Source organism: Pimephales promelas, chromosome 16 (assembly GCF_988280905.1).
Source record: "Pimephales promelas chromosome 16, fPimPro1.hap1.1, whole genome shotgun sequence".
Classification (NCBI taxonomy): domain Eukaryota; kingdom Metazoa; phylum Chordata; class Actinopteri; order Cypriniformes; family Leuciscidae; genus Pimephales; species Pimephales promelas.
In genome coordinates this window covers 6,029,380-6,173,558 of record NC_142784.1, presented here as the reverse complement: position 1 = coordinate 6,173,558, position 144,179 = coordinate 6,029,380, and the positions used below count along the sequence as shown (strand labels likewise).

Genomic DNA, 144,179 nt, shown 5'->3' with positions numbered 1-144,179 from the left:
ATGAAAGGAAACATGTTGCTGCTGCTAGCAGAGAGGGAAACCCCCCAGAGCAGATCTAGGCAGGTGGTGCTGGGGAGGTGGAGGAACAGGAAAAGAAGGAGCATAGCATGCAGCGATAGTGCATTCCTTTGATGTAGAGACATGTTAATAATGGATCAGTGAAATCGATTGGCTGGGAACATTGCATTTGGTGAACCAATCCGAACGCAAATAGAGTTTCATGGCTAAACCATTTATTTATTTACTGTGCAAAAGTTTAAAAGGGGCCTGTTCAAGGGTTGTTCTTGCTCAAATCTTGTTCTTACCGTAAATCTGAGCAACTTTGGTGATATTTCATTTATCTTCTGAGCGTCTGATAATGTTGACATGTACACACTTTCTGTGCTAGCATTCAACGTTCTCAAAGGTTCCAAAGGATTTTTTCCACAGTGATGCCATAAAAGAACCCGATCTCACGACCAAGTCGTACGAATTCGACGAATGATTAAAAAGTGGCTAATTCGTAACAATTCATACGACCTCACACGTACGAATTAATACGATTTTGCTAAATCGTACATATTTTACGAATTGGCCAATTCGTATGAATTCGTACGAATGACCTACCCCTGACCCCGCCCCTAAACCTAACCATCACGTGGGTTTAGACGAATCGTAGGAATTAGTACGAGTGAGGTCGTACGAATTAGACACTTTTTAATCATGCGTCAAATTCGTACGAATTGGTCGTGAGATAGTGTTGACCATTCTGAGTTCCCCAAAGAACCTCAACAGTTCTTAATTCGTTTTATTTTTCTTAGCATGCAGAACATCGTAACCCTTTTTCACTATTAAGAACCTTTTGTGCAAAGGAAGAGTTCCACGGATGTTACATGCTCTTCATAAAACAAAAGATGCCAAAAAAGTCGCGAAATAAAAGTCGCGATTATGCAAAGAGAGCAAGAGAACAACAGAGGCAGGGTTTTAACATCAAACCATTATGTCCGTAGAATGACATTTCTGTCTCTAATAAAAGCTCAGTGTCCAGATGGGCCTCCAACCGGCTCAGGCAGACCAGTGTTTGTCTGCATAAGTGTTCCAGCTCTTGTGTCAAAATACACGACATAATGTCGGAACTCTGTATTACGCTCAGAAAACTTTTCAATATTTAATTTGCCAGAGTATTTTCTTTTTTTCATTCTGTCTGTCCCCTCCCCCACATCTCTCTCTCTCTCTGTTTCTCCAGCAGCAGGTGAGTGGGAGACGCCTTGGGGATATGGATGAGCCCAGTTCACACAAGCGTCTCATTAGCGAGCACTGAATTACACTCCAGACACGTCTTTATGTAGACTAATCATATTACAGCAACCAGGGGAGAGAGAGAGAGAGAGAGAGAGAGAGAGAGAGGAATGACGGTGACGGGGCAGAGGTAGAGTGGGAGGGGGGGGGGCTGCTTAACCTTTCTTGCAATCTGATTTGCCCGGGAGAACTCAATGTAATCGAGAAGCAACGTCGTGACATCGCTCTGTCTATCTCTCCATCTCTTTACACACGACTCCCTCCACTTCTCCTTCCTCTCCCACTGCACAATTCCTGCATCCCTCAGGGACCCTTCCTGTCTCTCTCTCTGCATTGTGAATTCAGCCAGGCTGAATATAATCGCCGGTGTGGCGCTCGCCTCTGACCACTGTGCACAGTCATTAACCTTGACTGCCATAATTGAATTCAAGGTTGATTGCATGTGACCCCTCCTTGGCTCGGGTCCTTAATGTACATATTCATTACAGGACATCGGCTCTAAACGAAAGGCACAGGGAAAGCTGTAACAATCTCATCGCACGTGCCGGCTTGGGGTCGGGAGGGAGGGAGGGAGGGGGGAGCGAGGGGGCGTTTGTGGCAGCAAGGGGGCACTAATTGCATGTTGGAGAGGAGGATTGGATTATGAAAAGCGTGCACGAATGAATACAGATCTTCATGACACTGTCAAATTAAGGTCGTCTGTGTAGCGCAGCTGAACGCAGCAACAATACAAGAGGAGAGAGATAGAAAGGTGCGTATGAACAGTTTAAACACTGAGCGCCTCAAAGCGATAAGGAATCTATACATGACCGAGTTAAGGCTGCTTAAAGCAGCTTTGCGCTGGCTTCAAAGTATGCCTAAAGTTGCAGTGATGTGTAAAGGACTGTTCGATTCATTGACTTCCGGGAGACCCGAATCGCAAGCCAGTGTGAAGACGGTTTGCGTTCCACTTGACATTGACAGACATTTGACCATAAGACGATTGTTTATGTGGAAGGGTATGATGAGTAGCATGTCCATGGAATTGTATAAAGAAACAAAAAAAAAGTTACTGCCTTAAATTTGTAAGTACAATCAACTTGGATGTTTGAGTCATTTCAACTGAAATTAAATTAAAGCTAACGTGAGGTAAAGCTATCTAAAAATATATGTTGTCATAAGATATTGATCATATAATTTACAGTGCCAATAAGGAACTGATAATGAACAATAATTCTACAACATTAATTAGTTTTAGTTAGTTAATTTTAACATTTATGAATATGTTTCTTTTTTTAATTATTACAACGTTGTATTTGTCAATGTTGGTAAATGCAGTGTGAACTACCATGAACAAACAATTAACAATTGTATATTTATAAACTCACACTGACAATTTATATATATATATATATGAAGAGTTCAGATGCAAAAGCCTCTAAATGCCATTTGAAATTTTCTTCTTTAATGATGATTTTTATCAAACTTGTAAACTTAAGTTCAGTGATTTCACTTAAATGGCAATGATAATTACCTATTAATTGTTATTTAAGTGAAATTACTGAACTTAAATATACAAGTTTGATAAAAATCATCATTAAAGAAGAAAATTTCAAATCGCATTTAGAGGCTTTTGCATCTGAACTCTTCATATATAGCTCACTATGTTGTTCATGTTAATACAGTATACTGTACACCATTTTAATAAATGGGATATTATTGTAAAGTGAAAACTATAATATATTTTAGGATCTGAGATTGGTCATTATTTTTCAAATGTTAGACCTTTTGAATTGCCTTTTTGCATTCATTATCAATTTAAAGTATGTAATAGTGGTGTGACCATTTTTAAATGAACAAAATAGGTATCATTCCATCAGGACTCAATGTCAAAATTCCAATTTTATAAAGCATCATTTTATAGTTTAATTCAGAATTTCTTTGCTGTGTAGAGATGACAATAGCAAAAGTAAGGAATAGAATGAAACATGGAGAATGGACTGGAATTATTGGCAGACGGGGAAGAAAGCAGGGCACATTCCACTGCGCACACACACTCACATCTTGTCTCTCACACCTCCACTAAGTGTTCCACAATTGTGCCCTCACTCCAGCGTCTCTCTGACTCCACTAATGAAAAGAGGGGGGAAGGGATAACCGCTTAAAGAGAAGAACCTTTAACACAACACACACACGTGCCTGTTCACCCGCTGCTGCCCTTGTATCACTCCTCTAATGGCTGTCAAATTACCATCACCCAAACAAGACAATTAATTTGTCTCGAGCCTCTACGCTACATTCTGTAGGCAGTCACTTTCCTCTCTACCTCTCTCACAGGACAGAGATTACATGTAAATAAAGTTGATGTTCTGGGGGAGAGAATCCATTCAGAAGGAAACTGAAAATATGACAAAAATACACCAGAATGAATACATTTAAAGACTAGATGTTAGCAATCAGCTAGTTTGTTGTGTCTTATTAATACTGTGTAATTCTAGGGTGATAAACTGTTACATTGATCAAAGTTTATCATTTAACTTTGACTTTTTAAAATCTTGTAATGTGGCAAGTCACCATACAATCAAAAAGGACTTCCTTTTCATTGAAGATTGCAGTGTACACTAGAGGTCTGCACGGGTCCAAAAATACGTAAGTGAAACCCGAAGGGACCCGTAATGTGCTACACGGAACTGATCCGGACCCGTCTTTTATTTCAAAAGCTGGACCCGAACCCGTGCTGATCCGAGAAATGCCATTAATGTACTATCCGGAACCGACCTGGACCCGTCTATTATTTGAAAGCTGGACCGAACCCAGTGGGAAAGCACAGGCAGCAGTGCTTACTGACTCTGATCATGGCTAGGTTTTCTGATCCCACTCACACACAATGTTAAAGAGACCCAGGACACGAAATAATAGATGGGACCCAACCCAGACCCGGCTGAGCATTTAAAATATAGACCTGAACCCGTACGGGTTCTCGGTCGGATAATTTATGCTAATGCTTACAGTATGTTCCTCTACTGTAAGTTACTTTTGGATTTCATAAAGTATTTTTAATTGTTTTCATTAACAAGTCCATTAACAAATAATAATAAACAATTGTTTTTCATTTTCCTACTTCTTACTAATTTGAATTACCACTTAAAGGTGGGGTAAGCGATATTTGAAAAATGCTGATCAGATCGACACAACCAAACACAACAACAAACGCCATTGGCATTAGGGGGTGTATGACGGTGGAGGAGGGAAAACAAGCAAGAGGAAGATTTGAAAGACTGTAGAAAGAGAGCTGGTTGAGAGACATTACAAAAGAAAAAAGTTCAAATGAATATTACTGGAAAATGAGTGGTATGATCAGGGATCGGGGTTCGAGATTGAGAAGGGCAGTTAGGAGGGTGAGTTTTGGAGGCATAGCAATGTCATGATTTGTCATTCATTCACCCCATTTTCATGAGTATTTATGTCAATCGGTTTAAGTTGTCAGTTGTCTGGTCTACAATATATTAGCTTTTGTGTTTATTCGATTACATGTCTTTGGGTGCATCATGAGGCTTTTTTAAGTTTTTTATCTCACAATTCTGACTTTATAACTCACAATTGCGGCTTTATATCACGTGATGTGACATTATAATACACAGATGTAAACATTCAACGATTTACTCATAAAGTCAATCACTTGTCAGTTGTACTGACTTAACAATGTAACCCACAAAAAGGGTCACAGAAACCCCCCCACCACTAACACGCAATCTAGGCTCTCAGTCTCGGTGCATTAGTACAAAATGTGAAACTTCCTAATATGTTAGACTGTACATGAGCACTATTGATCGATCAAACTTGAGAACCATAACAGTTGTATAAAGTAAAACCCAGAGTGATTCAGCATGGGCTCTATGCACGGCGTTATTTCCGGTGAAGGATTAAGGATGCTCGATAACTTCCGTCGATCATAGAGTCCAATGCAATACCGAGAATTTATATTGAATTTTATACTCCATGGTTATAATAATGAAACGTTAGTCACAAAAACAGATAAAACAGACACCCCTCGTTGTGTTTATGCTTCTTTTTTAAAATAAACATAACTATATATAAAATTACATCTAAACGTATGTACGTTTCGTTTCAAAGACGGGAGGACAGTAAATATTGAAGACTCTGCCATAATCCCGTTTTCTCCGGTTTTCCTCCGCTTTAATCTACACAACCGGAAATGGACGAGCATCCTTACGTCAAATGCGGAACTTATGCGTGCATATAGCCCATTTCACACCTTCTGTCAGAAAGTCTGTCTCGGAACGGAAAACAAGCAGTGGTCTGACGGGCTCTTATCATAGTTGCAACTTCCTGCAGGCTGATGCAAAAGCCAGTTCCAGCCTGATATCGCTGTTTTCCCTGATATTGTTCAATGTTGTGCGTTCATGCAACAAATGTGAGTAAATATGTTAATATTATTTAGTCAACACTTTATATCTGTTCATGTGAATGTTGGATGTTTAGCAAATGACGATCGCGGAGAGGCGCTAATTCTATGGTCACGTTATTATTACATACTGCGTCATGCTGTTTATTTGTAGTTTATCTCATTATATGTTTAATTTGTTATCTGACAGTTGAGCATTCATTTGTGATGACTATTTAGTCAGTTATTGATAACTTGTGAGGTAATTTGTGTACAGATATATTGTATTCATACTGTATTCCATATTCTACAGACCACAACATAACATGATTGCATCATATAACTCTCCTTACCATCCTGAGAGTGTATATGGATGTCACTTACTGCCTGACGAATATCATTAAAGGGAAGTTTGATGAAGATATACTTCTCCTGTGCCTGATTCTCTTACCGGAATCACTGTCCATATTCGTCCGCCTACAGAACTGTAAATTCTCAAACGTTGCTAGAGGTGCTACTCTGCAATACCTTCAGTGGTTTTGGTTCAGGTTGCCGATTTTACATTGTGTCACAACAATCATGCCTCCACATCTTTTGAAACATTATTTTAGTTTAGATTAACTTTTACTATATAGATGTATTTTATACGTTTGTGCCAGTGCATCTTTTCTTTGTCATTTTTGCAGGATGGATGGATTTAGTGATCCTATCTAATACCCTCATTTGATGTTTTAGGTCATTATTTTTATTGTGTCAGGCCATGAAGTTTTATACCCTTCTTATTGTCCTCAGACCCAGACTAGGTTAATAGTAGTGCTCCCAGTCCAACCATTCTACTCATGATTTAATTTTATTCTGCCACAACATTTGGCTGTACTCCAGGTTACAACTGGGTGTACATTCAATGGTTCTCCCAATGCTGCGGAAACAAGTGTGTGAAAGGTCTGTGATCGGATGTGGAATTAGAAAATGGAGGGTTTTTTCCAACAGTTAATGTGTCTTAAATGTGTCCCCTGACTCAAACTTTAACAAGAGATCATGGGTTCCGTTACCTCTACCCACCACATAGGAAGTGTTGGAGGCTGGACCTCCAGAAAACCCCAGCTGCCTGAACAGCTAAATATCGGAGTCAGAACTGAGTGTGTTTGTTGGTGTGGTTCTTTTATTTGTGCTGTGCAAGATTGAATGGTGTACTATGCAGAATAAATGTAAGTAGTACCAAAAGTTCACAGGAAAATAATAAATATCTCCTTTCTGGACCCAGGCAGAAGTACATCCTTCTTATAGAGAAATTAGACCATGTGCTAATTGTTTTCTTAATCACCAACACACTAAAAGTAATTCTGTGAGTCCAAACTCCATTACTTAAATTCTCAATTGTAAAACCTGATGAGTTAGTTCAACTCAAACCATTTGAGGAAACCGATTGCTTTAAATCATATAAATGTATTAACTCAAACAATTTAAGCATAAAAAAAATATTTGATGTGTTTCCAAGTAACTCAATAACTAATTGTTAAGATAACTTGGGTAATTAGAGTTAATAGTACTAATTAGTTACTATAATTTAAATCTATGAAGTGTGAACCCAAATAAGTTGGCAGAACTCAAATCACTTTTAATATAGTATAAACTTAGTTAGCTTTAAAAGCTAATCTGTTGTCGTAGTAAATGCTAACATATTAGAAACAATATGTCATAAGCACTTACAAACACAGAAGCACTTGCTGTATGAGCATAATTAAATAAAGGAATAACTTGCTCTCAAATCAAGCTGAATGCACCACTTGTTGTCACCATGATGGTAACTCCTAAAGCCAACATTAACAGAAATTCTTCTAAATTAGCATAACAAAACATTAATCACTACTAAATCTCACACTTAACATTAATCTTACACAAAAAAACATTATATTGCACTTAATTTTAGCATTTACACTCTCTTTCGAGTGCCATCAGCAAAGCATGCTGGGAAATAGATATCCCAGCCGTTTCAGTTAAACTTAAGTTGGTCTAAATTAAAATAAATAATTTCATAAAACTCAAAACAATGAAACAGTTCAGTTTACTTAAAATATATCAGTTCTGTGAACTTGAAAGAAAAAGAAAGTGCTAAATACTCATAAAAATTAATTTGACTGAACTAATTCGTTGAAATAAGTTTGTCCTACTCAAACCAATTAATTATTTTGACCGTTAGGGTTTACAGTGAACAAAGACGCATATCTCGAAACTCTTCACCTGTTTTAACATGTTGTCACGGCATCACGAATCACGGCAATCCTATTGACCTGCTACATCCCATGATGTCATCTTCGTGCGATCCGGAAGTATAAAAGGGGTGCCTTGCAAACATGACATTCACCTTTTTCGTCTTCAGGGACTGTTGTGTTTGTAAAGGATTATGGTAAGAGAATTTTTTTTTTTAAAAAGGGTGCAGGCTTGATGGTCGGTTTCTCCCCGGCCATAGACCACCAGCTCAAGCGAGCGTTCCATTCCTTCCTAATCTCAACACAGAGATAGAGAGGGTATACAGAAGACCCCATACTCTGCCCGGATCCACCGACATCAGTGGGCTACAAGGCTTCAAAATAACTTTTTTTTACTAGGAGTGCTGTAGCCCCTGACTGAAAATTTTAGGAGCGCAAGCAGAAAATTTAGGGGCACACCTTAAAGGGTTAGTTCACCCAAAAATGAAAATTCTGTCAGTATTTACTCACCCTCATGTTGTTCCAAACCTCTATGTGTTTATTTGTTCTGCTAAACACAAAGGAAGATATTTGGAAGAATGTTTAAATCAAACAGATTTCATTCCCCATTGACTACCATAGTGTGGTTTGCACATAGAGGTTTGGAACAACATGAGGGTAATGAGAGTAAATACTGACAGAATTTTCATTTTTGGGTGAACTAACCCTTTAAATCAGCTTACAATGCAATTATTCAAATTCCCCCCAAATAACTGTAATACTGACAAATTATTTAATAATAAATACTTAATGTACAGATATTACAATGTGCAGTTTTATTTGAAGGTCACAGGGCTCCAGACTAACATTTGAGGGCAGCAGCACCGGAGCCATAGCCTGGATGCCAGCCGAATTTAGCCCTGCCCACAACATTTGAGGAGGGGAAGCTTGGTCTGGGCTTGATCCGTTGTGAAGCAAGTATGACCGAACCAAAGCTATTCGGACCAATCAAATTGTCAGGGTGGGCTTTATACAATGATGGACAGATGATCAACAGTAATGTAATCATCCACATCACTAAAGAGTGCTTGGGTTCAATTACTTTACAACAAAGAATGGCTGGCGCTGGAGAATTTATATGTGTAGATTCACCCATCACGTCTGATGTAGATGATGTAGACAGCGCATTAATTTTAAAAGAGGAACAGAGAACCGCAATCAAGGCATTTGTCGATCCAATTGAGTGCAGAGGCATTTTCTTTCCTTGTTCAGTTGAAACACGCCCCATAATCACAGCGCAATGGAGCAGTATCAGACTCACATTCTGAATCTCAGTATGACAAAGTCAGGCTACTGAGTTCTACAAAAAAATATATGGTAGTACTGGAGCTGACAATAAAACACTAAGCTTAATTTAGGGTGTAGATGAAATTAACTTTAATTATTATCATTAATAATGTATTAATATTAATTAAAAAAGCCAATGGAGTGAACAAAATCATATTAGGGAGTGAAAATAGCCAATAAATACTACTGTACTGTTAACAATGGAGGTGAGGTTTTAATTTTATTCATGTCACAATACCATAGTTATGGTTAGAGTTACTACATTAGCCTCAATCCATGGTGAATGTTGCTGATTTGTGGACTGAAAGACAAGAATTGTAGACAGGGATGGAAAGCCAATGTCGCCTCTCATAAGCCCCTTCAATGGAGGAGCAGGTCGCGGAACAGACATGACTCCTGCAAGAAGAGGGACCTGAGGGAGGTGAGCAGGCATGGGGCTGGGCCCATGATGAGAACGATGTTCTGATGGCCCGCCTTGGCTTGATTAGTGAGGGCACGTAAGTAAGATTAGTTTTAGGCATGTAAAGTGATAGACCCCATGTTGCTTTGTCTGGTGAGTCTTCACTCCACATGCCGCAGGTAAGCTGAATGCAACTATTTTTGTGTGCAACTAACACTAAAAGGTATTTTTCTACAGACCTTGTGTTATGAGGTCATATTATTGTACAGTAAGGTAAGGTAAATTAAACTTGAATATTAGGGCACTTAAGTTCCCCTGTTAGGTGGTTAGAATGATATAAAGAAGCACCAATTATATGGGCATATTTTGTATTTATGTGATGGCTTCCTTTTTGTGTATTCACAGGGTCTGCCACCGCTCATTCTAGTTGCAAGGAACCAAGTTAATAGCTTAGGTTTGCTCTCATGATGAGAGCTTTTTTCCCATATAAATGGAATGTTAGCGGAACACTAAGTGGCAGAATGTCATTCTAGAAAGTTTTATGCTACCGCTTGTTTTATTTCTGAGATACATCTGTGTAAGCCCTTGGGCTATTAGCCACCTCGGGGTATAGTTCGTCTCCTCCCCAAAAATAAAAACTGGGTTTTGGAGTGTAGACTGATGTTGGAGCATCAGATAGATCTTCTGTCCAGCCTTAAAATCTTAGGTTTTCAGACAGGCTGAACATTTTTTTTTTACATCCCTCATATGAGACATCTCTGTTTTAAGGCTGTGGCTCTATGCAGATCTACTGTATGCTTACAGGCTGGCCCTCACCAGGGCCACCATAGTAGCCTAAGCTATACTAGGGCTACTGGAGGCATTCTGCTAAAGCATTTCTGCCTCTGGTCCTTCACTTTATAAATGTAGGCTTTTTAAGCATCCCTACATGACAGCCTCCTCTCATGGTGGGATTCGTTCGGCCAAGGCCCGTCCCCTTCTCTGCATTCGACGGTGAGAAAAGTAATAAAGTACTAAAGACCTAGGGTTAGGCCTTCAATAAGGCCTCCTTGGTACAATAGGTCTTTTTTTGAACAGGGTTTAGGACGTATTTTGCCTCACAAAGAGATTGGATTGTTGTTTGCCCGACCCCGCCATGCAGAACTAGTATATGGACCCAGGCTGCTAGATTAGGCTCCACTCAGCTCACTGAGCTACCTTTTCGAATGATGGGTTGCAGGTGGGTGCCTTGCACCTACAGCCACTGGTAGGCTCGAATTCTGTTAACTCTCAGGGTTAGGTGACGGTACTCCCCTGTTGATACAGTAGTAGTAGTAGTACCCCACTCTCAGTTCTGTATTATTCTATCTTGCACCACTATGACTCGGGTCGAGCAGGAAGTTTTAACCTTCACTTCCTTTTTTGGTTGCAAAGTATGCTCATGTGAAGCCAGAGCATTGACATGAGCTGATGGCCATGCATATAGATGGTAGGCCCCTGACTCTGGGGTCTCCATTGAGGTAGAGTGGCGTATGTTGTACTCCCCATGCTTAAAGGGTGTTGCTTTGTTGCTGAGTACACTGCCTTTGGCAATGTGATTAGGTACCAGGATGCTGTAGAAGCTGAATACAGCTTATCTGCCAACGAAGGCTGCATGGTGAGGTGGCAGGCCTCAACAGGCCTCCTTACAGGCCTCCTTGACGAGGTAGCCCCCAAGAGGGCTCTGGTGGTTGGCCATAGTAGTTGGGGTAGTAGACTTACTGATGGGTAGTAGGCCCTAACAGGCCTAGGTTAGGGTCCCACTAACAGTGTGGGACATACTGTACATTATAGCCGCGACCAGGTAGTTAACCGTATTAGGCCTCCTGTGGGTGGGCCCAATAGTTTCAACATAGGGTGGTTTTCAGGTAGTAGGCCTCCCCAGTCCTCCCTGTAGGTGAGTTCCCACATATGGGTGTTATCAGGTAGTAGGCCTCACTAGGCCTCCCTAAAGGTGAATTCCCACGTATGGTGGTTATCAGGTAGTAGGCCTCACCAGGCCTTCCTCAGGGCTAAGTCCCAAGGACAGGCAACTGGACAGCTAGCCTGACTACCTATCAGGTAGTAGGCCTCACCAGGCCTGCCTGAAGATGAATTTTCCACTCGTGGTGGTTGTCAGGTAGTGGGCCACAAAACACCTTCCTGTAAGGGGTTTCCCAGCAATGCTGGGTTCAGGCAGCGAGTGGCTGCTTGCTATCAGTTCAGCTTGCGCCTTGGCTCGACTAAAGTATTCATTCTCTGCTACTGGTTCCCTCTCCGAACCTCTTTTTCTCTTGTCTACAGCCAGGTTTGCCTACCAGCCAGACCATGTGCTCCCCTCACTGAGGGTTAGTATGAGTATGCAGACTCCTGAGTCTGGTCAGATGGTCGTGAGCCTCTCGTGAGGCCTCCCAAGTTAGACCAGTCCTTAGGCTTTTTCAGGCCTCCTCCGTGCTTTGAAACACAAGCACTGGGTAGATCTGTGGATCGAGAAGAGAAACTCCCCTTGCTGGCAAAGGTTGTAAGCGCTATGTTATGTCATTCTCTCCTGGATACCCCGTCACTGAGATCCAGGCAGAGTGGTTCAATGTCAGCTTCATAGTCCCTCTGGTTAGATGCCTTATCTAAAGGCAAGTGTCCAGAAGCTCTGTCTTCGGTCAGACAAGAATTTGGCCAGACTGAAATGTCCAATGTAGGTGATGCCAGGTTAGGCCTTCCTAGTGGCATTTCGGGTGAATATATTCCCCTGAATAGTATTGGCTGGGGCTCCTTCGGGTTCCCTAGCCACATTCCCTAGAAGAGACCCTTCCAAATTTAAAGCTGTGGTCCTAGGCCCTTGAGCAGGCCCAGGTAGGCCTTTCATTAAACAATGTTAATGGACTTTTTCCATTTTTTCGTCACTGCCAATAGGCATGCACTCCCCTTAGCATGGCGCCATGGGTACATCGTTCCCCAAAGCGTCATTCGACGCAGAGCAAGTTCCCTTTCGAAAGGGATCGTCTCAGGTTACGACTGTAACCTCTGTTCCCTGAGAGCAGAGAACGAGACACTGCATCTTTTTGCTATGCTTTGGGCCTGCCTGCCTAACAGTCCCTTCGATAAGGTGAATGTCATGTTTGCAAGGCGCCCCTTTAAAGGGGTGATGAACTGAGAAATCAAGTTTTCCTCTAGCTTTTGACATCTAAGAGGTCATCATATCATAAGAATATCCTGTAAGTTTCAGAAAACGTCCTTGTTAGTCCAATAAAAGCTTTTATTGACACCAGGCTCACCAAACGACTCGTTTTTCAAAGTGGGGAGCTATGATGTCAAAGAGGATAAAACACCACCCCCGCAGAAGAAAATCAACGCCTACTTCAACATGGCCAGTTTAGCCCCGCCCACCGATTCGGGCATTACACGCATAGCTAAATAATGATGCCTACCTCGTGATGACAAACCGGATCGAGCTACCGAGCAATACAGAATATTGTGCAGTGCCTGGTTGTGGAAGAAGACAGTCGCTGCATAAGCTTCCTCTGGATTCCAATAGGACTGCATGGATAAACTTTATTTTTAATGACGTTCCAGCTGATGAGGGTAAAACATTGTCCATCTGTTCACTTCATTTCACTGAGGATTGTTTGTAAACAAGACTGGATTTGCAGATCGATTAAGATTAAAGAACGGTGCTGTGCCGTCTATATTGGATCCGACAGGAATGGTGCAACACGTGTATGGGCGATTCATTCCGGTTGCCATTTTACAACATTGGACGTTTTCAGAACACCGACTGGTGAGTTGAAACTCATTATAATAAGCAAAACTATTATCCACTCACAGCGGTGGGCGTTTATTTCAAGTCTTCAGTGCGAGATGCCCATAAAAACCGTTTTTCAGATAGGCTCAAAACTAGGGTAGAAAATAGCCCATTATTTATTCATTTTGATATTTTTGAATGCAAAAACCAAGCGAACGTCATAAGTTGACCTCAGACAACAATATAATACATTTTATAAAGCCAGTTCATGACCCCCTTTAATACTTTCGGGTCACATGATGATGACATAACGTGCTGTCACAGATCAGTAGGATTGCCTTGCTTCAATAGCAGTTTCAGACACCTGTCACACCTGAGGCGTTCCCTAAACTGTCATTCGATGCATTGACTCGTTTCCTTTTCTCAGGGAATAGTGGTTACAGTCGTAACCTGAAACGTTTGCTATAAACAACAAACTTGGATTGAGAAAAGCACTACACAAATGACTTGATTTGAGTATGGTGGATATCAACATCACATGCAACTGCATAATATGTGAGTAGTACAGTGCCCTCCACTAATATTGGCAGCTTTGGTAAATATGAGCAAAGATGGCTGTGAAAATAAATCTGCATTGTTTACCGTAAAAAATCCCAAAATTATCACCTTTCATTGAAGTAAAACAATTGAAATTGAGGGGGAAATCTCATTATGAAATAAATGTATTTCTCTAGTTCACTTAGGAAGACTTGCAATACAGAGGACAATGTCTATTTGGAGCTTGACAGCAGTAGTGTTATAGAAATGCTGTTGAGGCAGATGCGCTGGGGTTCATGGATTAATTGTAACAGTTTTGAATGTCTAAATACTACTAATAATCAGGTTTTTCCCCATGGGAATAGCTTGTGTGTATGTGTGTGTGTGTGTGTGTGGGGGGGGGGGGGGGGGGGGGGGCTTTGGGGCAAATGCAAAAATATGCAAAATGCAAAAAATTATATTTTAATATATTTTAAACTGGTATTTTGTAAATAAATCAATCAAATCAACCTTCATAATTCCTCCCCCAATCTCATTTGCGTAAAAAGCTGTCGCATGACGAATCTTCATTATGGCGGATTGCAACAACTCCAGAGAAACCTGGACCGAACCAAAATAAAGTAATATAAAGCTGCCGAAGCTAATGCCCTATGCTTGATGATCTGCAGGATGTTCTGTTGTAGCGGCTCGAACATTTATGTCAGGAAGAGGACCATTTACATCCAAATGGTGGATCTATTTAGCCCAAGCTATATCAAGCCGCACCGGTTTGTTCCCCTAAAAGCACATTACAGTAAATTTCTTGTTTATTTTTTCGTTAGAAGCAAATTATTATTCCAGTCATTTGCAAATAAGCCAGTGCAAATCTGTTCAAAACTATGTTCTTGCCTTACTTAAGCTATTTAGTGAGCCTAAAATAAAGATTCAGAGCTGTTCGGTTCAATTTGGCAGGAAATATCAGGCTTCCATCATTTGTCCCATCGTGTTTATGTCATGTCCGCAACAAAGAATAGAAGATCTGGGTACTAAGGTGGCAAATAAGCTACTTGCGTGCACAGTCAACAAGAGCAACCAAAAGCGAATCACTGTTTGAGTGACGTTATATGTTGGACAATCTGTGTTTGTTTTTAGGGAGCAGAGGATGGTTAACTGTCCAAATAAGATGAGGAATAAGCTGTGTGATGAGGAAAGGTATAAAATAAACAGACTTCACAAAATCAGTAAAAGGTAATGCAGTCTTTTCCCCTTTGTTGAAAGTAGGATATCCATTGTTATGATTAAGCTTTATTGTTGATGAGCTGCTATCTGTTGCACAATGTGTCTTCTGCTGAGACACCAGCAGTTTGTGAAAGACAGATTGTGTATCAACATGTCAAAATGGGTATTAATTCAAACAGCTATAAAAACATTGAGACAGGTCTCACAGACGTATTGTTTTGGAAAAGCAGAGACAATGAATCTAGAAGTGACACTGTCATTGTGTACAGTGACTCTGTACCTTAGCAATAATAGATTGTATATGTTTATACTACACACACACACACACACACACACACACACACACACACACACACACACACACACACACACACACACAAGTTACTAATTAAAAATAAAGCATATAAACGTAGACAGATTGCGATAACCCCAGGTCACATACAGGAGCACCTTCCGATCTATGAGTAAGTGCAAACACAATTCAATTCAGTTCACATTTTTTAAAAAAGCGCTTTTCACAATACATTTAGTTTCAAAGCAGGTTTACAGAAAATACGGTAACACTTTATAATAACTACACGCTAATAATCATTAGTTAAGCATGAGTAAACCATTAATTCATCATTCATAAAGCATTAATAGACATTAATAAGCAGTTCATAAATACAGCTATAAATGCTTTCTTCTTGATTTAAAAGCATATCTATAATTTGTTTAATAATTGTATTTTCATCCTTTATTAATGATCAATTTATCATTTCTAAATGAAGAATTGCATTTTTTATAAACCAGTTATTTAAGAGTTGTCCGTGGTTCATACGATTACTTAGAGCGAGTAAGTAAATGATTAATAAACTATTTAAATGTACATTCATACATCTTATTATTCAGACATATAGTGATGGTTACTTAATGTGTAAATAAATAATTTATTATTAGTATTAATGCTGTAATTAAGGGTTAATTTGGGTAGTTATAAAGCATTTAGTAGTGGTCAGTTAACTATTTTTGTGACCTAATCTAAAGTGAGGACTACTCATGCCTTGTAAAGCATTTTTAAAGGCTGTTAAATATTTCTGTGTTCTGTATCACTGTGTTGTGTTTGTTACATTTTACTGTTTAGAAGATTGACGAGTCTTTAAATCGCCTTTATAAATGCTTTACAAAGCATGAATAGTCCTCACTTTAGATTAGCTCACAAAAATAGTTAACTGACCACTAATAAATGCTTTATAACTACCTGTATTTACTACATTTACTTACACTTTCTAAGTTGTCTTATAAATGACTGACAACTCTTAAACAACTGGTTTGCAAATAATGTTATACTTCATTTAGAAATCATTAATTGATCATTAATATGCTTATAAATCAAGAAAAAAGCATGTATAGCTATATTTATAAACTGCATATTAATATCTATTAATGTTTTATAAATGATGTATTAACTGTTTACTCATGCTTAACTAATGATTAATAGCGTGTAGTTATTATAAAGTGTTACCGAAAATACATATGTCTACATTACAATTTAGAGTAATCTGTTATCAGAGAGGTGTCTGTGTCCAAGTAATGAATTTCAAAAATCTATATATAAAAATCATGTAGTTAGCTAACATCATTAGGCAGAAACAATGAGTTCATAGAAGTATTTAACATGGTTTGAACATAATGATTGCAATGTAGAGAAAATGTAGCATTGGTGCATGTTGATTCAGAGTTTGATTCCTCTGAGGTCCTTGCAAGAGTCTTCACAGGTGTTGGGGCATCTGAAGTCTTCATAAGAGGTTGGGAGACTTCAAGTCACTATGAAATCAGATTGTCCTCATTTATGTTATTATCCATGTACTACAACCCCTCCCAGACCTATAAATATCCCTCTGTCTATTCTTGATGGATAAAATCAAATCCAGCCGTATACCCAGCTTTTTTTTCTCTTTGAATATCCTGTTGTCACTCAGATATTGTTGTGACCACAGTCTTCTCTCATTTATGAAATTGTGTTTAGCCACTCATTGTGAAAGTATCTCAAACGCCTCAATGCAAAATTGTGTATCATTATGGTGCCTTCTAAATTTAGTATTGTGTTCTCTCATATTCAAAGGTATTATTTACAAGAAAATAGCCCAAGAGTCCTGGGCCCTCATTTATCAATGGTGCGTAGAAAAGGTTCTATATTTTGTCCAACGAATTAAATTTAATTTAATAAATTTAATGCACGCAGTACTTACGCACATGAGTAAGCAATCATTGTTGATAAATACCACATGTGCGTAAGTACCATGCTCGTTCACATTCATGGTCATTAGCAGTCGGAAATGCCTCCAATTAACCATATATGGTGACAACGCTCTCTCTCTCTCAGCTCGTTTGCGCCCTCTCAAACGCATCAGTCATTCTACTCTACAACACTCACCGCGATCAAAAAAGGCTTTGGCGGGACAAAAAGCGGACGATCCGACAGGTTTTAGAAGATTAAATACAACCCGAAAGAAACTAAAAAAAAAAGACCCGTCAAAATAGTCAGTGATACATTTGCGACCCATTAAAAATTAGGGTCGCAATGGGATTTCAAAAGGTCGCATATGCGACCATTTTGGTCGCAGTGTAGTTCCCTGGGCAGGATGATTTTCAGATCATTTTGAAGCAAAAACTCTAGGCGACAACATCCATTAGTCAAAAGCCTTGTGGACGCAGATTTACTATGTGTTTTGTGGCCTTATTTCAGAAACTTTCATTTTTAGTTTCTTCAATAACCATGCATAAACAATATTCTCCCAAAAATACAAACATGCTCACATATTATGGTAGCCCTGTTTGTGCTAAATAGAGTGTAATTTCACCTGTGCCATTAATATGTTTATAAGCAACTGAAAAAAGCACAAATGTCATGGCATGTTAGAACATCTCAAGGACCCCAAAAACACCTTAGACCCCAGAGGGTTAACTGCAGTTCCCCATTGTCTGGTCTTGTGTTTTCCCTCAAAGAACACTAACCTGACTTCTTACCTGCACGATACCTATTTGTACTCAGTCATATTCCTTCATCCGTCTTCAGTCATTTGCCTCAATCTCCATTTCAAGACCATAACTCATCCAGATATCCTTCCTGAACATTATATTCATCAGTATCTCACCTGCTTCCATAATTTTGATCTCATACTTCTGCAAATAACCCTATTGATAACTTTACCTGTGTGAAACCTTCTGTTTCACGGCAGTATACTTATATATTTTGGTTGTAGCCATCCAAAGTGTATTGGTGTAGAAAGATTTATGCACTCTCTGAATTTATTTCCATCTAGTTAGGTCTTCAATCATCAGAATTAATCATAACTCATCTTTGCATTATGCCTTTAGCAGATTTCATTACACCCTGACACAATAAAATACAATTACACTGTAAAATGTATACAATACTGACGGTATAGTCATTTAAATAGTATGACTAGAGGGGCAAAATCACACAAAAACAGGCATGATAGCATCTTTTGAGCTACTTTTTTTCTCCTTTAAGGCAATTATAGAGGACGCTTTCATCTAGGCATATATTTAAATGACACATGCAGTCATGGCATAAATTAATATGTATATCAAAGTGGGGGACAATCTAATAACTCGCCTGTCAGGCTTTCCCAGATGAGTGAGAGAAAACACTTGAAGATGAAAAATAACTATCAAATGTTTTCCATCATGGGTGTGCTTTCTAAAAAACAAAATCGCAGACAAAATATCCCATTGGTGAAATGAGCAACAAGAGTATTGGGTTAGATTTCTGTTTAGATTTAGTAAACCATAAAAGCTATTATATACCATCATAACTCTTATGCATTTAATGGACAATCTAATGTTACCCTCTCTCTCTTGTTCCCAGCAATGCTATGATCTGAAGTTCTTGGCTAAATGTGAGCACTTCTCTGGTGAATTGATAAGGGCTTCTTTCAAGAATTAAAGATACAGTTCACCCCTAAATTAGAATTATTTAAGTATTTACTCACCCTCTTGTCATTTTCACAGAAGAAAGAAAATCATACAGGTCTGGAGAAACATGAAGTTGAGGTAAATATGATGAATGTATTTTCAATTTTGGGTGAACTATCCCTTTAAGAGCTGCAATTTAAAATGTTTCTTGGTTCATCAGTCTAGTCATTAGGGTGACCACCATCAAAAAAAAAAAAAAAAAAAATGTGGGACGAATATAGGTAGGTTTGAGTGGGACAATGTGAGACATGTTACCAACACTGAAACATACCCTGAAACTGTTATATAATGTATATCTAACTGCATTTCAGCTGATAAAACTATTTGTTCTTTAGTCCCTTCCAGAAAACACCATTACATCATAATGTAACATAACATGTCATTATTGCCTTTATTGCCTTGCCCTTTTTTTTAGGGAAGGACTACATGCCTGTACACATATGAAGAGTTCAGATGCAAAAGCCTCTAAATGCCATTTGAAATTTTCTTCTTTAATGATGATTTTTATCAAACTTGTATTTTTAAGTTCAGTAATTTCACTTAAATGGCAATGAAGCTTACCTATTAATTGTTATTTAAGTGAAATTACTGAACTTAAATATACAAGATTGATAAAAATCATCATTAAAGAAGAAAATTTTAAATGGCATTTAGAGGCTTTTGCATCTGAACTCTTCATATATTCAAACGCACATTCCTATAGATCTTAATACGCATGTGCGCGCCATCAGCGTTCTCACAGGTTCGAGTTTTTTAAAGTTTGCATAGAGAGAACTTAAGAGTTTTCTGTTAAAGGCACACTATGCAGGAATTCCATTTTTGTCAAACAGTGACCCCTAGAGTCTCTGGGGAGTACTTGTATATATTGTTACTGTCGTAAATACCACTCACGCAGAGCGTCTCTGCCATAGACTGGTCTCTGCACTCACAGCCTGATACCCTTTTGAAGCTGTTATATTAAAGGTGCTCTAAGCAATGTCACAAGTTTTTTAGGCCCAAACATTTTTTGTCACACACAGCAAACATCTCCTCACTATCCGCTAGCTGCCTGTCCCCTAAACACACTGTAAAAAAACATGGTCTATGCAGACAATCCAGGCTCAACAAATGGCCAAAAAAAAAACTGCGCCAACCCGCTTCACGAAACATAACAAACTGTTCCAGCCAATAACCAACCAGAAGGCCCTGGGGGTGGAGTTTGGGGGGTCAGTGCGCAGATGAGAAGGAGGGAGGGTCTATCTAGCCTCCGTTTTGTTTGAAAATACTTTAAACGTCAACAAGAAGTCACGTCACCCGACATCGCTTAGAGCACCTTTAAAGGGGAAATGAAACAGTGAATCAAGTTTACATGATTTACAAGATGGATTTCCAATATAATCAACAATTATATAAGGAACATTACAAATGTAAACATTTAGAAGAAAAAAAGAAAAAACTTTATCTCTTTCGCCACCAGGGCGCCGCCATTGTGCAGGTGACGTCACGGGGTTGGTTGGCTCAAGTTTAACAGGCTCTGGACACTGAAAATCGCGACATCAAACTGTGTTTACGCCAGTGTTTTGACCACGAACGACTAATGTTAGGTACAGATATTAGACAAAAAGACGACGTCTCATGTTATATGTTGACGAACTCCACATAGAATCATTGTTCGCGATGTCTGCCGTCAGATATTCCCGTCTCGTCAACACCATGTAAGTTAGCATGTATTTGTTAAAGGGGACATGAAACGTCCATATTTTCGCACTGGTAGTGCTAGTAACGTTAGCTACAGCCTACATATACTAGGAAAAAGTGTCTCCGCTCTGACATCCTTCAGGGAAAGCATCGCCGCTTCCACACGTCTAACTCCCGACACAGCATGGTAAACGTGCGCGCCGGTGATGCAGAATTGACCACGCAATACATGCTCAAGATCAACCTCTTGACAACAGATGGACTCTGACACGGAGGGCATCCCAGATAGCAAACTGACATTGAATCAACGTGGAAATATGACATCGAAACAACGTTGATATGACATTGTTTTGCTCATCGAATTAACGTTGAACCAATGTCAGATGCGTCATTCTTTCAAAACTAACGGAAAATCAACTTGAAATCAACGCGTTGTTTCAACGTTATGAAAGCAAACCAATTTTCGATTTCATTTAGCTTTGAAGAATGCCGCGTCTGACGTTGGTTCAACGTTAATTCGATGAGCAAATCAACGTTGTTTCAATGTCATGAGAGACGTCGTTTCCACGTTGATTCAATGTCAGTTTGCTGTCTGGGATCGCAGGACAACAGCCACACTGACACCTGGTAGTGTTGCAAACCCGCTCTTCGCCCCAAACCACCACCGGCTGTTCTACATAGCAACGTAACTTACATGGTGTTGACGAGACGGGAATATGATGGCAGACATCGCGAACAATGTTTCTATGTGCAGTTTGTCAACATTAGACGTCGTCTTTTTGTCTAATAACTGTACCTAACAATAGTCGTTCGTGGTCAAACACAGTTTGATGTTGCGATTTTCAATGCCCAGAGCCTGTTAAACTTGAGCCAACCAACCCCATTACGTCACTTGCACAATGGCGGCGCCCTGGCGGCGAAAGATACAAAGTTTTTCTTCTAAATGTTCACATTTGTAATGTTTCTTATGTAATTGTTGATTATATTGGAAATCCATCTTGTAAATCATGTAAACTTGATTCACTGCTTCATTTCCGCTTTAAGGTACAAATCCTGCATAGTGTGCATTTATTGCATTAAATAAGAGATCTAGCCCTAACATGTGTTAACATCTAGCCCAACATGTGTTTTGAAGTTAAGCTGAGTGCTCGTGTCCGCTGCTATCATATATAGTGTATACATAGTGTCTCTTGTGGCAGCGTGCGTGCAGTCTTCACTCGGACACGCTCCTCAATCTATTGCAGTTGCGGAGACTCTCTATTGATTCCAGTGAAATAGCAAAATAAAATGCACAAAAACATGTCCCTGCTTGATATAAACTGTAACCACTGATGAACATATTCAGTTTTGATGAGAGAGAAAAAACGAACCAGTTACTTCTGACACGCTTGGCAAAAGATCTAATACTAGACCATTAAAGAACTCAAACAAAACTTGTGGATCGATGAATTTATTTACGGGTTGATCTGGGATGCATTTATTTACGTTATTTACGCGGTGGATGGTGGTGAGTTGCTCCAGAGGCGTGCGACCTGTGACATATATAGCAATTGTAAGTCGCTTTGGATAAAAGCGTCAGCTAAATGAATAAATGTAAATCAGAAAGGCTCAATCTCTTTTCCTTTTCCTTGTCTCTTCTGACCGCGTTTTCTTTGCTTTTTCTATCGTCGAGTATCACATCTGAAATGTGCGCAGGTGTCTTCGTTCTTCATGTTGTGATTGATGTGTGTGATGTCATTGCTGTAAAGCATTTGTGATTCTCGCAAGATTTGTCAGGGGCGCTCCTCTCAAACTTGCATTGCTGGTTTTTCCAGCGGCGCCCTACTGTTTCGCCCTATTATGAGTTTATTTACCACCAAAATGACTTTGAAGCTGTTACATTAAGGGACAATTCATGCATTGTGTGCCTTTAAAAGAGTGTTGTGTTTGCGGCCTAACTAATGATCGTTGGGACGGAGTGAATCAATCAAAACTATCAATCAAAACTATCAATCAACTTTAGCAGGAAATAACTTTATTCTAGAGCTGTCATAATGCCAAAACAATCTCTGTTACTTTAAATTCCTATTATCACTGTAGAGCAGCTTCGGAAAAATCTACATTGTTAAAAGCGCTATATAAATGGAGATGACTTGACTTTATTTTACATGTCATTTAAAGGTTGTATCAGCGATTGTGTTTTCACTTCTGTTTGTGTTTAAAGCGAGATCCCAAACAAATCAAATTACCTCGCCCCTCCCTCCCGTTTCGTGCATCATGAAAAGCTCACACACTAAATCCCTACAATGTGATATTCGCTAGAGCTATCCAAGTTTATTCGAGCTTCACTTATATTTTTAAAGAATTATATTTTCACACATGGTTCACATCAGGGGCGTTGCACCAAATTTTGGGCTCTGGGTACAAACCATCTTGCTGGGCCCCCGTACCAAATACCAAAGTGATACCAATGGTGGGGTACTGCATTTTTATAAAAAAACAAAACAAAACTTAAAATTTAAACAAAATAAGCCACACTCTGATTACTATAGTTTTTTTTTTTTATTGTCAAAAGTACTACTTACTGAGATGACAAATTATTTTCAAAGGAAATTAGCCTAACCCTGAACCTAAAAGTCGTTAAATGACATCATACGTCACTTAGCGTATTAATGACGTCATCGCATCGTACTTGCGTTCTGTCAGCCTAGTGTGTTTTCTCTCTAAATTAATGCTCTATTTAATATAATATTGCCGAATGTCAAATAAAGCTGTTCTCATTTCCTATTTTTTTGTTGTCAGACAATAGAGTAGCTATAATATAGTGAATGATTAAATTTTTTTATAGGCGTATGTGGAACAAATGATGAAATGATGTATAAACTGAAACAAACTTCCTTGTCAAATGTCAGAGGCTGGAAGTAGCTACTACGCATTAGGTATCGCATAAGGATCTCACCTTAATGATTTTTTGAAAGTAGTGTTTCTTTTCATGGTAATCTAGGTGTGAAATGTAGCCATTTACTGTATCCATATGAAGCTCTAAATCGTACCAAGATAGATAGCTAACTCTTGTCAGGTATTCAAGATGGCGGCCGTCAACTGGAAAAAGAGTGGATGATGTAACAAGTCACGTGACTGACATTTATGAATAGCACTTCCAAAGCATGGTTCTTTATGGAACCTTATAAAAAGGGTTCCATTTAGAACTGTGTAGAGCCATTTTTCTTGAGAGTCTATAGACGAATCCAACGAAACTACTGGAAGTAAGCCATTACTGAGCTGTTGCTGGGTAGCGTTGCGCCATTGCCTCCTATTGTTTTAGTTGCAACTTGCGTCCACTGGAATAAACAGCCCGCGATTTACGACTGTCACTAACGTTGCAACGTTACCCCTTGTATAATGTCGAGTGGGTAAACAGTTTCCGTTATAAATTGTTTCAATGCTGGCAGTAAAATTTCAATTTTGAAGAGAAAACATTGTGAATACCCCGGGTCGACTGCCCCTGTCTGGTGCCGTACAGTTTACACAGATTTCCTGGGCGAGTACAAGACGCGGACATTCGCGTATAATAACAATTATTTAATGACATAAGTAAAAAAATTTAATAAATATGTGATATAGTGATCAGTAAAATCTCCTCTCTTGCTATTTTTTCTATTCAATTAACATGCTGTGGTCATTAAATGGCTTTCCTGAGCTAAATGTAACGTTATGTGACATAATTGTTCTCCTGTTGTTATATTGACCTCTTTCCATGGTTTAAAAACACTAATTGGTCGATATTATGTATACTTTCTAGCTGTAACGTTACCTTACCCTTGCCCGTTGCAATGTGAAAATGAGATAAATAATGGACACAAAGGAAAAACATGAATTTGTTTATTTGATTTCATTCATTTATTTATTTATTGTTGCCAAATGGACAGATCTTTTTTATAGTTTCCTCGTTAGCAAACGTTAGCCTAGCTAGCCTGCCAACTTGCCAAGCTATTTTCATAAATAATCTGTAAGATCGTTTGTACCTTCATCTGTGACTGGAGGCCGCTGTCTAACATCATCAACCCAACAAGTCATTCTGCCTGGCTGTAGCTGTCATCGAGGGTGCTTTCGCGTTATCGTCGAGGTTTGTTTACATGCCGGTGCACATGTCTATGCTGGTGTAACAGCTCAGTAATGGCGTCGCCACAAGATGGCAGCCTACACAGAACGCTCGTCGGATTCGTCTATAGAAGAGTGTACATGGGAAAAGAAGACTCCATGAGGGACTGACTCAGAGCTGATGGTATGAGATTTGTTCCTTAGTCATTGTGAATTTAAACCATGTGAAGAACAATATCATTCTTGTCATGTATTTAGGCGGCGAGATTCTCAATTTCAAATGGGTGATTCGCTCCCTCCAGCCATTGACGCCACTCCTCCAGGGCCCGGTTTCTAATGTCATGGTTCAGCTCTGCCGGCGACAGTCTCCTAGTGAAGAAGGCACATATATTAGATAGAGTGTAGATGGATCATCCTGCCACTTTGAGATCACTACTTCAACCCTAGTGGTGGATGCGTCTACTTCCACGACAAATGGCAGATCAGCATAATGATGAACAAGGGTGGGAGAGGTGGCAATGGCCTCCTGGAGCTGGTGGGAGTCCAGACAGAGACTCCTGCATGACCCGGTACTCATAGTGCCCTAATGGTGTGGAGGGGTACCCCTATGAGGTTATACGCGCTATGCAGGTCCAGTTTGATGAAGAATTTGGCACCATGGGGTATTTCTAGGGCTGCTGTGAAGAGTATAGGGGTATGTGATAGTTTGCTGGCTGAGAGTACATTAATTGATGCAGGGCCACAAGCCTACATCTTCCTTTGCCACACAGAAGAAGCTCGAAGCGCCAGGGGATGTGGAAGGGACTTTGTAGCCCTGACAAAGAGCCCCTTCCACATACTTTATATTCCGAGATAGGCAACGGATAAATCTTTCTGTTAGCAATGGTGCACCCAATAGTTTCATGGCTGATGTGGAGGTCAATTTGGAGGCCAGTTTCTTACTGAATACGTCCTGGAATGCCCGATACCCCCTTGGTATTTTAACCTGTTTGTCCTGGACAGGACTTTCGATTGTTGTGGCTTGGAGTGCGGCAGATGGTTCGCTTGAAGTATAGAGAGATTTCTGTGGTAGTTGGCAAAGCATTAGCCCCAAGCACCAGCAACGATATCACTCCGAAGTGAGTACAACCAATGCGGAGTGTGAGGGTTGGTGTGCAGTGCGTGATTACCCCTTGTCCAAGCGGTTTACCCAGGATAGTGTCGATGTTTAGGATCTTTTGCAAGGGCTTTTTGGATGTTGAGATGACAGTAAGTTTCTTGAAATGAAGTTGCCTGCGTAACCAGAGTCAATAAGGGCATTTGCTGCAACAGAATGGTGAGAAATCACTGATATTGTTGTATGATGGAAGGAGGTCATGCTGGGCATCTTGGTTTCACATACCCGTCAGCTCCGCAGTATAGACATAGAACGATTATGGCGTTTTTGTTTTGAGGGTGAGTAGAGAGCCTGTGATTATGAATCTGTGATGATTATATTTACATTCCTTTTCTTAAAAAAATGACGTGCATTATTTTATGTACAATATACAACTACAACTTGTTATTTGCTGATTTGCACATTTACAATCTTTACTACCATAGAAGTTTGCCAAAACATGACGACTTTCGCTTCTGAGAATCTGAAAAGGATCAATTCAATGTTGATGCTGTTACCCTAATTGAGATTTTTAAAGTAGCTTCTATTATTTTATTTTTCTCTTTATAGTAGCTTGTATTATAGCTCGGGAATCTACCGTCTTAAACATGAAGCACACATTGAGAAGTTCAAAATGAATGTCCCTGTATATGTAAAGTTCGTATCTATAGCACAAATGTCATTTCTCGTGCCATTTATACGGCAAAAATAGTTTTTGCGTACATGGTACGCGTTTTTCACATGCATGTGATACGCACTTTTTTGCATATAATAAGTACGAACTCCCCACCCCCCCTTCCCCCTAAACCTACCCAGGGGGTTTTCAGTGCGTAGCATATGCACGCAAAAACCATTTTTGGCGTATAAATGCCACGAGAATTGACAATCGTGGTATACAGTAGATACGCACTTTCATGAGACTGTGTTGGATAATGACTGCCTTTGGCTGAGGGTTATGTGTTGTATAGTATCAGGAGAATATTGCACAGAATGTTTACAATCTTGCATAAAGTGGTGGTTCTAGCTTGTATGGCACCAGAAAAAAAACTAATGTTTGTATTAAAACATTTGAAACAACACACATAAATAACCATAAAATGTAAAATGATATGAATACATGCAAAATATCAACAAGTAACAAAGACAAATATAAAGGAATTCTAAAAATGAATAAAACAATCAATTTATTACACAGATGGCGCAGCGCAGTGTCATGATATTACTGTTGATAGTAATAAAACAAGATACAGGGCCGTGATGCTGCCGATAGGGCCATGCCTAAATCTGCCACTGCTTGCATACAGCCCATCATATCGTTGAGATCAGATTTAATAGTTGCTGATTCGCTTTTTTACTGAATGTTCATAAATTAGAACGAAAACGAAGAAAGACGTGTGTGCATGCTCACATTATTCCTGTTGGATCCATAAAGTTCTGTCTCTTCTACACCTGGCAGCTTTCTGCAGTAAAACTCTTATAGGCCCTGCTGGTCTGATTTAATGTTTATTCATACGTTTGTGCCCATACTAAAATAAATCACCCTTGCCTGAGTCTCCCATGCAGCCCCAATATATTCATGGTGAGAGAAATTAATTAGGCACCAATTACAACATGCTAATGGGTATGCTTTGCCTTTCTGCTGTGTCTGACTCTGTTCTGTAATCTGTAAAGTTGATTCATATACAGCAGTGTGGAACAGATTTACTGTTATTCCAATGTTATATAGGAAAGAGAAAACAGAATGAAAGTGAATCTACAATCTGTCATGAGTGAGTTGTTATTTATTTATTTTATCAATTTGAATATGAAACAAATCGCACTACATTGATAGAACATGGAGACATGGATAAAAGGATGATGAAGGAGAGAATGATGAAGAGTTTTCTGCTGTGTGTAGACTGATTGACACACAGGAGATGAGAAACCCTAACAGGTCAGAGCAGGTTTTCTCTCCATCTGTCTCTCTCTCCCCCTCTCTACATTATGGGGACAAAATGTCCCAACAAAGATGGCAATATCGGAAATTCTCGTCCTTGTGGGGATATTTTTTGGAAAACAGCTTATAAATCATATCAAGTGATGTTTTTTTTTGAAAATGTAAAACTGCAGAAAGTTTTCTGTAATGGGCAGGTGTAGGGATAGGGTAAGTGTAAGAAGTTTGTACAGTATAAAAATCATGGATCAATGGCATTAATAGAAAGTCCCCATAAAACATTAAAACACAACGTGTGTGCGTACACAATGTTTAACATGTCATTGAAAGCATGAGTGACAGTGATTCCCTATCGTAGTCACTTCGAGTTACGTCAGAAGTGACGGAGATTGGGGGTTTCGCATAGAAAGCCAATCCTCTTCGAGTATTAAAACACGAGCCAATGGCATGCAATGCCTTGGGGCTGCGGAAATTTGCATAGCGTACTCCGCCCTACTCCGTGAGTATAAAGGAGGAAGTGAACGCAACCGCAGTATGTTTTCGCTTCGGAGCCAAGAGAACCTCTTCACTCCTCAAAGCTGAATCAAGACTCTTCGAGACGAGCGTCCTCTTCAGTGTTGGTGTGACGGCGGTACCCAGCGAGATTCTGCATTGCCTGCGATCTGTGCAGTGGTTTGCCAGACTTTGCGCTTCTCCCTGGTAGCCTCAGCGCTGAAAGAGTGAATTTCTCTCCTCTCTGTAAAAGAGCTGCACGCGGCACGTCTTTTTAAAGATGGCTCGCCCGTGCCCTTCTGGATGTGGTAGATTTCTGTCGTCATCTGATGGTCACGAACGCTGCTTTGTTTGCTTGGGCATTCAGCATGCAGCAGCAGCGTTCGTGGATGACTCATGTTCCTTCTGTGGGACCATGACCATCTCCACACTGAGGTCGCGGCTCAATGATCTCACTAGAGTGAGAGCCCCGGTCCCCCCTACTCGATCGGCTTCCTTCACGAGAGGGGGCCCGTCGACCCGGGGACCGGGCGATTTAACGGTGACGGTGTGGGATAAAGCCCCGACAATTCCTCGGGCCACACCTCCCGCCTCAGTGCGTGAGCCAGCGGGCGCTAGTTCGACTCGGTCGGTTGTCTCTTCGGCGGCACCGGCTGCTTCGAGCAGCGCCCCAGATGATGATGCGATGTCTATCACAGCATCACTAGGCGGGCTTGATTCCTCGGGAGAGGAAGATCCGGCTGCGTTGCCTCCTTCGGGAGTCCCAGCGTTGTCCGCGTCAGATCCCGAGATGACGGCCATGCTGTCTCGAGCCGCTGGGAGTATCGGGCTAGAATGGAAACCTCCATCCTGCCCCGACCTCTCACGGATGGATAATTGGTTTTTGGACAAGGCTGCCGCTGCGAAGCCACGGCCGACTCCAATACCTTTTTTCCCCGAGCTGCATGCGGAGTTATCGCGCTCTTGGGGGGCTCCTTTGTCCACTCGAGAGCGCGATCTCTCCCCCGCCTTTCCCCCCCTCGACGGCGGGGCCGCCCGTGGGTACACTGGGATGCCCCCGGTGGAGCGCTCTGTTGCGATGCAGCTGTGTCCACAGAGCGCCTCCACCCGTGGTCCTCCTAAGCACCCATCCAAAGCCTGTGGGTTCTCGTCTGCTATGGCGGCGCGATCCTACAGAGCGGCGGGACAGGCGGCCTCCGCTCTGCATGCTATGACCACTTTGCAGGTCTTCCAAGCGAAGTTGGTCAGAGACATGCACGAGGGCGGGACTGACACGACGGCATTCAAAGAACTGCGGTCCGCCACTGACCTGCTCTCCGGGCAACGAAAGTGGCTGCTCGCGCCGTTGGTCAGGTGATGGCCACTAGCGTGGTTCAGGAGCGTCATCTGTGGCTCAACCTGTCGGATACGCGGAGCGCTGAGCGGACTCGTCTGCTCGACGCTCCACTGTCCCAGGTTGGCCTTTTCGGCGGTGCGGTCGAGGACTTCGCCCATCAGTTCTCCACCGCCCAGAAGCAGACGGAGGCCATCAAACACATCCTGCCCCGACGACCAGCTGCTGCCTCCACCCAGTCGTCGGCACAGGCGCCTCCCCCTGCTCGCCGCCGAGGACGCCCCCCTGCGGCTCCCCTCCCTCCCGCCCGGCCCCAGCAGCAGCCTTCACCCGGGCCCCGGCGTCGAGGAGGCCGCAGGCCGGCGTCACAGCCCCCTCAGGCCGCTCGCCCCGCTAAACGCCAGGCCAAGCGAAGATCCTGACACGGGCCGCTCAGTGACGATCTCGAGTCTTTCACAGGAGGCGGTAGCAGGCCCCCTCCTTCCCCCGGTGGAGGGCCGGGGGAGAATCTTTTGTTCTCAGCTCCCCGCTGCTCACCCACGGGTGGGCAGCACCCTGAACTGGTTAAAGAAAGACTTGACATCCTCACTGAGCTCACAGACTGGAGTGAGTGCCCCCGATGCCCCAGGGTGTCGGCCCACTCACTCCTCTCTGTCTCGGAGGGCGCGGAAGGGTGCGTGTGTCGTCCCCGGGCTACACCAATCCCTTCCCCCTCTCTCGCCAGACCCCCGGCAGAACGGACCCCCGTGGCACGCTCCGCTTTCCCTGGTCCCTTCTGTCGGGGAGCGGGCTTCGACGCATCCGAGCGGGGTAACCCCTGCACGCGTGCCAGTCGACCCGCCACGCTGCCCCTCCGGGGGGACGTCTGTGGTTCACATGACCCCGTTGGCTCACTTCCTGGAAGCCTGGCTAGCGCTTCCCGGGGTATCCCGCTGGGTCATCAGAACGATCAGATTCGGCTACGCGATTCAGTTCGCACGGTCTCCTCCCCGCTTCAGGGGAGTTCGCTCCACGATAGTCGGTGGCAATGCCCCAGTCCTGAGAGCGGAGATTGCGACCCTGCTGGCGAAGGGTGCAATCGAGACGGTCCCTCCAGCCGAGGTGAGGTCCGGGTTTTACAGCCCCTACTTCATTGTCCCCAAGAAGACCGGTGGGTTACGACCGATCCTGGACCTGCGCATTTTGAACCGCTCTCTCCATCGACTACCGTTCAAAATGCTCACGGCCAAACGCATTTTCGAATGTGTTCGGTATCAGGATTGGTTTGCAGCGATCGACCTGAAGGACGCGTACTTCCATGTGTCCATCTTACCTCGACACAGACCGTTTCTTCGGTTTGCCTTCGAGGGCCAGGCATATCAGTACGCCGTTCTCCCATTCGGGTTAGCTCTGTCCCCTCGCGTCTTCACGAAGATCGTCGAGGCAGCCCTTGTTCCCCTTCGCGAACACGGGGTTCGCATCCTGAATTATCTCGACGACTGGCTGATACTAGCACACTCTCGAGCTCAGCTTTGCGAACACAGAGACTTGGTGCTCCGGCACCTAGCCCGTCTGGGCCTTCGGGTCAACCGAGAAAAGAGCAAACTTTGCCCCGTGCAGAGGATCTCTTTTCTCGGCGTGGAGATAGACTCGGTCGCCATGTCCGCGCAGCTCACGATCGAGCGCGCGCACTCACTGCTGACTTGTCTTCGTCAGTTCGAGGGCAAGAGTGCGGTTCCACTGAAACTTTTTCAGAGGCTCCTGGGGCATATGGCATCCGCGGCCGCGGCAACGCCGCTCGGTTTGCTTCATATGAGACCGCTTCAGCTGTGGCTTCGCGATCGAGTCCCGAGGTGGGCATGGCATCGCGGCTCGCTCCGAGTCCCAGTGACTCCGACATGCCGGCGAACCTTCTTCCCGTGGTCGAACCTCAGCTTTTTACGGACGGGCGTCCCTATTCAGCGAGTTTCCAGGCATCTCATCGTCTCCACGGATGCATCTACCACGGGTTGGGGTGCCATGTGCAATGGGCATGCAGCCGCCGGCTCCTGGACGGGGGCCCAGCGCCTCATGCACATCAATTGCCTCGAGCTGCTGGCAGTACGGCTCGCCCTGCACCGCTTCAGAGCGTTGCTCAAGGGCCAGCATGTGCTTGTCCGCTCAGACAACACTACGGCTGTAGCGTACATCAACCACCAGGGGGGTCTACGCTCGCGCCGGTTGTCGCAGCTCGCCCGCCACCTCTTGATATGGAGTCAGAAGCACCTGAGGTCCCTTCGTGCAGTTCACATTCCTGGAGACCGGAACTGGGCAGCCGACGAGCTGTCTCGGGTCCGCCCTATCTCCGGCGAGTGGCGACTCCATCCCCAGTCGGTCCAGCTGATCTGGAAAGAGTTCGGGGAGGCACAGATAGATCTGTTCGCCTCCCGGGACTCTGCCCACTGCGCCCAGTTTTATTCTCTGACCTGGGGCACTCTCGGTTCGGATGCGCTGGCGCACAGCTGGCCACGGGGCCCACGCAAGTATGCGTTTCCCCCAGTGAGCCTCCTTGCACGGGTGTTGTGCAAGATCAAGGAGGACGAGGAGCAGGTCTTGCTGGTAGCCCCCTACTGGCCCACCAAGACGTGGTTCTCCGATCTCATGCTCCTCGCGACAGCACCTCCTTGGCCTATTCCTCTGAGACAAGACCTACTCTCTCAGAGACGGGGCACTCTGTGGCACCCTCGTCCCGATCTCTGGAGGCTGCACGTGTGGCTCCTGGACGGGACGAGGCAGGTTTGAGTTCGCTGCCACCTGCGGTGGCGGCAACCATCACTTCCGCAAGAGCGTTGTCCACGAGACACCTTTATGCGTTGAAGTGGAACCTCTTCGTCAATTGGTGCTCTTCTCGCGGAGAAGACCCCCGGAGATGTTCGATCAGTGTCGTGCTTTCCTTCCTGCAAGAGGGGTTGGAGCGCAGGCTGTCGCCCTCCACCCTTAAGGTTTACGTCGCGGCCATTGCCGCTTCTCATGAAGCAGTGGAAGGTAAGTCCTTAGGGAAGCACGACCTGGTCATCAGGTTCCTGAGGGGAGCGAGGAGGCTGCATCCGCCTCGTCCTCCCCTCGTACCCTCTTGGGACCTCTCGGTAGTTTTAAGTGCTCTGCAGAGGCATCCCTTTGAGCCTTTGCAATCAGTAGAGTTAAAGTTTCTGTCCATGAAGACAGCACTCCTGGTTGCATTGGCCTCCATCAAGAGGGTGGGGGACCTGCACGCATTCTCCGTTGACGAAGCGTGCCTGGAGTTCGGGCCGGCTTACTCTCACGTGATCCTGAGACCCCGGCCTGGATATGTGCCCAAGGTTCCCACCACTCCCTTCCGGGACCAGGTGGTGAACCTGCAAGCGCTGCCCCCGGAGGAGGCAGACCCAGCCTTGGCACTGCTCTGTCCGGTACGTGCTCTTCGCACCTATGTCGACAGAACGCAGTGTTTCAGGACCTCAGACCAGCTCTTTGTCTGTCATGGAGGGAGCCAGAAGGGAAGGGCTCTCTCAAAGCAACGGCTGTCCCACTGGATAGTGGATGCCATTGCTTTGTCTTACCAGCAGCAAGGCCTTCCGTGCCCCCTTGGTGTGACGGCCCATTCCACTCGGAGTGTAGCCTCCTCTTGGGCTTTAGCGCACGGCGCCTCGCTAACAGACATCTGCAGAGCTGCAGGCTGGGCGACACCCAACACCTTCGCCAGATTCTATAATCTGCGAATTGAGCCGGTATCCTCTCACGTACTCGTTTCGGCCAGTTCTGGATCCGCTCAGGTGTCTTCGCTTGCTCGCCACTCCACTCCCCGGACTGGATAAGTGCGATATTTCCTCAGTTCTTCCATTGAAGTCTTGAGTCCTCCAGCACCGACGATGCGGGCACCACTGCGTTGCTCTGGATGCTAGCTAGGTGCCTCCATGCGCACGGTTCCCCATGGTAACCGTCTCATGTGTATTATCCACTGTAAGCCTCTCTGAGCATGTGTCTTCCCTTGGCAAGCCATCTGCCACCCCTGGAGTTTAAATCAGTAGCCACCTGCGGTTGGTACTCCAGTGTTCCATATGCGTTCCTATGTGGCCATATGTGTATTCTTAAGTCCTCCCTTCGGTAGGCAGCTGGTAGCATGTCCCCTTCGGGATATGTTTCCCAGTGTACCTTGGTAATCCTGTGTCAAAGTCGGATCCCGAAAAAAAAAAAAAAAAAAAAAAGAGGTAAGGCTCGGGGGTTCAGTCTTTCGCAGGGCACTGGAAGACAGCTTGAAGATGGCGTGATGGCACAGACCCCCAATCTCCGTCACTTCTGACGTAACTCGAAGTGACTACGATAGGGAACGTCTCGGTTACGTATGTAACCCTCGTTCCCTGAGTAAGGGAACGGAGACGTTACGTCTCCCTGCCACTTCTGCTGTATCGCTGGGTAGAGGCCGAGTTCAGTCTTGGCTCCTCAGCGAAGACATACTGCGGTTGCGTTCACTTCCTCCTTTATACTCACGGAGTAGGGCGGAGTACGCTATGCAAATTTCCGCAGCCCCAAGGCATTGCATGCCATTGGCTCGTGTTTTAATACTCGAAGAGGATTGGCTTTCTATGCGAAACCCCCAATCTCCGTCACTTCTGACGTAACGTCTCCGTTCCCTTACTCAGGGAACGAGGGTTACATACGTAACCGAGACGTTTCTTTGTCAAAGCTATGATCAAATGTATGCAAAACTCAATGTGCAAGAAAGAAAGAATCAATCCTGCAGTTGTCTTTCTCTCTCCCTGCTGTAAGTCACTCCTGCCTCACGCATTTGGCCCTGTTGTAATTACTGAGCGGACAGGTTACATGCATTGATTTCCTTACATGCGTCTCATCACCAAGGGTCTGGCGGGTGTGCGTGATTCACGACAAAATCCATGTCTGATGCGTTAAAGATGCTGGGACGGATAAACAGCAGCATTACCATCCTAACAGGTCATTTGACAAAGACCTGCTGATCTCTGAGAGCAGCTTTAAATTGGAAATTATTACACATTAAACCCTCCACAAAGGCCCTGGATAGAAGAGGATCGATATTTCGCCCGAACTATAAATCAGCAGTTTTCCCTCTCCGCTCCACTGCCATGGTCTGCTGCACATATTTAAATTTCCTTGTAACAAATTAATTCCAACATTTTCTCTTGATTGAATTAGGGCGAGTGCTGGTGCTGTCACAAATGTTATGCTGCTTCAGGGAGACAAATTGCTGGCCTAGACACAGGTAACATGCACCAGTGTTGAGTCCCTGATAATCTTCCCACTAATTCTCTATTACAGCAAAATGAAGCCATAAATCTTCCTGACAGCTGATCGATGTAAACATTGTTTCCCCCATGATTGCCAGCACTCCCAGTGGAGGTACTGTCCACTCACCACACACTGAAATTACTCCCCGCACAAGCACCAGCGCGAGCCTGGAACAAGAGAGAGATGACACGTGCGCGCTCAAGAAAGATGGGAAGAAAAGCCTTAAAGGGATAGTTCACGCGGCACAAATGAAAATTCTGTCATCATTTACTCTCACCCTCATGTTGGTCAGAATCTGGATGACCTTTTTTCATTCCGTGGAATAAAAAAAGAGATGTTAGGAAGAATGAAACGCTCAATAAGGAGGAGACAGGTCCTGTGAAGTTCTATGGTCTCGTCCCTAAAGTAAATATCCCGGGCCTTATGCATTTTGGTGATGGCCCTGGCCTCAGTCATCAACTATTAATGCAATCAAATAAAATGATGATTCAGTCATTTTGATGTCGAGTATCTGATTGAACGGATATAGACGGGAAAATAGCGGTCATTTTTAGGGGCCAAGCCCTGAAGGGGCTGAGGCACCTATTGTATCTGTTGGTTTTCTTCTTATTATTATTCCACAAATGGGAGTCTATGGCAGCCCTATAAACCGTAAGTAGGAAAATGATGAAATTTGGCACACTTGTAGTGATGCTAATGAATTATAATTGGACCAATTTTTGAGTCTCCAGGACCAACTCTATAGCGCCACCAGCAGTTCAAAAATTCAACATTGAAATGGTTATAACTTTTGAACCCTTTGCTCTAGAGACATGAAACTTAGTACACCTGATTCCACTCATCATGCTGATCAATACATATACTGTACATTAAGACCCCGCCCATTACAGTAGTGGCCATTTTGAAATGTACAGTTCTCCGTTTTTTCGCTACTCCTCCTTCAAATTTTGTCCAATTTTCTACAAACATGCACTCAAATGATTTTCAGACTGAGCCGCATAAAAGCACTGTCCCCGATTTTTTTTCAATACGGGGAAAAAAAGTTATGATGTCGCAAATTTAACAAGGTTAACCCAGAGTTGGTTCAGAGGCTGTAACTTGTGAACAGTTTGTCTCAAAATCATAAAATTGGTATCTATCGAATCCTTGCGTCATTTCGAATCCGAGGATATCTATTTTGCCATGATTTACATTAGCATTGAGCTAGCTTAGCATGCTAATCGCGTTAACATGATTTTGTGTGCTTATTCTTATACTGAAGACTCTCCTCTGCAGCTCTATTAATTGCGTCCTCTGTGTGGCGCAAGCTGTTTAACCGCGTGTCACGAATCCTGAACCATTGCGGTCGTGGGTTTGAATCCTATGTGGCACATGCCCAGACTGCAAAGAAGTACTGTGGCCTTAAGTGGTGGAAAAGTTGTATCAGTTCTAGACATGGTGTCTATCTGAGAAAGGAATTCCATAAATATAACATGAAGCAAATTTATTTCTTCTTCTTCTTCCACCAATGGAAGTCTATGGCAGCCCTATGAACCATACACAGGAAAATGATGAAATTTGGCACACTTGTAGTGATGCTAATGAATTGTAATTGGACCAATTTTTGAGTCTCCAGGACCAACTCTATAGCGCCACCAGCAGTTCAAAAATTCAACATTGAAATGGTTACTGTATAACTTTTGAACCCTTTGCTCTAGAGACATGAAACGTCTCGGTTACGTATGTAACCCTCGTTCCCTGAGTGGGAACGGAGACGTTACGTCAGAAGTGACGGAGATTGGGGGATTTCGCATAGAAAGCCAATCCTCTTCGAGTATTTAAACACGAGCCAATGGCATGCAATGCCTTGGGGCTGCGGAAATTTGCATAGCGTACTCCGCCCTACTCCGTGAGTATAAAAGGAGGAAGTGAACGCAACCGCAGTATGTCTTCGCTGAGGAGCCAAGACTGAACTCGGCATCTACCCAGCGATACAGCAGAAGTGGCAGGGAGACGTAACGTCTCCGTTCCCACTCAGGGAACGAGGGTTACATACGTAACCGAGACGTTCCCTTTCGTAGTCACTTCGAGTTACGTCAGAAGTGACGGAGATTGGGGGTCTGTGCCATCACGCCATCTTCAAGCTGTCTTCCAGTGCCCTGCGAAGGCTGAACCCCCGAGCTTTATCTCTTTTTTTTTTTTTTTTTGGGGGGATCCGACTTTGACACAGGATTACCAAGGTACACTGGGAAACATATCCCGAAGGGGACATGCTACCAGTTGCCTACCGAAGGGAGGACTTAAGAATACATATGGCCACAAGGAACGCATATGGAACACTGGAGTACCAACCGCAGGTGGCTAAAAATTTAAACTCCAGGGGTGGCAGATGGCTTGCCAAGGGAAGACACATGCTCAGGGAGGCTTACAGTGGATAATACACATGAGACGGTTACCAAGGGGAACCGTGCGCATGGAGGCACCTAGCTAGCATCCAGAGCCACAGCAGTGGTGCCCGCATCGTCGGCGCTGGAGGACTCGAGACTTCAAAGGAAGAACTGAGGAGATATCGCACTTATCCAGTCCGGGGAGTGGAATGGCGAGCAAGCGAAGACACCTGAGCGGGTCCAGTACCGGCCGGAACGAGTACGAGAGAGGACACTGGCTCAATTCGCAGATTATAGAATCTGGCGAAGGTGTTGGGTGTCGCCCAGCCTGCAGCTCTGCAGATGTCTGTTAGCGAGGCGCCGTGCGCTAAAGCCCAAGAGGAGGCTACACTCCGAGTGGAATGGGCCGTCACACCAAGGGGGCACGGAAGGCCTTGCTGCTGGTAAGACAAAGCAATGGCATCCACTATCCAGTGGGACAGCCGTTGCTTTGAGAGAGCCCTTCCCTTCTGGCTCCCTCCATAACAGACAAAGAGCTGGTCTGAGGTCCTGAAACACTGCGTCCTGTCGACATAGGTGCGGAGAGCACGTACCGGACAGAGCAGTGCCAAGGCTGGGTCTGCCTCCTCCGGGGGCAGCGCTTGCAGGTTCACCACCTGGTCCCGGAAGGGAGTGGTGGGAACCTTGGGCACATATCCAGGCCGGGGTCTCAGGATCACGTGAGAGTAAGCCGGCCCGAACTCCAGGCACGCTTCGTCAACGGAGAATGCGTGCAGGTCCCCTACCCTCTTGATGGAGGCCAATGCAACCAGGAGTGCTGTCTTCATGGACAGAAACTTAAGCTCTACTGAATGCAAAGGCTCAAAGGGATGCCTCTGCAGAGCACTTAAAACTACTGAGAGGTCCCAAGAGGGTACGAGGGGAGGACGAGGCGGATGCAGCCTCCTCGCTCCCCTCAGGAACCTGATGACCAGGTCGTGCTTCCCTAAGGACTTACCTTCCACTGCTTCATGAGAAGCGGCAATGGCCGCGACATAGACCTTAAGAGTGGAGGGCGACAGCCTGCGCTCCAACCCCTCTTGCAGGAAGGAAAGCACGACACTGATCGGACATCTCCGGGGGTCTTCTCTGCGAGAAGAGCACCAATTGACGAAGAGGTTCCACTTCAACGCATAAAGGTGTCTCGTGGACGACGCTCTTGCGGAAGTGATGGTTGCCGCCACCGCAGGTGGCAGCGAACTCAAACCTGCCTCGTCCCGTCCAGGAGCCACACGTGCAGCCTCCAAAGATCGGGACGAGGGTGCCACAGAGTGCCCCGTCTCTGAGAGAGTAGGTCTTGTCTCAGAGGAATAGGCCAAGGAGGTGCTGTCGCGAGGAGCATGAGATCGGAGAACCACGTCTTGGTGGGCCAATAGGGGGCTACCAGCAAGACCTGCTCCTCGTCCTCCTTGATCTTGCACAACACCCGTGCAAGGAGGCTCACTGGGGGAAACGCATACTTGCGTGGGCCCCGTGGCCAGCTGTGCGCCAGCGCATCCGAACCGAGAGTGCCCCAGGTCAGAGAATAAAACTGGGCGCAGTGGGCTGAGTCCCGGGAGGCGAACAGATCTATCTGTGCCTCCCCGAACTCTTTCCAGATCAGCTGGACCGACTGGGGATGGAGTCGCCACTCGCCGGAGATAGGACGGACCCGAGACAGCTCGTCGGCTGCCCAGTTCCGGTCTCCAGGAATGTGAACTGCACGAAGGGACCTCAGGTGCTTCTGACTCCATATCAAGAGGTGGCGGGCGAGCTGCGACAACTGGCGCGAGCGTAGACCCCCCTGGTGGTTGATGTACGCTACAGCCGTAGTGTTGTCTGAACGGACAAGCACATGCTGGCCCTTGAGCAACGCTCTGAAGCGGTGCAGGGCGAGCCGTACTGCCAGCAGCTCGAGGCAATTGATGTGCATGAGGCGCTGGGCCCCCGTCCAGGAGCCGGCGGCTGCATGCCCATTGCACATGGCACCCCAACCCGTGGTAGATGCATCCGTGGAGACGATGAGATGCCTGGAAACTCGCTGAATAGGGACGCCCGTCCGTAAAAAGCTGAGGTTCGACCACGGGAAGAAGGTTCGCCGGCATGCCGGAGTCACTGGGACTCGGAGCGAGCCGCGATGCCATGCCCACCTCGGGACTCGATCGCGAAGCCACAGCTGAAGCGGTCTCATATGAAGCAAACCGAGCGGCGTTGCCGCGGCCGCGGATGCCATATGCCCCAGGAGCCTCTGAAAAAGTTTCAGTGGAACCGCACTCTTGCCCTCGAACTGACGAAGACAAGTCAGCAGTGAGTGTGCGCGCTCGTTCGTGAGCTGCGCGGACATGGCGACCGAGTCTATCTCCACGCCGAGAAAAGAGATCCTCTGCACGGGGCAGAGTTTGCTCTTCTCTCGGTTGACCCGAAGGCCCAGACGGGCTAGGTGCCGGAGCACCAAGTCTCTGTGTTCGCAAAGCTGAGCTCGAGAGTGTGCTAGTATCAGCCAGTCGTCGAGATAATTCAGGATGCGAACCCCGTGTTCGCGAAGGGGAACAAGGGCTGCCTCGACGATCTTCGTGAAGACGCGAGGGGACAGAGCTAACCCGAATGGGAGAACGGCGTACTGATATGCCTGGCCCTCGAAGGCAAACCGAAGAAACGGTCTGTGTCGAGGTAAGATGGACACATGGAAGTACGCGTCCTTCAGGTCGATCGCTGCAAACCAATCCTGACACCGAACACATTCGAAAATGCGTTTGGCCGTGAGCATTTTGAACGGTAGTCGATGGAGAGAACGGTTCAAAATGCGCAGGTCCAGGATCGGTCGTAACCCACTGGTCTTCTTGGGGACAATGAAGTAGGGGCTGTAAAACCCGGACCTCACCTCGGCTGGAGGGACCGTCTCGATTGCACCCTTCGCCAGCAGGGTCGCAATCTCCGCTCTCAGGACTGGGGCATTGCCACCGACTATCGTGGAGCGAACTCCCCTGAAGCGGGGAGGAGACCGTGCGAACTGAATCGCGTAGCCGAATCTGATCGTTCTGATGACCCAGCGGGATACCCCGGGAAGCGCTAGCCAGGCTTCCAGGAAGTGAGCCAACGGGGTCATGTGAACTACAGACGTCCCCCCGGAGGGGCAGCGTGGCGGGTCGACTGGCACGCGTGCAGGGATGACCCCGCTCGGATGCGTCGAAGCCCGCTCCCCGACAGAAGGGACCAGGGAAAGCGGAGCGTTCCACGGGGGTCCGTTCTGCCGGGGGTCTGGCGAGAGAGGGGGAAGGGATTGGTGTAGCCCGGGGACGACACACGCCCCCTTCCGCGCCCTCCGAGACAGAGAGGAGTGAGTGGGCCGACACACTGGGGCATCGGAGGCACTCACTCCAGTCTGTGAGCTCAGTGAGGATGTCAAGTCTTTCTTTAACCAGTTCAGGGTGCTGCCCACCCGTGGGTGAGCAGCGGGGAGCTGAGAACAAAAGATTCTCCCCCGGCCCTCCACCGGGGGAAGGAGGGGGCCTGCTACCGCCTCCTGGGAAAGACTCGAGATCGACACTGAGCCGCCCGTGTCAGGATCTTCGCTTGGCCTGGCGTTTAGCGGGGCGAGCGGCCTGAGGGGGCTGTGACGCCGGCCTGCGGCCTCCTCGACGCCGGGGCCCGGGTGAAGGCTGCTGCTGGGGCCGGGCGGGAGGGAGGGGAGCCGCAGGGGGGCGTCCTCGGCGGCGAGCAGGGGGAGGCACCTGTGCCGACGACTGGGTGGAGGCAGCAGCTGGTCGTCGGGGCAGGATGTGTTTGATGGCCTCCGTCTGCTTCTGGGCAGTGGAGAACTGTTGGGCGAAGTCCTCGACCGCACCGCCGAAAAGGCCAACCTGGGACAGCGGAGCGTCGAGCAGACGAGTCCGCTCAGCGCTCCGTGTATCCGCCAGGTTGAGCCACAGATGACGCTCCTGAACCACGCTAGTGGCCATCACCTGACCAACGGCGCGAGCAGCCACTTTCGTTGCCCGGAGAGCAAGGTCAGTGGCGGACCGCAGTTCTTTGAATGCCGTCGGATCAGTCCCGCCCTCGTGCATGTCTCTGAGCAACTTCGCTTGGAAGACCTGCAAAGTGGTCATAGCATGCAGAGCGGAGGCCGCCTGTCCCGCCGCTCTGTAGGATCGCGCCGCCATAGCAGACGAGAACCCACAGGCTTTGGATGGGTGCTTAGGAGGACCACGGGTGGAAGCGCTCTGTGGACACAGCTGCATCGCAACAGAGCGCTCCACCGGGGGCATCCCAGTGTACCCACGGGCGGCCCCGCCGTCGAGGGGGGGAAAGGCGGGGGAGAGATCGCGCTCTCGAGTGGACAAAGGAGCCCCCCAAGAGCGCGATAACTCCGCATGCAGCTCGGGGAAAAAAGGTATTGGAGTCGGCCGTGGCTTTGCAGCGGCAGCCTTGTCCAAAAACCAATTATCCATCCGTGAGAGGTCGGGGCAGGATGGAGGTTTCCATTCTAGCCCGATACTCCCAGCGGCTCGAGACAGCATGGCCGTCATCTCGGGATCTGACACGGACAACGCTGGAACTCCCGAAGGAGGCAACGCAGCCGGATCTTCCTCTCCCGAGGAATCAAGCCCGCCTAGTGATGCTGTGATAGACATCGCATCATCATCTGGGGCGCTGCTCGAAGCAGCCGGTCCCGCCGAAGAGACAACCGACCGAGTCGAACTAGCGCCCGCTGGCTCACGCACTGAGGCGGGAGGTGTGGCCCGAGGAATCGTCGGGGCTTTATCCCACACCGTCACCGTTAGATCGCCCGGTCCCCGGGTCGACGGGCCCCCTTTCGTGAAGGAAGCCGATCGAGTAGGGGGGACCGGGGCTCTCACTCTAGTGAGATCATTGAGCCGCGACCTCAGTGTGGAGATGGTCATGGTCCCACAGAAGGAACATGAGTCATCCACGAACGCTGCTGCTGCATGCTGAATGCCCAAGCAAACAAAGCAGCGTTCGTGACCATCAGATGACGATAGAAATCTACCACATCCAGAAGGGCACGGGCGAACCATCTTTAAAAAGACGTGCCGCGTGCAGCTCTTTTACAGAGAGGAGAGAAATTCACTCTTTCAGCGCTGAGGCTACCAGGGAGAAGCGCAAAGTCTGGCAAACCACTGCACAGATCGCAGGCGATGCAGAATCTCGCTGGGTACCGCCGTCACACCAACACTGAAGAGGACGCTCGTCTCGAAGAGTCTTGAATCAGCTTTGAGGAGTGAAGAGGTTCTCTTGGCTCCGAAGCGAAAACATACTGCGGTTGCGTTCACTTCCTCCTTTTATACTCACGGAGTAGGGCGGAGTACGCTATGCAAATTTCCGCAGCCCCAAGGCATTGCATGCCATTGGCTCGTGTTTAAATACTCGAAGAGGATTGGCTTTCTATGCGAAATCCCCCAATCTCCGTCACTTCTGACGTAACTCGAAGTGACTACGAAAGGGAACTTAGTACACCTGATTCCACTCATCATGCTGATCAATACAAATACTGTACATTAAGACCCCGCCCATTACAGTAGTGGCCATTTTGAAATGTACAGTTCTCAGTTTTTTCGCTACTCCTCCTTCAAATTTTGTCCAATTTTCTCCAAACATGCACTCAAATGATCTTCAGACTGAGCCGCATAAAAGTACTGTCCCCGTTTTTTTTTTTCATCTTTGTTCAAAAGTTATGGTGTCGCGAACTTAACGAGGTCCACCCAAAATTGGCTAAGAGGCTGTATCTCGGCCAAAGTTTCATCAATCGAAACGAAAATTGGTACACTTCATCGGAACCATGTTCTGAGGTTCCATGCCAAAGTTGGGAACAGCGCCACCTACGGGTCGTGAGATATGCAAAATTGCTATTTTGGCCAATAACTTTTGAACACTTTGTCAGAAAATCATAATTGTGGTATCTATGGATTCCTTGGATCATGCCGAATCCGTGGATATCGTTTTTGCCAAGATGGGATGTACCCTGTGTCTGCCATTTTGAATTTTGTCATAATTTGCAATATCTTTTAAACTATTTGAATTTTTTTCACCAAATTTGACATGAATAACCATTAGCATGGCCTGGAAGTACCTAAGAAGTTTGGTCACAGCGCCACCTATTGTTCCAGAGATATCATTGTTTTTTGAAAAAATGCTTATAACTTTTGCTAACATTGCTTGACATTTAATTTCTATATGTCAAAATATTCCTTGGGTTATGCCGATTTCAACGATATCTCATATGTTACTTTTAAACAATGTGACTGGCAGCCATATTGGAGCGAATGTGAAACAGTTTTTTCACTACTCCTCCTTCAAATTTTGTCCAATTTTCTCCAAACATGCACTCAAATGATCTTCGGACTGAGCCGCATAAAAGTACTGTCCCCAGTTTTTTTTATTCATCTTTCTTCAAAAATTATGGTGTCGCAAAATGAACAAGGTTGACCCAGAGTTGGATCAGAAGCTGTAACTTGTGAACAGTTTGTCACAAAATCATAAAATTGGTATCTATCGATTCCCTGCATCCTGTCGAATCCGAGGATATGTATTTTGCCAGGATTGGATGTACGAAGTCATAAGATACATTAGCTAGCTTAGCATGCTAATCTGGATAACATGTCATGGAACTTTTTTGTGAATCATTCTCACACTGAACCCTCTCCCCTGCTGCTTTGAAATTCACAACCTCTGAGTGACGCTATATGCTAAACCACGTATTTAAAATCCTGAACCATTCTGGTTGTGGGTTCGAGTCCCACTTAAATGCTTGCTGCGCTGATGTGCTTGTTGTGCTTGAAGTACATTTACATGTACATTTAATTTCTGATGTTTTGTTCTTCAGGCTCCGCACTGCTCTTGGTGCTTAAATGCTTCCTGCGCTGCTGTAGTTGATGTGCTGGCTGTGCGCCATGCTTGGTCTGCTTGCTGTGCCTTGCAGGGCTTGGCCCCGTATTGCTGCTTGCAGCTATATTCTTTTGTTATTTTAGTAGCAAATATTTTTTATTTTAGATTTTTGAAGGAATTAGAAGGAAGTAAAGGAGTAGTTCACTATTAAAAAAAACTTTTGCTGATAATTTACTCACCCCCATGTCATCCAAGATATCCATGTCATTCTTTCTTCAGTCGAAAAGAAATTAAGGTTTTGGATGAAAACATTCCAGGATTTTTCTCCATATAATGGGAATCAAATGGTTCAAGGTCCAAAAGACACTTTCAGTGCAAACTGCAAACTGTTCAAAAGGCTTTAAACGACACCAGACGATGAATAAGGGTTTTATCAAGCGAAACGATCGCTTATTTTTTTTTTTAAAAATTACAAAGTTTAAGTTTTATGAGCTCAAATGGTCGCCTTGCTCTGTTCTGTGATGTGCGTTCATGAATTTTTTCATGTAATTTGGTTCATTCAACGAACAAAATGAACGAGTTCGAATAGGAGAGTCACGCACCACAGAACAGAGCAAGGCGAGCATTTGAGCTTATAAAACTTAAACTTTGTTATTTATTTATTAAATGAGCGATCATATCGCTTGATAAGACCCTTATTCATCATCTGGAATCGTTTAAAGCCCTTTGAAGCAGGACTGAAACTGTCTTTTGGACCTTGAAACGTTTGGTTCCCACTGAAATCTATTATATGGAGAAAAATCCTGGAATGTTTTCATCCAAAACCTTAATTTCTTTTCGACTGAAGAAAGAATGACATCTTGGATGACATGGGGGTGAGTAAATTATCAGCAAAAGTTTCTTTTTAAAAGTGAACTACTCCTTTAACGAGAGAGAGAGACTGTGCGTCTGACTGTAATAGTAAAACTTGTTTGTTCATTTACTAAAACAGCTAAGTTATCATTTCATTCCTGAGAAATGGCCTATAATATGAAAACCAGGCTCTATGCTCCTGAATGTTTATGTGAGTGTGCAATTTCTCTATAAAGTTTTCACCTCAGTAAAATAAAAGCTGTGAGTTTTAGTGCGAGCACTACAGGCATGTCTGCTTTATAATACGACATTAAAAAGCTATCTTTGTGGGCAAATGCGTCGGTCTCACCTTGAGGTGGCTCGGAATTCAAAGGGGAATCGGATATGCGTGTTTAGACGTGGGTCAGATGTCCAGATATTGGATATGTACCTGATTTATAACCACACAGAGCTGATGCTCAAAGTCGGATATCATGCAGATTTTTGTGTTTACAAGTATGCAACAAATTCCGAACAAAAAATCACTAAGATTTTTTTTTGTGCCAGTGTAAACGCAGCCATAATAGATGGAGTATACCTCCAAATCCAGTCATAAACCTCTTCCTGGGTCATCATTTCATTCTGTAATGATAGGCGGTTTGGATTTATAAGCCGTTTATATGTGATGATTGCTTAATTTGACTTGTGCATATGAAATATTTCCATCGCTTGTTTCTGCTTCTTCTTCACCAGTGTTCTGATCTGGAGATTCAGTACTCTTTCGGAAGATGCATAATAGCGCCCCCTACTGTATAATAGTGTAAACATGGATTACCGGAAAGAGGTAAGAGGTGGCAGGGAAAGAGGTAAGTACGGTAAGTGCCCAAAAAATTGTCAAATTTACTTTCTCGGAACGCTTCACAATATGAGTGATCTAATATGCATTAATTCATACTTAACTAATCTTGAGTTAATGCATGAGCTATGAAGCACTAAACCATGTATTAATGATTGCGGCATCAGCAACTAATTAAGCTATTAATTAAACGTATCATCATGGATTAATTCCCTATCAATATCTAGTTTTAATTAATAGTGTAAATTAATTTGTTAATTACTGCCATAACATGCAAATGAGCGATATAAATTAAATCACAAAAACACCATGCTTGCATACAGGCCAACATATCCAACATATCCCTCAATAATTACTGAATGTTCAAAAATGAAAATAAGAGAAAAAACAAAGAAAGACGTGCGTGCATGCATGGCTCATATTAACTAATTATGTAAATTAATTACCACAATGTATCTTAACTTCCAGCCATCTGCAACCGGGATGCCACTTTACCAGATAAACTGGTGATTGTTATCTAATGGCTTGTTCATGACACAGGAATTACTCTGTTTGAAGCTTGAGGGCTGCACAATTTTAGTGTTAAATTACAGTTTGTTTCATGTAAATAATTGCATTACTTCCACAGTCATTTCACAGGCGAAGTTCTCTTGTATCTAACTGCACTCTTGGACATTTCTTGTCAAATCTACAGTACTTTACTGGCAATTTTAGTCAGGTTACAATTGTACTGGTTTTACTGTGATTTTACAGTATTGGAAAAAAACAAAAATGACAGTAAATATCATATTGTATTTCTACAGTGCATACACTATGAAGGTGCCCAGCATGCAGTGTGACATGAATACATTATGCTATGTCATTTTTTGATACTTGTTGGATTTATCTGTGATGCTGAACTTATTTTCGCTTCACTTTTAACAGTTTGTTATGTTGGCTTATTTTGTAATGTTTTTAAATTTTTTGCGTGTCACCAATGTTGTGTTGCGTGTGTCGAGTATTGATGTCTGTGAATCAAGTGATGCTCATTATCTTGATTATATTCATCTCGATGAATCTCAGCAGTTGCTTCACTATTATGAAAGATCCATCTGCAAACAGTTATGAATTTTAAATAAGTTATTAATAAGTAAGTGTTCATGCTTAAAGGGTCACTTCATCCATTTGCATTAAGCTTGGTATCTTTAGAAACCCAGTCATATTTTTGAATGGTCATGGTTTATTCCCTTATTTTCCCCTGAGATGGGAGAAATAAGGATTTAAGTGTTTTATTTCCTGCTTATCGTGACGTAAAAATCGTCATTTTGCGTCACGATAAGCAGGAAGTCACATTTCATTGAAATGTCAACAGACTACAATGATTAGCTCATTATTATTCAAGGGTGTGGCACCCACTCACCCACAGGCCTATTACAGATCAGTGGGTGGGACTTCACTTGCAGAGACTGAAATCAATATCCGCCATCTTGTTTGGAAGCTAAGCTAACAAGCGCTGTGGAGATATGAAGTTATGATTATGATGGAAGAAACTAAACATGATATGGAAGAAGAGGATTTTGAAATTCTGCTGTTCGAATCCGATGTTCGTGTCTATCTTTACGAGCTGCAGTATAGTTTAGAGCAGCTGAGGCTGATGAAGGAGCAGGAGACGCCCGGACTGGGTCGAGCTCGGCGGCCTGCTGTTGCCTGTACTCTCGCTGCGTGTCATGGCCTACGGACACAGAGTCCGTCTGCTGCAGAGAATTTCAACGATGGCAATTTCTCCTGGAGGAAATCTCTGAATCAGACGAGCACACGGACGTTTGTGTTGTGATAGTTTCGCCTTCAGAACATCCAGGTATCATGCAGTAATTCACCATACAGAAATAAATACAAACGCGGAGTAATTCACTAATGTGTTTACAAATGTAACGTGAACTGGGTTTGTTGTTGTGGGAAGAAAGAGGCATGAACCGGCGAACATTTAAACATTTTAATAGTAAAATGAACAAATACAAAACGAAAGTAAGCCAGCGTTACACACAACAGAAACAAATAAACATAAAATCAGGCCTGTTTCTCTCTCGATCTGCCGTCGTCGCTCCCCATTTTGAACACAGTACACAAGAGTAAATACAAGCAAGAGTTGGTTGTTCGTCACCAGCAGCACACCAGCTTCAGACTACAAGTGGTACAAGTTTGCTGTGGTGTCCGATCAACTTTCAGTAGCGGTTCTCAGAAATTGCTTACTGCACCTTTAATCCCACCAGCCCTACAAATATGACAAATATCACCAATCCTATATTGAGGATGCTTTGTTAGGGAGATCAGAACGGAATAGTCACACATAACTCATACACAAAGTAAAAACATAATCTTTTTAGAAGTGAACAAAACATGGTTGTTTAAATCATCTTACCTTTAGTCTGTACATACAGAGGATCTGCGCCACCTGGCAAAGCAGTGAGGGCAAAGACGTCTGTCTAGCACATGCTGACACAGAAAGACAATTAAACAACAGTGTAGTGGACCTTTGTTTGAACCTTCGGTAAATATCTACGTGAACTTAAGACATCAGCATGTCCTCATACCAGAAATCTTGTGCTTAAACTGTAGCAGCAAAATTGTAATGTACTGGTAACTTCTCATCTAGCAAATTAGGGGTCATTTTACAGAAAAGGCTGTGTGCGCGCATGTGTGTGTCTCGATGTTAAAAAGATAGTACAAGGATTTTTAGGTTAACCTTTTTCTCAAATTACTTCTCACTCCTAAGCTTTGATCAGTTGTATTTCTTCACCATTGAAACATCAAGTTCAGTGTCACTCAGTGCTGCACTTTTCTTATTTAGTGTTCTTTTCCATAATGACTTATGGATCCATCTTGATGGCTGAGCTAAACCACTTTTTTCTGGAAGTGATTACTGTGAGCAAACAGTGTTTGGTTTAATCAACTCAGAGTTCAGGGTTAATGTTAATGTAAGTTAAACATGCTTTTTGAAATAACCTGGAATTCATTTTCATTTAGAGCAAGCCACTTCTATTGACATGAGTTACTTTTTGTGTCAGGATGTGGGCATGTCCATCAACATAGTTAACTTTAACATTATGTGAAGCGCAGCTACAATTGTAGGTGAAGAAAGCTCACTTTGTCCATTTCTTGTAAACTACTGTAGTGAAGTGTCTCAAGTTAATCTTTTTATTGAACAAGTTCATGATTTTACATACTCAAGTGTTTTTGTTGCTACTTGATCCACGCACCAACTGTAATTGAAATAAGCAAAAGCAACACAATTGATTAATTTACAAATTATTTTCATTAAAAAAAAAGCAAAACGTTTACTTACAAAATTATTTAGTCCCAAGTTCTCCCAACACAAATGGATTAAGTCTAAAGCATTTTGTTGGGATTAACAGAAACTGGGTGATTTGCATTTGGGGTCAGTTGGCCTATTGGCACACTGTTAGACCTTACCAGGTTTTTATTTTATTTTTTACAGTAAAATACTGGAAACACTGTTGCCAGAATAAACCGGTTTTATAACTTACAGTTTTTCCTCTTGCTGCTTAAACTGTTTCTTCAAGTCACACTTCTGAATGATTGCGGGTATATTGATTATGATGAATATAGCTTGTTCATTCACTAATTCAGAGTTTAATCCTCTGTCAAAAGTTTTACATTACCATCACTGTGCAACTACAGTAATGAGATACAATGACTAATTTTAACACATATGCACAACCCCCCCCCCCCCCCAAAAAAAATACAGAGCCAACTGTCTTGTAGAAACAGAGACATCAAACATGTGCACATGAACCGCAACAATTTTTGCGATTTTTGGCAATTTTTTGCATTTATTTATTCATTCATGCAGCAGTGCATACTGGGAGTTTTATACTATCCTAGAACCCTGAATGCATTGCGACATGAAACTTTTGATTGTCACCATTGTTGAGATTTTTACACTGATTGTTGATATCTGTGTGTCTGAGTCAAAATGTTTTAATTCACTATATGATTACTATATTCTTCAGAGGATCTGATTACAGATATATTGCTGGATTTCATGTTGTAGATTCACAGATTTGAAATATGCATACATTCAAAGCTTATACAGAGAATGAGATCACAATCATACATGTCCATGATGATTATGACATCATCAAAACAGCCAAAAACACCTGATCAACTTCCTCTTGACTTTTTCTTGCCATAACATATGTGTTTAGAGACCAACTAAAGCAAATACTGATCTCCATCTTGGTGACAACAAACTTTATTATGAACTAAACTCTGTTAATTCTCAACAAGAACTTGTACATGTGTGAAAGAAATAATGTTACACTGGTTTGTAAACTGTTTTCACACTCAGTGTTGGAAGTCAGTTGTAGTTTCTGTTCTTGTTTCTCTCTCCTTCAGTGATTCTGCTTATCAGGTGTTCATTGGTTTCTCAATTCACTCACTTCTTTTCATTCACGTGGACTATATTAGAGAACTAATGTAGGGAATAGTGAATGAGGGAATAGGGTGTGATTGGGAACACAGCCTCTAAGTGTCGACTTTGAGCGCTGTTAATTAATTAATTAAAATATCCATGTAGGCTACTTTCTTGAAAATGTAAATATAATCCAGAATGCATTTTTCTATGGTACATTACGGTTATAATGGAAAATGGTATGATACTGTCACTTTTTTTTACAGCAAGCGTTAACAGTGCAGGAAATGTAGGTGGGGGGAATGAATGGACAGTATTCTCTTCCACTCATTGGAAACTTTAAGTGATCTGTATTTAATCCTCTCTCTCTTTTCAGGGGTACAACATTCTGTTATGTTGACATTTCCTTAAGTGTTCTTAGGTTGAGGGTTGTTATGAGATGACTGTTCTGTAAGTTGGTTGTGAAAACAACCATTTAATTTTTTCCATGTTTTAAGGAAAGTAAAGCAAAAACTATTTTTTTTAAATACTGGCAAATTTGTCCCATGTACGTGGTGCTTGTTACCCTCTTGTTTCATGTAGTTACAGTAAGTACAATAAAAAATACATACACACAATCTAAAATCACTGACTCAGAAACCTTTATTTGAAAATGACTTATTACAGTTGTTAGTTACTCAAACGAGAGTCTACAGTTTAAAAGTTACAATTTTTTTTTTTTTTTTTTTTTTTTTTTTACAAATTTTGTACATTTTTCTTATAAAAACCAATCGTTTCACTTCAGAAGGCATTGATCCACCCATTGGGGTCGTATGGACACAGTTATTGCATTATGCGTTGTTTGATGCTCCAACTTTTAGAAACACATGAGCTTGCATTATATGTATTCCCAGAGAATTATTTTTTATTTTTCTAAAAACCTTAATTTGTGTTAATCTAAAGAATGAAATTCATATACATCTTGGATGGCAGGGGGGTAAAAGAGGAGTAAATTAGTTAATAGTAATCTGAATTAGATAAAGTTGAGTTGGTTAGGAAAGTGTTTTATTGGGCTATATTCAATTCAGCTAGATCACTCCACAAGCTTAACTGATAGAGTTTGTGACTGGTTCTACTCACACTGGCAGTGTTAGACACTGCCTCGTCCTTGTTAGAGGCAGGTGCATGAATAAGTACACTAAAGACCGCAGCCTCTCTTATCAGTTGCAATAGGACAGGAGAGTGAGGTTTACTTGCACAGCTCTTTACAAGCTGGCCTCCTTTACAAAGCAATTTTATGTTGAGAAAATGTATTTCCACATGGAAACACTAAATTATTTTTATATAGATTTTTTTTTTGTTATTTTCAAAATTAATTGAATAATTTTCATGTCCATAAGCACAATGACTAGTGGTAAAGTTGCTATCAGTATGAAATGAGCTTTAATATGCTCCACCTGAATGACTCATTGTGTAAGAAAAATATCTGAAGAGCTGTGACTCTAAATAGTCTACTCTTGGGGTAACCATATGTCACGACATGCACACAAGAAAAGGTAGTTTAATGGGGTAATCCATAATCACAATCCAGCCAGGTGAAACATCAAACTCCATACAACACAGTCCAAGAAACAACCAGGAGTGGAACAGAGAAGTGCAAAATGACATGAAACAAGGAATCCACAACAACCACAGAAACACACAGGGTATAAATAGACAGGTGAGTGGGAACAGCTGTGTGCAATGAGCTCAGACAAAGGATTATGGGAAATGCAGTTCATGATGAGGTGGTGACGGTATGGGGAAGGGGACTCTAGTGGACACCCAGGGAACACCAACCAGACACTGTGACACCATATGGGTCCTCATCACAAGTGGTATACCCAGAAGCCGAGTTCCTGAGTCACAGATGCTGAAGATCACAAGCACTGGCTGATCAATTCTGGTCCAGATGTACCAGAGACCTGCCCTGTTTACAAACTAGGCAGAAATGCCATTCATCTCCTCATTCATTTGAGAGATAGCTATCATGGTTATGCGCCCTCAGATACGTAGCGAGAGTGTTAATGGCCATGAGAGGTCGGCAGATGTCTTCATCAAAGTCCAGGTATAAACTCAGCCTCTAGTACGGTTCAAATCACCTTTTAGTGACAACATGGGTGATTTGCACAGCTGTCTAGAATCATTACCACCTTTACACCACTAGCAATGGCCCTGTTAGTGCATCTATGGGTGCGGATGTATAACATTCTCCAAAACAAGCAACATTTTTTACAGACTTTTATTTTGAGAATTATTTACACACTCCTCTCACTTACACATGAGTGTCTGTATTTATGTGCACATGCAGCCATTTGGTATCAAGCGAGTTTGCTGGACTGAGAGGGTAATAATCCCTTTTATCTGGACATGTGTCAAGGTTATATTTTATTCTAAACACACTGAAAAAAAAACACTAAATCAGTACACTTAGAAAGTGACACTCTGGCCTCTTAAATTAACTGAGTCAGTGCCTGGCAACCCTTTGCCTCTCCAATAAAGAGAAAGAAACAGCTAACAGGTGTGTGAGCAGTCGTGGTAATTGAAGAAAACCATCAGTTGAGACAAACACACAACAGATCAAACCACAGCAGAGTCTTGACTAGAGGAAAGTAGCTGAATATATCAACACATCAGAGAATCACGGTAAAAAATGCACACCTCAAACTCAAAAATGTTAATCTAAATTACAATTGGCCTAACTGAATTTCTGTGAGTTTAATTTGATCAATTGTGGCAACAGTCTGTAAACAAGGGCTCAATCAGAAATAGTATGTTGAGCCAATGGAAAAATATAGTTTATATACCGTGTCGTTAGTCCAATCTTACATTTACAATTGTTGAAGCGATTTTATTCTCACTGGCCCAAAAGAAAAATGTATGAAAACATAAAATACATTTAGCAAAATACCTAACACAGAAAACAGGGTTGACATTTTATCACATCACTTTATTAACATAAATTCCAACACAGGTTATTTTGTGAAAATACCTTCATTTAAATACCGAAAAACACTGAATACAATCAAGAAGTTTTGGTGGTGAAGAAAATGTTCAAAAGTGCCACTGATGACAAAGTTCCCCGCATCACATCTAGCAAGTGACAGAACAGAAGTTAGAGACCTATTAGTCGATGTAGATTTTGCTTTCGTTTTTTGTTTATTTTGCGGTATGTAATATATCCAGCTTTCAGAACTGTGTAAAGTTACAGATACGAGCGATAAAAAATGAATTGATGATTAAGAAAATCATGAGCTTGACATGTTTGATATTCAAAGGCCCGAAAGTGGCCGACAGCGTCAATCTAACAACACTGTGCTCAGTGGTCGCATGGCGCACATTTCATTTTACTTACTTATTTTACTTATGTCATATGTAAGTATTGAGGTAAAATAAAACTATTGGCTACCATTAGATAATTTTTTGGGAACCGGGAAACAAATGAATGCATGAACTCCCAATTCTACAAAATGCCTTTTAAACGTTTTACCGGGTAGCTACTAAAGAAAAACTTTGGAGAATAATTTCCATGCTCAAAACTCATCATGACGTCTTGAATCTTGTGATAATGAATACCTATATTATTCTCTTGGAAATGCTTCAGTACTGGCTGGTTTGGCCTCTTTAAGGGTCCTCCAATTTGAGAATAAAGTATCAGTTTTTAATTTCAGTTTCATTACTTGTTGATGGTGCGGACAGTCATCATTCAGACTGCATGCTATTTTTACGTGCATGTCAACGGAAATGATTTGATTAAATAAGGCAATTTTTTCCAATTGGTTGGTCAACCCAGTGGAGCCATGCTGAAGTAGTCAGCAACAGGATCTTGAGCCATTACTGGGAGTTTGTGTTTATGAGAACCATCCAGTAGACACCCATGGGGTGTCAGTAAAGGACAAGAGAAGTCCCTTTCAGTACAGACAGCTTCTATTGGCTTTAAAGGTTATTGCTCACCCAATTGGTCTCAGTCTGGCAGTGTCACTTGCATTATGACTTCATCACCCTGGGAAAAGAGGATGAGAAGAAAGAAAAACAGTTGCTAGCCATCCGTCAATGTCCGTCTCAAATTACCGCTCGACCAATCACTGCTAAAGATCAATAGGGACCCAGTCGGGGAGGAGCGTGAGATGTAGCCAGCGGGGGATAGTAGAATAACTGATCAATACAGGAGGATGGATTTTGTCATCTTGGAAATGCACTGTCAGAGAGAGAGTGCTTCACTATGACAGTCCAACCAATATTAGAGACATCCTAAAAGACTGTACCACACAGTTTTTAGAAGAGCAGCAAGTCCCAAGAAAACATCTACTATATTGTCAGTTGTTTATCCAAACTTAAAGGGATTAGGAATTGACTTCATTTACACACCCTCATGTTGTTACGAATCTTCTTTTGTGTTTTGCAGAAGAAAGACAGACATGCATGTTGGAAATTACAATGACGGCAGAATTTTTGGTGAAGACAACTTGAACAGTTGTAAGTCCATTCAAATTCTTCCAAAAAAAAATAAATAAATAAATAAATAAATGTCAAGTTGGAAATGTCTTGAAATGTGTCTGGAATAAGTGCGCTGTGTGGCCAAGAGCGCTGGCCTCTGTGAAGTGTAATATTGCATGATCAGAGTAGCTCAAATTGAAAACAAGACCTCCATGACCGCCTGATTACTTTTACACAAAACTTTATTTCTCCTGCTGTTTCTTTGTTAGTTCTTTTCATTCATATATTCATTCCGGGGTTGTATTTCGTCGAGGAAAGGTGACTTTTCCTGAGGCGTCTGATTATTTTTGAAAATTTCAGTGATTTAAAGTGTAACATTTCCAGACTCCAAGGTCAAATCCGTGTTCTTCCCTCCTCCTCTCTCCTTTCCCCTCGCCCTCCCAGCCAATCGATCGTTTCTAAAGAGCTCAAACGGCATGTGTCCACCCCGGAGTCTTTCAGCAGCGCAGGCGAAGGGAAAACGCTGGTGGGGACGCAGGCGGAAGAGAAAGCGCTCTCCCACTTTTTCCTGAGTGGGACCGCTGGCAGCGTGACCTCAGAGTCAGGGTGAGCGGGTGTATTGGCACGGGTACAAGACCGCTAGGGCCCTGTGCAGAACTGCCCTGGCTCGCACCCTGCCCCCACTTGTGCCTTTGCCAGCTGCCGAGTTGAAAAGTTTCTCAGAGATGGATGTAAATTTCTGGAGCTCTGTTTATTGAAGCCTGATTACAAGATTGGATGCGGTCTAACTGACTCTTTCATGTTTTGACAATGCAGAGTGTTTGTTAAAAACATGAGGTCAAAAGAACCGCCACTCCGCAACCCTACAAATTCACCAAAGCATGCAGCGGTCAAAATGCATAATGCAAGACGAGACACCAAACGGAGCAGTTAAATGCGAGCGGTCATTGGCTAAGGCTATGGTTACCCTCACCCTTTGATAACTTGCGCCTCCTTATCAGCATATTTGGCCTCGATTCACAGTTCAATAAAAGCTGGAGGCTTGGGTGGAAACTGATGCCGACCTCGTTCCTCGGAAGGACTGGTGCCTGGTTCGAGTCGCGGCGCAGAAAGAGCACCTGCTGAGCAGGTAAATAACTACTTAAACTGCTACTCTCTGATCCACAGCAGCAGCAGCAGCAGCGCGATCCCTTATTCTCTCTTTCATACACCTTGACTCATGCGCCACCACTGTCCTTGCTTCTCAAGCCCCACGGGGGGTCAGCCATGTAAGGAACATAAAAGGCCAATTTAATTTAGCACGTCCGCAGCTCCCAAGTATTTTAATTCAGACAGCTATGACTGAGGAGTTAATATTTCACTTGTCAGAAGGCAGGTCGAGGCCACTGAATCATTGTAATTCTCATTAAGAGGCTCTCCCCCAGCAGCACCCTAATTCAAAATAATGAAAGTAAAGACTGAGAGCGATTCTAATGCCAGTTGAGTCCTATCTTTTAATATTCCCCCCTTGATGGATTAGAGAACCGGGAAATTCATCTTGGATCATGGGACCTAATTCAATAAGGGATCATTCCAGGAGTATTGCATTTTATAATAATGTCATTTAAAGTGTCGTCTTCCATTGCGGCTGTCCCATATGTATGCTTATATAATGGTGCCAGAGGGATAAACTTTTACAGCAGGAACCACTCTCCTACCATTGTGCGCTGTCAGTCGCTCTCTCTCTCTCTCTCTCTCACACACACTCTTTCTCTCTTTTTATTCAGTCTTCTTGTTTGCCTTGTCCAACCACATTGAAGTAAAATTTTTATTCCATTAATGTGTCATTAAAGTTTGAATCTCAGGAAGTAGAGCTGCTGTTACAAAATGCATGGTATACATTTACTTTGAATCCATTATTATACAAAAAAGTAGCATTTGTGTGGAAATCACAGACCAGCTAATTCGAGTCCGAGACATGGCGAGTCCATTGAAGCATGTGGTCCAAGTGAATCCAAGAACATATTTCCTTGGTCCTGTCATGGACTCATGTGGATTCAGTCGTCAGGTCTGCATCACTGGTCCCACATTAAAAATCAATCCATGTGAAGTGGAAGTTGAGACAGATGTTACTCTTTCGGTTTTGTGACGTATTTCCAAGTGAAACAAAGTACTGAATAGAGGGCAGAGCTTCATTTTAGGGCACCTCCTGAGGCTTGTTGCATGAACCCATGTCGTTCCTTTTCGGTTTGGTTTTCTTTTGAGCTCTTTGTGAACCTTTACATAAATGATCATTTAAATTCAGTCGATACACATGCATTGTTATAGTCAGATGTTTTAATTCAGCTGCCTCCTCAAACTCTCACTGCTACCCTGCTGAAAAATCCAGCTAAAACCAGCCAAGGCTGGTTGGCTGGTTTTGGCTGGTCTCCCAGCCTGGTTATAGTTGGTTTATTAGGCTGGTTTTAGAGGGGTTTTGAACACTTTTTCAGCTGCTCAGGCTGGTCTTAGCTGGTCAAGTTGGTTTTAGCTGGTCAGGCTGGTCTTAGCTGGTCAGGCTGGGGGACCAGCTTGACCAGCTAAGCCAGGCTGGGAGACCAGCTTGACCCAGTGTTGTAGTCGAGACCACCTCACTCGAGTCCGAGTCGACACCGAGACTCGGGAATAATTCCGAGTCCTAAAAAAACAAATGTTCGAGTACGAGTCAATTCCGAGTCCAAATGGACACGAGTCCATGACAAGACCAAGACCATTAAAATATGGTCTCGAGACCGAGTCCGAGACGAGTCCGAGTCTCGAGTACTACAACACTGGCTTGACCAGCTAAGTCAGGCTGGGAGACCAGCTTGACCAGCTAAGCCAGGCTGGGTGACCAACTAAAACCAGCTACTTCCAGCTTAAACCAGCTAAGACCAGCCAACCAGCCTAGGCTGGTTTTAGCTGGATTTTTCAGCAGGGTACCGCAGTATTTATTCTTGCCTTGTGTGTGTGTTTAATTTCATGATCTTCTTTCACAATGCTCTCTTAGTCTGCAGGAGAGACTTGATTCATGAATTACTGCCACATTGTCTGCTTGCTGGACGTGTCACACTTTCAGGTGCACATGCTTCACAATCACAATCTCTGGATTAGTTGACAGATTGAGCCTGCTGAACTTGACCTAAACCAGGTTGGATTTGTATGTCTTGTCAACTCTATCCTACCTTGAAGTTTGTACGGTAGCTTCATGCAACAGGCCTCTGGGTGGGAGAGGTTAAGATGTTCTGCCCAAGATTAACTATGGACTAACTCGCACTGCTTAACTGTTCACCACAAGACTAGTGATGTGCGCTATGTCCATTTTTATTTAATGTGGACTAAGATAGTTGGAAATCCATGTTTATCTGGTATCAGCTCTTCGCCTAAATGGCAAATCAGAAAGGATGACACTGTCTGTCAAACATTCTGGAGTGTGACCTGTTAAAAGATCCCCCTATACTCATTAAGATAAGATGTAGCGTTTTTAAGGCCCTCTCCAAACTGACAAAGGACTCCTCTTGTGTCTGCGCCACCTCGCTCTTGTGCTCATCCCACGACAGTGAGACTCCCAGGGTTCTTCTCCTTCTATCTCTTCGGGTTTTATCGCTCACATTCTTCTGTCACATGATGTGCGCACATCCCTTTTTGGTGTTGGGTTTTCATGCAGTCAGGGGCTGATTCAGGATCAGACGTGACCCCTTATGACTTCACTGAGTGCAAAGGCAAAAAGTGATGTGACATCAGCACGTTTTCAACATGGAAAGAGCATGTGCGACTGCAGAGTCTTCTTCAGGTTCTTTACTTAAAGGAGTCATTCACTTCAGAATTAAAATTTCCTGATAATTTACTCATCCAAGACGTTCATGTCTTGCATTTTTCAGTCGAGAAGAGATAAAGGTTCTTGAGGGAAACATTCCAGGATGTTTCTCCATATAGAGACTTCAATGGGGTCTAACGGGTTGAAGGTCCAAATGTGAGTTTCTTTGAGCTTCAAGGTCTTGACACGATCCCAGCCGAGAAATAAGAGTCTAATCTAGACAAACTAATCTACTCGTCTTGCACTTCCGTGACTTGACGCATCATGTAATAACATTGGAAAGGTCAGGCGGTGACCTGATGTAGGCGAAAATGTAGGGAGGGGCGAAAAACTCATCTCATTTTGTCCTCCAACTTCAAAATAGTCCGACGCTGTTGTTTTACCTTTAAATATATATATATATGTATATTGGGTAAAGGCCGTTTAGTTCAGTACTAACACTATCGGTACTTCCACCAATGGCACACGTGACCTCTCAACGTGATTGCGTTATGTGTGGGCAAGATGAGCATTTGTGGTTGAAGTGTTTAAATGTTGTTGGTTTTTTTTAGCAAATGACTGATGGTTTGGCTTGATAAGACCCTTATTCCTCGGCTGGGATCGTGTAGCGACTTTGAAGCTGTACTGAACAGCAAACCGTCGGAGCCCATTGAAGTCCACTAAATGGAGAAAAGGAATATTTTCCTCAAAAACCTTAATTTTTTTAGACTGAAGAAAGAAAGACATGATCATCTTGGATGACATGGGGGTGAGCAAATTTTCATTCTGAGGTGAACTACTCCTTTAAGCACAGTTTTTACTGCTGTGTGATGATTGACAGCACTGTGAGTACATTGCTAAATTGTGTTTTAAAGTGAACCAGAAGCGTAAATGTTTTAGCAAGAGAGAGAGAATAGTTAGTAAAGATTACAGGTGATATATATGATATTTGGCATGCTTGCAAAATGAAGTTTTGTATTCAGAACCAGACACACACAAGCGCGTGCGCGCCACACCAGCCTTGCACACATGGACGCTAATGCATGGCTATTTAATTAAATGTTGCCAGATCACTGGGCCAAATAGGTAATCCAATAGCTCTGTAGGAGCCGTGTTAAATCTTGTTCCATCAAAGCCCGCTTGCCCCTGACAGCCCCTGTGATGTTTCCCTGGAACATCATGTCTACTTAGTCTGTCTCTTTAAAGACTGTGACATAATTTTATATTGAGTAACAATCTATTCATCTGCATTATCCGCAAACCACAAGCGCACGTTCAGCTGAAATTGACCTGAGCTATTTATATATATATATATATATATATATATATATATATATATATATATTATTTTTTTTTTTTCTTGCCTGCACAGGTCTATAATAGCATAACCCATTAGAGTGGGTCCATTTAGGGTTTTGTTTAACTTGAAGTTAATCAGGAATTTAGTCTGAGCAAGATGACCAGATTAATAATCTAAACTGAATTGAATATCAAACTCTCACACTAGACGTCTAAAGAGTGTCTGGAGATCTCTTCTTGAACGTGTTGAGAAAAAGAAAGAGTGTTTCTCCTGGCGCAGATTGGGTTTTAATTCAAGCTTTATGTTGAAGCTGAATTTGTTCCTCTGTAGAGAATTTCTTTGCCCGGTTTTATGAATTGCCATACTTAGCCAGCTGTTTTGAGACACACTCTGTTAATTTCTGTATACAAAACTGACTTCAACAAAGCGGTAGAGTTCATTCTGAGATTTGTGTAATTCAAGACTCCTAGTGTAAATATCACATGACGCGAGTGTATGGTTATTGTCATGGCACATTGTTTCAAAGAATATTCCAATGTTCCTTCTTGATGAAAATATATTCAAGTCAAATAAACAAAATGGAAAATTATGTACGGTTCATTTACAACTTCAACTGGAGAGAATAAACTTACAGTATTATTATCACAAGAATAAATGTGCTTTTACGTCTTGTGTGATTTTCACTTTTCACCTCACGGCAGTTTTATCCGTCTTTCATGTTGCAGTTAATTGTTGTTATTCAGTTGTGTTACTGCCAGCTGCAACAGGAATTACATGGAAAATAAATAAATGCTCACAGTCCGTAAAAGATTTGCTGGTCCGTCTGCACTACCTAAACAGGATGCCGAACGACAATGCCTCACTTTGTTTGACTTCATTTGGTATTGTGAAGCCTTCTTCCTAACAGATAAATTAAAGTATTGCCATTTTTCCCAGCACTTTACTCGGGTCAGTCCCATCGTTTTCATCTGCATCCCATTTGAAATGATGGTTCCTACTCACTCTCATAGGACGAATCTGAGCAATGGGCTGCTTTAATTGGTCTGTTTGAGCAAGTTTTAGGCAGGTTTCTGTCTCACTTTCACACCTTTGAAGTCTCTCTTTCATCTTCTTGCTCTCCCCTGATGTTGCTTGTCTTTTGTCTGATGATGTGCGCACATTTCTCTTTCGCAGCACTAATATATAACAAAGGCAAACCTTTGGAGAGCTACCTTATCTTTGTGTTCTCTCGCTCTCCTCACCCCCTTTCATGAGTGCTTCGGAGATTGATTCAACATTCATTGACATTTTCTCAAACGCACCACCAATCTCTGTCTCTCTTACGGGCTCGGATACATATTTAATATGTCATCTTCAGTGGAGACGGCCAACTTGCATGCTTCAGGTCTCACAATGAAAACAACTTAGTGTAGATGTGGTGCCTCTGTAATAGCTGTTCGGAGATGAACGTGCAGTGGTAAATTTAGCAACAGGTCATGAAGCTCAGATATACAGCTCAAGGGATGAGCCTGACCCTCAAAACGCTGCTTCGCTTGTCTTATCGTCAATGCAGGGTTAAATGCTTGAAGTTTACAGGGGTTCAAATGGCTCTAGGTATAATTTCTAGGCCATAAAGTGCGGAGATACAGCGTGAACCTCCCACTCCGGTGAGTCACAAATCTGCGCATCTTAAAGATCATCGCAGAACGGAGAGAGGAAAGGAAGGAGAGGAAGAGGGAGGAATGTGGAGCCGGCACCGAAAGACATGGAGCCGGTATGGTGTGAAGCCTGTTGACTGAAGAGAGTGTGGGGGGGAAACGATTGCTCTCTCCATCATTAATCTAACAAGTACTTCAGTGTTCCCGTCCTGTTGTCTCCTTGAGTACTTGTAGATTGATAACACTGAGATATAGAGAATAAAAGAAAGAAAAAGAGGACTTTAGCACCTTTAAATTCCAAATCATTGGATACGACGTTTTGAAATCCTAAAAAGACACGCCGTAAAAATATTGTAAAGCGCGTGTCAATTTGCTGCAATGGTTACTGTAAAACATTTGAGTTTTTACAGAACTGGATAAAGCCATTTACCGTAAACAATTTTCTGTAAATTCACAGTAAAATGTAAGTAATTAGGATGATACGATGTGACTACATTACAGTAATGTCTTTTAACTGTAATAGCATTTTTTTTGTACTGCTTTCTGTTTATTGCTCATTTTTTAATGTTGATAGTGCCTGATAGATGTCTGGTTTTCAAGACTACTATAACAACATGTGGCATTGCATATTTTAAAACATATTTGGTCGCACTTCTAATATTGAGAAGGACTTGATAAAAAAATTATAACATCATATTGTTCTGCAAATTTATCAGTGTCAGCAAATTTATACATTTGAAACACTTTTGCACAGGAAGAGACTCCCCTGAACACCAATCGCCCTAATAATTAAACAATTATTGTTAACAAAACTAAATAGAACCAAATCTCATTTGGCAGCCCATTCAAGTTTGAGCTATTATTATGTGTTCCCTGCTCTAACAATTGAACCAGAGGAAAAGTCAGTTCAACTATTCTGATAAGTCCCTATGCTTGCCTAAACACGTTCATGTGGTGGCTAATGGGTTTTCCCCCATTGTGGGATCCTACAAAGTAAGGAAATGTACTTATTTTTTGTTTTTATGAGGTAATTAATTGTGTTATGAGAGTCTGATTTCCTTGTACAGTTCTAAACATCGCATTTAATTTTCTAAAACAGCTCTTGGTTTGAACCTGTAATCTTTAGACTCACAGATCAGTTCTTGAACCTGTCTGAACAATCTGAAGTTCAGTGTTGGCATCCCATGAGTCACTGCATTTTACATACATCTTTCAAGGCCGGGCAGCAGCTCGAGGAACACATTTCATAATATAATGACATATTGTAATTTCAGAATTTATATTGTCATATTTACTGTGCAATTTGTTAAAGTGCTTTTTGGCAGTAGCTATAGGTCTCTAATTTAATTCGCTTAATCTTCAAATCACTTTTCTAGCTCAAGTTCAAGGTCATCGCCTATAGGCTACAGCATGGTGACTCTCACTTACTAAGAAAACTGCTGTGCGTTTGTAGAAGAAAAGATGATGCTCAATGTCCAAAAACGCTGATAAAAGCGAAGCGCTAATTTTGAATATCCACCTTACGCCCTCTGTCCTGTACGATCCCCATGCATTCACAAGTTTGTCTGAACTAGACAGTAACAGGAATCAATAATTCAATATCGCTGGCGTCCGAGTCTACCCCGCGCTGGAGACACAAGCCCTCTTTACACACGCGTTTGTTAAAGCAGGATTAATTAATAGGCCAAAACATTGTGCTTTATCCAGACAGTAACCTGATCAGACAGGTTAAGAGATGATAAGAGATGGCGTTTGCTATTTATCCAGTTCTCAAGAGAACCGCTTTAGATCTCGACAGAAGACTGCGAGTCATGTGCCATTTACAACGAGTCCATTTTACACATGCAAATACAAGTCAATGTGTTGTGCTAGTATTTTAGATTCATTTATTACATTTGATTAATTTAGCCTATTAATTTATTTATCACCATTAGTTTGGCTTTGGAAACAAATACAATGAACAAAAATATTTATAATATTTATTCCTTTAATTATTTTTTGGTTTTCTTTTTTTTTTCACTTTATACTTTTAAAAATAAAGGTTCCAAAATGTTTGGGGGTTTTCCCAGCATGATGTCATAGAAGAAGCATTTTTGGTTCCACGAAGAACCTTTTAGTAAACCGTTCTTAAAATAATATAATCTGTTTATTTGAATATTTAAATAATCCAAGGAACATTTTTCCACTATAAAGAACCTTTTGTGGAACGAAAGCCGTTAAAGGCTCTTCGTGGAACCACCAATACCATAAAGGCTTTATTTTTAAGAGTGTAGAATAAGTGTTTGCTATAAAGCTCAGCTCCATAGCCTATATTTCACCTCCAGAACTGAGAGTGGTCCGTGTGATTTTATGACACATATTTTTCCCCAATAGGCCTATAGGTAAAATGTGTCTATTTAGCCTACATATTCATACATGGGCTAATTGATTTTTGACAACATTTTAAAATAATCTTCATAATATAATGCTGAACATACACAATAGAATCTTCCAAAACAGAAACGGCTCGATTTTTAATTAGGCTATTTACAATTTAGGCTATAATTTAAGAGACACCACCAGCGTCAGCCCAATTCTACAATAATAAAATGCAAACGTTTGTTTAAACGTATCCATTACATTAAAAATGAAATAAAACGAATGGGCTACGTATAGTATGATGACACAGATGCTACAGTTTTTGACATTTATTTTATGAATCGAAAACACGGTGTTTAGGTGAGCTCACGTTTCACAGTCATGATCAAATCAGAGATATCATAAAAATGAGTGCCCGCAGTCGATGCTTTTATAACCCTTATAAAACATACATTTAGATTCACATGGTTTTACACACTGAGATAGAGATGAAGGAAAACAACAGCAATGAAAATCCAGAGTGCTCCCACAATGCCTTGATGACGCATAAAACAACCAAAATATTTTTTGTTGGTATTAACATAGGTATTTTACATGTGCCCGTACCATATCAATGTTAGTCTATTACCTGAATTTGATTTATACACCGAGAATAAAAGCCTGATGTGTGGTCATATGAATTGGGCATCAATGCAATTGAAACTCTCCATTGAATAATTACCTGATATTTGATTATTATATTCACAATACACTCAGTAATTATTAATAAGCAAAGAATGATCGTCATTTCATTTAATGTTCATTTATTTTGCTTCAGAAACCAAATAGCATAAACTTGAATTGAAATCGTGTAACATTAGCTATTATTATCCGTGAGGACAGAAACGCATGTTCCACACTGGAGTTTTCAATGTTTGGCAACAAAAGTGATTTCTGTAATATTTCACAAATATCCACAGAGAAACTTTGTTTCAAATAAAACGAGGCCAGCCTCTTTATTTTCATTATTTACTAATAACGTAGAATTAAAGCAGAAATGTTGGCTTTGTCACACAAACAGCCGAACAATCGTCCCAGCTGCTTTATATCATTATATTCAGATTCAGCTTCTTCTGCAAAAGTTCAGTAAAAGTTCGAGTTGTTCGCATCTTTCCATCCATGAAAAGATCCACATAAAGTTGTCCACTTCACAGTTTGTGTTCTTATAAATAGCCTATCCTTTTCCCCCTCGCGTGTCCTTCACAAGAAACCATAAATAAAGTGTTTTTCTGTTGTTCACTTCAACAAGCCACCATTGCGCGCGACGCTTTGTTTGTGACGTCACAGTCCCAGCGCCGCGGCGTGTTTTTTCGCCTTCAGTCTCAGATCCGCGATGCTCGAGTTTTTGTTGGTGGTTTTCGCGGCCGCTGCCGCCGCGACCACTGAAGCTGCTGACGCGGATTCCGCCGCGAGCGTGGCGAGCGGCAGCCCGAACGGCGGCGCGGGAAACATCATGTATGGCGCGTGCGCCGCCAGGTGCGAGTGCAGGTGATGGTGCGCGTGGGCCACGGCGCTGTCCAGCTGCAGCTGAGCCTGCACCTGAAAGGAGAAGGGCGGCACGTTGAGATGACTATCCTATGGACGCACGGGTGGGAGAGAGGGGAGAAACACATTAACTTAAGAGAGACTCTATGCAGAGCTGTTACTGGGCACTGGATCAATTGCATTTAGGCTATTTATCATAATAAAAAAAAAGATCATTCGGACACTTGCATTCCATTGTCTTGGTAACTATGTGATCCCCTGAAAACGATTCAAATCCATAAAGCAAACAGACAAATTTAAACAAATTCGTCTTTATGTAATAACATATTTATGGGTGATATTCTTGGACAAATGTTTCTCTTATGCTGACAGTGCCATAGCAATAACAAAGAGATATATTTGAGTGTGTAGAGCGCCATGAAGGATCCACACACACACTGAAGTCTTAAGTCTTTGGGACCCTCTGTGTTCAGGGTAACTTGCCTGCTGGAATGGCATGCGCAGAGCTCCCACGTTGACATATGGAGCGACGCGACACGCTTCAAACTGACTCGCCGCTCCGATGAGAACCCCTGAAAAAATAGTGACATCGAGTTTTCTTTACACGCCACTTTAGCGAGAGACTGCACGACAAGTCTATATATATATTTTTGATTTCACAGTTAATAAACATTAAAACATAGTAGGCACAACTTAGATTAGACTATTAAATAAACGTATTAAAATATAAGTATATACACTGTAAAAAATTATTGTTGGTTTAACTTAAAAAATGAAGTAACCGGGCTGGTGGTTCATTGAAATGGAAAAATTGAGGTAATACAATTAAGGTGATTGATTTAATCATCATTATGTTATCTGAACTACATAAATAATTTAAGTTGATTTGACAAAAGAAATAATGTTGTGATTACATATCATGAAGGCGTAAGAAGTCAAATGTGTCTAAAATTGTATTAAAACAAAACAGAAAAGCCAAAAGAATTGTCGATTTATTGTGTTTAAATTCAGCGCACCTTTATGTAACTGGTTTTCCTGCTTTCTGCATTTGGCCCGTCGGTTCTGAAACCAAACCTGAAAGCAGAAGACATTGATTGACAGCTGTTGGTGAGGGCATGTGTACATCCTCTCAAAATGACAACAGTCTCAGAAAAACTCTGTATCCCCGAGGAGGACCTTCTAAAATATTCATAACGCGTAACCGCAGATTTTAATTATTATTACATCTTTATAACGAGCGCTGAGGCCAACTAACCACAAAAACAAACAGATTTGTTCAAATGTTAAACAATCGGAAAGAAACAAAATCTTGATGTAATGCATTTGAAATAGTGCCATAAAATATCGTCTTTCTCCAATGGTTGGATCTATCCAGGGATTAGAGTCGCAGAACAAGCGGACTGATCCCTTCACAGCATGGGACGATTGTAATGGCAGGGGTGGGCAAAAATTGGCACATGAATTGTCTATATCCGAAAGAAAGTTTGCTACATGTTTTGTTTTTGTTTGCTTGTTGTTGCCTATATAGCCACGTCACGAGCATCATGCATCTGTTTTGAATCACGCGCACTTTCATTGCATTGTTTATTAATTTCGTTTCACCATAACAACGCAGCGATCGACATTGCATGCATAATATTTCTGCTGTAAGTGAAAGTGGAAACACGATTATAAATAATGAAATGGCCTGGACATTATGACTTCATCCGTTAAAATGGTGTAGATATGCTTTGAGCCAGTGGTGTGGCCCTGTCTGTGAATACTGAATATGAAAAGAGCATCAGATCTTTATTTGGGTAAAAATGATAGATAATTTATGTAAATCCGCAGGCCTTGCTTGGGACAATGCCTTTTGGTAAGATCCCAAAGAGAGACGATGGTTTAACTTTTTCCAGGGAGGTCTTTTGAGCCCATTTTTAAAAAGGACCAATGTATTCAAAGAGTGAATTTTATATCCCCACCCAAGAAATGAATAGATAAAAGAGAAAGAAATAAGATATTGTTTTTTTTTTTCTTCCCTGATCAATCACAGCAGAGCCAATGTCTATGTTGAATGTCATTATTCGGCTCGGTCGCTCGTCTCTTGTTACACATATATTATGTTTCTGTGCAGATGGTCTTCCCCATCCTAAAAAGCGCGCTACAGATGTTGCCTGCAGGGCCAATGCGCGCGAATCCCGAATCAGTTCTGTTCATTGTTTTCTTCATTTTAGCACAGCGCGTTTATTTAAGCGGATTATTGGCACTTTTATTTCCAACAATTTCATCCCACCGTTCGACACATATCCTATAGGCTAACATGAACTACAATATCGCCGCAGAGTGTCCATGTAACATTTTAAAAAGGACTATTTATTATAGGCCTATACCTAGCTCATTTTATTCATCGATCATATTTCAAATGTTATTTACATTTTGAATTCTTAAATAATTAAATAATTAAAAACCCGCTATATATTACATTAAAGTTGCTGTGTCATTACACTTAATTCCTGTGTATTTAATATGCCTAATGACACAGCTGCTATACTATATATATTTATTTTAATGTGTCACTGCTACAGTATACATTTAACCATACTGAGTAATAATAATTAACTAGCCTACATGTACTGGTTATAGGATTGGGGTTTGATTTTGGGTTTGTTACATGTAATTATGCATAATTTATAATTATTACAGTAACACGGACACTTTAAAATAAAGTGTTTATATAAAGTGTGTGTGTATATATATTCATTAGCAGGTCATTTAGCAGGTCCTAATTTTTGCATTTAGCCTAAACGGTCAACATTAGCACTAATCGAAATGTTTTCGTCTCTCGCGATGGAAACCATCACTGCCACTACATGCGCACATGACAGCACACACATATAAAGTGCCTCTCCAAACACACCGAGCACATGACAGCACACACACACACACACACACAGGGCTGACCTGCACCCTGGCCTCCGACAGCCCGAGTCTCTGGCTCAGCTCCTCTCTCATGAACGCGTCCGGATAGTGTGTTTCGTCGAACAGTCTCTCCAGCTCATTCAGCTGCTCAAGGGTAAAGTTAGTCCGACTCCTTCTCTGCTTGATTTTAGTCTGTGTCTCATCCTCCAGCGGCTTACAATCCTCTTTGCGTTCTTTCATATCTGTGTTCCCTGAAAGCAGAAATGAACGCTTGATCCAGGGATGTGAAGTGAGGGCAGTATTTGCCCACTGATGTCGGTCACGGATGTTTTGTCCTACACACACAGCTCTTTAATTATTTACACACTATACATATGCATGGAGTTTCTCTCTCTGCACCGGATGCTTATGACAGGAATATTATCCGTTTGCTTGCGCGTTAAAATTAAAAACCTGGCAAAACGGATTAGTGTTACGAAAATGAAATCAATAAAGACAACAATTAACGTCGCCTGCTGTCAAAATAATAGTTAACCTCTATTCAAATGTGGAAAACAACATGTTCACAATTATAGCTAAAGGAAAAATAATAACTAGGCTATACTTTAATCGAAATGATAGGCTAATTCATATTATTATTTTATTATTATTATTATTATGTTATTGTGGCTGTATGTTCTACTGATATTATTTTAAGTTTCAGACTTGATGAATTATATTATTGTCTCATACAAAATGTGTATTGATTTATAATCGTTTTTTTTACAGTCATTTCTTTTTCTGTTTAGCAGTATATTTAGCCTATACCTTTTATCAGTCTAAAGAATAATCTGTAATTATTTCAAGCAACAAACAATATTCACAAACAATATTAGGCTAATTCATAGGCCCACATGCAGCGATACAGCGCTCGATTATATCACTTGAGAACTTTTGATTTATTCTCGGCACTTTTGTTTTTCCGATAATGACAGCGATGCCTGTCAAATTATTACGTGATTTTCATCCTTCGTGTAGTTTGGATTAAATCAGTGTGACTTTAAAATAAAAATAAACTAGGCTATCGAAAGCGAAATGGTAAACCATAAAATGCAGAGATAGGCCTATGAAAATTATGATTTTGTTGATGAATGTCACAGAAAGCAGCCTCACCGTCTGTAAGTTTGGGACTGCTCGAATCTCTGCTCCTCTCGGACGCGAGCATGTCCGCGTCTCTGGCCGGCGACGAGCGCACGGAGCTCCGCGTGATACTGTTCCCCTCCTCGCGCCCCGGCTCCACCGACAGGCTCTCCCTGTTCCTCCCCGACCCGGTCTCCAGCACCTCCCGGTACGTGATCACTTCCTTCTTTTCCTTCACTTTCTGATCAAACGACTTGGAGACAAACGCGGTAAGTTCTTCCATCACTGCACCCAAGAAGAAGAAGAAGAAAAAAACACACTCTTCCCTTTAGATCCTCAGCAGTCTACCACATAAGACATCAACAGTGCTCCTCTTTCTTTCTCTCTCTTTCTATCGGCCTGAATGCGAGATGATGCGAGGAGATCTTTCACAATTCCTCTTGTTGCGGACTGTACAGACTTGCTGCCGATTCACTATTGAAGTCACACTATTTATACTTAGCGAAGCGTCTCTGCCCCTTGATCCGCGCGCGTTACCTTCCCTCTCCACGAGCCCCTTCCTTCCCACAGGGGGGGTGGGGGGGACCTTATCTGTCCTTCAGATCCACATCACCCGTCCGTCCGTGCTTGCTATTGGCTAAGATTGACAAGAGGAGCAAATTAATGTCATTAAGCTGGACTGGTTGGAGTTTGGAAACACCAGGCGTGATGATGATGATGATGATGATGATGGTCTGAAACTACTGTAAAGGGCAAACCGTGGACATCTTATTCCGCAACTCTTTGATCTGAGCTGGAAGACGAGAAGAGCAAAGAGAAATATGCACTTTGTGATCATGGAAGTGACACACACATCGTTAAGAATTGCATTTTTGGCCCGCAGTGCTCTTAGAAGAGAAATCTCATCTCCTCTTCACAGAAAACAGCTGCAGGCTTTTTGCCGGATAATTATTTAAACAGTCTGTTTCATACAATTGATAATTAATGTAATGTTATTATGAATGAGAGTCGTCTTGCATAATTAACGGCTTTTTTAGTGATAGGCTAGTTATGAATTTATTGATAAAATGAAGAACGAACACCTTGGATCGGAATCATTTAAAGAGAATCCAAATGTCCAATTTTAACAATTTACAAATAGCCTAAAGGCTTTTACTCCTGTCCTGCTCTCATATCAGTTTTATTAAATAGCCTCGTGGTCGAAGAGCTTTAAAAGTGCTGTTTTTACGCTTGTTGTTTATTCACAGTGTCGCACAGAATTAAAAAGATATTTAACCTATTAAAAAAACCCTTGTATTAATATGGACAGCTGTTTCTAATGGTGAATTGCAATTGTATTTTATGCTGCTTTATTGATATTTAAATAAATACATTTTTGTAAAGTTTTTGCATATTTGCATAATAATTGTAGCCGTGTAAATAGGCTAATGTAGCTTTTTTGGGGGCATCAAGAGCGAATAATAATAATAATAAAAAAAAGTATGTTAAATAACGCGGTAAATGAGATACAAAACAACACAGAATTGTCATCACCTCAGCTTTCCTAATAATTACCTTACACAAAAATATTTATCTTGTAGGGTATATAGCTATATATAAAATTATTTCATATTTAAAACACTCTTCGAGAATGCACGCATTCGATAGGCTATTATTCAAAACACAGCAAAAAATAAATGACTTAAGCATTTCACCCATATACGAAGATAGGCTGTATAGCCAAATAATAATAATAATAGGCAAATTTTCCTAAAATTATAATAGGCTACATTAGGCTAATTTCTTTTTTTTTTTAAATAGCCTAAACTAGCCTAAATGTTAAGTAGCGTCCTAATTTAGTGTGTTTGTGCAGTTCTAAAAGCGTGCAGATTTGAGATTAATCGTACATTGTTGTAATCTGTTGGTTTACAGATTGAGTGAACACATAACCTGCAATATTTTAATGATTAGGCTAATCTCAAATCTTTAATTTGTTGTGAGCGTTTGTTTCTTCAAAAAGGGACTGAACTAGCTATTTAAATAGCTATTCAGTTTGACTTTATTTTAAAAGCATTTTGTGTAGTCGAGCTTTTACATTCAACATTTGAGACAAACCATCTTTACCTCCACCAATGATTTTTTTCTTGTATAATTTGTCTGTCTATGTCCAAATATTAGCCAAAATATTTACCTGATCACAAAATTTACGGTCTTTTTTCCTTTTTTTAAACAAAACATTTCACTCATCCTGCAATTTCTCAACAAACACAATTAAAAATAGGTCTTGTGACCGTGTATCTTATGACGACCTTGTCGCTGAGAAAAAAAAAATGTTATAAGCTATTACCTTGTTTTATACATGGTTTTAAACAGTCTATTACGCTTATCTTGCGCTTCCCTGACAAGAGGGTGAAAGCAACTGAGGAGTGTGTTTGATTTGTAATGCCTGCCGGCTGCGCGCGCATCGATGATCTCAGGATCGCTTACTTTAGTCTGTTCATCGGCTCATGGCGCTGCTCTGTCAGTTTCTGTTGTGACACAATAGGAGTGTGTGTCGTTGCCTAGGTAAGAGTATGAATATAGATATAAACATCAGTTATTTGACATATAAACGTAAAAATATATTATCAGACGCGTTATTTGTGTGTTGTGTAACGTGTGTTAGAGAAAGCGCCGGGAAATGTGAAAGAAATGGAGCTAGCTAGTAGTAAGACTGACAACATTCGGCATTGAAGTGTTTATAATGTAACGTTACTCAGACTTGAAAAGAGACGCGATTTTCATATTCGCACATTCGCTCCTATAAAACCATACCTGGAGGCGTTTCTAACGCTAGTTTCGTCTAGGTTTGGGTATTAGCACAGCCTTAGACCTTTTGAACGCTAGCAAATACGTTTTTAACACATTTCTCGCCTTGGGACATACCGACAGTCAATGCAGACAAACAATCACGTGTTTTATGTTTTACCGCCCTTCTCAGCTCATATGACTACTTCAAAGAAATGCTAAATTTTTACTGTTAGATTAAATGAGTGTTACTTGCATTTTAATTCAGAATGGGGTCCTCACAGCTCTGTAAACTTAGTACATTTAAGTTTCATCCTTGTGCTTGAGCTACTGAATCACAGTTACGGAATGTAGTAGTGGGAAAACCCCCCCCACAATTTTTGATATCTGAACATCTGATAAACATTTTTGTGTCCTACCATCATCAACACAATTGTCCTCTCCATCTCCCCGTTTAACCTAGTGACCGGAGTGAACATGGGCCGCCACTCCTCAGACAGCGAGGACAACAGTCGAAGCCGGAGGAAGAGGAGAACGAAACAGCGCTCTTCCTCCTCCAGCTCCACTGAAAGCAGAGTGACCAGCCGCAGCAAACACTCCCGGAGACGCACTCGCTCCAGAGACCGAAACAGAGTCACAGACAGGAGGTAGACAATGAAGAATGAGATAAAAAGTTTCTCCCTGTAATCTTTCATCAAAATGTAATAACTCGTTCTTCCTCTGAAACAAATTTCTCATTCGGCTGACATATTGCTCACCCCGGACCAAGCTCCTGTCATATACAGTTTCTAAAAGCCTATACCTGGAAAGAGTCATTCCATTAGCATCCCCGTTTATGTCAATGGCAGTTGCTCGGCTGGCACACTCATCCCGGGAAAAGTGCACGTGTGACTGATCGCTCGGAAACTGCAGCGTTGATCGGCTTGTGTGACCATGAGCTTTTAGCGGTATTTTAAACTACGTGCACGAGGTGAACAACAGCACAGAATTGCCTCAGTTTAGGGATCAACACCTGATTCTGTTATTGCGCTCATACTGAGCACGAGTCCCAAACAAACAGACACGTGCAGTTTCTTGAACCCAGACGTTGCTTTATGCAGTCACTTAGCACTGTCTGCCTGAGCTCAATTATTCATGACGCTTGCTCTTCTGCCATTATGTACGTGATGGGAAAGCGCTGCTCTCACTGAAAGAAGGATGTCTGTGGAGGTCAAGGCGCTCAATAGAGTGCTGTTGATCAGCCATGGTTCGCATTATCCACACACACATCTGTAAATCTGTCGCGCTCTTTTTAAGTGGCCTGATCTTTATGCAGACGTTCATGTCCTCATTAAGTTCACCTGAAGAGTGTGAACTGCTTCAGCATCGCTCCGTTTGTGATCGGCGAGTATCTGTTAGTTTGACCAATGGCAGTGTGTGTGCGAGTGCTGGTTGAACAACTCTCTTACATTTCTTTTGGTCAGACTGTACACACTATGTGGTTGTATTTCATATGGGCCTGAAAACCTTTTAGAGACTCTAAAAAACTGAATATGACGTACCCTCATTTGGAAAAAGTATTCTACACCTCTTTCCCATTTTAAACACATTTTCAAGGTAAAACCCAAACATCGTGAATTATTAATGCAGTTTTTGAAGGGTCGTCACCACTTTTTACAGTTTGATCTAAACTTGCCTTATATAAACAGTGAAGAAGTTGTTCAAATATGTTTAATAAGATATATAATAATGTTTTCTGTTCAAATATTTCATTTCTAATGAGACTTTTTTCACACAAAAAAAATGACATGAATTTTAATAAAAAATGAAACCATGCTAATCAAACAAAAGGTGTATTGAAGTCATTGTATGCGTGGTTTGCTTTGTGAATAAATGAATAGGTTCTGTGGACGTTGACCCACCTGTGTTGTGACTGAGGGTTATGCATTTCCCGCTCTCTCTAAAGCAGCACAAACGTCCTCAGACGCCGAAACAATCGCGGAGAGAGACGGCCTGATGCCTGAGCCGGGTACCATCCCCATGCAGAAATGCATAATAAATCTAATTATGGTTTTTAGATAAACATTTTATTTATTCATGATGTGGGGAATGGGCTCGCGCTTTTGATTTAGCTTTTGAAAGTGCCTCTAAGAAGTCCTGGTCTATCAGCTGGAGTAGAGAAGAGGGAAGTTGACACAAGCTCATTGAAGGGAAGGAGGAGAGAGAAATAGAGCTCATTAGTTGAGGATGTCAGCCTTTCTGAACTGTGCAGAGAGTCATACTGAAGCTCAAGACTTTAAACTCTGCTGGGATTATCTGTTTGTCCAAGCAATGGTGGGTGGGCCAGTGTTCATGCAACATATTTCAAAACTAAACTCTTGAGGAATCTTCTACTGACACCTGACTGTCATGAAAAACGATGTGTGTGTGTGTCTGATGGACTCCTGTTACTGGTGTTTCAGGCGCAGAAAGCGCTCCAACAGCAGCTCTTCCAGAGGGTCCGTTCACAGGAGGCGGAGCCGAAGCGCAGATAAGGGGCGGAGCCACAGGTCTCGCAGATCTCAATCCCGCAGTCGAAACAGGAGGTAAGGACGAGCACACTGATTCATAGAAATAGTTATGGTAATAATTGTTCCTTAATGCTGGTGGAATGAATGCGAGCCGGCGACTTCAGGCCGTTGTATATACTGGGGAAACTTTAATTTATATACACTCATTACATACACCTTTATTTGGTATAATTTTGATGATTATGGTTTCAAAATTAGAATATTGTGAAAGGTATTCACAGCTGTAAGCCATAATCATCAAAATGATGACAAATAAAGGCTTGAAATATCTCACTTTGCATGTAATGAGTCTATATAATATAGCAGTTTCACATATTTTAAGTTCAATTACTGAAATAAATGAACTTTTGCAGGATATTCTTTTGCAGTTTCACCTAAAAATACACGTCAATCATGCAAAGCAGGGTAGTGGCTGAGGCAAGAATTACAAGTATTACACCTCATTCTGCACTGTTTGTGCTGCGCATGTGAATCATATTTATGATTTTCAACCGGTGGATGATTAAAAACAGGCCAAAAATTTAAAGGAGTAGTTCACTTTAAAAAGAAAACAAAAAACTTTTGCTGATAATTTACTCACCCCCATGTCATCCAAGATGTCCATGTCTTTCTTTCTTCAGTTGAAAAGAATTAAGGTTTTTGATGAAAACATTCCAGGATTTTTCTCCATATAATGGACTTCAATGGGAACCAAATGGTTTCACGGTTTCAGTTTCAAAGGGCTTTAAACAATTCCAGACGATGAATAAGGGTCTTATCAAGCGAAGCGATTGCTCATTTAAAAAAAAACAAAAAACGTTTAAGTTTTATAAGCTCAAATGCTCGCCTTGCTCTGTTCTGTGATGAGCGTTTGTGACTCTCCTATTCGAACTCGTTCATCAAAATGAATGAATCTTTTTCTGAGTCAACTCATTCATTTCGTCCGTTGAATGAACCTGGACACGAAAAAAGATTCGTTCATTTTGATAAACGAGTTTGAACAGGAGAGTCACGAACGCACATCGCAGTACAGAGCAAGGTGACCATTTGAGCTTATAAAACGTAAACTTTTGTATTTTATTTTTTTAAATGAGGGATCGTTTCGATTGACAGTACCTCCAGAAAAACGCGATTATGCGATCGCTGAATTCAATGCAAAATCAGCCAAAGTCCGCATATTTATGCGGGGGCCGCATTTTTTCAAATACGCCGCACTTTCGCCGCATAAATTGCCGATTTCCGTGCAAAATATGCGGGGTTTGCATAATTTCATAATCCTCGCATTTTCGTTGCAAAAAAAGTCACATGTATCTTAGCAGAAAGTTGAAAAATGTTGCGTTTGCTTCACACAAGAGCAGCCATTTCCCCCTGTTTCCATGGGAACGTTATGAAGTGACGCAATTACGCGACGCCAGACAGACTCACGGAGGCGATTGACATCTCACAAATCGAACTCGTATTCTGTCTGTCGCACGTTCTACCGTCACATCGTTACTTAATAAACAACATAAGATAAAAGAAGTAGCATCAAACAGAAATTACCCGCACACATGGGGTGTTCGAGGCGCACATATAACACTGCAGAGAGCTCTTAAAGGGGCCACACCTTATTTAAACTCGTTACAGTCTGAAATAAAACAAGATTAGAAATTAAATATTCCCAGCACTTTCTATGATGTAGTATGCTTGTTTATCAAAGGAAGTAATAAGAAATGACTCTTACATTAGCCTAGTGAGAACAGGATGTTGGGGGAATCACTTTTTTTCGCTTTTTCATCAAACCACAATTTTTGCAAGTTCCCTCAATTTTTGCAAATTCCTGCAATTTCATCCATAAAATTGCATAAATATCCCGCATATTCCATCGCATTTTTAAAGAAAACGGGCCGCGTAATCAATCAATTTTTGCCCGCAACAATCACAAAAAAACTCTGTTTTTCTGGAAGGACTGACTACATCGCAAATTTTTTCACAAATTTTTGGAAATTACCCCCACAAAATCAGTCACTTTGATCGCAAAAATCACAAAAAAAAATCGTGAAATCCTGGAGGGAGTGGATTGATAAGACCCTTATTCATCGTCTGGTGTCGTTTAAAGCCCTTTGAAGATGCACTGAAACTCTCATTTGGACCTTGAACCGTTTGGTTCCCATTGAAGTCCATTATATGGAGAAAATCCTGGAATGTTTTCATCAAAAAACTTAATTTCTTTTCGACTGAAGAAAGAAAGACGTGGACATCTTGGATGACATGGGGGTGAGTAAATTATCAGCAAACGTTTTTTTTTTTTTAAAGTGAACTACTCATTTAAATATCTACCAGAATCTTATATTTAAAAAATCAATTATCAGCTAAAATCTAAACCCGTTGGCTACATATTCTTCATCATCATCTTGATCAGCAGCAGCAACAGTGATTTTTCCCTCCTCCTCCTCATTGGGGCTCAAATGGTAACATGTGCTTGGCTAATTAGCGTATGACAGGTTGCCATTAAAGACCTTCTGTTCGCAGAGCCACTCACTCTCACAGCTGCTTGTCCTGTGCACACAGATACTCACACTCATTACAGGGGTTATTAGTGTAGATTATTATTGTTTTTGTCTGTATTAATTAAGCACTGGCACAAGCACCCTTGGGTCAGTCCACGTTTGCCTGCCCTTGTGCCTGTTTGGAGCTTGGAAGAAAAAGGGGGCACTTAGGTTGACGAATTAATGCAATTAAAACATAATTATCCATCAGCCGTTTATTTCATTTTTTATTTAAAATAAGCTCTCATGCACATCCACACTCACAGGAATAAGAACTGTAGGCTTTTTGTTTTTAAAGGTAGGCTGTTTCATTAACATTGCAAATGTGTGTAAATGAAGGAGTGTTTTGTGAAACGCTTTAGAAGTGTAAAGATGGCTTTCATAATACATCGAGGAGGCTAAAGCCTTTGTTTACTTGTGCTTGGCTGTAAGAGATGCTGGAATCATTTAAATAAGTCTGGAAATTATTCATATCTTAATTAGACTGACACAGATAAACAGGGATTATAGCGTCTTGTCCACACTTTATTAAAGGCATTGTTGGTTGCAGTTTAATCCAGTTCTTACGTCAACTCTTACCCTGTGGGAATGAGATTATTCGATTAGTTAACTATCGGAAATATTAGCTGTTATTGTTTGCACATCTGGGCTGATCACTCTTAGGTTATGCTAGTTCTTGGCCATGACCGTCGCACCCTTGACTTCCTCCTGGAGGATTGGCCCTGTAATAAACTGACCGGGATAAAAGCAATTTTTTTTTTAAGTTTAGGTGACGAAGAAACGTGAAAGCTTTTTCACAGCGTTTGGCATCCGAGTGTGAATGATGTCAGAGTTTGGTTTGTTTAGTTTGTGTGAAAGCTGTTTTCTGAACTTGCAGTGGAAACCAAGTAGTTGAGCCAGTGTCATAACAGCCTAAAATGTAATAGATTTATTAGTGTCTCAGATTTCTTTTCAACGCAAGCTATGTGACCATACTGTTCACTGTTAACCATTGAGGTCATGTTTGGCATGAAGCAGTTTAAGAATTAGAAAACAGACTGAAAAGCAACAAGGAACATATTTAAAATAATCTGTATGTTTCAGAATGAGAAATGAAATCAAATATAGAAAATGTTATGTATTCACATGTTATACATTGGATACTATAGGCTTTATATGTTTTCTAATGTGACAACATTTTCATTCAGCATCTCTATAGACCTTATGTAGCCCCGCCCTTTGACTTTCGGTCTGTATTTTCACAGCGATCTTGCACAGGTATGAATGAACTGCTCGTAAAAAAAATTCCGGTCGACATTTGTTGAGACATCTGCTTTACAATGCTTATGATAAACATTACAATGCTCATGATAACTTTAGTTAACTCTACAATAAGTAAATCCACTTCACCAGCTAATTACTCCTCGACAGCGATGCCATAGAAATATACAGAGCGACCGCAAGAGCGGAAGTTCAAAGACAATAATCTAAAGATGACGGCGCCCACGTTTCTCTGGTGCATAAGGTCTATAGGGATAGTTCACCCATAAATGGAAATCCTCGTTTACTCATAACCGTATGAGTTTCTTTGGGCTGTGAAACGATTAATCTCGATTAATCACATCCAGAATAAAAGTTTGTGTTTACGTAATATATGTGTGTGTAGTGTGTATAATTATTTTGTATATATAAATACACACATATGTATGTATATATTTAAGAACATTTTTCATGTATATACATAAATATAAATAATATTTGATATATTAACAACACATTTTTCTTAACCCTAAAACCGTATTCTGGACAAATGTGGGCAAAATAGTTTTGATTTATTTTTGAAAAATACTTCCCTTGATCTGAGCGCTACAAGACTTGGCTACTTTTCCTAAGTTTGCCTCCTGAACACACACAATTTTTTTTGACTCACTTTTACAATGTTAAGTTGGTGAAAAAACAACAACTCAAAAATGGGAAAAACTGTAATTTAGAGCATTGTAAAATAAGCCAAAATAAGACACCAGGTGACAGCAAAGTCACTTCATCTTTAGGTTTTAGCTCTAAGAACTTCTTGGAATGATATTTTAATGTAGTTAAAAAAATAAAACATAAAAATAAGCATAATTTACATAGAAAATATGGTACTTTTTGAAGTAAATAAATCCCCCCCCCCTCCAAAAAAAAAAAAAAACACCATAAAACTTTATCGAAGACAGTGATATATCATTTATAATAAATAAAAATTAGGATCACACCTGAGTCCTCTGTGCCCACATTTGTCCACAATTAAAGGATTAAGGGCTATAAAGTGAATACGGTTTGAGGGCTACATATATACATGCACGTGTGTGTATTTATATATACAAAATAATTATACATACTACACACACATACATTATGCAAACACAAACTTTTATTTTGGTTGCGATTAATCGTTTCACAGCCCTATTTCTTTCTTCTGTTGGACACAAAATAATATCCAACAACTCAATTGACTTCCATAGTATGGAAAAAAATACTATGGAAGTCAATGAGGCCCATCAACTGTTACAGACATTCTTCAAAATTTATGTCTAACAGAAGAAACAAACTTATCAACAACTTGAGCGTGAGTAAATGATGACCGCATTTACATTTTTTGGTGAACTATCGCTTTAAAGTTTGTCTTAAAACAAATGCATCTAATAGTCAGTTAAGTATGTACTGTAGCAAACAACGTTTAAATGACTAAATTGGAAGACGATCACGTGTTGTTGTGTTTTACAACCCTAATGAGAGCACAAAAGCAGATTTTGAATGAATGTCTAGCTGTATTACAAGTGACTTGAATAGGTTAAATGAAAGCCCTTTCGTTAGTAAGCGTGTTAAGCCATATTAGTTTTCACTATTATTATTTATTTTGAGCCGTGTTATTGCATTTTATTTATCCCAGGTTCACCCTAATCGGTGGAAACTGACGGAACGTGCCTCAAGCGTGCGGTGGGCTAGACAGAGTGAAACGGGTTACCTGGGTCAGGCCAGCGATCTGTCACTGTCGCGTTAAAAAGGTTTGGGTCTAATAATGGCGTTTGGGATGAGGCAGACTGATAAATCAGGTGTGAATTGAGTGGACAGCTCTCTTTGATTGATACACTGACAGGATATGAGCAAGTGCCATACCAGATAGAGAATATGAGAACGGTAAAGAAAAGAAAAGGATAGAGCCTACCGAAAAAAAAAAAATAAGATCCAAGGAGTGGAGGATATTATTCTGAGAATGAGAACAATAACTGCGGCATGGAAATATTGCAGGAAAGAAGATTAGGGCAGTTCAGTTGGGCATATTACACTCCTTGGCCGCCATAAAAAAATAAACAAGAAATGCATAAAGTTAGAAACGTTTGGATTCTGGTGTGCGGTTCAGTGTTCGCCACCCCGCTCTGCAGTCAGAAAATAAGATGAACCGAGCGGGTACCCATAGAGACTCAGTCTTTCCCCCTTGACATGTAAAACAGACACGAGGAGCTGATAAACCATTAGACGTTAATATCTATTCCCTTTGATCAAGTTTGGCAGCTCGTTCAGCCAGGATACTACTGGGAACAAAATACTGTTGAATGCATTTCTCTTGCATTATACAGTGGGTTGGTAACTGTAATTGATGCGCATGGGGAATTCACTAAACAGTTACGCTACTACTGCACATGGCATGTTAGTGCAAATACATGCATCTCATTCGCGAACCATGCGTGATCCAGTTGATCCAGTGGGTGAAAATTAGTGATCGACCGATATTGATTTTCATAACCGATACCGATTATTTGCATGTTTATGTGCCCCATAACCGATATGCAGAACCGATATTTATTTACTGTTATACTTCTTATACTTCTGACACAATTATTACAACACAAATGAACTGAACAAACCATTTTATTTATAACAATCACTCCCTCTTTCATGTTAAATTAAATCTTCAAATTACAATAAAAATATTTATATTAAAAATATATAATTTGCATATATGAAAAGAGATGTTTGGGTGCTCATGCTCAAGAAGGTGCTTTTATATATTCTGCCCCATACATGGCTCTACACTTTCTTTTTAGGATTAACATTAGGAAATGTTATAATTTAAAATGTTTTGGAGCACCTTCTGAGTGTCAGAAATTAGCCTTCCCATTATGAGGCGATATTTGACTCTTTAAAATCACTTGCCGGGGCTTTTTTTTTTTTTTACTTCTGTAATGGCATTTTTTCTAACCTCTAAATGCGTCTCCTTTTATGTCAAATTTGGAAATTTATAAATTGAGTTAAGACAATCAGGAAGAATAAGTTTCCAATGAAATGAAATCATTATCAACAAAATTCACTAGACATTGAATTGACACTCGATGGTATCGAGGCAATATTCGGTCTGTACCTAAAAAGTATTGAACTCAAAACCCAGCCCTAGAAAGGAAAGCATTGCCCTAGGATCACACAGCCCTAGTTTCTTTGTGTCATTGCTGTATGGTTGCTTTCGATGCAATGTCTCGACTCTCCGCAAAAACGATGCAAATCGCCAGCTTTCCGTCTTCTGATTGGCCTTTATGGAGACCTCCTGTCAAACTATATAAAGTTATTATCGGCCGATAACGATTGCCTCTCCGATCAATCGGAGTGACCTTAAAGGTAGGGTAGGGAGGCAATTGCAAAGAGGTTAGCAATAGCAAGCTAGCTGTGAAAGCATGAGATCCCACCTCAGAGCGTCTCCAAATATAAATCTAAAATAATAAACAAGGCTTAAACCTCAATTTTGACTTCCAAGGTTCACTGACTTCCGTCAGTGAAATGCAGCACTACTGTAAAACATTGAAATACATACCAGTAAATATTGGTACCCTAAATAATATAAGAAAGTTACATATCATTTAAAAAATCTCCGTTTTATATTTCACGGCAAAGATGTGTGTTATATCCTAGCGCTCTGCACTGTGGGGTGTGGGACACGAGCAGGAAAGAGACGGTCTTTCTCTCTTCTAATATCGTTAGTGTTTTCTCCTGAGGTTTCAAGCACCTGACACTTGTAAAAGGTCTGAAGAGTGAATTTAGTCTCTCGCAGTGTCAAGACATTTAGGCTATGTTTGATTTTGTGCTGCCAGAAAAAAAGCGAAACTAAAATCACCCGCGTGTGTGAAACGCGCATTACAAATAAACTTGAAGCGCCTTACTAAGTCTAATAACAAGCACAAACTGTGTTAAATATAATTTGATGTGGAAGCAAAAAGGTATCAGGTCTATTATATTCGCATTTTTACTGTGGTAAAGTAGGAAAAATGCTGTGAAATAATTTCTTGGAAGCGATACGCGAGTGAAGATTTGGGAAAAGAAACGAGATATTCCATGTCCAATGGAATATTGTTAAATTCGCAGTTAATCGGGTGACCACATCGCAAAACATAATAGAAAGCCAACAAAGCTTAAATGTATGGGCTCACCTGACGTACCTCGGGACTTTCGGCACCAAAGTCCTGCCACTCGGCCGCCATCTTGGCAACGCCTCCGGGCAGCTATTTCGGACTAACAAGACCAGGCTCCTATCTAAATGCATGGGCAGAGAGTCAGAACTGCACTTTCACTGGTCACCGGGACATAAACAATGCTTGTATAGAAACAGCAGTAAAATATGATAAAAATTGCTGAAAAAGTTTGATGACTTTGCCCCAAAATAAGGTTTAAAATGCCCTTTTCCCACCAAGCTATACTTTTACTTCGCATACGCAAGGGTTCTCGTCTCCGCTGTCGCAGACATCAACTGTGCGAACCAGACGATAGGCTTACATGTTACATGTGACTGTTAAAAGCAGACGATTGGTTTTCCAGCACGAGGGGCGGGACATGTGCATACAACCGCCATCTTTGGCGTTACGGGTTTTCCCTATATAGTTGTATTGAGGATTTAGGAAGTGGCGTGTCTCTATATAAATTGTTTCCGCAGAGCGATGTATCATTTAATTACTAACCTATTATTTCTTTTGTAAACTAAGCTTTGTGCTTCACTGGTGTCATAATATTCTCGTAAAACAGCAAAGATGTGTTTTGTCGGACCAGCGCCAGTGCTACTCCGCCACCGGGTGATGCGGTTGTCAAGTTCACCGGCACTAGTACCCTACCTTTAACTTACTCTCCCTCAAGTTGTGTCTAAAGTCTGCTGAACACAATAGACGATATTTTGAAGAATGAAGGTGAGTAAATTATGGCAGAATTTTTCTTTTTGGGGGAACTATCCCTTCAAGCGGCTTCACGTAATGTAAGATGACTTCTTGGTCCGGGCTGGGCTAAATGTTTCCCTTAATTAATTGCAAAATGCTGTGAAGATTGGACGAATTTTGTTTTAGAAATAGCAAAAAAGGTGGAAAAGAATTTAGTTTCTAGTTATTAGCCTAAATATCAGTGCCTTGTTGGCTCTAGAGGCCCCAAAACTGGGACTAACCTCTTTGTTCTCTGTCAGTGTTCAAAACTTTACCAAATGGTGCCATTGGCTTTGATTCAAGAACAATAAGTCAACTAACAGATTTAGTCTTTTTGGTGTTATTTATTTCTTTTTTGTCATTGGGTAAAGCTATAAGTGCAAGCCTACCTTTATCTTTTGTAAAGAGAAACATTTATCTACATTGCAGCACAGGCATATGGAGTAGTTATCTTAAATGACATTAATTATCACTCTGAATATGAGACATGCCTTGCATGCCCCATATTATACATTGTGTTGGCAGGTATTGATGTCTACAGAGCAGGAATAAGACCGTTCATCACATGTTTGGAAGTTTTCTTCATCGCAGCGCAAAAGATCAGTGATATTTCTGCATATGATAGCAGTGATCTTTGTTTGATATTCAGCTCTCTCCGTAACACTTTTGGCTTTATTCTTTGAATGGCGAGCATTGGTATTGCCTGTATTTTGTACAGTGGAAGCAGGAAATCAGCTAGGTTTCCTTCTTTCCTCTGGGATCTCTCCTGTGCTTTGCTCCTGGGGCTCACAGTGGGGGTTAACGTCTCTCCATAACACGCTGGCGTAGTTCCAGAGAACAATATTCACATGCACGTTATTATCGGACTCAATGCACACCTAAGCCTAACCTTCTTTTAGCATGTGTGTTCTGGCCTGGTTCAGGTGTGTGTTCTGCGTTTCATCAAATCACCATACTTCAGTTTCCTCAATCTAAGAGACAGCTCTCCTCTGCCTTTCTTCTCTCCTTCTGTCCCGAGTGTCTGCTTTTTTTTATTATCTCCTCTAAAGGCTAGTCAAACGCTGCTGGCCTTTGTTGTCAGAAACTTTTATTTACCAAAGAGGGGCGTAAGTGAGTGACATGGCAAGGGTCTTTTATCCCTGGCTAGCCGCAAGCGCAGCTCTCTCCCGCTACCATCAGCAACCTAGCAAACCTCCACCACCACCCCACCCCTCCATCCACAGATTCCTCCAGCCGTCTCCCCTGGGCAGAAACAGCCAGAGAGCTGTGTGTAAACACATGGACGCATCATTCACCTGCTTATTTTTAGACATGCACAACCTCGATGTACAGACTGGGGACGCAAATTTATACACATATTTACCAGCATCAGTAACTGGTTAAAATCGGTTAACCGAAAAGCTAAGATCACAATAAAACTAACGAACTATCAGTCCTCTTCACTGGCTGAATCTGAAAAACACTGACAGGTCGTTCAGCGGTTTCTGAGCAAAACAAATGAAAGATCAAAGAACAATGTGGTTTCCACAAAAGTATTCTGCGGCACAACTGTTTTCAACGTTCATAATAATAAATATTTTTTAAACACCGAATCCAGAGACTCCTTTAACGTTAAAACAGCTTACCGAACCCATACTGTGGGGTAGATGATGACTGAAAAGTCCTATGATTATCCCTGAAAATAAATAAAATACATTTGTTTTTGACTGAGCATATGTGGATATGTACACACACATTTGTATGGATGTCTGGATGCTATGAGCTGTAAAATAAGCGAGGAATAATAGACCATTGTATTATCCTACTGGAAACACCACACAGAGTAGAATGGCTGTTGTGAAAGATTAATTTCCAATAACATTTCTGCATTTTTAAGAGATTTATTCAGGTGTTCCTTGCAGATTATGCCAGGTCGTGGCGGTCTGCATGTTTCCAGCGCCATTAAATTTGGTTAATGCTGCTTATTATCGTTATTAATTGCAATTTAATAAATGATGCATTAAAGACAAGATCAAAAATGCCAGACTGCATTCAATGCTTAAATGATCGTGAAACCCTAAAACACAAAGCAACAAAACCATTATTATGTAATTTTAAAAATAATGTGTTTCATTTGTATAATTTTTTTGTCATTTCTTTGTTCCGGTTTAAAAAAACTGAAAGGTTGAAGTATGCAAAGTGTGAATCATGATTGATGCGCAGAGCTGCAGAGAACAGAAATATGTCATTAGATTCTGATCTCCACATTATTCATGAAAGGGAATGCCCACCGATTGATTTCCATCCAAAACAGAGGAGAATATTAAAAAAAAAAATACACACACTCGTGGAGAAGACGTGAGAGTGGTTTCTACACGGCAAGCTAAGCATCACACGCCGAGCGAATTATTACAGTTCGTTTCCAGACATGTTTGAAGAGAGAGTTCACCCAAAAATTACTTTAAAAAAAGGTCTTGGTTTTTATTTTTAAGAAACTTTTTTTTTTTAAATTGTATGTTATATTTTTTTATCTCTAAAGGCAGGTCAAATGCTAGTCAAAAACAGGTCCAACACTCATTTCTGCAGCAAACACGTGATGTTTTATCTCTACGCTTGTATTTGATCATCTGCAGCAAAAGTATATTTTTTAAATTTAAGGAAAGTGACTATTATAAAAGAAAACAATTAGATTTCAAATAGTGTCATCATTGTCTCTGACTTTGACTAATAGTCAAGAAGCCCCCAAGAAATGTCAAATCCAGTTATATTTACAGAGATATTCAAAATTAGAAAATAATAACAAAAAAATGACACCTATGTATTTTTACCTAAATAAGCAGAGTAATTGTTCGAGGAAAGTGGCAATAAGAATACATAATTAGATTGCCAAGTGTCGTCATTGTCACTAATTTTTGAATAATAATTGAGGAAACTACTTTCAGATATTCAAATGAGATTAAAAAAACAATGCCAGGCTAATGTTTGCACCTCGTGTGAAGAACTAAACCATTCGTTCTATTCAAAACTAAACTATGAGGCTGAAAAAGGATTCGTATTGAAATGTGCATCAGAGATGACGCTCTCTTCTCCATGAATGGTGCAGGAATATAACGTTTTTCTCTTTTCGACACAAGTCTGCTTCTTTCTATTGCTCTAGCCAGCCCTTTGTCTATGTCTAAGTTTTACAGCTAAGATATCATGCTCTAAAAAAATCAACTGGGTCTAATAAAATAATCCTAAATAAACCCAAATTAGACGAAATGCACCAGTTTATGGGGGGAAAAAAAGTCTCAAATGGCAAAAAGAGTTTAGTAGTTTAGTTAAAATTGACAGAAACTGTGCATCTTTGGCCACTAATATTACTTTGGTCAAAAAGAGTGATCAACAAAAGGGTTAAACTTCATGTTTCTTGTTCCCAGTCACGGGATGGCAAAAGATTGGTGCGGTTTTCACATACATTTCTGAAAGTCACTTCCAGATTGTAAAGGGGATTGATTTGCAGTGTGTTGGTGACCTTCCTGCGTTTTCCTGAAGAATGCACTTGTCACTCTCCTAAACACTGAACTGTGTGTCCAGTGTTCAGAACAGGATTAAGTGACGACTGAGTTTAGCTGCCGTGAATACGTATGTGTCCATTAGGGTATGCCGTCACCCTGAGATTTCACAACACTGGGTTTCTCTAGTCAGACCTCCTGTCCACGTACCATTATTTGTGAGAATTCACGAGTGCCAACAATGATTCCTAGCATAACCTTTGAAGAAACGATTGTGCTCGATCCATCACGTGAGCCTCCATTGAGAGCATTGTGTTGTGGGAATTAGAGACATGGCTGGCTGCTAATTCACCGTGAGCTCGGTTTATTTCATCCTATTCAAAGTTACGTGTGGTGGCTGCCTCCTTTTCAAGCCTCTGCTATTGGAAACTAATATAAAATGAGCTGGCCTCTCTTTCCAACTATCCATCCCCCATTTAAGCCCTTCTTGAAGTTCTTCCAAATTACGTTTTAAATGCCAATTAGGAGGTTGAATGTAGTCAAATAAAAGCCAGTGCTAGTCGAATGGCCTCACCTTCTGGCTGACCAGGCTTCTGAGAGCACATGCCGAATCTTTGGCTCTGAGCGTGACTTTGAAAGAAAATATCCTGCCTAATGAACACATTAATTAGAACCATAACTATTTATAAGATGATAATTAGAAACGAAGCGAGGTAAACTGGGCTCTTCCTGCAATTAATGGTGGATTAATTACGGGCCATAATTAAGTGGCGTTTTGAAATGCATTAAGGTGAAGTACAGAGGCATGCAGTCGCTTTGTGATCACTGGCATAATTATTCGCTGGCCGTTTGAGCCCCGCTCACTCTGAGCCCGCTAATCAGCATCATTGTGTCGTTATATGTGCACTTAAAAAGACTCGCCACTGCAATAACTGCCTAATTATTTCTAATTGGCAGGCCCAAATGTAGTCTCTGCATTGATGGGATGAGTCGGTGTTTCGCGGTTGCTCCGCGAGGAGACCGCATCTACCCAAGGGCTGACACGTGCCTTCGCTTAGAAACCAAGAAACACCGTCACTGACCCGTCACTGTTTCTGAAGGCTTTCATTTGTACAAAACGCTGAAGAAGCCATCTAGAGGACAGAAAGCTTATTGATAAGTCTAATTCTAGGTGTTTTTTCAGCAGTCTGACCAGGCTTACAATCCATAGACGTATACACTAGACCTCACCTTGGATACGGCAGTTCATTAGAACGAATGCGTCAATAGAGCCGCCATCTTGAAACAGGGGAGCCCCTCCACTTTAATGCATCAGCGTCAATGTAGTAGACACAGGTCTAACGCAAATAAAATCACCATAAATCATCATGAATGCGATTTTTCTTGTTTTTTTGGTTTGTTCCAACGGTCAGACATGTATTTATCATTGGTTCCAGAAAGAAAAAAAATTTTTTTTTTTTTTTTTTAAACATTCTTCCTAGTTCCGATTTCATCCGTGAACTTCATACGCTGCACAAAAGTCCGCCACTATCAATGAATTCGAAGTAAAGGCAGAGATAGCAGCGTTACCTAGCTACTTCCTATGACAAGACCCCTGTTCCAAGATGGCGGCGGTTTTGACGCATGCTTAGAACCCCCAGGTGAGGTCTAGTGTATATGTCTATGCTTACAATCAAAGCATTTTAAAACTGGTTTTGCCTATTGTGATGAAACCGTGAATAATCAGCTGTTTTCAATGGAGATGGTCTACAACACACGTCATCATACACATCCACTGATGCATATCAAATCTCAGATGGAGTAGGAAATACTGGCATCACTCATAATACCACATGATGATTCACAGCTAATCACAAGTAGCTTTTCCACAAGCTGAGGTAAAAACTAATATAGAAGCTGCACTGTCATACACACACAAAACATCATGGTAACACACGTGCCACTTTAATAGTGCAATAAATATTTATTTAACAACATGCATAAAACCCTAATGTACATATATGATGGCAAAAATCAAGCACTAAGAAACTGTTAATAAAACAAAAAAATCATCAAATGTGAACTGGGAATTCTGGGAATGTCAGTTTGTGCACAGCAAATTCTGTTTTTTGGAATAAACTCCCTGTTAGTTAAAATCAACTCAATCTGAGTGTACATGTGAGACCATCAATTAGACTCCAGCGCAGAGTTAAAATAACTTTTTTCAGAGTTAAAATGGAGTTAAAATACTAATCCTACAGAGAGTAAATGTAACTCTAAAATTAATTATATGAACTCATTACCAGTGTTACAAGTTTAGTTTAACACTTCTTAGAGTTAACATTTATTTAACACAATATAATGTTTTGTGTGGAAATTACTACACTGGACACCATACTCTTGATTTACTGCCTTTATTTGAGCAAATCCATTTGGTTCAGACTTGAGGAGGAGTAACCTTCAACCGCTTGCTGCAGGACAGTCGTCTGAAGATCACAAAAACAACAGCATGAGGCATAATATAATCTAGCACCATTCATTGAGAATGCAAAAATATATTAGCTGAAAATCACGCACATCGTGGGTCACCACTAATATAGCCTAACGTTACATAGCTGTTACAATTCAATTGCCTGTAATGCATTGATGCATCAATTTCACGGCAAAACACTCATTTTCAGAAACACGGTGAATGGAAAGACGGTTAGCTAATGTTAACTCGTTTACATCGACAAAAAACCCACGCAAATAGCCATTTCAAAATTTGAAACAAGTCATTTAAACATGCGTTCAACAGCAAGTTTGTCATGGTCGTTGACGTTAATTAGTAAACAAACTGCTAGCCTGTAACGTAACAGCTACGCGATGACCAAACGTGTTTGTCAGAATATATATATTTTTAAATAGTTTTATATAAGTTACACTTTTACCTCACGACGAAGCATAAGTCCATTATTCCTTTGTGCAGCGGCAGGGTCGTGTCGTGGCGCACTTCTCAAAAATAACTCCAGGTGTAGTGTTAAAACACGCTCCTGAACACCAATGAATGAACTCCAAAATACAACACAGCCGGGGAGTATCCAATAACACAAACCGTAGTCGGAGTTAAAAAAATAACTCCAAAAAATTAACTCTTTCACACTTTTTTGCCTAACTCATGATTTTTCAACTCCTGAAATTTGCTGTGTGGCTTTTTGCTGTAAATTATAAGATTTGTTTGTTTTTTACCTCAAAAATGGTTAATTTAACAGCTGCACGCTGTTCATCATTGTAATCTCATAGTACATTACTAACACAGTCTCATCCCACAGACTGATCTCATGAAGTAGCGTATGTATGACACGCCAATTCGTATTTCCATTTTTGGCGTGCTATCAACACGCACAATCGCTTTTCAGCTTGTTTATGAACGCCGTTGACTTAACGTTATTACTGTATATAGAAATATATGACTTACCTCAACCCCGTCCCTAAACCTAACCGTCTCTGGGGTTAATGGCATTTCTGACTGTTCCCTTACCATCCTGGGAAAGAAAAACATAGCTTCCCAGATGTAGATGTACATTTTGCTTTGTTTTGCTCGGACATTTGACGGCGTGTACAGACACGCGGAGTGACGCGGACGTTAATGGTGTAGACATACGCGGATAGCTCAAAATGCGTCGAGATAACACGCCACTTGACTCGAAATTGGCGTGTATGTTTACGCAAGACTGATCTCATGAAGTAGCGTGTGTGTATGACACGCCAATTCGTATTCCCATTTTTGGCGTGCTATCAACACGCATAATCGCTTTTCAGCGTGCATCCCAAGAAGTCATATAACTGACGTCTTGGGACGTCTTTTGACCATACATCCGCCTTTTTAGGGTACCCTTAAACGTCGGTTACATGACGATCCCGGGCTGTCGCTTTACCTTTAACGTTGGTTAGGTGACAGGGTAGGTTTAGGGGTAGGTTTAGGTCTGGAGTAGGGTTAGGATCCGATAACGTCATCTAACCGATGTTTAAGGGTACCCTAAAAAGGCGATTGTTGACGTATGGGCAAAAGACGTCAGTTATATGACATCTTGGGATGAGACTGCGCTGACATTACACAAATCTTGTGACAAATTACATTTGTACTCCACATCGAAAATATGCTTACATGCATACGTGTTTAGACTCATTTAATGGGTGATATCAGTGAGCTCTAAAGACAGGTAGGTTACACTCATGGTATGGATAGGTCACGTTTGTGTCTGAGACTCTGGCTTTTATGCCACAAAGACATTTACATGAATAAATATGAGAGACAGATGACTCCTACACTCTTTATTTCATTTGTATATTGCATATATAGTATTTGTCATATTGATTGTAATTTGCATCTTTGCTTGTGTATATACGTATATATATTTTTATGTATCTTTGCTTATTTGCTTTAAAGGAGTAGTTCACTTTAAAAAAAAAAAAAAAACGTTTGCTGATAATTTACTCACCCCCGTGTCATCCAAGATGTCCATGTCTTTCTTTCTTCATTCGAAAAGAAATGAAGATTTTTGATGAAAACATTCCAGGATTTATTTTCATATAATGGACTTCAATGGGAACCAAACGGTTCAAGGTCCAAAAGACACTTTCAGTGCAAACTGTTCAAAGGGCTTTAAACGGGCTCGTTTGTGACTCTCCTGTTCAAACTCGTTCATCAAAATGAACAAATCTTTTTCATAACATCTATGTTATTTAGCTATGCGCATAATGCGCGAATCAGTGGGCGGGGCTAAACCAGCCATGTTGAAGTAGGCGTTGATCTTCTTCTGCGGGGGTGGTGTTTTATCCTCTTTGTCATCATAGTTCCCCACTTTTAAAAACGAGTCGTTTGCAGAGCCTGGTGTCAATAAAAGCTTTTATTGGATTAACAAGGACGTTTTAGATGTCAAAAGCTCAAGGAAAATTTGATTTCTCAGTTCATCACCCCTTTAAATATATATATTTTTTGGGCCGCCACAGTCTAGTTAATGAATGGGAAGCACTGTTATGTGTGGTGGTCAGTGTTGATATTGTGGCAGGCCACCACAGATAAATCAATGTATGGGAAACCTGCATATATATATATATGAAACTTTAAATAGAACTACTAGATGCTGGTGGAATTGCAGAAATTTGTACTGATTTTATTAGTTGACATATTAAAAGCGAGAAGGCTTGGTTCATTATTTTTCTGGCCATCTTTCAGGTTACATATTAGTACTTACAGTACATAATTGTCAGACAAAAAACAAATGTCAAAAGAAGTGATCATCGAAGGCATTTTCATATATTCCATTCATAAAGCTGTGTGTCTCTCAGCTCATGAGTTCAGGAGATCCACTGACCTGTAGAAGTGCTCATTTCTGTCTTCAAAGCCACAGATCTGCCATCACCCTCTCCTCTCAAAAGCACTTTAGCAAATTGTACTATAATCAGGTTCACAGGGAACCTGCACCCCTGACAAAGGTCTGGATATGGATCCAGTTTCATGTTCAATATTTAAGTGTAAGGAAGAAAGAGGGAACACAAAGAACACTTAAAGCTGAATGATGTGCTTCTTGACTGAAACTGTGACACCCCTTGGAAAATAATGAAACACTTTCTTCTTTCCTGATACTTGCAAGTCATTTTTCTAACATGTCTTACAGAGAAACACAGGGCCAAAACTATGGCTCCAAACCTCATAAGTCAACCCTTTCTAACCATTTTAGAAAAAAGAAAAGAAAAACACACACTCTAAATCTAACTGCTGTTACTTTTAGTACTGTGCAACAGAACATAAACCAGTGACAAGCTTGTGTGTGTGTGTGTATCTATGAGAAGAATAACAATAAAAATGTGTGCAGTCCTTCGTGGCTATTAATCAGTAAGGACTGCTTTATGCATTTAGGCCTTTCTTGTGAACTTAGTTTTTTGCTAAAAGAGTTTCTCAGCACCCTGAACACACACCCTCTGTGTGACTGATGGGCAAAGTTAAATCAGGTTTCATTTTACAGCACTTCCCACAATATCACCCTAGCTTTACAGATTGGATAACTTTTACTGTATTTTGATATTTACCAATACCATGATAGAAAACGACCCCAGCCACCTTTGTCTTATCAACTGAACCATGATTCTTTAGTTCATTAGTGTCTGGCACCTTACATTTGAAAAGAAGTGACATTTCCATACACTTAATAGTTTGTTGTCATGCATTACTAAATTAGTTTTTTTTTGTGTTCTTCTGGTTGTAGTTCTTTTGTAAGAGAAATGTAGAGTAATGTGATGTAGTTCTTGGTATTGTGAGGGTCAAAGGGGCTGTTTACACAACATGTGTAAATTAATAAATGAATAATGAATAAATGACCGTTTTCACAGACTGATCTCATGAAATGGCGTATGTATGACACGCCAATTCGTATATTCAATTTTTGGCGTGCTATCAACACGCATAATTGCTTTTCAGCGTATTTATGAACACCGTTACATTACTGTATATATGAATATATGACCTACCTCAACCCCATCCCTAAACCTAACCGTCACTGGGGTTAAAGGGTTAGTTCACCCAAAAATGAAAATTCTGTCAGTATTTGCTCACCCTCATGTTGTTCCAAACCTCTATGTGTTTATTGTTTCTGTTATACACAAAGGAAGATATTTGGAAGAATGTTTTAATCAAACAGATCTCATTCCCCATTGACAACCATAGTAGGAAAACGCATACTATGGTAGTCAATGGGGAATGAGATCTGTTTGATTAAAAAAATAAATATACAAATATCTTCCTTTGTGTTCAGCAGAACAAATAAACACATAGAGGTTTAGAACAACATGAGGATGAGTAAATACTGACAGAATTTTCATTTTTGGGTGAATTAACCCTTTAATGGCATTTATGACTGTTCCCTTACCATCCTAGGAAAGATAAACATAGCTCCCCAGATGTAGATCTACATTTTGCTTCGTTTCGCTTGGGCATTTAACGGCGTGTACATACACGCGGAATCACTCGGACATTTAACAGCGTAGACATACACGGATACACGCGGATAGCTCAAAATGTGTATAGATAACACGTCACTTTTTACATTTTTTTTTTTTTACATTTTTATTTGTTTTATTTGTAGCAGTTTTTTATATAACACAAAACATATCCAAGTCTCACAAAATGTTTACAGAAAGATTGTTATACATAAAATAAAATAAAACAAACATCCCCCACCCACCCCACACCGCACCAGACAGAGAAAAAAAAATTACACTTTAAATCACTTAATCAAAATTGAAGAAAAAAAAGTAATATATATATATATATATATATATATATATATATATTAATTGTAATAAAATGAAAATTGACAATGGAAAGATGAAATAAAAGAGATAAGTCATCCATTTTACATATATACCCAAAGATATTTCATCTCAAGTGAAGTCAAATATATTTATATTGCGCTTTTCACAATACAGATTATATCAAAGCTGCTTCACAGTATCAATCAAGACAACATAACATATCTCAGAAAGATACTGATAACACGCCACTTGACTTGAAAGTGGTGTGTATGTTTACGCAAAAGTCATGATGTCATGTTGGTTTTCATCTAAAGTCGTAACACTTTTTATGTGTTTCGGCCGTTCGTTTACATCGCAACAGCGTTTTGGGAGCCTGTAAACACAAACTTTTGAAAGCGCTCTCGGTGTAAACAACAAAAACGTGAATCTCCGAAGACGATGACGTCATGCACATGCGTATTACATGTTCAGTCTGTAGTGTTTCATCGCCATCTAATGGCCTGGCAGAGGAATCCAGAATACAGCGTTTTTTTTGCGAATTCGTTTAAATGGGCGCGCGGAAAACTCAAAGGAAAAACTTCTCCGTTTGTCGTGTAGACGCACCCTAAGACACACAGGCCGTCCTGTCCTGATTGTTTTTCTTGATGGTCAGTGAAATCTGATATGTGAGCATCTCTCTTTGATGGCCTCATTAGAGGTGGACTGAGCTGTGATTAGACACAACTGATGGATTCGGCTACAGCGGAGGAGGAGCTTAGCTTTGCCATCGGGATTCTGGGAGAGCTGATGTTATGTGTATATGATCAAACACTCTTTTTCTGACTCTACTCTGAAAAGACGGGCTTAATTTCTGGATTTAATGCAGGTGCTATTTCAGATGCTCGTTTAGTGTTTAATTAAGTGTGTTTTTTTTCTCTTAGTAGTGGAATGAGTGTCTGCTCTCTGTCACAGTGCTGTCTCTGTGCTGTAGTTTTTATGGTCGGTCCACTTAGTCTCAATATTTATGCTTTTTCTTGTGCGAGTGCTTAAATTGAAACATAACCCTCCACATTTAAACAATAAAAGTCTTTAAGGACCGACCTTCAGATCTACCGTCACTTCATAAATACCTTATCATAAAAAAGAACAGAAAACCATCATCTTACCCTTTGAGAACACCTACTAATTAAAAACACATGCTTCCAACATCATTGAAAAATTCACTCTTCTTTTGCCCCCAAACTCTCTCAAAAGAACCTTTATATGAAGTCATAGAAAGTAATTACTAAGCATGTGTTTTTTTTTTTTTTTTTACTTTTCTGATTATTTATCATAATGGAAACATCTAATTATTTTTCTACAAATGTGTATTGTACTTCAGAGCATCAGAAGCGTGTGTCGGTCTGATGATTTTGTGTGTTGACAGTGTTGAGTTAGCACTTATTGGCCCTCTGACCTCTGGCCTCTCGGTGACCTCGGCTAGCGGTGCCACTAATAGCGATCTAATACAGTCTCAGTGGTGCTAGTTAGATAGGAGCGTTTAGGATGTCGCTGTTGTTGTTGAGTGATGGCGCTCACATATGCTTTTCACAAATCATAAAAAAAAATCCAACCCTAACTTTTGAAACAAATGACTTCGTGTGGATCAGCCCATTCTCAGAGACCTGTGAACTGGACTGAAGGACACAGCCTTGCCAGTGTGGGTGGCCCACGTGTGAGCTGATCTTTTTTCCTCTCGTTTCAGAGTACACTTTAGTTTCAATTAGTTTTAGTTTTAATTTCAGTACACTTTAAAGTGTATTTGCTACACGTTTCATGTAGTTACTATATAAATAACTATAAATTAAACACGCAACCCTAATCTAACCATAGCCTGACTACAGTAAATATATGTAGTTAATAGTGCTGGGCAACGATTAATCGCAAGTTTTTGGTTACATAATACATGTGTGTGTACTGCGTATAATTATTTAGTGTATATGAAGAGCTCTTTTCCAAAACGCTATAAATCCATTTCAATAGTTTTCAGGAAAACTACATTTTATTACCTAGACCCACACATTTTGTGAATATTCAAATTATCCTGTTTAAATGTTTTATTGGTTCAGTCTGAACATTTTGAACAATAATTATTAAATCAAACAACAATATTGTTAATGATAATTTAAAAGTTAATTTTATTTTTTTCCAAAACGCTATAAATCCATCCATTTTTTGTATCATTTTTAGTAAAGTCATTTTTAGTAAAGAGTCAAACCTCAAACAAATAGTACCAATTTCAACATATGCATGAAAAAAAACGAATTATTAAAAATGATCAATATATGATAACGATATTCAAAAAAGGGATGGGCACCCCTCCAGCACATGCACACACAAACACAGGCTACATAACATGTGAGCAAAGCGGAGCAGCATGACGCTTAAATATAAGTTAAAAAAAAAACAAAAAACAAAATAAACATAAAATATACATTTCACATTTGTTTTTAATAATATTACATTACTTATTTTTATTATTTCATCTATGTTGAGTAGGCTATGAAAAGGGAACCGCATGAGATGAGTAAGATAGGATCAAAATTCAAAAGCTGCCCAATATCGGAAAATATTTGGAGTGCGTCAGACATGATTTTGACCACTTATTAAGTTTTGTTTTGTAGAAAGCTTGTAAATTTCGTTTCATATAAATTGTATCTTCATTTTAATAAATGTTAAATCGACAAATTGACTGGATTAATACATTAGAAGTAAATATCAGACAATATAATCAGGACACAGAGGCGCGCAGGTGAACCGGAGCGCGTCTCATAATATGAACCGAAACACCGCGATGCTTGCCTCACACAGGCCTGAGAACTAAGCTACAGAAAGCTTTAAATATCTACTTTTAAACAGAACAATTAAAAACTAAAATAAATTGGCAACTCTCTGCGTATGTAGGCTAATTCGAAGTATGCGTTTCTATAGGCCTATGCGTGTTCACTGCGAAGATGGCGAGTATCATCAACTTTATCTTTGTTGCTGACACTGACAGAAAACACTAGTTTATTAATAAACAATTCAAATGTTTCATGCATAATCATTACTTTTTGCCGGTTCTTTGTGGCAAGCTTTATGCATACGTTGAAATGCGAAATAGGCAATTAAAAACGCTCATGGTTTCTCTCCCATTTAATTAAATCAATATATGTGATTACTGATAATACAAATGGCTTAAATGATCTACTACTAGTCGACTAGAAAACTAGGACTCATTTTGAGGAATAAATGAATATAATAAACCTCTGTTCAGAGCGCCGCCGTGCTGGATTGTGTAGAGCGCTTATTGAATTTGAGGATTTATCGTGTTTAGGCTAAAAACAGGGCTGGCGCTTATCGCGGCTTGGAAAGAAACTGTATCTTGCAGTACATTTTAAACAAGGAAATATAGCGATTTGGCATGAAACTTTGATGGAGCAGTGAAAGGGTTCTGTCCACAGCAGAATGACACGACAAACTCATTTTTTTTTTAAATGGCGTTTATCGCTTTTTGGAAAAGAGCTCTTCATATATAAATGCACACACATGCATTTATATATTTATGAAATATGTGCATGTATATATTCTATGTATATTTATACAAACTGTATGTAATTTATAAATATGAATATTTTATTTATAAATAACACATTTTTCTTAAATATATATGTGCTCTTCAAATTATAAATCGATTCGAAATCAGTTTTTATTGACTCTTTCCCAGCCAGCGTTTTTGAAAAAATGTTGCAAGCCACTGCCAGGATTTTGGTCAATTCTTTTTTTAAACAAAGTTTTCATGGCCCCCAGAATATTTTGTTGTATTGAAAATGCAGGATATCATAAGAAAGAATAGATCCTTGTACCAAAAAACAACATTTTATTGTAGCTTCATGCATTTTTTTTCATGCAAGTTTCATAAAAAAAGCAACATTTGGAGCAAAAAGCTGAGAAAAGCAGATTTGATCAAAACACAGATGAGTGGATCGAGTCCATCAACACCCCCAAAGCTTCACAGTCCTGTAGCTCGTCCTGGGTCGACGTTTCATTCAGTAATATTAGGTAGTTTTGATTTTTATGCTGTTTAAATGAGCTGTATGCAAGAAATGTATTTCAATGAATAACAAATTTTCCCTGATATGTCACTAGACATTAAGAAATCATGTTCATTTCAAATACTTATATCACTGACAGCAGTAGTCCGACCAGGATATTGTCATTTAAAAAGTCAAGTCGCAGCCCTCAACTGTCATGTTGGTGTTGATGTTTTGTTCCGATGCTCCGCCCTCCACAGATCTACCAATCACAGAGTCAGTAGTGTTGCGGCATTCGGGTTGCCAGCTCTTCTCTAGTTACCTCAGCTGCAGATCCAAACGTGTCAGAATCGTATAAAAAAAATTCTAACGTTGCGAAACCCCTAAAAACTCGATATGAATCCGAAATACTTTGTTACAAAGTCCGAAATAAATAATTAACAGAAAAAACTCACTGTGTAGGATCTTGTATAAGTTCTTGTATAAGTCTACATTCCTGTTAAATCCTGCAGCGTATCTGGCAACCTCGAGTCATGGGGGAAGGAGGGATACACCCTAATTTGAAAGTAATTGCAGTACCAGTTTTGGCCACAATCTTGCATATAGCTCCCTATATGATGAACTGAACTGAAATTTGAGAAAAGGTGATATAACAGATGTATTTTATTTATTCTCATTGGTACAATTTTTAAAATGGCAGAATTTGTTAAAAGGGATAAAATGGTACATTGAAAGTGTTGTTTTTGTTACACGGGCGCCGCCATGTTGGATTTCAACGTTCGACTACGTCACTGGCATGGTAAGCCACTCCGTTGCCTACCCGTACCAGCAGAACAGCCGTAGCTTGTAAACAGTCTGAGGCGCGCTGACATGGCTGAGGAAACAGATTTTTTAGCGACACACTATTTAGAGATGTGTACTTTCGTCAATGAGTACATGAAACGTCTGACAATGCACGAAATGTTTTATTTACACAAGTTACAAGTTCAATGCATCACGTTAACGTTACTCGAATCCTTGATATTCGGGTGAGGGGGAAAAGATCCTTATAGTTCACTGTAAACTAAAGGATGGGATTTTTTTCCTGCCTAAATGCACCCTCGCCCATAGAGTGAACTGCCAGTACGCTGTTAATCTAAACAATCTGAGAAAAGTGTAACAAGTTAGCCCAACCGTCACCTATTCGTAAAATACCCTGCTACTTATGGGGCGGTCCAGCGTTTCAGCTCGGACATCCATTAGAGACAGCATAGCCTCCTTCAACACGTTTCTCTCACCGAACAGCATCCGAAATGAACGGTGCATGGTGATGCATTTTTCGCCGATCAATAAATGTCCATGTTGACCTCTCTGCAACAGATCGTCTCCGTGCAGTGTCTATGGTCCACAGCGCTCGCGCCCACAGTCACTTTCCCCCAAACGATCCTGTACTGCAAGTGAAGCCTGAAACTGATCGTCCTCCATGTGGTGGTAGTTAGACACTACCGGCCTGTCCCTCACGGGCTCAAATGCGTAATCCATGCCGTTAAAAGCGCTCATTTTCGTCTGTGTATACAGGACCTACAGCTGTTGTCTATGGCGCTCCGCGGGTCCTACCATGCCAGTGACGTCATCGGAACTGCCAGCGCTAACAAGCGCAATTTTGCGTTGCTTAAAAAAGCTATATTAATATATATTTTTAAAAAATGTTTAGTGTAATTTACTTTTAATTGTCATAAACAACACGTTTTCAACGTCGATATTTTTCAGTTCAGTTCATCTTTAATGTTGATGTTCATGTTATTTTACTTATGCATCTGCTTACATTTGCTATCGCTTGTTACTGCTACTTTTTCACATGTGTTTTGATCAGGAGATTCAGCGCATTTTCAGGAGATGTGTAATAGCGCCCCCTACCGTATAACAGTGAAAACACGGAAAGCCAAAAACGTAATGAGTTAATGTGTCTTAAATTGCTTATCAAATTGGTGCTAACTAGGGTTGGGAATCGTGAGAAATTTTCCGGTTCCGGTTCCGATTCCGGTTCCGCCAAACGATTCCGGTTCCGGTTCCGGTTCCCATTCAATTAAAAATATTAGTAAGAGAAAAATCCACAATCCTTTTTGTGTTTATTTCTTATAGTACATGACAAATTAGTTTAACAGACTGGTAATGTAAACAAACTCAAAATATTATTAAGCAATCTTTGCAAGGAAATTAAAAAATTCTGCATTCTCTATAATAATTTAGACCTCTCCTTTATTGTATCTCCAACAGTGAAGAATACCCTCTCAGAAGGAATAGTATATGCTTTAACACACATATGTGTGTAGAACAGATTATTTTTTAAAACGGTTTGAATGATTGATTCATAAAGACTTTACTTATTTAATTACTGGATAAATCGGCGCTCTAGCAGTTAATAAACAGAACTGCATGCGTCTTGCGGAAGAACATAATTGCCGGAGCTACTTCTCTCTGTTTATGTCCATGACGAGTCACGCAGGCATTGGGCTACTCCGCAGCAGCTGCGATCCGCCGGCCAGTCTAAAGAAGTCCGAGTATTAACGCTTATTACAGGCTTTACGTAGTGATTCAAGATAAGACAAAAACACGGTTTGAAAAAAAAACATTATGATGCACTCGCTCATTGTATATATTTTGCAAATTCTGAACACAAAAAATATACGGACTGCATCTGTTTTGACCACTACCGTCAATGTTTACTCAAACTATAATCTCACTAATTCTGTAACGGAAATCATTTGAATATGTGAAACAAATAAATATTGAGACTGTGTGATTGTAAAGCAGTTTCATATCGACAACTGCTCTCTCTCTTAGCGCAAACAGATTTGAATGTAGGCTAGAGAGTGACTCGGCGGTCGGCGGTGTCTGTGTGTGACAAATGCAGCGCATGTGAGAGCAAATCGCAACTTCAGTGGTGAAGTTTTTGTCATTTAGGAATAAGACGGCGTCTTCTACTCCCAGCACTTCGCCCACATGATGATATCGCATCGGCATCAGAACCGTTTTCGGAACCGAAACTTAGGAATTTTGCACGGTTCCGGTATTTTTTCAAAAACACAACCGGTTCTGGAAAAGAACGGTTCTCGGTTCCCAACCCTAGTGCTAACTAGTTTAAACCTGACTACCATTAAAGGAATACTACCCTATAAATGCAAAGCACTAACATTCCCTTTATCGCAGAAGATTTTTTCTTATCGTTTATTCCTCGACAAAAAATACGAATGACCAAAATCTGTATGGTTGCTGTGATATTAAAACAGTCAATTTCAATACTATTCATTTTTCATTTTTGACTTTACGTGATGGATGAATTGTTGTGTATGTAGAAGAGCAGTAAACATACGCAGAAAGAAACAGCTTTGGAAATGTTCTATGAGCTCTGGTAATTAGAGGAATCTCATAAATTACACTTGTGTGGCACTGCATTTAAAGAGCACTCCGCAATAAGACATCCTGAATTGTTAACATTTTTTATTACGTGGAGCGCTTGGGAACAAGAAGGAACAGCTGTTTGGAGCACCGACGCCTGCAGGAAACCCACATTGCTTATTCAAGGTGAATAAAAAGTATTGAGAACTTCTGTCACACTAATTAAGCGGAAGCTGTTTGTTGCTTCTTTCCATCAGAGTCGACTAGAAGTTGCTTATTTATGTGGATATATATATATTTTTTTCTCCTCTTCCGTTTCTTTTTTTAACTCTAACTCTACTTTTACAATGTAAGCAGCACAACAAAACTGAATGATTTTTATTTTAATCATGAAAGATGTGTGTGTGTGTACACAGGGCCAAGTCAATGAAGCAGAGCAACAATCACCTGATTCTGAAGCTGCAACGTTTGCCTTGGAAATCATCAAACTGAGAAAAATAGCATATTGATTTGATTGGATATCTAGGATCATTGATGGGATTGAGAGGATCATTGTCTAAAGTTTGAGATTACTGCATTGAAGCATGGACTCATGCACACTATGAGTAGTTTGTGGTACTCTGCTTTGCCTGTAGAGGACAGAGTTGTCATCTTTATACATTTTCAGACTCAAGATGTACAAACACCTTCTGACCTTATCGCATATCCGTTTTTGTTGTTGCGTTTTCCGCCGTCGTCTTAGTCTGACTCTTAAAAGCAACTGTGAGTGTTGCCGTAGATGCTTGCTGTGCAATACAATTAGTTCTGCTCATGACTAAAGATTTTTCTAGTTCACCATTAATCGTTCATTTAAGCCATCTGTTGACTAATCGCACGTTTATAATACATTAATTACTTAAATGTAATATACAAGGGGGAATACTACACCCTAGTGAGCCTTTAATATATGTAATCTTAATGCTAATGTGCCTATTCCACGCTCAAGCATACGCGTAAGGCTTGCCGCAAAGCACCGTCAAAAGCAGTGGTTATGAATGTCTGGGAAATACAAATAGCAAGGAGACATTTTGATTATCGAGTAAAAAATTAGTATGATCTGTTTTCGGCCGCACATTTGAAGTTGAAGTTGCTTTTTAGAGAAAAATGCAACTTTCATACGGATGACACAATTCGTTTTCTATTTGAATTGGTTTGTTTTAAAGTAGACATTTCAAGCTTTCTATAGATATATTAGTCATGCCTTGTGAGGTAAGTGGCCTATACACTGAGTTTCGCTTCAGTTCACGGAGACCGAGACGGCAGAAAGTGCACCGTTTGTTTTCTTTATTTTATAAAGACACAACATTTAATGTTATTGTGAATTTACACAAATAAATGTAGACCCTTTACAGTTTGGAATGATGTATTACTCTTATGAACAAATTACGGAGTATTTTAAGTTGTTTCTGCTGTTATCACGAAATAATGCAACTGATCCTCCGTATCATGTGGTAATTGCCCTAATACTTCAGCTCCCACACTTCACACAAACACTTGCATACCTGCCAAATAATAGCTCACATTTATCCAGGTTAACGTTAGAGCGAGCAACCAAGGTACTTACAAGTTTCAAATGAAAAGCCATATTTGCGGTCAATAGATGATAGGCGAACGTTTGGTTTTGCTGCCCGACATACTATAATTACCACAAGGTCCTCTTAATGATCGGTCCTTCACGGACTGCTTGACTAGCATTTTTCTTAGTTTTGGTTGACTAAGCCTCTTCTCGTCGGCTATTGTTTTGTTGTCTATTAGGGGGCAGCCCTATATTAAATGTATGTCTACAGTTTCAATGCCATTACACTTTTATTTCGCAGTAAACTTTCTATTCAGCTAGCTGTTTACTTTGTACAAGGAGGTCCAGTTATACGATACTCTTCAACTGTAGTTTCCCATGTAATTGACAGTCGGATGTTGGGATGCGCCGATACCACTTTTTTCCACAACGAGTCCAATACCGATACTTTCATTTTCGGCACTTACCGATACCTGTATTTTCACTACATTTTCACTACATTTGTAATTTGCAAAAAGCATATTGGGTAGAGAAACCAAAATAATATGAATCATATTAGTTGGTTTAGCATGTTTCCTTCAGTTATTTTCACTTAAGCCTGCTAAAATGTATTGTATAAGTTTCTGTTACGTTCACTGTTCATTCTATTGCTCTATCATATATGATCTGCCATTTAATAGCACAGCACAAATTTAGAGCTGCTCCAGCAGTGTATGTGAAGTTTGGGCTCAAAATACCCAACAGATAATTTTTTACCACATGTTTAAATTGATCTAGTGTGTATCCCTTTAACCCTCAGGTGCTCTTCGTTTCGGAGTCACACTTGTTATCTTCCCGGTCAAAAGTGACCGGACACCTAAAAATGAAACTTTCTCCATCCCAGTAAAACCAATGCAATTTATTTTTGTTCTATAATATTTGTTCTTTTTAATTTTGTATTTTGAGCCAATTTGATGTTACTTATTAATATTTATGCAATATTTATGGTCCATTTTTGCCATTGAAAATAATACAAACTTTTTTTTATATATACATTTTTTATTTTATTTTTTTTAAGCAGTATTTTAGGTTAAAATAGAGACAAGGCCTTCCAAAAAAAAATTTTGAAGGCAGATTAGCGCCATCTGGTAAGAGTATGGAGAGAAAGCGTAGAACCATGTTGTAACCACTAGATGAAATGTACAGTTCTCTATGGAGAGGCATGTGAATTCCCCAGCTGTTCATGGACACGTTTACTTATTTTTTTTTTGTTATAGGTGGATTTCAACATATATTTAAACAATCTCAAAGACTATTTCTTATCAAGTTTTAGATTTTTTTTTTTTTAATAGTGATTTAAAGTGTTAGTTTTTGCATCATGATTACAGTCAAACCTAAACATTGTGTTAGAAAGAGAATGCTAGGAAGCAAATTTTATACACATTTTTTTTTTATTCTGAATTTGTACAAAAAACAAACAAAATTAAAGCTGCAAGCAGCATTTTGCGGGGTTCAAGCAGTTTAGGCCTTTAAGGCCTTTAAGCACAAAAGCATCAAAAGACATTAAGTTTTATGTAGCAAGCATTATTTACCATGATAAACCATATTTCAATGTTATTTTTCATGATTTACCATGTTCTAGTATGATTTACCATGAATCTAACATGATTTTCCATAGTTTACCTTGATATACCATGTTATAGGATGGTTTACCACAATATAGCAAGTGAAAAGACTATTAATAAGAAAAGTGGCCAGCAGAGGGCAGTAGAAGACCACTTATTGGCACACTTCCATTTTGAAATGCTTTGTTTCTCCACTATTCTGCACTAAAGCAAACCATTTTTTTCATGTTAACTTCATAAAGCATGCTTACACACAAATGCACGCACACGCACACACACACACACAAACACACACACATTTATAGTGTGTACAGTATATGTATAGTTTGACTGCAAAACATTAACAAAAAGAAATTTGTTAAATAAATTAACAATGCAAAATATAGTGTGTACTAGGGGTGGAGCCGAATACGGTATTCGGAAAGGCACAAATAATGTGTTTTTTACGAATAGTTATTCCGAACAAATACTTAAAAAATATTTGTGTTCGGGAACAAGAAATACTGTATGTCAAAAAGCTGCGTTCCTCACGAGACAGCAGTGCGCGAGTTGAGTGAGCGACGTTCAGGAAGAGGTGACTGACACAGGCTGCTCCACACAGCAACAGAGAGGGCTCGGCTGAGCGAAAAAACACTTAACTGCATCACTATTTTTGTTGAATAGATGTTTGTACCTTAACTAGGTTCCAGAGGCAGTTTATAACTTTCGGGAAGCGGAGTTTGATCGGGAGTATATTCCATTATTGACGTCTGCAGACGAGTGCTCTCCTGTTCGCTCTGTTTACGTAGCTCTGTTAGCTTGGTAACGGTAATTATTTGTTTCTTATATGGCTTGGTTGAATTCTAATGTAGAGTGCGGTCTGTTATTATAACAGGCCGCTGCTTATAAGTATAACACACCGTTGCCATGAAAAACAGAGCGTTGCCATGGATTCTAAACGTAGAGACAGAACGGACTATTTTTCTTTTTTATCGGCAATCGTTTTTTAAATCAATAAACTCCTGTTTATATCTATATTTTGAGTCAAATTATTGATTTACTTGGTAGGTAGCAATGTAATAAGCAGGGTAATGTAGAGCGAGGCGGTTGTTATAGCAAATATAAACCCGCAGGCTTTGCGTAATCCCTAACTTATTCTGTCTGTTAAGCGTCCTTCACCGTGGTGTTGGGGTTCATAATGTTCACAATTGTATTTTATTAGTTGTTGGTTTAACCATGGTTCATGAGGTAATGGCTGACTGTTATTTTCTTCTCAATGACTTTTCTTGTTACATGTTCATTGCTGGATTTATAGAAAAACACCAACCAATATTGCATAATGGATATAATTAAATAATTCATAATAGTAATTGAAAAGATTTCCTTTCTAATCTCTTTCAACTCCATTTCGCTTTTTCAATGAGACTCTGCCACTTCACCATGCACGACTCACCTGTTGCCTATAAATTGATTGTGAACCCTTTGGCTCATTCTTTGCACTCTTTCCTGGCATTTTGATGCATAACTGTGTGTGTCTTCATGAATTACGTGAGTCCATCTATTAATTTGATTGTGTTTACATTGTTTATGCCTTTTTATGATTTAATGTCACTGTCAGCCTGTGCGCTGCTAATTGATTAATTTGTTTGCCAGACATGTGCCCTGAGCCATGTTGAAAGATTGTTTGTTTCAATGATTTTTTTACAGCCTGTTTTATTGTGATTAGTACTCATATCTTTGTTCATTTATATCATTGTTCCTTTTGTGTTGATTGATCACTGTCACCAATTGTATTATTTCTTTATCTCCTTATGCAACAACACACAAACAATGCATTGATCCAAAGTCAACAGGCACCTAAGACGAACTCTTATATTGCGCTGCATTACTGTGTTGTTGACTATTACTGACGGTAAGGTTGCACTGTCGACCCTCGCGCAGCCTCTCGAGCAGAAATCTACACAAATGAGCACAGAACACACTCAGACCCCATTTACACCTGGTATTAAAATGCGATCTGTATCCAGATAAGTTATCCGGATAATAAAAAAACGCATGTTAATGCAAGGTGTAAATGCGTTGTGATCGCGATTGGATCTGCCTGACCACATCTGCAGGTAGTCTGGCTCGCATTGTGTCCGGATCTTTACTAGGTGTAAACGCAATCTGGTTGTTGAAACCACATATGTATATTTTACTCCTCCCAAAAAGGCAAAAAAATAAACGAGTAAGCTTGTTATATAGGCTATAAGTCATGTTATAGTCAGATATGACGGCGCTACTGCGACACGGATCACCCATCACCGCTCATGAGCGTCTATTCATCGAGCCAACGTGCAAACATCGCAAATAAAAGTGAAAGTAAGTCACAGACGCTTAACACACAATCATCTTCAAGTAAAGAAACGAAATTATCTTACCAGCGGTGTTGCCACTCTTTTATTGATGTCTTTGATTTGGAAATTAGCTGATGATCAACGAAATGCAGCTCATATCTGTTGCTTTTGGTGTCGTTCAATCCATTAAATCTGCATACGCGGGAGTTTAAGATCGGATTTATATCCGTTTTGCAAAAACACATGTATGTGGCCAGGTGTAAATGGAATCGCTACTTATTATCCGGATAACTTGTCTGGATACAGATCGCATTTTAATACCAGGTGTAAATGGGGTCTCTTATTTTTCCTGAACACCATCACGATTGAAAATGTGACATTGATTTCCTACAACAGTTCAATAAACAGTAAAAAATTAAATCACTTACATTTTAGATGCTATATTGGCTGTTTTTGTTGTGTTTCAGCAGCGAAAATAGTTCCAAACAACACAGCAGAACCACGGCACATGTCACAGGAGCACTCGACGTGTTTTCATTACTGAATCATTCAGCATTTTGAACGAATCGATTGAGTCAAAGATTCAAAGACACATTCAAAAACATCGGTCTCATTCTTGAATGATCAGCCGTTTGAACGAATCGTTTGAATGAATGAATTGAATGACTCACTCATTAAGACGGTCGCCTGCCACCACCTACTGGCGGTTTAGTGTTAAATGTTTAAAAGTAGTATCATTCTTTCCCAGTTTCTTATGTAAATTTAAATAAATGTCATAACATTATTTTATGCAATTGTGTTTTTTCAGTGTAAATGATTTAATTTGATCAGCCCCTAGAGTAACAGCCCATAGTGTCTTATTATTCGAAATAATACACCAGAATTTATAGTTTACCCACCTCTTTTTTTACCACTACACCTCTGACCATAGTGTACATTAATTTACCACGTTCTAGCATGATTTATCATTATTTACAGTGATTGGGGCTTGGATGATTGGATTTTAATGTGATTCTAGGAATATAGTATAGCTATTTACCACGTTAATAGCAATTATGTGAAGATTCAGAACAACTGAAGTGATAAACTTTGACAAAAAAAATGATTGTGATCAATATTTGACTAAATGTGATTGCAAATGTTAAAATAGTTAATTAATAAAGTCATAATATTAATTATAGTTGAGTAGTGAGACAATTACTATTTTGAACAGCAGAGGGCAGTAAAACACCACTTATTGGCTTAATAGACCATCATTTTGATATCATTTCACCTTTTTTAACTGTTATTTAGGCATATTTTGTCAGATCTGTCTGAAAATGTTCATGATTATTTAATGTCACGTGTTCTGACTTGATTATTGAAGAGATCAACGCTTTCAGGGACACTGAAAGTGTAGTAATAGATGGCTTCAACACACTAAATGTTGAAGCCATCCTATTATAGTCATCCACATGACGTAGTTCAACTTTTTGTTATAATTATTGATCTAGAGAGTCCAGAGAATTGTACTGCACTGGTTTTAACATTATGATATGATCAGAGATGGAAAACACCATTTACAGCCAATACTGGCAATTTACCATTGGAAATACATGGTTTTAAAGCTTTTTAACAGTTATAGCGCCACCTATGGTCCGATCTCCATGAAACTTTGCATGCTTCTTCAGCATGTTATGACACATATGCTCATCAATTTTTGTAAAGTTCTGAGTTTTCCTTTAGGATTTACAGGCTTTTGGGGGCTTTTTGTCACGCCCTTTTGTAAATGACCCTGTTATAGCAAGACAAATGACAAAGTTGAACTTTTTTTGGATAATTATTGATCAAGAGAGTCCAAAGAATTATCCTAGACTAGTCTGGTTCCGATCGGGCAAAAAACCAGGGACTAGTTCGCAAAAGTAGGTTTTTAACATATTCGTGAATATTTAACGAACGAATTGATTGACAGCAATGGTTCTTGAGGCAAAGTTGTTCAGCATGAGGAGATCTATCAATTGATATACATTTTGTGGGGGTGTGTGCAACACCACGTGATTACAGAGCAATAAAACTCGTTAGCGCCAACTAGTGGCCGATTTCTTTCAAAATTTTTACAGACCTCTAGGGCCATGAGTCGAACATTCCCAACGAGTTTCGTTCCGATCGGCCTTCGTTAACCTTGTTTCATAGATGCTCAAACTTCATTGGCCGATGGCGGCCATGTTTTTTGAGATACACCAATGTCCTTATAGACTTACATGAGGCCTTGGACCAAGACACTGCATACCAATTTTCAAGTCAATCGGACTGACGGTCAGGTGTTTATCTGTTTTTTTCATTTTATAGCGCCACCTAGTGTTCAATCGTCGCGATTTTTTTACTGTCACCTCAAATTGAACTCTTACACATGTGTACCGAGTTTGGTGAAGATATCTCATTTACTTCTCGAGCTATAGCCATTTTAGTAAAATAGGCTCCTCCCACAACGTTTATTTTGCTTCCCCTAGCGACCGGAACGAGAAATTTCAACATTTTTTTGATAATTATTGATCTTCAGACTCCAGAGAACATTTCTGCACTGGTTTGGTTCCGATCGGGCAAAAATCCAGGGACTAGTTCGCAAAAGTAGTTTTTCGACAAAATTCAAAATGGCGGAAAAATTTGCATACCGGAAATAAAATCGGAGATATACGTTTTTTTCGTCAGGTGACCAGCTTTCCAATGATATAAGACACTTGAGTGTACGATTTAAGGTCTAGGAGTTATGAGCAGTTTCGCGCAATTGGTCGCTATAGCGCCACCTATGGGCCAATCGGGCTCATAATTTGATAACCTCTCCTCGATTTTTGTACTACCATCTGACAAAGTTTCAGAGCTGCAGCCCTTACGGTTTGGTCTGCACTATGCGTTTTAGGGGAGAATAATAATAATAATAATAATAATAATAATAAAAATCAATACAAAAACAATAGGGTTTCAGCACTTCGTGCTTGAACCCCTAAAAAACCAATGCAATTCATTCAATTATAACACTTTATGTAAAATAATATTTAATGAGCATGTCTATTTGTGTCTCTGAACCGTAACAAATATATAGGTGTGTGTTTATTTGTGCGCGTGTGCGTCTGTTTGTGAGTGTGGGTGAGTGTCAATATCACAATCTTGATGTTTTAGAGTGTCACCCCTTCATTGTTGAGCACTTTTTTCTGCATCGTGGCCAATTTGTAGATTGCAAATTGTAGTTTGAAGTTGTAGATTGTTGTTTTTGTCAATTTCCCATTCATTTCCTATGGTCGGTCATGTTTGACAGAAGAGCAGAAGTGCATCTCATTTTTTTACGACCACTTAAAGTGCTCGAATCATGACCTCAATTTTTTTGTGTGTTCACATACATGTTGCCATAAAAGTCACGAAGTTTTGTAATTTTCTGATGAAGCAGTGATTTTTTTTTAGAAATTCAAAACAGATTTTTTAATCACAATTTATTGGTGTTTTTGTGTATAAAAGTGTGTGTGTGTGTGTGGGTGGGTGTGTCTGTTTTGCACTCTTGATGTTTTAGAGTGTCACCCCTTCAATGCTGAGCACTTTTTTTCTGCATCGTGGCCGATTTGTAGATTGTACACACAAAAATTCTCAAAGTTTTTGTGTTTTTGTCAATTTCCCATTCATTTCCTATGGGTCGGTCATTTTTGACCGAAGAGCACAAGTGTGACTATTTTTTTTACGACCACTTAGCATGCTCGGATCATGACCTCAATTTTTTTGTGTGTTCACATACCCAATGGAATAAAAGTCACCAAGTTTCGTAACATTCCGATGAAGCTGTGATTTATAACATTCCAAAACATAAATTTTTTCGGTCAGAAATGACCGAAGAGCACCTGAGGGGTAAATGCAAATGAGCTGTTGCTGCCGGGCACAGGGGGCGGAGTCTCACAAGCTTGTGCTCAGTGCCAGCAATGACAATATCAAAACAAAAACTCTCAGTACCGGTGTTCATTTCGAACTGGAGTTGGACAATAATGCCTAGAGCCAGAGAATATACAGTATGCTGTGTGAAGATAGAACAGGTATAGGCCGCTGTCAGTAGCCTAAAAGAGGCCTAGAAATAGGGTTTCGTTCCAACAAGTGGGGCACTACCTACTTTTTTTTTATTTAACATCAGAAATATATAGAGATTCCTTAAGAAAAAGTTCTCCGCACACAACCTTACAGTTTTTGAGAAAAAAAATGCTAAACGTGCCCATTTTGAAATAAAGCGAAACCATAGGGAATTTTACATTTTTTTAACCTGTTTATCATATAAACCCAAAAATGCTAAATTACCACTTGAGTAAACCAGTAAACTACAAAATAAACAAGTTTGAATTGTGTGATATACCTGAAGTTGCCATCTAGGCACAGTAAACATAAGATTATCAAGAAAACTTCTATCATTAACATCCCAATTACTTCTCATTATGTTGTTCCAATTCAAAGGTAATGTTTTAGGAAAATCTGAATAACAAATAGAATTCAGCCAAAATATAATATATAAAAAAAGTAAAACACTTTTCAAAATAACACATTTAATGGTGAATTGTCAGTTCGCATACACAAACAGTAACTGCACTGCATGTACACTGTAAAAAATATTACATGGTATCTACTTTAAAAAAAAAAAGTATGGTAACAATATTACACGTATTATATTTGAGTAGATTTTAAGGTGTTTTTTTGTGTGTGTGAGATCTACCCGAATAAATTAAGTAAAATGTCCTAAATTATTTAGTCTATGGCACATGATGAATTTAATATTATTAGTGTAATGTGCTTTTTTTTATTTAAGTCGCCTCACAAATAAATCAAGCAGAATTTACTCTTTTGTATTAATGAAATTGATTTAATTATAACATTTACTGCCTTTTTTCAGACAGTAAATGTTATAATAATGAATACATAATGCACCTTTTGTTATCAAACATGCTTTTATTCTGTATTTTTTGCACAAATAAAACAAATCTATATAAAATGTAAGAGAGCAGTTTTAAAATATGAAAAATAAAAGCAAAAAAAAAAAAAAAAAACGCTAACATTTTTCATGTCATTGAGAAAGATCATTTTGTTACACAAAAACATGTGCATACAAATTTCTGTTGGAAAAAGTCACATTCTTGACTAACTTGTGAATAACTTGTAGCAAAACATATAAAATAATTTGTACTTGCTGAAAGCCTCTATGTAGAACAATATTAAACGTTCATCAATCAATGCCGTTTTAATTCAGAACTTGCCTTGGTCATAATGCATTGTCTCAATCAAGGTCATCATGAGTTTGTTTTTAAGTGTTAGTGATTTCAGGGGGAAAACTTGCAAACACCCAGTTCCAAGAAGGGCTTCTGAAAGGCCTCAAAAGTGTGCCTCAGTTCTTTCGGGTAGTTGTGGTTTAGTGCATACGTGAGTCCAAGAAGAACAGCACAGGCTCTTGTCAGATTTTCCAAGCCAGCCATGACTTGCATCCACCCCTCCAAGATGATGCAGAAATACTCCCTCTTGCAGATGGCAATTTTTATTATGTGCTGCAGGATATCTCCATTGTCACACTGTAAAACAAACATTACTTTTATCTTGTCTGTCTCATAAGTCTGTCCATAATTATAAACTTGATTTGTGTACGGTTGTAAAAATTTCTTTTAACAGCTTAAAATGCTAAGACAACTACAAGTAAACCATTATAGTTTATTTTCTTTGTAATCACTGAAACATAAAAATATAAGCGTTAGGTCACAATAACATAAGTACAGTTTCACCAATGACAGAGGGTGTATTCAGGAAGAAAAAATAAAATAAATGTAAAATTACATTTGGTGACACTATTGTAGGGTGGAATTAAATTTCAATGGTCCACCATAGACATTCTACTAACTATATAGTAACTACATGTCAACCAACTCAGAGTATCAGTAGACTGCTAGGTTAGGGTTAATAGATCAAGTTAAACATGTAGATGCAGTTACTTAGTCAGTAGAATGTCTAAAGTGGACCATCAAAATAAAGTGTTACCTTTTTAGTGGCTGACAAAAATCTATTTTGTGTTAAATATTTTCACATTAGCTTTATATACCTGGGCACAAGCCGCTCCCACTGCAATCAAACGCATGGGTTCTTTATATATCTTTATATAAATAAAAAAAACATTACGTTATCATCATTGCAGCATCTTTAATAAATATAATTTAATGAATTTTGATAGCTTTAGAAATTTTTCCTTTCTTAAACTAATTTATAAGTGCATTAATCATCCAGCACCTGAGCCACTATAAGTACATTTATTGTGAGACCGGACAACATCCTTCTCTGTGAAGAGTTCTAAACTCTGGAACTCATTACCTTTTGAAATCTAGGTTGTGCCTGACTTTAAGATTTTCACTTCCAGGCTTAAAACTGGTTAAAAATAAACCAAAAGTGTGCTCATTTTTAATTATTATAAGAGTTGTAGATGATATGTATGTAAGTTTATATTACTTTTTTTTTTTTAAATTATTGAAGTAGTTAATCATGAGTTAATCATGTAAATTTTATTGTGTATAAAAGCCCTTCCAGGGACAGGAGTTGAAAATTAGCAATAAACTTTATATGCAACACTTCAGTGACATTCTTGGTCTTGACACTATGTTTGTTTGCATTGTCTCTGTCAAATAAATAAATAAATAAATAAATATAATTTAATTAGGGAAAAAACGTATCGTTTAAGTTGCATTTCAATTTGTTAGAAATAAAAACAATGCACATATACATTTCTCAAAACACCATAAATATATAGGTTAATTCTTGTCACTTACATTGTACTGTTGGATGAGGTCATCCTCTTTTTCACCCAGATAACAGGTCAAGCAACGGAGGACAACGTCTCACATCGCGTCGATGTTTTTATCCGGATTCTGATCGGGAAGTTTGTAAATTAGCATCATCCAAAAATAAGTAAAAAATATTCATATGTTAGCTATGAATGAAGGTAACTTAACTTACTTGCAGCATGTGATCAATGACGTAGCTAGCTCCGTAGTGTCCGACGTTTTGAGTCATTCCTTCGCTCATTGCTTGATTTGTTCCCATCGAACTTCAGTAAAGGGCTACGGACCTTTCCCACCATCTTTTCCGACATGAAAAATACACTTTACGGGTGTTAATCGAGCTTGACCGCCGCTATCAGATGAAGATGTGTTGCTTACGTCCTCCTCCGTGTTTACATGTGCGTAGAGATATTAGCTTGATTTGGCCGTGACCTACTTTCATTTTTGACGCTGATTGGTTGAAAATCGAGCTCAACCGTTTTTTTATGTCTCAATACGCAGTCAATATAGTGCGCAAATAAATGACACTTTCTCATTAACTGCAGGATAATGCGTGGAGAACTTTTTGTTTGGATACCTTTTATTAACGTTAAACATATTGAACAAAAGAAAATGTAGTGCCCCGTTTGTCGGAACGAACCTAAACGATACAGCTCACGTACAGCGGCCTAGTATACTTTAGTTTAATTACGGTTATAACGTATTTGTCATCTGCTTTTATCCACTATTAATACAAGCCTGCTGTAGTGGACCCCATCCGAATGATGGCCAAAAATATAATGGTGAATGAAGCTTATTGTACATCACACAAAAGATGAAGCGCTGAATAAACAACGCATTAAAGTCTTATCCATAATCTCTCTCTCCCTTTCATTATCATCAACATACACAGCGAAGTACACAATACACTTGTTACAAATAATAGTAAACAAATATATACACAGCTTTTCAGTGGGTGCTTAATAAACTGTCAAAGTGCGCACTCTCACTTTCAGTTTTGCCGTTTACATTACGTTTACATAACGGTTACATCAGTAACAGTAACATTTTTGTCTACAGCAGCTCCGGCGTGGGAACAATGTTGGACTGTGTACAACTAACTCAGGGCGGGTCTATGCTAAAACTGCACGATTTGGGCCAAAATCATAATCACGTTTATTTTGATCAATATTGAGATCACGATTAATTATCCACGATTATCTGTTGATTTTAACCAAAACTAATTTTATTGTCACATAGGCTAATTATAACTACATTCCTGCTAATGTAGCCTATAACTATGTGCATACAAATGAAATAGGTCCTCTTATTTACCAAAATTCAGTGCATCTTATTGTATTCAGTGTATTTTTAAATGAAGGATTTAAAGTTTTTCGATCACGTCTCCTGTGAAGCTGATCTCCACCCGCAGGAACATGTTTATGCCGGCTACAAATGCACACTTCACAAGATACTTCAGCTGGAGTCGATTAAATCCAATAGCTTGTGAAATTAAATGTTTATTAGATATTCAGAGATTTGTTTAAATGATATAAATAGGCATTTGCTGACAGTTAATGAGAGAAAGTATTTTAGCCTGGTTGTTTGCCTTTTCTGTCACAAATAATATAAAAGCAAACACTTTACTTTTCGCATTTACTTTCTTTGTTTACCAGTTCTGTCTAACAAAGTATTAGATATGACTGACAGCAATCGTAAACTAATGAAGACGGAGAATGTGAGTCAGCGCTGTTCTTCTCAGGCGCTGGTGACGTTTATCCATCAAAATTAAAGTCCCGCTTCCAACACGTCGGCCAATCAGAAAAACTTATTGGCAGTTGCCGATATTTAAAAAATGCCAAATATTGTCCAATATATCGGTCGACCACTTGTCATGGGCAGGGATTGTGCAAAATTACGTCCCACTGCCCCGAATCCGAGAACGGCTTGTAATTTATGGGGATTTAAAGAAAGAAAGAAAGAAAGAAGCCCTGGGTGGATTTTTATCGGTCCCACTTTATATTAAGTGGCTTTAAGTACTATGTACTTACATCAAAAAATAAGTACAATGTACTTATTTTGTTCAGGTTGTATTGTAAAACACTTTTGTTGCTATTGAGGTGTGATACAGGTAAGGTTAGGGTCAGGTGTGGTTGTATGGGTCGGTTTAAGGGTGGGTTAAGGTGTAAGGGAAGGGTCAACTGTGTAATTACAAATGTAATTACATTTATTAATTACACCTGTAATTACATGCAGGTATTTTCAAAATATAAGTACAATGTAAAAGCATGTATGTACACAATAAGTCCATTGTATCAAATTATTAATTTCAATGTAAGTACATAGTACTTAGAGCCACTTAATATAAAGTGGGACCAATTTTGCATAATAGGTGCCCTTTAAAACACAGCATCAGATTTATTAGGTTGCTGTCTCTTTAAGACAGAAGACAGTTGAGAAATAAAATGTAATGTGCACTTGAGTTTTATACGAATATATTCTCTTGGATACTGGCCAAGACGGGTGGTTGTACATAATTTTGTCCTGCATTATAATTTATTATAATTTTCCCAAATGAAAATTAAAACAAAATTACAATAACATAACATGTGTTTTAATTTAGGTTATGACAATATGATCTATTTACTGTTATGGATGTCAAAAATGTTATAAATTGGTCTATTCAAAATATGTAGTAATTTGAATTTATTATGAGAACTTGATTTATAAGAGTTTAACGAATCTCATCAAATACATTTTAACAGTCACTGGTCGCCATCTACGGGCATTGTAATAGATATTGTAATATTTGAAGCGTAACATTAGTTTCAAATGTCATTTACTCATATTTACTTTTATATCACATTTACTTTATAACCGGAATATTAACTTTTATCCCAATGCTTTATTTATTATTTGATGTTTGATGTTTGTGAAGCTGTTTCAAACATACAGTTCACATGACCGACCGCTGCTCTCTCTTGTCAACTGCAGCGTGGAAGCAGGTTTAAATATTCCGGTGTGATCGTAAATTCAAACGTTTAGAGGAAAATTGCGATTTCATATTTTTAACAAATGCATTTTTTTTTTAAAGTTTTATAAAAGGATAATTATTTCGGCTCAATGGTGCCTCCCTCTCGTACGCCGCCCATCTGCACTGGTCAAGAGCGTAATATCGGGCCCAATTATACTGCATCCCTAGTTTGCCCACTTGTCTAGTAAAAAGATGATGATGCACTTTCTAAAAAAATAACAAAATAAAGGTCTGTCATGCCTATATGGCATAGGCTGATAGGTCCTTAAAGGGATACTGATTTTTACCACTCCCCCAGAGTTAATCAGTTGAGTTTTACCATTTTCAAATCCATTCAGCCATTTTTTTTTTTTTTTTTGATATTTAGAAGAATATCAGTAACCATACAGTTTCTGGTCTCATTGACTTCCATAGTAGGAAAAAATATACTATTGAAGTCAATGAGACCAGAAACTGTCTGGTTACTGATATTCTTCTAAATATAAAACAAATCGTCTGAAGACATTTGAAAATGGTAAAACCCAACTGTTTAACTCTGGGGGAATGGTAAAATGAGCCTATTTCCAAAAAAAGTGGAGTATCCCTTTAACTCAGTCTGCTTGCAATTGCATCATTCTCTGTAAAGCACAGCTGATTGGTTTCTGCTGTATCAAAAGCCAATGAGCTACAACAGCATCAATAACAGCAGCATCAATAACAACATTAGCAGCAGTTCTACCAAGACCAAACCATTGTCATATCCATTACCATGCCAAACACTCAGAGTTGTCATGTTAGAAATATAATTGTTATAGTTTAGGTTAAAGGGTACAGTCCGATAAGTGTCTGATTTGTTCCTTCCTGTATATAAATATCCATGAATATCCTCCTTGTAGAATCACAAGGTCATGTTTCTGAAGAAATCATATCACTGATATTGGTCAGGAGAGCCCATTATTATTATGTTAAGATAGATCTCTACACAGAAGTTAGTGATGTGTGTGTGTGTATATATATATATATATATATATATATATATATATGAAGAGTTCAGATGCAAAAGCCTCTAAATGCCATTTGAAATTTTCCTCTTTAATGATGATTTTTACCAAACTTGTATATTTAAGTTCAGTAATTTCACTTAAATGGCAATGATAATTACCTATTAATTGTTATTTAGGTGAAATTACTGAACTTAAATATACAAGTTTGATAAAAATCATCATTAAAGAAGAAAATTTCAAATGGCATTTAGAGGCTTTTGCATCTGAACTCTTCATATATATATATATATATGAAGAGTTCAGATGCAAAAGCCTCTAAGTGCCATTTGAAATTTTGTTCTTTGATTACCATTAATAGGTAATCTTCATTGCCATTTAAAGGGTTAGTTCACCCAAAAATGAAAATTCTGTCAGTATTTACTCACCCTCATGTTGTTCCAACCCCGTAAGACCTTCGTTCATCTTCGGAACACAAATTAAGATATTTAAGATATTAAGATCGCTCCTGCATACAGTCCATAGGCTTCTTGAGGGACTGGCTCTTGCTGTCCTCGAAAAGTCATTAAAGACATCGTTAAAATAGTCCAAGTGACTACAGGGGCTCAATCTCAACGACGAGAAAACTTTTTGTGCGCAAAAAACAACAAAAATAACGACTTTATTTCAACTATTCATTTATTTCTCCCTCTGCGCGAGTCAGGTTACTAGTTTAATAGCGTAAGCTTCTGTTATTGTACGTCACACGCATCACACACACATGACCAGCGTCGGCCAATAGTGAGCCTACGTGTGACATAGCTCTACGCAATCACACTACGTTAACTGACTTACCGGCTCATGGAGAAGGAAGTGAATAGTTGAAATAAAGTCGTTATTTTTGCTGTTTTTTTGCGCACAAAAGTGTTCTCGTCGTTTGATAAACTTAAGATTGAGCCCCTGTAGTCACTTGGACTATTTTAACGATGTCTTTAATGACTTTTCGGGGAAAGCAAGAGCCAGTCCCTCAAGAAGCCTATGGACTGTATGCAGGAGCGATCTTAATATCTTAAATATCTTAATTTGTGTTGGGAAGATGAACGAAGGTCTTACGGGGTTGGAACAACATGAGGGTGAGTAAATACTGACAGAATTTTCATTTTTGGGTGAACTAACCCTTTAAGTGAAATTACTGAACTTAAATATACAAGCTTGATAAAAATGATCATTTTAGAAGAAAATTTCAAATGGCACTTGGAGGCTTTTGCATCTGAACTCTTCATATATATATATATACATATTTTATATGATATATTTGAAATTATATAGTTATCATTGATAAATGTTCTGTTGAACATGGACATTTTCTTAGAGAAGCATGGTGATTTGGTGGTCGGAACTGAAGTTTTTTTGTCTTCTCTTTTATAGCAGGTCTTTATAATAAATTAGTGTTTACAGCGTGGCTGTGTTACACCGTTGGCCGATAGTGGAATGTGTGTGTGTGTGCGAGAACCGAAGAGAAGAGAGAAAAGGCCACGGCAGGAATAAATAATCATTTAGCCAGGTTAGGATTCCAGTGGTGTATCTTACGTCTGTTAGTTGCACTAGTGCTATCATTCGCCACCATTAATATCCAATTTCATATGAAGCAAGAAACCTTGTTTAGCAGGAATATAATATGGTGTGATAACAGCAGGACACCATCCTGCTCACATAATTACCCAAATGCAATGCTGGGAGGGATCAGATCGGCGGCTGGGCAGGGGGCATCAGCGATAAGCGCCCGGTGCGCTCCCACACACTGGTAATTACTTTATTGATAATTTGCAGGGAAAATTGCCTGAGCCAATCGTTGCTGCTAGATTTAATGGATTGGAGGGGGGGGGGGGGGAGAAATAAAAAAAGGGTCTTTCAAAGGAATTTGAAATATTTTTAGGCCATAGGGGAAGGCTTTTCCTCCAGCGATAATAGCTGAAAGTCATGTAAAATAGCCCACTCTTGGCATGATGCTGCTGGACGCATGTGTGCTTGTGGCAGGGGATGTTTATCTGGCCATCCTGCATTAACACATTTACCCCCTCGCCTTAAATGAGGTCATAATTCTCTAAGGGTAAGGCCTTGGTAATGAAATTGACATTTAGCAGCCGCACCACAGTCTATTAACTACAATATATTTAATTTGCAACAGGCCCAGAAGTGAGCAGGGCTGCAGAAAGAGAGAAAGACATGAAAAAACAGCACACCGACGGCCCTGCTGGTGTTTATTACATGCGCTGGCCACAAGTACATTTGGCTAAAATAAGACCTCTCGTGTTCTCTCGTGTAACTATAACTGCGTTTGCCCTGCCTGCTAAACGATCAGATAAAACAACAGAAGAAATAGAAGTACAGCAGATTTAGTGTTTGCGCTAAAGATTTACTGTAGTATGTGTAATGTCCAGAACATTGTTAAAGCTGAAACGAGGTTGCCTACATGGCTCTTAAAAAGACTTTGGCAGCCTTCCCAATACAAATTGTAATATTTAGTATGACTTTCTACAGTGGATCGATCACCAATCAACCAACCAACCAACCAATCAAAAATGTGATCGACTCTGTGGCTAGGAATTGCACTGCCGTCATTTCCACCACGCTAAACAGTATTGCACTCAACGTATTTTATCAAAAGCTAGTGTACTTGTTTACTAAGGAGACAGCGAAGAGCATGCTGGAGATCAAATATGACAGAAATGTTTCTTGAGCAGTAAATCATCATATTAGAGTGATTTCTGAAGGATCATGTGTCACTGAAGACTGCTGAAAATACAGCTTTGAAAACAATTATTTTAAATTGTAATAATATTTCACACCATTACTGTTTTTACTGTATTTTAGATAATATAAATGTATAGATTTTTCAGTTTTTAAAGGGTTAGTTCACCCAAAAATGACAATTCTGTCAGTATTTACTCACCCTCATGTTGTTCCAACCCCGTAAGACCTTCGTTCATCTTCGGAACACAAATTAAGATATTTAAGATATTAAGATCGCTCCTGCATACAGTCCATAGGCTTCTTGAGGGAATGACACTTGCTGTCCTCAAAGTCATTAAAGACATCGTTAAAATAGTCCAAGTGACTACAGGGGCTCAATCTTAAGTTTATCAAACGACGAGAACACTTTTGTGCGCAAAAAAACAACAAAAATAACGACTTTATTTCAACTATTGGTTTATTTCTCCCTCTGCGCGAGTCAGGTTACTAGTTTAATAGCATAAGCTTCTGTTATTGTACGTCACACGCATCACACACACGACCAGCATCGGCCAATAGTGAGCCTACGTGTGACGTAGCTCTACGCAATCACACTACGTTAACTGACTTACAGGCCCATGGAGAAGGAAGTGAATAGTTGAAATAAAGCCGTTATTTTTGTTGTTTTTTTGCGCACAAAAGTGTTCTCGTCGTTTGATAAACTTAAGATTGAGCCCCTGTAGTCACTTGGACTATTTTAACGATGTCTTTAATGACTTTTCGAGGACAGCAAGAGCCAGTCCCTCAAGAAGCCTATGGACTGTATGCAGGAGCGATCTTAATATCTTAAATATCTTAATTTGTGTTCCGAAGATGAACGAAGGTCTTACGGGGTTGGAACAACATGAGGGTGAGTAAATACTGACAGAATTTTCATTTTTGGGTGAACTAACCCTTTAACATGTCATTATTAATGTTGGGAAACATTAGTGTATTAGTGTAGGTTTATTGCACACTATACAACATTTGACGTGAGTTTAGGATCATGTGACTTGAATCTTCGAGTGGGGATGTGGTTTTGTGATCATGCAGCTTTGTATGTTTTAATTTGCCTAAGGCCCCGTCCACACTACTGCGTTTTCGTTTAAAAACGGAGACCTTTTGCTACGTTTGCACCTCCCATCCAGACTAAGAAGACCTAAAACGGAGGAGTTTAGAAACGCTGCTGCTCCGTTTTGCGTTTTGAACCTCCTGGGGGCGTTTTAGTGTAAACGGGACAAAGCGGAGGAGTTTAGAAACGCTGACGCTCGGCTCTATGATTGGGTGTCGTCAGTCATGACGTGTCCTTCCCTGATTCGTCAGCCACCGTTTACACCGGCACGCGCATGCCCAGTGTTGGTGAATGGTCACGTGATCCGCATTTTCAGTCGTTTTAATGTGGACTGAGATCAATTCTAAAGCGCAGATAAAACGCTGGTGTGGACGGAGATCGTATTTGTTGTAATTCTCCATTTTTAAACGAAAACGCAGTAGTGTGGACGGGGCCTGAGACCAATGGAGAACTTCAACAGTCTTGTCGTCATTAGTCTGTTTGGTAACCTGGTTTAAATATGTTGTGAATATAGCAGTTTTCTTGTTTTCGTCGTATAATAATAATAATAATATATTTTATTTGTAACGCACTTTACGTCAATTTAATGACCTCAAAGTGCTACACATAAAAACAGGAACATAAAAAAAAGATAAAATAAATGAAATAAAAGCACTGTTAGCCATAAAAGGCTTTTCTAAAAAGATGGGTTTTAAGGCCTTTTTTAAAAGAGTCAACAGTCTGAGGGACCCTTAGTTGGACAGGGAGAGCATTCCAGAGAGTAGGCGCGACTGAACAGAAAGCTCGATCACCCATAGTACGAAGCCTTGTCCTCACAGGCTGAAGGAGATTGGCCTGTCCAGAGCGGAGTTGACGAGATGGGGAAAGGGGGGTGATGAGTATGAGTATGATATTCATGTGTTTTATAATCAGGTGACTGGGTATGGTTCAGCTGACTCTGTTTTGGCTTTTGACTTTTGACCTAGTCGTGTGACTTCATGATCCAATTTTGATAAAATATTGTACATTTTTAGTAAACAAAATCGTATTTTCATGTATCACACAGTGATATGTACTGTATAGTTTTTATGTTAGTGTTTCAGTTTTCTATCTGTGTATGCATTTTCCATAAGCATTAGAAATTACATAGTGGTAGGAATTCTCTTTGGTCATTTCTAGTGGACAAATTAACTAGTGAAATGTGTTGTAGAAGATTTTTTTCTCCACATATTTCTACAGTAAAAGTACACAAATTGATTGTTGACAATAGAATCACTCAGTTTACTTTCCACCATGTCCCATACTGTGTGTTTCTGCATCGGTGTGTATGCGTGAGCATGTCTGTATGTCACGGTGTGGATGAATGGCTCTGGAGTCAGTTGCTCTGGTAAGTAAAATCCTTTAAATCTCCGGGCATTCTCTGGCCTGTCCGTAAGGATCAATACAGCCTGTGTACACTGAGGTCCTCTCTGATGGCCACTTCATACAGCCAATAGGGATTTGCACGAGCAATACTAAGTGACGCCAATGATCAATCATAACAACTGATTGTCATGATTGTGTGCTGTGAATTTTTACTGAATTTGATTATAAATTAACAGCTTTACACGTGTGTCAAGAATTGGCTTGTTTTTCTTTTTGTCATTAATTATAACATTATTTTCAGTAGGATGTGCAGAATGGTTCAACAAATGGCCCATTTGTTTTCGACACCAATACTGGCTACTGAAAGAGGGCGCTAGTTTCAGAACATGTGAACCATGTTAAAAAATGAATAAGTCTGGAAACCTTTAAAGTGACAGGTCACCTAAAAATGAAAACAGCCACCATTTACTCACCCTCATGTCCTTTCAAACGTGTAAAAGATATTTTGAGTAAGTGATAAGTGTTCATTCAATCTAAGTCACCAATGATCTTCAAAACATCATCTTTTCCCACATCAGTGTAGCTAGACATTCTTTTCTTGACTTTTGGATGTGACCGAGACAAATTATGCAAACCCCCAAATATCTGGCCAAATCTAAGTCGACCGCTCCAAATACAAACCGATGACTTAAGAAGTTATGTTGTGAATCAAAGGAGTACAGACTCACAGTTTTGAATTTGCTATTTTTACAAAAAGATAATGATGAATATGCGAGACACTGAAAGGTTCCCACCATGTATCGAAGATTTCAGGTTTTACTATTCTCGTGAAGTTCACTGCAGTATAAGTTAAATCTGTACACACACACAAACTTTGATTACGTTGTCAAAAGAATCTTTGTCCACAGGGACAACAGATGAATGATCATTGTTTTAATTAATATTGAGTGGTTTCTGTGAGGGTTAGGATAGTCAGAGCATAGAAAATATCATTAGCTTAGTATAAAAACAGTAAAAGTCAACTGAAAGACGTACGAAGATGTACGATAGTGTGCCTGAGGTGAAGGCATGCACCCCTCACGTCTGAGAAAAATGGACATCAGTGCAAAGCTCTTTATCACACACAGTTTACACAGAGTTTATACAGCAACATGTCGCATCACAACTACAGTACTCTGCTTATAGGATCTGTCCCAATAAACCACACTTGGGGTCTTTGTACTTGAATGTGAATTTGGATCTACGCACGACTTTTGCACATTTAAGTAGATTTCTTTGGACTTTTTGGCCTTTTTTCATAGACAGGAAATTCTGGGTGAGAGATGATTGGGACGTGTGCTGAACTTAAAGGAGTAGTTCACTTTTCAAAAAAACTTTTGCTGATAATTCACTCACCCCCATGTCATCCAAGATGTCCATGTCTTTCTTTCTTCAGTCGAAAAGAAATGAAGGTTTTTGATGAAAACATTCCAGGATTTTCAAGGTTCAAGGTCCAAAAGACAGTTTCAGTACAAACTGATTTCAGTACAAACGATTCCAGACGACGAATAAGGGTCTTATCAAGCGAAACAATCGCTCATTTAATAAATAAATAACAAAGTTTACGTTTTATAAGCTCAAATATGCTCGCCTTGCTCTGTTCTGTGTTGCACGTTTGTTACTCTCCTGTTCGAACTGATTCAACAAAATGAACATATCTTTTTCCGAGTCAATTCGTTCGTTTCGTTCGTTGAATGAACCAAATGACTCCAGAGATGTTCACAAGTCATTTTTTGGAAGTCCAAGTCAAGTCTCTAGTCTTTAAGGGGCAAGCTCAAGTCAAGTCTCAAGTCTTTTGCCACGATTCCAAGTCAAGTTTTAAGTCTTAAATTATTAGGCATTGTCTAATTAAATATGTGCGAATTTGCATATATTTAAAAAAACGAAATCTGAATAGCCTATTAGATAAGGCCAGGTTTAAAATCCTTTTTTTATTGTGTTCACATACAGTAATAGATGGGGGAAAAATAGATATTTATGGATATCTACTTTTGTTATCCTGTCATCAGATAGCCTTAAATAGATTTTCGCCATGTTTTTAGAAAAACAATGTTATATAAATCAAGCTAGGAATAATATATTTACAAATCCATCTGTAATAGTCTTCATAATAAAACTAGGTACAAGACTGGACAGTTTGGTGTATTAGGTTTGGTATATAGGTGCTACTGAAGTGGAGATTTCAGACTTGGAGTTTGGGAGAAAAAGTCATTTTGAGAAAACACAAAACGGGATCTAAAGACTTCCATTAGGCCAATGAGATTGCTCATTTAGAGTTAAATCCCCCCTTTTACTTTCGCGCATTGGTTGCTGATTAAAAGGAAATGACCATATTTGGATCCGACAACATTGAACTGGAGAGAGAGAGAGAAAGAGAGAGAGAGCTTTCTAGCGATGTCTGTGATGACGGTGCAGATCGCGGAGCAGCGGGACGATTTACAATGCCAACTTTTGTTGAAATCTACAGACGCAAAGTCAATGGAGACGGTTGGATTGTTTTCCCCCGCTGTGGGCGTGGCCTAAATACGCTCTGTCTCATGAACAGTATGACAAAGGGCGGGTGACATGCAGCTTGTCATACGCTTCCCCAACGTTTGCGCCAATAAAAGAAAATAGAAATGCTTTAAAATGAATTTAGATTTAAAAAGCAATAATTGCATGAAAACAGGTTGCTGACAAGTCTTTTGGGTCGAGTCGCAAGTCAAGTCTGAAGTCTTTTGGGTCGAGTCTGAAGTCAGCGTTTGTGTGACTCAAACTTGAGTCTCAAACTTGAGTCCCCATCTCTGAATGACTCTGAAAAAGATTCGTTCATTTTGATGAATGAGTTCGAACAGGAGAGTCGCAAACGTGCGTCACAGAACAGAGCAAATATGTCACTTGATATAAACTCTGATATGTCATGTTTTTAACTGTGTCAGTAACATTTTGAGATATCAATGGAACGCTGATGAGCCATAGACAGTAGGAGATGTGAATAGCATAATTGCTTTTGGTTTAATCAATCTTGATCAATGATTGATCGTAATCTTTTGACCGCTGCAGCCTGGATTCTGCTTTTTTAATTTATTTGACACGTTTTTCCAATTGACATGTATTGTTGGTGTGCGTGTTCCTTGAAGGTCTCGTTCCCGTCCCCGAAGGTCTCGCAGTGGCAGCAGTGGCCGGTCCAGCAGGAAGCGTAGTCGCAGCAGAGATCGTGATCATGGCCAGCGCAGGACTCGAGACAAAGACAGGACACGAGACCGAACTAAAGACAAAGAGGCCGACAGAGCCAGGGACAAGGACAAACAAAGGTAATACTCTCTTGTTTTTCTCTAGCACTTACGCACACACTCCCAATCCGTTCCAACCGATCAGTATATCCATCTCATGTCTGAGCGAAATCTTATAGTTTAGATTCAGCTGAGAGTTGAGCTCAATCGTGTGGTAGGCCTCATCCATCCAGCCTGATATCTGCCCTTCAAACTCAGTGTATACACCGTCCCGCTGGGCGTCTAATGCATTTCCTTCTCTCTCACTGTCTTGATTTATACCCCAGTGTAATATGCGTGAGCAAGAGCTAACTGCATTTCCATCTCCGCTCTCCTGTTTGCTCCACCTTTACTCTAGAGAGACATTTTACTCCAAGACAGAGTGTTCTCCTTTCCAGCTCCAATGACAACAGTCAGCAAGGCTGAACATATTGCGTGAACTTATTTACAACACGGAAACACCAGTAATTATAGACATATGCAAAATCTGTTCAAGATGTTGTGATTTCTGACATTCTGATGTTTGGATGGTTCTGGAAACATTTCCAAACAAAGGTATACATCTTACTAAATGACAGCAGTAATTATTACAAGGATCATTAGGTGTGATGTGTTGCGGGGCCACTTCCCTCGCGAAATTGATCGGCTATGAAGTAACCCGCTGAAGAAAACCTAGTCTGGAGAGAAATTGTGGATTAGTGAGTAGAGACAGGTCTCGTTTCCTCAAGGATATATAGCACCACGTCTAGGGCCTGTTAGCCATTCCGAAAAGGGTATGGATAAACTTATTAACATTTAATCAGGGGTGGGCTATATAATTATACACACAATAAACCAGTAGAGATTTGACAACTGCCACAAAAATGGTCTCGGTTACGCTTGTGATGTTCATCACGAAAGTTTATCATTTGTATGCATTATTAAGCTTTGCCAGTTTAAACATCCCACAATTTTAAACCAATCGGGTTTAATAAGCTGTGATCGAGATCTCGTGTCTGACAGACTTTGTTTTGTGCTCATACACCACAGCTTATCGTGTTTAAACAGTCAGTTACACGGAGAATAATGGAAAAATACCTGTCTTGGGGAGTGTTCACACAAACACAGATGGTAATGGCCTAAGTTAATGAAACTGATGTGTGTTTGCAGTGGGCTGTTTACATCAATCTCACCTCATAAAAGCATCGTAAGGGGCAAGTACGTTCTCAGACTCAGCCGGACGCACATCTATGGGAAGATATCAATTTCAAAAATATTGGAATCGATCATGCATCGATTTATTGTCCCAGCTCATATACCGTATATAGACGGTAAAATGTCTCTCTAGAGTAAAGGTGGAGCTTGAGAGGGGCAAACAGGAGTGCAGAGATGGAATTATATATATATATATATATATATATATATATACACACACACACACACAGCTGATGCAAATTCTCCGCCCCCTCGTCAATATCAGGACCAAAGGGGTAATCCATCGACCAGAAGTTGAAGCCTCGCGTGAGCTGAACTCTTGTAGCAGAACTTCACTTGCATTAGCATTAGGGATGCACCGATATGAAAATTTTAGCCGATACCGATAACCGATAATTCTTTATATTTGAAAGCCGATAACCGATATATCGGCCGATAAACTTAAATCCAAATTTTTATCTCATTTTTGAGAGCCTGATTACAAATACAAAAGTCTCACAATTAAATCCATGTCCCAAGCGCACAATCATAATGAAGTTCTCATTATAGTGTTGAATAGCCGATATGACAGATTTGCGCTGCACATGTTGTACCTAACCGTATTTTCATTTTTTGAAGAGATTTCAATCATATTTCAACTCAACAAGTGTCTCAGCTGAAGGGAACAATACATTATTAATCGGCTTTAATACATCGGCCACCTTTTCTTACCAGGCCGATAACGATAACATTAAAAATGAGCATATATCGGCCGATACCGATATGCTGGCCGATATATCGTGCATCCCTAATTAGCATTCCCATTGACTCCCATTCATTTTGGTGTCACTTTGACAGCGAATAACTTTACATGTGTGGCGTTTGAAGACTCCATTTGTCCTTTATTTATTTCTAAAGAAACACGACAATGTATAAAATGCTCCATTACCGTAGCTTATGTTATGGCCCCATAGAAGCAGTTTTAGTGAAAGTAGGCTAACGATTGCGTCATACCCACGCGACTCTCTGTCGCACAGTAGAGAGATTACAGTATGGACAGGAGAAGAAGCTCGCACGCAATCGGGGAAACGTGGAGGCAAAATGACAAAATAATTAATCAGAATACCTAGCAAAATTGTCTCCTGCTCCTAGCTCATGGACAGCTCCTATTCACACTCTCCGCCTCTGCATGTTTCGGAAGGGAATGATTCAGATTTCTCATGCCACAGCCACTAGAAGACAGACGGTTTGCTCTCGTCACATTTACGTCGTCAAGCTCTGTTTGAGTCTGCCCGTCAGGGACGGAAGTGCTAAAAAATCGCCAAAAACGGGCTTCAATCGTCTCAATGGAGTTCCAATGAGATGGCTCTGTCCATTTCTTTTACCGTCTATGATCAGGACCTCGTCAGTATTTCTTTCACCCTTTTATTGATGGACGGTGTTACATTGTGTGAGAGATTATTTGCTTCGAGTGAGAATGTTAGTGTGAAATTGAACACAGTATATGACAATGTTTATTTTCAATAAAAAACATTTGCACAAAGCAAACCGATCCACTTTTCCATGTTGATAAGAGCATTATATATTAGAAAAAATAATGGGACAAAAAGAAATCAACGAGACATTTAGAATAGATAAAAATGTGCGATTAATCACGAGTTAACTATGACATTAATGCGATTAATCGCAATTAAATATTTTAATCGTTTGACAGCACTAATTAGGGCTGGGTATTGACACAAATTTCACAATTCAATTCCGATTCGATTCAATATTGGTTATTTTGGATATCAGGTACATAACACTACATAACAAATTTTCTCAAGGAGAACAAATCTGTTAACTACTGTAAACTTATTTAGGCTTCTGTAGGCTTTATTATCCTCCTATAATATTGAAGGATTTGTAGCTATACAAACACTTAAATTACGCTTTTATGTATAATATTATATGAAATATAAACATTCAAATGGTGGCTCTCATAAAAACTTGCCAGATTTATTCAAACATACGTTAAATATTGAAGAACATTAAAAATGATAATGAATATGTAATATGGTGCATATATTTGCCAAAATGCTCCTCTTTAGAGTTAATGCTTCTAGCTGACTAACGAGTTTATGGTTTTTTCTGAGGTAAATGTGACGTTACATGACATTGTTTACAAGCTGTTTTACTGACGTCTTTCCACCGGTGAAACACTGATTGAGCGATTCCATGTGACACTTGGAATTTGATAAGTTGTACTCTATCTTTTAACACACATTCAGACACTCATTCATGTTTATTTGGCACTGTAACTGGTATTATTAGGGTGGAAGAGGAGATCATGTGCGCTCCGCGCCCAAGCAATCTCATGCCACATTTATGTTTTTAAATTTCTTAAAGCTACACTGTGTAACTCTTAGTTTATTCTTAGCTAAAAACACTTAGTTCTTTCAAAAATATATGTGCTCATTAATGCATATTTACTTCATTCAAGTAATAAAGTATTCTCGTGAGTGTATAATATGCCATTGAAAATACATACGGGTAAGGGGTTCTAATGCCGGTCGCCATGTTGCCCCTCCATCTTGAAAGTACATTAGCCAAAGAGGGACATACCCGTTAATTCAAGCTTCGCCTTTCGCATTTACGTTTGAGTTAACACTCATGAACGAGATCGAACTGGAAGCCATGTTAATCTTGGACTACATTGGCCACCGTAGGAGTTCTTTCTTTCTTTCTTTCTTTCTTTCTTTCTTTCTTTCTTTCTTTCTTTCTTTCTTTCTTTCTTTCTTTCTTTCTTTCTTTCTTTCTTTCTTTCTTTCTTTCTTTCTTTCTTTCTTTCTTTTTCCTCAGGTGTTCCTTGTCATTAATTAATGCACTACAATCTTTTAAAAAAGGTGATATTTTGTTTTATGATGTAATGATATTTTCACTGTTAATAAACTCAAGTCTATGATTTATTCATAGTCAAGTACATATACAGTGGACAAATGTACTTAAACACTGTAACTTGAGTAGCTTTTATACCTCTGGTGAGTTAGAGGTGTGCGATATTGACAGAAAATGCTATCTCGTTATTTTCTGGAAGTTTTTTGAGAACGATTATTAGACGATATTTTGGCGAGTGTGTTTATTGTGTTGGTACTTGACAGCCGACTCCTAAAGTGTGGGATATTCTTCAGTTCATACTCTGTGTGGTGGCCAGTTCACAGCAGTGACATTGAATTTTTTTTAATTTGTTTCAATAGATTTTTACCTTTATAAAGCCATTCTTTTAACATAATTATATGCATGCATCATCTGTTTTGTCAGTTTCATACATTTAATCAAATTAAATTATAAAAATAAGACACAATAGTGCTGTTACCAATCAAATAAAATCAGTATCAACAAAATTCATCTTTGCAATATTGAACATTGATATTTCATTTTTTTCACCAAGAAACGATACTTTAAATGTGAGATTTAACACATCACTGTTAATGAGCGAATTATTGAGATTCAACCGATTCATTCAAACGGCTGATTCATTAAAGGAAAGAAGCATTTGACTCTTAATCTATCCTATGCAACTGATTCATCAAAAGGCTGATTCACTCAGTAAGGAAACACCGCCGTGTGTGCCTTTTTGTTTTGAGCTATTTTCGTCAGCGAAATAGAGCAAAAACAGGCACTATGGTGTCTAAAATGTAAGTCGCTTAATATTAACGTCTTGTTTATTAAACTTATTGATATACAATCAATTTCCAATTTGTTCTCATGCTGATATTTGGAGAAAAACTGCACTCTTGTGATATTTAATACTACATGATAACTCAAAGAACTAGTGATGAATCCGTGTAAACAGTAAACACACATTTTGATCCCCAGACACTTGCTTGTATGCTTTGTTAGTCTGTGCGTGTGTTCTTTATTTTGTTTCTCTGCAGCTCATGTGTCCTAGGGGAGTCAATACATGTAATTGTGGCTGTAATTAGGGGATGTGGCTGGGATGACATTAACATAATGGAGGGACAAACACAAATGAGCAAACACAGGGGCCGTTATCTTAAACACTTCAGACCCTTGGGACCCCCTGCCTTAATCTGAGCAACAATCTCCAATATCTCCATTCACTCTAATATGTTTGTTCACTTACACATCGGTCTTCACTTATTAGCAGTTTTTAACGAATGTTTAAATGTGTGGTTACGTGTGGTTAAAAATGTAGTTTAAAAAAATGAACCCAACGGTTGGGTTTGTCCATATATGACCCAATTTTGGGTTAGAGTGTAGATTTGATGGTCTAGAACAGGGATTTTCAACTCTGGCCCTCGAGGTCCACTTTCCCGCCAAGTTGAGCTCCAACCTTGGTCATCCTCACTTGCCTGGAACTTTCTGGTAATTCTGAGATGGTCCTCACTGCGGAACATGAAATCCATGGGGAGGAGTCGGATCCAGATCCAACTCCTCCCACCTTACACACACCTAAACCTAACCGATCCCTAAACCCACCCCTAATCCCTAAACCCAACCCTAATCCTACCCATCTCCACCCCTTGGATCGTGATCCGACTCCTCCCCGTGGATCTCATGTTCTGCATTGAGGTGCTACTGGTAATTCTGGAGACCTTGATTGGCTTGTGTTTTATTAGGGCTGGAGCTAAACTCTTCAGGAAAGTGGATCTCGAGGGCCAGACTTCCCGGGTCTAGAACATCGATAGGATTGTTGTAGAACCAGTTGGTCTTCTAAAGGCGCTTTTCCACTGCATAGTACGGTACGGTTCGGTTCGGTACGGCTCACTTGTGGTGCTTTTCCACTGCATGGTACGGTACAGTACGGTTCGCTTCAGGACGCTTTAAATGGTACCTGGTCTGTTGAGGTTCCAAGCGTACCGTACCGGTACTAAAATGTGACGTGAAACACTGCAGATCACTGATTGGTCAGACAGAATCGTCACTACCAGCGTCACTACTAGCGTCATTGGATTTGCGACACGAGACACTTTTTTAGCAGTATTTTTGTTTTGCTGCCATCAGCCTCATTTTAAACACATTTTTCCGTCTAGCAGTTAAAAACAACCACATACCGAGAATCAGGAACACCATCCCCTCGATAGTCTCCATTGTTCCTGTGTTGTGGGTTTGAAAATGTGGCGCTTTTAAGATGATGTCATGGCAGTAGAGGCGCGCACAAATAACGATCAGTCCCACACACTTTGAAGGGGTACTACTGCAGTGGAAACGCAAAGCGTTCCGCTCCGAGTCGAAGCGTACTGCGCCGAACCGTACCGTACTATGCAGTGGAAAAGCGCCATAAATGCAAGCATTATGCGACCTGAAGCAGCCGCCAACTGTGAGTTAAAGAGGTGTAACCTGCAATCTCTAGCAAACCAAAGACCATGAGATCACACGCACAAGGTCCGGGTGATGCCAATCATACACACTGTTACAGCATTTTTTCAAGTGTATGTTACCTCCAAATGTCATTAAAGGAAAATTACAGTAGACTAATACACTGTTTACAGTAAGGCTGTTTTTGTGTTGCACTGCTTTTATATAAACGCGCTAGATAGATGTCATTATGTGCTTCTCGCTGCTTTTTCAAGGCATAATGCATGTTTTGTTTATTTACTAATTGATAGATTCAGACGGTATTCGTTTTAAATGAGGAGGTAAGCTATTGTACTAATTTCCCAAGCTTCATTATAATTTTAATCCCATCCTAGTTGACTATTTTAGTAATTGTTCCAGACTTTTTCCTGGACTGCACGTTCATGTTCCAGTAAAAAGTGTATTTTACCTTCTATAAAATGGCCTGTAAAAACAGCCGCGGTAGTCCTGTGAAAACGGCCTTTCTAGTAAAAAGCCAATGAAGTTCCCCAAATGTGTGTGAACTGGACGTTGTTTAATAAGACAATACCAGAAATCGAAGAGACACGCTTCCTATCTAGGCTGTTGCCTATAGACGGACTTAAGTGAACAAAAGGAGGTGAAGACAAAACACAAAGTAACATACAGTATGTGGCCCATTCAGATATTTGCCGGACCGCTACTACTACTATTGGGATTCCTTCACACAGCACGTGTTTTTGCTGTTAAAAACGCATACACAAGTCAGTGGAACAAAGAAAAGTAGGGAATAATATTACATAAAGCAAAAGGGAAAATCGCGTAGGCCAACATATTTGAAAATTCGATTCAGGCCACTAGATAAAAATATATCTTATACACAATTTCAGCAGTTTACCATTAAATACAATGATACCACCAAAAGTAATGAATTGTGTATATAAAACAAAAGATTTTTTTTTTTGAACACACACTCATTGTAACCCATTTTATAGATGCATAAAGTTAACCTGAACAGTAACTGGCGACAAACAATAACAATACCGTGAAATATTAAACATGTTATGTCATCATCATATCTTTATCCTGCTCAGCAGAGCTGCGTTCATCGTGACGCGGGACATTTGTGTGTCAAATGTGACTTTGAGAACCAGACTTGTCTATTTCATCATTAAAATCTATTTTCGTTCATCATACAGTCAGAACTGCTCGTTTTGGCCTTTATTCGTTTAAACGGTTTTGTCCGAAGTGAAAGTAAACAGTGGGAGGAAATCATATATGGATCTCTGCATTGGTTCTTAAAGTGACAGTAGCCTAAACCTGCAGTCCATAATACAAAAGATAAAAAGAAAATCATTGCTCTCGATGGAGTAACTTTCCTAAAGGGTTTATGTAAGGAAAACTATTCACTTTTATTTTACATTTTGATTACTTTTTTTCAATTTCTAGAGGTAGTACTTCTTACCTGAATACTGCTCTGAGACATAAATCGCTGTTTATTTCATTTGTACCTTGTATTTATTCGTTCTCATTCATTTGTTCTAATTTACGATTCGATTTTTATCTTTTGTAGATTGTCGACTATATTTAATTGACTAAAACGAGACTAACTAAAATATGAAATGCCTTTTGAGTCAAAAGATTAACTAAAACCAAATCAGAATTTGCTGTCAAAATGAAAGCGTTGTATAATTGGTCGGGCGTTCTTGTCAATATTGCAGGAACAGGGTTAGGTAGGCTATAAACATGTCCTGTACATGACTCTAGATTATCCCATGCAAATCGATGATTGAAAAGTTTGTGGTCAGTAAGAATTATAAGTAATTAATACTTTTGTTTACCAAGGTGTGATTCAAATGAATAGCACAGTAAAGCCTTTTACATTTTTTTTAATTGTGTATATAAATGCTGTTCTTTCAAACTGAAAACAAAAGTATGTCAGCCAGCATCCACGGAGGCTCAGTGTTAGTCCCGTGTCCCTGCTGTCTATTATTCTCCTCATTTGGATAAAAGTGTCTAAAGTGTATGCGTAATAATACAGGAGGAGACACGCTAAGAGATGCTGGTTAGACAAAGCGGTTGTTGGGTAGTCAGGATAGTTGCTGCGCTGGGAGTTCTGGACAGTTGCCCAGGGTGTTGCTATGTGGTTTCTGTGGTGATCTAGGTGGTTGCTAGGATGTTTCTTAGCAGCTGCTAACACAAACATTGAAAGCTGAAGAGGCCAGTTGTGCGGTCTACAGGAGAGCAGAGTGTGTGTGAGTGCTGTAACGGCTGATGGAGACTTCTGTCGGTGTGTGTGTGTGTGTGTGCTGTGGTGGTAAGAGATGTGTTGCTCGTCAAACATCATTCATCCTCACTTTAGCAATTTTGTCATTGTTTTCTTCTTCCTTTTTACACATCTTTATGTGGTTTCTTTTATTTTTTAAGTTGCATCACAAGTTAAATGTTATTATTATTATAAGGTACAATTGCATTATTACAATAGTAATTTTTCCACGTAAATTACGTTTTTAATGTAATATAATAATATAATTTTATATAATAATTGAAGAGTTCAGATGCAAAAGCCTCTAAGTGCCATTTGAAATTCTCTTCTAGAATAATAATTTGTATCAAGCTTGTATATTTAAGTTCAGTGATTTCACTTAAATGACAATGATAATTACCTATTAATTGTTATTTAAGTGAAATCACTGAACTTAAATATACAAGTTTGATACAAATTAACATTCTTGAAGAAAATTTCAAGTGGCATTTAGAGGCTTTTGCATCTGAACTCTTCAATTATTTTTTTAATTGTTCATATTTTTGCACCACGTTATCTTGTTTTTGTGCTCGTTGTAATGATGATCATCTATTGTGAAATTATGTTTATGTTCAGTGTTGGGGTAACATTACAAGTAACACGAGTTATGTTATCAGAATACTTTTTTTCTAGTAAGGAGTAAAGTAACACATTACCTTTCAATTTACAATAAAATTCCTTTTTCAAATAACTAATGCAAGTTACTTCTGTTTCCCATTCATGGATGGACAGCTCTCCTGTCCCTCTGTTGACAGAAATCAAGGTTACTGTAGTTCTAAACTGCATGTATTCATCTTGCACAACAACACCTCAAAATGAATAAAACTGTAAATGCAAAGCTGGAATATGACGTAAACCTGCAATAATTAAATATGCTAAATAACACAAATACAGGGGTTGGACAATGAAACTAAAACACTGGCCAATGTTGGAGGTTTCACATCTATATGCCTGGCGGCCAATCTTCAGAGTGAAGCACGGGTGGATCAGTGATGGTTTGAGCTCCAATATCATGACAATCCTGATTGTATTTGATGGACACGACACTGCCGAGGACTACCAAACCCTTCTGGAGGATCATGAACCGTGTATCAGCATGATCATGCACCAACACACACAGCAAGACTTGTGCCAGAAGGGTTTGATGAAGATGAAAGTGACGTTGAACATCTCCCATGGTCTGACAGTCACCAGATCTGAATATTATTGAGGTGTTTTGGAGGAGCGAGTCCACCAGCATCATATAGTGACCTGGACACTGTTCTGGAAGAGGAACGGCTCATAATCCCTCTGGTCACTGTGAAGGACTTCTATCTGTCAATTGGTGCTGTATTTGGATGCAAAATGAGGCCCTCACCATTCTAACAAATTATTGTGTAGTAAAACCAGGTGTTTCGGTTGTTTTTGTCCAACCCCTGTATCTCAGTTTATGAACTAATGCTGTTTACCTTCGAGGATTCCATTCAACCATATAAGCAAAAAATGACTGAAGCTAAGCATCTCACTTATATTCTCTTCTGGATTCTGGATTGCAGAAGAATCGGCTTTTCCTCTGTGAGCGCTCGCCATTCATTGTTTACATGCACAGCTTTCAATCTAACTGAATTCCGAATCTGAATGTAGTGTTTACGTGAACGCTAAACAAGTGATCGGTTGATGTGTGTTTTAACATTGCTAAGAAAATTCCTGCTCCACCGTGAGTGATACGAGACCGGAGCGTCTCACAGGTGTCGCTCATCAGTAATCACTCCACCGGCCTCGCGTCGTTCTCCTGCGGCCCTCACTCGTCCCGCTCGCCACAGGAAACATAATGAATGCCGACTGTAGAACGCAAATGACATTTTGGGCGATCTCGGAACACATTTTCGGGCAGACTCATCACGGAGACTCACTAGTAGCCTAGACTTGTTGTTTAAAGGGTTAGTTCACCCAAAAATGAAAATTAAGTCATTAATTACTCACCCCCATGCTGTACCAACCCCGTAAGACCTTCGTTCGTCTTCGGAACACAAATGAAGATATTTTTGATTTAAATTTGAGAGCCAAATCACTACCACATTGGCTGCCTAAGGGACTGGCTCTTGACGGCCCAGAAAGTCAATGAAGAAAATGTTTAAATATCCCAAGTGACTACCGTGGCTCAACTATAAGTTTATCAAGCGACGAGAATACTTTTTGTGCGAAAAAACAAACAAAAATAACGACTTTATTCGACTATTTCTTTTCTTCCTTGTTGGCCTGAAACGAGACTTCCTTAGATTTCCACGACGCATGCGCGAGAACTGCGATCTCCTTACACTACTTCAGTTCAGTTCTCGCGCATGCGTCGTGGAAATCGTATTGAAGTCTCGTTTCAGGCCAACAAGGAAGAAAAGGAATAGTCGAATAAAGTCGTTATTTTTGTTTGTTTTTTCGCACAAAAAGTATTCTCGTCGCTTGATAAACTTATAGTTGAGCCACTGTAGTCACATGGAATATTTAAACATTTTCTTCATTGACTTTCTGGGCCGTCAAGTGTCATTCCCTTAGGAGCTTATGTGGTAGTGAGACGGCTCTCAAATTTAATCAAAAATATCTTTATTTGTGTTCAGAAGACGAACGGGGTTGGTACAGCATGGGGGTGAGTAATTAATGACTTAATTTTCATTTTTGGGTGAACTAACCCTTTAACTACTGCGCTCTGTTAGCGGTGGGCGTGGTCTCTTAGGGCAGAGAAACAAGTGCATTCTGGGAGTTGTTGTCTTACATCCACATAAGCCAAAAATAAATTTTCGGGCTTTTCTCAGTCTAGAAAAATAATTTCACATTTCTTCTACATAAATTACACATTTTAAATACACATTCATCTTTCCAGAGGTGGAATGACCCTTTAACTAACATGATACCGTAATGTTCAACCACTGCTGCACGGTGTTGAAGACAGACAGTGGCCCACTGATAACTGATTCTCCCAACATCAGGACAATAACATTTTATTTGAAGGATAGCCTTTAAAGGCATTTAGAATTTATAGAGTACGATTTCCATATTTAAAAAAAAATAATATGTGCTTTATGTTGTTTCTGTGACGCACTCAGTAAGACGATGATTTTTAAACTGAAAAGAAAAAGAAAAAAATAATTAGGCATATCTATTTCCATTAAAGATATACTATATAAACATCCTAAAACATATGTTTACCTGATAGACAAAATGGTTTACATTTGGTTTGTTTAAAATTAAAAACGGCTACTGTTTGGCCACTGGAAAAGATTGAGAATAACTCAAAGCATTTTATACACTTTTCCTTTTACGGATATTCTGATTGATTTCTTTATTTGAAACCAAAACAACGATATAAAATGATATTTAGCAATTTAACGTGGTGGTGTTTATAGTTTCTATCTCATATTTTGCTAATGTTTTAGCTAACCGTTAAGTACAGTATTCTGAGGATATGGTGTTGATATGCAGATATGGTTATGAACAGTAAAATGAGGCGCTGTATATACTATATATATACACTGTATATATACTGTGTATATTGTGTATATATATATATATATATATATATATATATATATATACATATGAAGAGTTCAGATGCAAAAGCCTCTAAATGCCATTTGAAATTTTCTTCTTTAATGATGATTTTTGTCAAACTTGTATATTTAAGTTCAGTAATTTCACTTAAATAACAATTAATAGGTAATTATCATTGCCATTTAAGTGAAATTACTGATCTTAAATATACAAGCTTGATAAAAATGATCATTCTAGAAGAAAATTTCAAATGGCACTTAGAGGCTTTTGCATCTGAACTCTTCATATATATATATATATATATATATATATACTGCCCATGTACCTCTATTATCTAGTGCAGTTGAGTTATGACAAAATCATAATTTGTAAATAATTTTCCTTGCTATTAAAATAATTCTTATTAATGCTGATCAATCGAACTTACATTACATTATATTTTCTGCATTAGGGAATTATTAATTATTGCTGTTTTATGCACCAGTTAGACAAGATAGCAACTAAATGATCAGTTTAATAAGTTTTCTTTAAATTGTTAATACATCATATGCAGAAAGTGAGAGGGGATTATATGTATGTGTTATATGGAGATCTATGCAAATGATATCTAGGTGTTTATTATTACCATAAAGAGCTGATAATCAATATAATTACAACAGTATAATGTTGTGAAAGCTACATGACTAATGAGGATTATGATAATATGATTAGGCTAATGTGTGTGTGTGTGTGTGTGAATCACGCAGCCATCAATCACTCTCGCGGGTTACATACGGCTGTGCTGCGCTCAGGGACACATCCTAAAAGCACTTCCTGTTGGCTTTTCTCCTCAAATAGCCTTTTCATTTTTCCCAGGATTTTGTGAGCATGTTGCGGTTTGTTAACCTGCTGTATGCACTCTGACACTGACACATCTGAAGTGCTGCATGAGTGATTTGCATCCACGTGTGCGTGTGCGGATCAAAGGGGAAAGCGGCGTAGCGGGGGGCCGACAGACCCACGTGTGGTGTTGTTTTCATGAAAGATTTATCAGACCTCTAGGACGACAGCAGGCTTCTCCACACCCAGCACAATGTGTTTCCATGCAACATTTATTCACACAGACGACACGTTGTAAAGCGATCTCACTGCCTTTTAAGGCTAAATTGGTTATTGTGGTGTGTGTGTGTGTGTGTGCGTTTGCCTATTTAATGGCGACAAATTTGCACCCAAACAGATTCTTTTTAGGGATCATGTCCTAATTTCTGTGTTTATTATTATTTTTGAAAGTTTTCTGTCAGGGTTAGGTTATAGTTTTTAGTTAAGTGTGTGTGTGTGTGCAATATATAGTACTATGAAAAAGTTAGTATGGTAAAAATAGTGCATAGTCAATGTGATTTAGCAAATGACATGTGTAATGTATGTATTTTAACCCTTTATGACCTGCCATAGAACAATTATCTTTCTATATCTTTCTATTTTTACATTCGTTTGAGCATTTTCATATGCCATACATCAAAATAATCCTTACTCTCCCAATTTGAAGGCTATATTTGTAAAAAAAATCAATAGTAACTAGATAAATATCTCAAAAGCGCAATAAACTAAAAGAAAAACAATAAAAAAAACAGATTTCTACAAATTTTATTCAATACAAAAAATGGATAATGTCAACCTCAAACTTCAATGTGAAAAACGTGCATTAAACAATTTAAAACTATACAGAATTGATTTGAACTGTTTACATAAATTAGTTTTTAAGATACACTCATTTTACACTCATTCAAAAAAAAAATGCCATGTAAAATATTCAATTACATTTGTGGTCAAACAGATAACATTTTGCTTTTGAATATTGATTGAACATTGAATTGGAATATAAAATAAATAGACCCTGTCAGAACAATTAATAATAAAATAAATATAAAATAAATCAATAAAGGCGTCGCGATGAGCAGACGGAGATTTCAACGCGTCTGTGTACTTTCGTTTAGACATGTGCGCGTGTGTGTGAATGTGCTTGTATTTGCGAGTGTATAAACGAGAAAGAAATGATAGAATGAAGCATTGCTAAAAAGACAATAATGATAAGAAGGAACATATAGCAGATGGGAGTCAAATGCATGGTCAAATGATGCAGCTTTTGATGTCATAATATGTGACACACACTGGGGTCATAGTGCACCGAACGTGATGCGTCAATGCGTTTTGTGTTTTTTTGGTAAACACATTTTACGCAATTTGTACAGGCTCATTAGAGGGTGAAAACAACACAACATGGCTTGATCTGAACATGTTACATCTCTGGATTTGTATGCAAAAAGAATGATTGAGCTAGCCATTTGGTTTCAGTTTCTATAGGCTCTTAAACAGACACGCAAACCAGAGACGCCGGCGCTCCCGTCGGTCTCAGAGGGTTAATGACTTGTGTCTTTTAGATGTGGATGCTGGTGGTGAGACGCACACAACAGAGATGCACAGCTTCAGAAAGAGTTCAACTATGGTAAAAAACATATCGTTTACGGTAGTTATATATATTTTTAGAGGTAGCAGTGTTGTATATTGTGTGTTTGTGCTTATATCAATTATGATGTTTTGAAAAAATAGCTGCAATCCGCAATATTACGATCATAAGAAGCCAAAGCATGATGGCGTGCCTTGACCAAACCATTGCGTTTAAAGAAAACCCTGTTAACCTTGTTGCTGCTGAGAAGTAGTTGTCCGATAGCAGATACACAACTGTCCTCATGGAGAATAATGGCAACTCCCTCAAAGACACTGCATCCCGATTCTGACGTCTGTCCATCCTTGCTTTAGTAAAATTGGGAGGACGCTTTTTGTCCATCACTTCAATTTAGCTCCTATGGTTTAGTTAAATTGTGTGACCATTTTTTTAAGCAGTAGGTTATTTTTAGTAGTTAGTATTAAAACGAAGAAAGGAATTAATAAAAAGTGCGCAATTATAGAGATATAGGCAGAGATATAGGCCTGTATTATTCTACGTCATGTCAAAAAAGGATGGATAAAGAAACAAGTGCATGCATGACCTGTTGAAATACTGTACACGGTGCTGTATTAGTGCATTATTATGTTCATTTTTACTTTTGTATTTGTGACAAATATTAAATAATGTGGTGATAATATTGGCATATGGCTTAGAAAGAGTAATATAACATAGGATCCAATAATTTAAATGATACTGCACATGTTAAATGTGTAACATCTAGTATACGGTACTGTGTAGCCCACTGGAAAACATAAGCACACACTTTCAAATAACAAAACACATTTAAAGGGATACTCAGTTTACCATTCCCCCAGAGTTAAACAGTTGGGTTTTACCGTTTTCGAATGTGTTCAGCCGTTTTTTTTTTTTAATTTTATTTATTTATTTTTTATTTAGAAGAATATCAGTAACCAGACAGTTTCTGGTCTCATTGCCTTCCATTGTAGGAAAAAGATATACTATGGAAGTCAATGGGACCAGAAACTGTCTGGTTCCTGATATTCTTTTAAATATAAAAAAAATCGTCTGAACACATTCGAAAATGTTTAAAACCCAACTTTTTAACTCTGGGAGAATGGTAAAATGAGCCTATTTCCAAAAAAAAGTGGAGTATCCCTTTAAGGTACTACTGCATTTTTCTTCGATTATAGATGACGGTAACCATTAGTTGATGTCGTTACACTGTAAAAAGTGATCTGTTGACTTAACTTAAAAAAGTAAGGAAACCCATTGCCTTAATTCTTAAAGGGGTCATATAATGTTATTTTTGTACAAGTTAATACGAATGTTTAGGATCTAAATGAAATCTTTGTAATATACTTTTATTAAAAATTCTCATTAGTATTTTAAGAAAACACCATTTTACCTGGTCAAAATCAGCTCCTGTTTTCAGCACTCCGTTTCAGTGCATATGCCTTTAAATAATAAACCCCGCCCCTCTGTTCTGCGGGCGTGAAAGCACGTGGAGTGTTGCCTTGACAACAGTTGAAGGTTTTGGAGAGAGAATGGCAGCGGGAGTCTCTGAGGACACATCTGTGCAACCGTATCATTTTGAAGCGGAGTCGCACCGCAAAGAAGTTCGACAATCAAGGCTTGGGGAGGACGTTTCTGAGTGGTTGGTTAACGTAATGTTACTTTGATCTATCTTTGAATGCACTGGCAGAGTAGAGTAGTGAGATGCGAACGCTGTGTTTACTGATGTATACGTTAGTTCATTGACAGATTGGCGTTACAACTAATGGTCATGAAAAACTTCCCGCGATTTCCAAAGATTAATAAAACGTTTAGTGCAGAAGCAACATTAATAGTTGGTACCGATTATTTTTTCAGTAGCAGCTTCTTAGAAAAACCAGCTTTATACTGATCCTCGTTTATAAAGCAGTCTGGTGAGAAATGATTCGCGTAAACAAGAAAGTATTGATGTTGATCGTGGGGAATATTCCCTTCGTAAACAAAACTCAGCCACTGCGTCTTCAGCGGTTCAAATTCAGGAACATCTGTGATCATTTCTGTGTTTGCTGCACCCAAGAACAGAACAACACAATCGCTTAGACGCCATTCTGCTCCTGTGTATCAACAATGACAAGCTCGCTCAGGGAGGGTCAGTGTTGAAACACTGCTGTCAATCAACAACCGTGGGAGGGTCGTCACACGGTCGAACGGCTCGATTTGAGGCAGGGGAAAACGTATAAGGAGATAAAAACAAAACCACTGGATGGATTTTTATCATTAAATGATGGTTAAATGATTAAATGATATCAATAAACACACATTGCAGTACAATCAACTTGTAAAAGTGCATGTACCATTATGTGACCCCTTTAATAAACGTCATACATAAATGAAAAAAAAATAAGTGTCGAATTGTCAAGTTCACACAACTCAATTATTTCAATTACGCATTAAGTTTATTACTTAAAAAATGTTAAGATAATAAAGAGTTTCTTCACCCTTAAGTTAAGTCAACTGATCACTTTTTACAATGTAATGAAAACTATTACGATTTTTTTTCCCATGACGACATAATTAAACATCTTTAAACGATAACTGTGACTATATCAACAAGCAATATTTAGTACACATTGATGGCCTAAGACACGAAACGAGCGGTTTGTGTGAAAAAAACGAACAGTATTTCTATCGTTTTTACCTCTTGTAAAACCACGTCCAAGTGATCTGAGGGCAGGGGCGCTTCGGTCTGCGCAAGTGCTGGAAGTGATCTATCGCGTGGTTGTGAAAAAAAAAAATCAACGTTGTCTGTTGATAAATCGAAATCGTCTTCTATTGCAATTTCCTGTATATCTAAATATGTTTAGTGAAAGGTAAAACTTCTGAAATCTTTGTGTAAACAATGAGTGACGTAGACGCACAAGCGTTCACTTCCGGCGCATGCGCAGACCGAAGCGCCCGTGCCTTCAGATCAGTTGGACGTGGCTGTGATTACAAGAGGTAAAAACTATATAAATACTGTTCGTTTCCTCACACAAACCGCTCGTTTCGTGTCTTAGGCCATCAATGTGTACTTACATTTACGAGTCATTTAATCATGTTTAATCTGGACTTCTCTGTGCATGCTCTTTG

At 39.9% G+C, this 144,179-nt stretch overlaps 2 protein-coding genes across 3 annotated transcripts; one reads left to right on the top strand and one right to left on the bottom strand.

Annotated features, from left to right (window-relative positions):
• Positions 1 to 64,161: 64,161 nt before the first annotated feature.
• Positions 64,162 to 71,797, bottom strand: shox2 (shox homeobox 2). Of its 2 annotated transcripts, none has more exons than XM_039694300.2 (6): positions 71,715 to 71,797; positions 69,422 to 70,181; positions 68,312 to 68,520; positions 66,388 to 66,445; positions 65,855 to 65,943; positions 64,162 to 65,461 (listed from the first exon to the last, which is right to left on the bottom strand). In XM_039694300.2, exons 2-6 carry the CDS (start codon positions 69,669 to 69,671, stop codon positions 65,168 to 65,170), a joined length of 900 nt encoding a protein of 299 aa, XP_039550234.1. In that variant the 5' UTR covers positions 69,672 to 70,181; positions 71,715 to 71,797; the 3' UTR covers positions 64,162 to 65,167. The 2 variants fall into 2 exon arrangements, with proteins under 2 accessions (XP_039550234.1, XP_039550235.1); XM_039694301.2 differs by having other exon boundaries at positions 64,162 to 65,425.
• LOC120495091 (uncharacterized) lies at positions 71,781 to 126,340 on the top strand. Its single transcript, XM_039694497.2, has 4 exons — positions 71,781 to 71,932; positions 72,618 to 72,801; positions 74,596 to 74,718; positions 126,163 to 126,340. Exons 2-4 carry the CDS (start codon positions 72,632 to 72,634, stop codon positions 126,338 to 126,340), a joined length of 471 nt encoding a protein of 156 aa, XP_039550431.2. The 5' UTR covers positions 71,781 to 71,932; positions 72,618 to 72,631.
• The last annotated feature ends 17,839 nt before the right edge of the window (positions 126,341 to 144,179 follow it).

Excerpts from the sequence above, each read along its gene's own strand:
- LOC120495091 (XM_039694497.2), top strand. The coding sequence starts at position 72,632 with ATGGGCCGCCACTCCTCAGACAGCGAGGACAACAGTCGAAGCCGGAGG. Across the intron at positions 72,802-74,595 it reads AACAGAGTCACAGACAGGAG|GCGCAGAAAGCGCTCCAACA; the intron begins GTAGACAATGAA and ends CTGGTGTTTCAG. Across the intron at positions 74,719-126,162 it reads TCCCGCAGTCGAAACAGGAG|GTCTCGTTCCCGTCCCCGAA; the intron begins GTAAGGACGAGC and ends TGTTCCTTGAAG.
- shox2 (XM_039694300.2), bottom strand. The coding sequence starts at position 69,671 with ATGGAAGAACTTACCGCGTTTGTCTCCAAGTCGTTTGATCAGAAAGTG. Across the intron at positions 68,521-69,421 it reads CAGTCCCAAACTTACAGACG|GGAACACAGATATGAAAGAA; the intron begins GTGAGGCTGCTT and ends TTCTGCTTTCAG. Across the intron at positions 66,446-68,311 it reads TGTCGGAGGCCAGGGTGCAG|GTTTGGTTTCAGAACCGACG; the intron begins GTCAGCCCTGTG and ends TTCTGCTTTCAG.